We start from the raw sequence: 133,163 nt of genomic DNA, 5'->3' as shown, positions 1-133,163 counted from the left end.
GATGCCTCACCAAGTGTCCCTGCCCTGGTTCTGCTCTGCACCAGCCCAGGGGGACCCTGGTGCCAAAATTCCAGTCCTAGGCAGGGCGATGTCGGAACCCAGGACATCCCTCTGGCTGCCCTGGAGGGCTCGAGCCCCTGCCAGGGGGCTCAGAGACCTTGGCACAGAGCCCAAGACACCTGTGACTTTGATTTTGTGCCATGGAGCAAATTACCACCTTTATATGAAGATTACAAGTCAAGAGAGTTTAAGTAGAATAATAGTTTGTCACAGGGTGAAAAGTAAAATTTTGGGGTTTATAGAATGGGGGCTTGGGGTCCCAAGATGGAGGAATTTGGGTGTGCTCTGTCCTTCTTCTTTCTTCTTCCCAGCCTCCATCTTCTGGGTGATGCTGGCACTTTTGGATTGGTTTAAGGTAGAAGCTCACTGTCTAACACAGGTGAGAGGTGTTGGGAAGTGATGGTAAATAAAGTACAGGTAGTTTTTAGTATAAAAGACAGCATCACCTCTGAGGGTGGTCAGTGTGCCTCTGTCTGACCTGCTGGACAGACCTCGGCAGGCCAGAGAAAGAATGATAGAGATCAGAAATAATAAACAACCTTGAGAAGGAGAACAGAGGACTCCTGACTCCTTTGACTGCCAGGCTGGGAGAAGAGACTTGTACCCATCTCGGGGTCACTGTGACCAGCAGAAATCCTGAGAGGTGAAACTCCCCTGACACCTCTGCTCCAAAGGCAGCTGCCCTGGGAGCAGCTCCCACCTCCCAGAGATGACTGAACGGGGTTTTTCTGGGATGTGATGGTTGCAGGAGCACCTTCCTGCCTGTTGCATGACCTCTAATTGCTGCTCTGCCAGCTCCCCAGGGATGCTCCACCTGCTCCTGAGTGCTGAGGGAATTCTCCCCTCCCTGCCCAGGATCCCACAGGGATGTGGGGGATTCTCCCCCTCTGGCTGCTCATTGGGATCACAGATCATTTCATCTCCAGACTGAAGGGGTGGTGCTGCCATGGATCAGGACCTTGCCAAGCTCGTCCCTCCAGGACAATGCCACTCGTGAGGGCTGTGCTGCCCTGGGGTTCTCTTGGATGCAAACAAAAGCTCCTGGCAGCAGGAATGGAGCTGATGATGCAATTAAAATAATCATTTCCTAAACCTGCATGGCCTTGCAAGCCTCTGGAAGTGACTCTTGCAGTGAAGAGGAGCAGGCTCAGAGCTGCCTGGTTTGCCAGCACACAGCTGAGCATCCCAGGGGATGATGACACTACACCCCAGCTGTGCAAAATTTCATGGCATTTATTGGTACTGATGTCTCTTGATTAAATTATACTTCTTTCTTCATTTATTCTCTAACAAGCTGAACATTTCAATTTCCCAGGCAAGCCCAGGTCAGGAATGGGAGGAGGTGGCAGCTGACACTGATATTGGAGGGGGCTCAGTTGGAGAGGAATTCTTCTCATTTAAACCTCTGATTTCCTGAAAACCTGCACCCAGGGGGGGAGTGCCAATTCAGAGCTGAAGCTGAGAGCTGCAATCTCCTGCAGGAGCTGCTCACAAAGCCCAGTGTGGCTCCATGGCCTGTGTGGTGCCAAGAATCCCCCAGGCTGCAAAGCTTGGAGCAATTTTAGGTTAAAAGGGAATCATAGAATCATGGAATGGCTTGGGTTGGAAGGGACTGTAAAGATTATCCAGTTCCAGCCCCCCTGCCATGGGCAGGGAATCAGACCTTTCATTTTTCCTCCCCTGAGCAAACCCATGGAAGTGCTAATCTTTGCACCATTTTCATTTACAAGGGCTAGGAGGTAATTTAGGAGAAATCTGTTTAGCTGAGCAATTAACGAGTCAATAACACACTTCTGCATTTTATTAGAAAGGGAAAAATTGATAATTTCTGTTTGTTTTGACCCTACCTCTGCAGCAATGGCAGCAATTTTCCAGGATAATCCCAGTTACCATGGTTATATCTCCCTCCAGGACCTCGGCCACCTGCAGCAGGAGGACACAGCAGCATGGGCAGAGCCAGGGCTGCTGTGCTGGGGGGAAACTGCTCCAGCCCCCCCAAATTCTGCATCCCTGTGCCACTCCAGCCTCCCTTTCCCTGCCTGCACCACTCCCCCTTCCCCAGCCAGCAGATGGGAAGTCAGGGGGGCTGAGAACCCCAAATTTGCTGCTGCCTCCCAGCTGGGGATGAGGCACTGAGGGGCAAAGAGATAAAAAATCTCTGCTGATATTTCTGGGGGCTCACTCACAATCCCTGAGCTGCAGCACTGGGAAAGAGACCCCAACCCTCCTTTCCCAGGGAGAGTCACTTCCCCCCTCAGCACTTTTGCCTCAGGAAGAGGGATTAAAGCAGAAAATTCAGATCCATTCCAAAAAGGCACTGGGGAGCTGGTTTTGAGAGGCAAGAAATTAAAGAACTACTTAGCTGAATAGCTGAGCTGGTATTTTTCTGTCCTCAGGAAACAACTTTGATATAACAGCATTAGTAATAATAACACCCCAAAGAAAATCCTGGTGAAATCATGTAGAGCCTGCAGGATGTGTGAAATCCCTGGATGGGGTGTGGGTCTTCCTCATGTCAGCAAAATCCTTCCTGGAGGGGATGGAGACACATTACCACCAATGGGAGCAGCTCAGGGAAAATAATCCATCTTGATCAAAGAGCCAAAATAGCAGAAAAATCTGTTAATAAATGCAACTGTCCAGAAAATCCTGAACCTTGGTGTGTCACAAGCCAGTGCTCCTCTGACAGGGCTGGGAGCTCCCTGCTTGAAGGCTTTATTTCTACTCCTCCTTTCCAGAGGGAAGGAAGGAGTAGGCAACACTGGGAAGGATGGATGAGAGGGGCCTGGGCATCCCCAGGCTGGCTGGGACAGCAGGGACTCAGATCTACAGGGCCCCTGCCATTCTGCAAAATTCATCTTTTAAAAGGAAATTTCAGTTTTTGTCCCTCCCTTTGGAAAGAAGAAGAACATCTCTGCAAGGGGGGAGTGCAGGGGGTGTGAGTGCTCTGGAGGGTTTGGGGGGCTGGGGGGGGAGCAGGGGAGCTGATGGTGACACTACACCCCAGCTGTGCAAAATTCCATGGCATGTATTGGTGCTGATGTCTCTTGATTAAATTCTATTTCTTTCTTCATTTATTCTCTAACAAACAGAACATTTCAATTTCCCAGGCAAGGCCAGGTCAGGAATGGGAGGAGGTGGCAGCTGACACTGATGTTGATATTGAAGGGGTCAGTCTTGCCACGGAGGACTTGGCAGGAGCTGGTTTGGGGTCTGAGGAGGAGAAATGGGGCAGGGGGAGGTGGGGATGGGCTGGGCCCAGCTGGGGCACAATGTGCCCATCCTCAGAGCTCAACAGAGCACCAGGGTCTCCACCAGGCTGTGCCACTCACCTGGAGCCAGGCCAGCTCCAGGTGAGGGGCACACGTGCCCTGGCACCCCACAGTCCTGTCCCTGCACCCACAGGGCCCCAGGGCCCTCCTGTCCCCAAAGGAGGGACAGAACGTGTCCCACAAAGTGCTCTGCAGGTCGCTGGGCTCACTGACAGTGCCAAAATGAGAAATATCCGAGCTGGGCTGGAGCACACACCCCAAACCTTGCACCCCAGCACAGATCCCCCTGCCAGAGGGACGATGCCCATGGCAGGAACTGCTTTGGGTGAATCTGGTTTTGCTTCCTCTGCACTTCCATTTGGAGATGCTGAGGACTGGCAGGGAGCTGCTGCCTCCCCGTGTCCCTCCTGGTGTGTCCCCAAGCCCTGGTGGCCTCCCAGCCCTGCTGGGAACCCCTGGGGGAGGGGGGATTTTCTGCCTCTCTTTGCTGCTGGTGTGTGATGAGTTACACCTCAGCCAGATGTTCCGTGGGCAGGAGAACTTATTTGAAGTTAAAAGCCAGTGATTAGAGTTGCCAACCAGCCATTAAGAAGGTATTAAATGGAGAATTATCCCCCTCTTCCTGTTTCAATACAATGGGAGCTTCATAATGCACTTGTTTAAGTTGCCTGGTTTTAATTTTAGTTCCCCCGTTTCCAGCAGGACACGCTGAGCCATTTCCCTTTATCAATAGCTCCTGTGAGCTGGAAAAGAGTCAGGGAGGGGAATAAAGTCAATATCCTTGAGAATGAGACAAAGGAGAAAAAATTAGCCCAAAGATCTGAGTTTCTCTTTCCCACTGATAACACAACTTCTCAATTTACTTGCCCAGATTGCCTTGCAAAGAGGAGCATTTTTCAAGAGGAGCAGAGATGAAAGGGATTATTACTTATAGAGGCTCTTCTCTAAAAAGATAAAGTATTTGGCAATTAAAGCCCAGGGAGCTGCAGACTCGGGGAAGGCTGGAGCAGCCCCATTAGCATCTTTCCCACTAACCCCTCCTTTGGGAAAGGATGATCCCAGTGCCCCTGCCAGGGCTGGCTGTGGGGCCACCTCCTGCTGCAGCCCCAGGAGGGGGGACAGGAGCAATGCTGGCCCCAGAGCTGCCCCCACTGGGGACTGAACAGGACCACGGGCAGGGGAATGAAGGAATGAAGGTTTTGGAATGAAGGAATGAAGGTTTTGGAATGAAGGAATGAAGGTTTTGGAATGAAGGAATGAAGGTTTTGGAATGAAGGAATGAAGGTCTTCCTCAGCCTTCTGTGGGAAAGAGGCTGCCCATGCCAGCCCCAGGTGACCTGCACAAGACCAGGCAGTCTCTGCCACTGGTGACCCTGAGCCAAGGCTGAGTTTTCCTGAGAATCTGTCAGTGCAGTAGGAATTGCTGGGAGGGCAGAGGCAGGGCAGGGCAGCTGGGAGCAGCCACAAAAATCCACTTCCACACAGGACAGAGGGAGCTGAGGCAGCCCTGCCAGGGTCCCTGCATCCTGTTTGGATCCCTGCATCCCACCAGGGCTCCTGGAACCCTGCCAGGGTCCGTGCATCCCACAGGGTCCCTGGAACCTGCTGGAAGTCCCTGCCTCCTTCTGGGGTCCCTGCATCCCACCAGGGTCCCTGGAACCTGCTGGAAGTCCCTGTATCCTTCTGGGGTCCCTGCATCCCACCAGGGTCCCTGGAACTTGCTGGAAGTTCTTGCATCTTTCTGGGGTCCCTGCATCCTTTTGGGCTGCCTGGAACCTGCTGGAAGTCCCTGCATCCTTCTGGGGTCCCTGGAACCTGCTGGAAGTCCCTGCATCTTTCTGGGGTCCCTGCGTCCCACCAGGGACCCCTGGGTCCCATGGGCAGGGCTGGAGGTGCTGCTGCTCCCACTGGGGCTCCTGGCTGGGCCTGGGCAGTGCCAGGGTGGCTGGTGGGGACAATCACCACCCCTGAGGGCACCAAGGGCTCTGACAGCAACTCCCCCAGCTGTGCACAACCTTTGCTTTCTCCCAATGGGGCCAATAAATACTTTAACAAGTAAAAAAAGGAATCTATGACCCCGGCAGGAGATGAGGAGTTTTGGCACCTGCAGAGCTCCATGGGGCTGGGGGCGTCCATCCCATGGCAGGCAGGATCCTGCAGCCCTGCTGCTCCTCTCTCCCACCAGTCACCCCAGCAGAGTCACCCAGACAGGTCTCTCTGAGGTCCCTCTCACTCCTCTGTGGCACTGGAGGATGGCTGGGACTCAGCTCTGCTGGGATGAGGAGGGTGACCCCATCCTGGAGGCAGCCTGGGGACATTCTCTGCTCTGGGTGACAGTGACAGCACCCAAGGAAGGGCTGGACCTGTGCCAGGGCAGGTTCACGTTGGCTACAGGGAAAGGTTCTTCCCCCAGAGGGTGCTGGCACTGCCCAGGCTCCCCAGGGAATGGGCACAGCTGCAGAGCTCCAGGAGAGTTTGGAGAGCACTGCCAGGGGTGCCCAGGGTGGGATTTGGGGCTGTCTGTGCAGGGCAGGGGCTGGATTTGATCCTTGTGGTTCCCTTCCAGCTCAGGACATTCCTGATTCCAGGAGCTGGGAGCACTCAGAGCTTGGAGGGCCCTGGTCCCCAGCCGGTGTCACAAGGAGCCCCCAGCTCAGAGCTGAGCCATCCCTGCTGATCAGACACGTGGGGTTTGTCTCTTGTTTGCCAGCAGATGGAGATCAGCCTGCTCTGCTTGACGGGAGTTATTCCAAGGATTAATTAGTTGACGTTTCCTGAAGTGCTTTGAAGATGTGGAGTGCGAGATAAGTGCTGTGCTCTAGGAGCCCGTCGGGTGCTGCAGTTATTTTGTTCCTTTTCCTCCTCATTCCCAAGGAGTTTGTACAAAACAAATCCCACAGGAGCTCGTGGGGCTCGGACTGCCCTGGTTTAGTGAGTGGCACCTCTGCCCACGTGCTCAGCACAGGGAGGAGGCTGCAGAGATTCCAGAGGAGCCACGGAGCTGCTCCAGGGCTGGAGCCCCTCTGGAGCCAGGCTGGGAGAGCCAGGGGTGCTCACCTGGAGCAGAGAAGGTTCCAGGTGTCACAAGGAACTGCAGGACATGTTCCAAGCTACAAGATGTTTCTCTGCACAATCATTTCTGCCCCATCAATTTTAATTCAAGCTGGAGAAATCATGGGTGTAATTATTTACTACTGTGAGATTTCTGAAAATTATATTTCTGTTTCTGCCCTTATTGATCTTGAAAAGGCCCATAAATTAACTTGACAGTTCACAGAGTCCTTCACACTTGGATAATTTCTCTGCTTGACTTGTACTGTGTGTTGAACTTTCAGCACCAGCCAATTACAGTCATTCAAAGTGTGTATTTGAAGATTTTTCTTATGCAACAAATTTGATTATAATACCAAAGAGCTTGAGGCAAATACCAAGTGCCCTCCATGTGGTGGAACAGTTTGGCTTGAGCTGGGCACAGCTGGATGGGATTTAGGGTGGCAGGGGGGTGGCATGGCCACTCCACAGCCCTGGGAGAGCAGGTGGCCCCCTCAGGTGCTCCCCACAGGGCTGGCACCTCCCTGGGGTGTTCAAAAAGCAGCCTGGCACTGGCACCAGCAGGAATCAACCCTCACCCAGCCAGCCTGGCCCATGGCTTCACTGCTTGTCCCCAGAATTGGGGGAAAAGGGACATTCATGGCACTGAAACACCTCCTAATCCATCCTCTGCGCTGTCGGGATGTTGTGATGGGAATAAACCCCAGCAATCCTGGGTTTCTAGGGACAGAAATGGGGCAAATCCTGCACCCTGCAGGGGTGTGGGGTGAGGGAGAGCATGGGGGACAGTCTCTGCTGGGGCAGGAAGGACACGGCGTGGGGACAACTGGGGCTGTCCCCAGCCCCTGAGGGGCTCCCAGCACCTGCCCTGTCCTGCCCCATCCCCTCTGGGGCTGCTCTGTGCCAGAGGAAGAGGGAAGGGAAGGGGATGGGGCAATCCAGGGCCTTACATAAGGTGGAGATTGGCTGCAGCAGGAGGTGGCCTGTGCTTCATTAGAAACAAACTCAGTAAATCAGCAACATCTGGGGCCTGCTGGCTGGAGCACCGCCCCAGCAGGGGAGGGAAATCTCCTGTTGTCCTCCCAGATTAAAGGATTTTGCTGTTTGCTCACAGTTTTGTTCATGTAAAATGAGCTGGCCCTGACCAGCAGCCTGCCCAGGGCCTCGTGTTCCATCTCTGCCCTCAGCCCTTCCAAAACCCTCACCAAACATAAACCCCTGCCCAGGCACCCACCCAAGGTCTGTCTGTGCTCGCTGCTCTGAGCCCTGCAGGGACACCCCACCCTTGGGAAGTGTTTTTTTGGGTGTCTCAGTGGCAAGGCGGAGCTCAGGGCTCTGACAGCCCTGCCCAGCAGCCCACGCTCCCCCAGGCAGGCGGCCGCACTTCGCTGCGTAGTATTTATTCATTATAGCAGAAAAGAAAACCTCATTAAATTAGTCCAGGACTCTGCTGGCTGCTCCCAGGCGGGGACACCCAGTGCTGGGTGGGGATCCAGCATTTCCTCATTTCACAGTGACGGGAGAAGGGGCAGAGATGCCGTCCTGAGGGCCAGGCCGGGCCGGGCCGGGCCGCGCCCCTCAGACCTCCAGCTTCTTCTTCATCTCCATGCGGTAAATGATCTGGTAGCCGTCATCCCAGGCGTAGATCTGCCTCTCCCGGGGGCTGTACTTGAGGCTGGCGTGGGAGCCGTAGCGCTTGGGGAAATAGACCAGGGAGGCGTCCTCGGGGGCCAGCGTGCCGCTGACGTCGAAGACGCACTGGACGCGGGCGCGGCTGGGCAGGCGCGTGTTGTACACCACGTGCAGCGCCCCGCACACCACGAAGGCGCCCTCGGCGTTCTCCCGCGGGCACGGCGTGTCCCACATCTGCTCGATGTCCAGCGAGGCGGGGTCCAGCTTGGCCAGGCACATGTTCTTCTCGTCCTCCTTGGTGGCGTAGATGGCCCAGAGCCCTTCCTCGTCCGCCGACACCTCGATGTAGGTGGAGGGGGAGAGGCCGAAGACGGGGATCTGCTCCTCGGCCGGGAACACCGAGCTGTCCACCACCGTCTTGTTGGCCAGGTTGAACTTGATCACCTGGAAGGAGAGGCCCTGCTGGCGGATGTAGTAGAGGTGGCCATCGTAGACGAGGTGCCCGGTGCCCACCCAGGGGTAGGGCAGCTTGATGCGGGCGGCCTTGCGGGTGGCAGAGAAGAGGGTGAACTCCCGCATGCGGGGGAAGACGTAAACCGTGTCGTTGGCGGTGCCATCAAACACGTAGATCTTCTCCGAGCTCCCCGCCGCGTCCTTGGTCCAGAGCCCCGAGGAGCTGCCGAAACGCTTCAGGATCTTCATGGCCCTGACACTGGCGATGGTGTCGCTGCAATCTGTGAGAGAGGGGCGGCTGTGAGAGCCTGGGAACAGCCCAGCCCTGCAGCGGGACTGCTGCTGCTCTGTGCTGGATTCTCACCCTGTCCCACCCCGACCCTCAGGCAACTGCCTTGGAAATTCACTGAAGGGGTTTCGGTGCATCCCTGGTGGCATTGAGAAGTCCCCTAGTGCACCCATGCCATGGGCAGGAGAGTCACTCTCACCCCAGCCCTGCCCCAGAGGCATTGGGGATGCACAGGGCTCCAGCCTGGGGTTTGGATGCAGCTCCCAGGCTGGGGGGATGCAGGAGCTTGTGCCAAAGACATCTGAGATGCCCTGCTGGGACACAATGCCCTGGCCTGTGGCTGGGGGGCACCTGGACTGGGGTGGGCTGGGAAGGGTCAGGGTAACCCTCAGACAGGACCATCCCCCTGGGGAGCCACAGCAGCCCCTCACCTGTGAGCTTGGTGTACTTCTCGTTCTTCCTCTGCTTGGCTGTGGCCACCTGCTTGTCCATCAGAGTCTCATCCACCTCCACGCAGGGCGGGGCGGGGTTCTGTGTCTCCAGGTAGTCCACCTCCCGCTCCAGCCGGTCCACACGCACGGCCGCGCCCTCGGCCTCCGCCCGCATCGCCTCCCGCTCCTTCTCGGCCGCCTCCAGCATGCCCAGCACCTGGTTCTTGAAGTCCCGCAGCTCCGTGGAGTAGCGGCTGCTCTGGTCGTGCCACTGTGAGATCCTCTCCTGGGGTGGCCAAGGGGACACTGAGGTCTCCAAACCTCACAGCCCACCAGTGGTAGCTGTCCCAGCCTGCCCGGGCTGGGGGAGCCCCTGGAGCCACACGGGGCTTGTGGCTCTGGGTCCCATCCCACCCTGTTCCTGCTCCCATGCTGCTTCTGCAATGTTCCCACACCCATGATGCCCATTCCTGCAATGCTCCCATGATGTTCCCAGACCCACAATGTCCCATTCCCGTGCTGCCCCCAGATGCCCCAAGGCCCTGCTCTCCTGTGACACCCCCAGGATGCCCCCATGATGTTCCTGAACTCACAGTGCTCCCCAGTCTCTCATGCTGCTCCCAGATCCGTGATGCCCTCATTGCTGTGATGACCCTGTGAAGCTCCCAGACCTGCAATGTCCCTGCTTTTCCATGATGTTCCCATTCCTGTGATGTCCCCATGGTTCTCCCAGACCCACAATGCCCCTTCTCTTGCGATGTTCCCATTCCTGTGATGTTCCCATGGTTCTCCTACACCTGCAATGCCCCTGTTTTCCCATGATGTCCCCAGACCTGTGATGTTCCCATTCCTGTGATGCCCCCATGGTTCTCCCAGACCCACAATATCCCTGCTTTCCCATGATGTTCCTATTCCCGTGATGTCCCCATTGTTCTGATGTTCCCATTCCTGTGATGTCCCCACGGTTCTCCCAGACCCACAATGCCCCTTCTCCTGTGATGTTCCCATTCCCGTGATGTCCCCACGGTTCTCCCAGACCCACAATGCTCCTGCTCCCCCGATCCCCCCGTCCCCCTGTGCTCCCACGCCCATCTTGGCCCGGTGTATCGCAGCTGGGCTGTGCAGGATCCCGACAGGGGCTGCCGGGGCACCCCACCCCCAGCTCCTCCTCACCAGCCCCGCTCCCAGCCCCGCCGGCCTCCACGGAGAAGGGTTGGGATCCCCTCCCCGGGGCGATTCGGGGTGCGGGGCTGTACCTCCAGGAGGGTGATGCGGCGCTCCACGTACTCCATGAACTGCTGCTGCTGGGCGCGCAGGGCCGGGGCGAGCAGCGGCAGCAGCAGCAGGCAGCGCCAGGGCCCCATGGCCGGCAGCGCGGCAGCCTCCAGCTCAGTGCTCAGGAATGCTCCGGCCTCCCCAGCCCTTATTGCATCCAGATGTGCACAGGGAGGGAGGCGAGGCTGCTCCTTCCCCGCAGACCAGCCCCGGGCGCTTTAACCCCTTCGTGCCCCAGCCAGCGCGCTGCCCCCGAGCGGCTGGGATGGGGCAGGAGACGGGGGACGGGCTGGTGGCAGAAGTTTGGGGTGCGGGGAGAGCCGCAGGAGCCCCCGAGCGAGAGGACACGTCCTCATGAGCCGTACTTTGGGGACAGCGAGGGGACAGCCCTGGCTCCTTGTCCCCAGAGGTGCCCAAAGCCAGCGGCCAACCTGAGCCTCGGCCATGTCCAGGTCTGGGGACAGGGATGTCCCTGGGGACAGGGATGGTGCCAGGCCAGCGGGGTTGTCCCCTGGGCAGGGACAGTGCCAGCCCAGCGGGGTTGTCCCCTGGGCAGGGACAGTGCCAGTACAGCGGGGTTGTCCCCTGGGACAAGGGAAGGTGCCAGCCAGCAGATTTGTCCCCTGGGACAGGGACAGTGCCAGCCCAGCGGGGCTGTGCCCCGGACAGGGACGGTGCCGGCACAGCGCAGCCAGCGGGAGGGACAGGAATGCTACCCCGGGGCTGTGTTTCAGATATTAAGGAGGGTATTCAGGGCTCGGGCAGCCTGCACCAGGTGTCGCCGGGCAGGCTCTCCACGGTGTCCGGCAGTCCCGGGATCCTGCGTCACCCTGGATCCCACCGGGAAGCTGCTGGAGCTGCTGGAGGGCCTGGAATGGGCCATGGCAGGAGGGGGCCCGCAGTCACCTGCGGCAGGAGAACACCTCCTCAGGTGAGGAGCCCCTTCTCTGGCCCCTTCCCCACCCCAGGAGGTGCTGGGATGGCCCAGGGCTCCCCTGCGGGAAGGCACCAGCCAGGGCTGGAGCTGTGACAGCCCCGAGGACACGGCTCAGCCCCGGGCTCAGGGGGTGGCATCCCCAGCCCAGCCCCGGAGCAGCCAGGTGGGATCCAGGCAGGTGTCCCTGGTCCTTCCCACGGCCCCGTACTCACCAGGAGTCCCAGGAATGCTGAGGAGCCCCAGCAGGACCAGGAGCAGCACGGGGTGGCCAGAGATCACCCCACAGCTCATGGGGTTAGGGGGTCCCCCCCATCCTGCTGCTCCAGCCTTCATTGCAGTGCTGTGCTCCTCTGTGGAGCCCCGCTGCCTCCAGGGCTGCGAGGGGATGCACTGCAGGCTCCACCAAACTTCTGGAGCTGTGGAAACCTCCCCAGGACACCCACGGAGCTGAAATCTCCATCAGGAACATGCAGAGCAGCCAGGGTGGGGACAACTGTCACTCACAGGCTCGGGGAGAGCCTCCTGGTCCTCCTGCCCCAAGCTCCTTACTTGTGTTGTGTTCTTATTTTGTGCTCAGACTGGCAGTGAGCACTGACCAACAATTATTCTTAGCATTTGCCCACCAAAAGTTGGGATGTGGAAGATGACACCAGCTTGGGTATTTGGCATGGCCAGGAAGCAGTTTGAACCCAGGGATGAGGGGAGGCAGCCTTTACAGTACAATTCTTGTGAGCTGCCCTTACCCAGACAAACAGAAATCAGGAGCTGGATGAACAGAAATCAGGTTTAACACTTATTGCACCTCTCTTTCCAGCAGGGTGCAAATGTACCCAAACCTCAGCAGCAGAAACCTTGTACCCAAATGTACCCAAACCATGGCAGCAGAACCTTCAGAGCCAACTCTGGACTCATCTCAGCTTTTCTGGACTTCACTCCCTGTTGCCTCAGCTTACCACAGTTAAGACAATGATTTTAAAATGCTAAATTTAATTTCTTTCTACTCTTCCTGATGTGAAACATGAAACAACTTATTAGTTAAAGAGCAAATCAAGCTTGTAGGTTAGAGCAAAACCCACTCCCTGCTCTGGCATCCAGCACAGCAAAAGCAGCCTCCCATGCACTGCTGATTATTTTTCTGGCTTCAGGCATGCAAACATAAACCATAAAATCACCCAGAACCTTTTTAGAGATGCTGGGACTGCACAAACTGTGAGTTCACCAAAGGAAAGGTGAGTGTACAGGAGTCCAGTTTCTTTTCACTTTTCTAGTTCCATCTCTAGTTTTTTAATCTCCAGGAACAGTTTCTGTATTTCCAGCAGACTTTTCACTTTTTCCACAGGCAGACCACATTCAAAGGTCGATTTAATGTAATGAACCTCTTGACACACATCAGCATCACCTTCTTTCATCTGTTAAACAGGAAAAAAAAAACCCAGAAAAGCCTGTGAGGATGGACTGCAGCCGAGGCAGAGCCACCCACTGCTCAGCTGCAAGGCTGCCCTGTCCTAACAGGGGCTGCATCCTCCTCAGGACCAGAAATGAAAAGCTTTTGAGAAGTTTAAGCAGCAGGGGCTGCATTCTCCTCAGGACCAGAAATGAAAAGCTTTTGAGAAGTTTAAGCAGTTGTCATGTTAGAAATCAGGCAGCACCCACCCAGGGACTCAGCCAGGCTCACAACCTGAGGCTCTGAGCACCTGGGAAGGTTGAACCATGTCAGGATGGGACTGGATGATCTTTAAGGTTCCCCCCAACCCAACCACTCTGTAATTTTGTGGTACTCACACACTTGGGCAGTGGTGTCCAGCTGCCATCAGGCAAGCAGGTGGCTGTCCAGGCATTCTCCATCACTCCATTGTCTGGAAGCTGGTAGCCAGGAAGGCACTCCAAGGTGACAGTCTCGTTGGTCTGGTACCACCTTTGCTCACCCAAAGGGCTTTTCAGCCTTCCAAAGGGCACTCGTGGTTCTGGACACAGGACTGAAAGGAAAACCCAGGGCAGAAGGAAGCTCAGCCAGAGGTCAGAAAGGAGTTTGGGAAGTGAAGAAGAACTTAAAATCGTGGAGCTGTGAAATCAAAAATACTTCTATTCAAGAAGAGGGTCAAGATCAGAGCAGCCCCTGCGAGGGGCAGTGAATTCCTTATGGATTTGCTGTTTCTGGCAGTGTCTCAATCCAGGCACCCCCACGGAGGGGGTGGACACTTGGCAGTAAGGGAAGGGAAAGTCAGTGAGCTCCTGACCTGTCTTAGACCTCCTTTACACACAGCTGCCAATAAAAACTCAACTATTACCTGGAAAACACCAGCTGTGGGAGGGTTGTTTCTTCTGCAAAGAGGAGAAGGACTCAGGAAGCCCCAAGGACAGAGAGAGCCAGGCAATGCTGCTCCCCAAGCCCTCTGCTCTGCCCCAGGGGCCACAGCTGAGCAGGGAGGTTTTGGAAGCACCTCTAAATGCCCATCACATTTGCAGTAGAAGGGCACAGTTTCATTCACCCATACCACAGCTTGTTAGTGAATCACTACATCCTCCTGCTGTGGGGGTTTGGGACATTGAACTGGAAGGAAAATGCACATTAAAAATCCAGGGACAGGAGGCGGAGGAGAAAATGCTCACTCACCTGGCTGGCAGGTGGGCACGGGCGGGTCCCAGGTGCCATCAGCCAGGCACTGGCTCTGGGCAGCACCACGCAGCACGAAGCCTTGCTCACAGGAGAAGTGCAGGAGCAGCCCGTAGGGAAAGGTGAACATCTGTGGGGTCATCCTTCCTCTCTCCACCACGGGCTTGGGGCACCGAACCGCTGCGGGACAGAGCAGAGCTGGCACTGGGCTCTGGGCACAGCAGAACCCGGGCAGGGCTGCTCCTCCCGAGCCCCTGCTGGCCCCGGTGGGGAGAACCAGGGTCTGTCACTTCCAGAGGGATCATCCCCCCTCCTGTGGAGGAAGCAGCATCTGCAGGCAGCCCTGCTCGCTCTGTTCTGAGTGCTGGCACTGCCCCCAGGGGCTGGCTCAGGCTGCTGCCATGCCCTGATCCCACAGTGACCCCAGACCACTCACCCCTGCACTCCGGGGCAGGCCCACTCCAGGTCAGGTTCTCCCCATCCTCGGAGGTGCAGTGGAGGGATTTGTCCCCGATGAGGGACAGCCCCTCTGCACAGCTGTACTTCACTTCAGAGCCGTAGGTGAACCGTGTGAGCCCCATGCCAGAGTGCTGCCCGTTGGTGATTTTGGGAGGGGGACCACAGACTGTGTGAGAGCAAAGGGAAAAGTCAGGTTTGCCTCATTCCATTCGGGAGGCAGAATGCAGGGAGGGAAGAGGAGAGGCTGGTTCTCTGTGTTCGTGGCAAGTGTTGCTCTCCTCACAGCCCTCCCTGCCCCTGGCCAGCTTTGGCCATGGCTGTGCCAGTGCTCCCGGGCTGACCCAGCAGAGGAGCCCACCCCCAGCACAGCCCCAGCACTGCAGCATCTGTCCCCTCCCCTTCAGCCCCTTCCTCTCCCTTATCCTCTCTCTTTTCCATCCTGCTCCTAAGCAAGGTCAGGGAATGGTAAGCATCAGAAACCCCTTGAAAAATCCTTTCAGAAATGAGTGCAAATCCCATTAACCAACACATTTCACCAGTCACAGTTTTGGTAGAAGATGGAAATGCCAAAGCCCTTCACTGCTGTGGCTTGGGCACCTTCTCCTCACAGTTTTCTCCTTGCTGTCCCTCCCTGTTGTATTTGTGGGGTGCCCCGTGGCAGGAAGGAACGATGGAGCTGACTCCATGTTCTCAGAAGGCTGATTTATTATTTTATGATACTATATTATATTATATATATATTATATTAAAGAATACTAAACTAAACTGTTATTAAGAATACAGAAAGGATACAGACAGAAGGCTAAAAGATAACAATGAAAACTCCTGACTCTTTCCAGAGCCCTGACACAGCTTGGCCCTGCTTGGCCAAAGAGTCAAAACAATTCCCATTAAACCAATGACACAATCACCTGTGGGTAAACAATCTCCAAACACATTTCAAAGGACTAAAACAGAGGAGAAGCAATCAGATAATTATTGTTTTCCCTTTTCTCTGAGGCTTCTCAGCTTCCCAGGAGCAAAATCCTGGGCAAAGGGATTTTCCAGAGAGTGTGAATGTGCCACCTCCCCACAGATGGGATCCCCAGCCCTGCTGCCGCTGTCCCCACTCACCCCTGTCACAGTAGGGCACGGGGGGCTTCCATGTCCCATCAGAGGAGCACTGGACCCTGTCACTGCCCCGGAGCATGAAGCCATGGTCGCACTGGAACTCCACCTGCTGCCCGAAGGTGTACTCGGCTCTGCTGGGGCTGGTCTCTGTCCCGTGGGGGATGGCCGGGCTGGGACACTGCACCTCTGGGGGACAGCAGCAGCAGAGAGGGGGGGTTTGCACAGAGCCATTCCCAGCCAAGCTGCCAGGCAGCGCTGCCAGGCACCTCTAAGCAGAGCTGGCAGGCCCAGGGATGGCAATTACAGGATAACAAGTGCTTCTCTTGGAAGGCAGAAGGATGTGAGTATTGTATTCACAGGCAACCCCGAGGAGGGGAGAGAATGATGACGAGGAGTCTATTGATATCAGAAGGCTAATTAATGACTTTCTTATATTATTCTATATTATATTACATTACATCTAAACTGAATCTGCCAAGCACTCACTCTGCTCACACTGCCCTGAATCATGTGACTGTCACCCGACAGTCCCAACACACACACACCCACACACACACACACACACACACACCTGGCCCTGACAGGCCAAGGAAACAAAACCCCATCACTGTGGGTAAACAATCTCCACATTGCATCCTACTTTGGCACAAACACAGGCACAGCAAATGAGATCAGAATATCCTTGGGAAGAATTGTGCCTTGCTTTTTTCTGTGAAGAGAAATGTGGGGCTACCTGTGAGAGCCCTGTGATCAGCTAGAAATCGCGCTGGGGGGACGGCTCCTCACTGGCTGCATCCCTGAACCCTCGGCGGAGCTTCTAAATAACCAGGGGGAGCTGCAGCTTTTCCTATCCAGGCACGCCACCTTTTGAGCAGCGAAATTACTGCCAGGGAGAGCCGAGGGTGCTGCAGGAAGCCCGGCTGGGCCGGCACACGGGCGGGTGTGACAGCGGTGTCACCCCGTGGGGGACGTGCTGGCACAGCCGGGGCACCGATGTACTCACTCTGGCACAGCCGGGGCACCGCTGACCACGTGAAGTTCTGGAGACAAGTGGTGGTTGGGGACACGCCGGGGATCAGGGAGAAGCCGGCTCTGCACGAGTAGGACAGCGTGGTCCCAACCGGGAACTCCCGCCGGTGCTGGAAGTCGGCGAACTCCACGGAGGGAGGGTGGCGACACTGCCCTGGGGACAGCAGGGACAGCACAGAGCCTCAGGACAGAGCAGGGACAGCACAGAGCCTCAGCACTGCCCTGGGGACAGCAGGGACAGCACAGAGCCTCAGGACAGAGCAGGGACAGCACAGAGCCTCAGCACTGCCCTGGGGACAGCAGGGACAGCGCAGAGACTCAGCACTGCCCTGGGGACAGACCAGGGCTCACAGAGCAGGGGACAGCACAGAGACTCAGCACTGCCCTGGGGACAGCAGGGACAGCACAGAACCTCAGGACAGAGCAGGGACAGCGCAGAGACTCAGCACTGCCCTGGGGACAGACCAGGGCTCACAGAGCAGGGGACAGCACAGAGACTCAGCACTGCCCGGGGGACAGCAGGGACAGCGCAGAGACTCAGCACCGGGAGCTTTTCCTTGGTGGAAAACCCCAACAATAAGTGAGGGACAACAGCATCCCTGAGTTTGGCTGTGGGGTGAAGAGAAAGGGAACAGCGGGGAAAATTCACCAGAGAGTGTGAACTGAGTGAGATTCTTCCTTCTCTTGCGCTTCCTTCTCACGCTCCCTAGGGTGATCCCAGAGGATTCACAGAATCACCAGGTTGGAAGAGACCTTCAAGATCGTCGAGTCCAACCCAGCCCCAACACCTCAACTAAGCCCTGGAACCCAGTGCCACATCCAGGCTTTGTTAAACACCCCCAGGAATGGTGACTCCTCCACCTCCCCGGGCAGCCATTCCAGAACTTTTTCACCCTCTCTGTAAATAACTTTTTCCTGATATCCAGCCTGTGTTTCCCTTGGTGCCCCTTGAATCCTGCCAGCCAGCAGCGCTCCCGGTGATGCCCACCCTCCAACCCCCCTCCAAGTGCTTCTGGGGAAACGCGAGCAGCCGACCGCAGCTGGCAGAGGCCAGCAGGGGGAGGTGGGCTCACCTGGGATGCAGGAGGGCACCCGTGGGTACCACCTGCCGCCGGCTGTGCAGCGCACCGTGCTGGCCGTGCCCATGAAGCCGGGGTCGCACTGCAGCGTGGCGGTGCTGCCCGTGGTGAAGTTCTCTGCAGAGCTCAGCTGCCCGTGTGCAATGGAAGGGATGGGACACTGAGCCTCTGTGGAGCACCAAAAAACAAACAAAAAAAGGGTTTTAGGGGTGTTCTTGCATAATGACACCATGGTGGCCAAGTGCCACGGCAGCTCTGGCTGGGTTGGGACAGGAGATGTGGCACTGTTGGGTAAGGAACAGAAGTGAAGGTGACACAAACTCTCTTCAGCTGCTGTGGAAACACCCCCACGTCCCTGCACTCATGGAACAGGACCCAGTTGAGCTGTCCATTTGCATACACTATAAATGAATCTATTTGTTCTATACACTTTATTTATTATCTCTTTATTAGAAACCCATTCCTTTTTATACGCTGTTCTGATACAGGTGGACCTGATTGGTCATTTAATTAACACCCCTTCACCACTGGCTAATGAAGGAAACACCTTTTGGTAAACACCTTATGAGAAAACAATTGTTGAAAACACCAGCTGCAAGATTGTTTTAGTCCTTTCTCTCAGCCTTCTCAAAACCCCCCAGAACAGCTCCTGGGGAAGTTTATCTGCCTTCCTCTCTCTGACCAGGCTGTCAGTATCCACAGAGACAAAGCTGTGTACTGACTGCAGGACTGAGGCAGGGGTTTGGGGGTTCATAAACATCCTGAGCCATCAGTAGGACCCCAAACCTGTAGGGTTTCCTTTCCACACAGTCAGAACCTTTCCTGACCTTCCCTTGGAGCCCTTGCTCAGGCAGGGCACAAGTGACTCAGCTCAGGTGCAGCAGCTCCCTCCAGCCTGACAAAAAAAAGAGGCTCTGCAACAACTGCATGACCTCTGTCACACCTGCACATCACTGATGTCCCAACAAAAACTCCTCTTTCCATGCCTCCCATGAGAAATATTTGGGGGCTTATCACAAATAACAGAGAAAACAAAACTCCAGCAGCTCTAACTGGGGTTTCTTCGTGCCTGGCAGTGCTGGCAGGTCACCAAGAGAGAGTTAAAAACTTGTCAGAACATCCTGGTCCTCATCCAGGTGCTGCAGCATCCCACACCTGCCCTGTGCCAGGGCAGTGCCACCCATGCTGCCTTTGGTGCCATCCCCATGAAAAATATCTTGGAAAAGATCTTGTTTGTGTCTCCTCCACATTAATTATTGGCACCTCACTCATTAGCAATGTTTGGCTTTGGGAAATGGGCTGAGGAGCAGCAGGAAGTAAAAGCAATAAATATTAAGAATAAAAGCAGTGTGCACAGGCAGTGCTGGTGCAGGGCTGGGCTCTCTGGAGAAGTTTCTGGAAAGGTTTGGGTTTAACTGAACTCCCAACTTTCAGACAGAAACTGCTGCTTATTCCCTTTCCCAGAGACATTCAGTACTCAGCAGATTTGCACTTCTGCAGTTCTGAGGTCAGCCTGGGGGATGCCTGCCCATGGCCCAGCTGCATTGGGCAGCTCTGGGGGCTGCCCCCGGGCTGAGGCATCACAGGATCAGTCAGAGAATCAGGGAAGGGACATTGTGGAAGGGACATCAGACTTGGAATGGAAGGGACATTGAAGTTGGAATGGAAGGGACGTTAAACCCCATCCCCCATCCTGGGCAGGGACACCTTCCTCTGTCCCTGGCTGCTCCCAGCCCCCATCCAGCCTGGCCTTGGGCACTGCCAGGGATCCAGGGGCAGCCCCAGCTGCTCTGGGCACCCTGTGCCAGGGCCTGCCCACCCTCACAGGGAACAATTCCTTCCTAACACCCAATCTAACCCTGCCCTTATTCACCCTAAACCCATTCCCCTTTCCCTGCCAGGCCATTCCTGGAGCAAAGCCCCTCTCCAGCCCTCCTGGAGCCCCTTCAGGCACTGGAAGGCTCTATCAGCTCTTCCCAAAGCCCCTGTGGAAGGAAAGCAGAGCCCCAGAAGCCCAGACCCCGGGGAGGGAGGGAGGGAGGGGAGGACACTCACCCTGAGTCCCCGTGGGCTGCAGCACCAGGAGCAGCACTGCCAGGAGCTGCCCTGGCCCCAGGAGCCCGGGCATGGTGTGGGTGGGAGCTGCCCTGGCAAGGAGAGATCCTCTGCCCTGAGAGCCTGCCAGGGAAGGGGAAGCAGCAGTGGGAAGTTGGGGACAGCCCAAAGACGCCACTGACACCACCCCCAGCCCTGGGATGTGCGAGGCAGGGGAGGCTGCTCTGGGCACAGAGGGAGTGAAGGGGGTTCACAAAGTGCTCTGCAGCAGCCTGGCCTCCTGTCTGGAGCAGGTTTACACCCAGGGCAGGTGGGGTGGGGGCTCAGGCTGCTGTGGAAACACCCCCCACATCCCTGCACTCATGGAACAGCACCCAACTGAGCTGGTTATTTACATACACAATAAATGAACCTATTTGTTGTATATTATCTGTACTTCATACCTGTTACAGAAATACTTCCCTTTACTAGAGATTGGACAGGTTATTAAAACCCAGACAGAACTGTTTTTACAATTTCAGGTTTATTTTAATCTCTGGTCCCATCACAAGACACATGGCCCACACAGTGCTTCCCCTTCACTGGATGGTGCAGAAAAAAAAATCAGAACCATTCATTTCTTTCTGTTATTTGTCCTTGGGGCACACACAGAGATGTGGCACTTCCATCCTGCTTGGGAAGAATACCTGGCATTTTTGCTTTGCTAGGACAGAGGATTTGAGGTTTTCCTGGTGATGAGAAAAGTAATTAGGCAGTGAAGGGACTGTTCCCACTCATGAGTGCAGTGTGGGTGAACTGGGCAGCGCTGGGATAGACTGGAGAGGTGCAGCAGCTGCAGGTGAGTGACTCTCACCACCTTCATGCCTGTTTCTACCCCCAAAATTCACTTTCCACTCAGTTCCTTCCTAACTGTGCACTGCCAGTGTAGCAAACAGATCTAAATGTGAAGCTTTGAAAGGCATAAAGTGATCTACAAAGTGAACCTGGTGAGCTCTAAAAGCTGACCCACAAATCATTGACTCACAAGTCATTGGCTCCTCACGTGACCAAATCTGTGGCCAATTGTTAATTTTTGCCCTGGCTACTTCAGCATTAGCACAAATTACAAAGTCATAGAAATCCTCAGTCAGCATCATGATCCAACACTCAGAGGATGGTTCTTTCAATCCCAGTGCCATCAGTCAGCTGTAGGTGGTGATTTTAGCTCCTTTTCAAGTTTCTGGATCTCCAGGAAGAGCTTCTGGATTTCCAGCTGGGTTTTCAGATCCGACAGTGGAATTCCACACTGGAAAGCTGCTGTGTTTTGAAGAGCCTTTTCACACACATCACTTTTCCTCTTTAGAAGAACCAAAACAAAGACAGAGTGAGACTCCAGTGCGGGGGGACAAAGCAACCACCCTCGTGAAGCTGGACCAGAGCTATTCCAGGCTACAAATGGGGCAAGAAACAGGAAAAAGGGGGCAGCTGGTGGGACTTACACACGTGGGTGGTGGTGTCCAGGTGCCATCAGCTGAGCAGGTGGTTTTGGAAGGTGCCCCTAAGCGCCCATCACGTCTGCAGTAGAAGGTGACAGTTTCATTCACCTCATACCACATCTTGTTGAAGTTGACCACCACATCATCCTGTCTGGGGAGCCTGGGGCACTGAACTGAGGGGGAAACACACCAAAAACCCAATAATGGGAGGAGATGGAGGAGAAAACACCCAGCCAACTCCCCCTGTGACCCAGCAGGGCAGGGCTGGCACTCACCTGGCTGGCAGGTGGGCAAGGGCGGGTCCCAGGTGCCATCAGCCAGGCACTGGCTCTGGGCAGCACCACGCAGCACGAAGCCTTGCTCACAGGAGAAGTGCAGGAGCAGCCCGTAGGGAAAGGTGAACATCTGTGGGGTCATCCTTCCCCTCTCCACCACGGGCTTGGGGCACCGAACCGCTGCGGGACAGAGCAGAGCTGGCACTGGGCTCTGGGCACAGCAGAACCCGGGCAGGGCTGCTCCTCCTGAGCCCCTGCTGGCCCCGGTGGGGAGAACCAGGGTCTGGTGCTGGGAAGGGGGAAAGTTGGACAAGGAAGTCACACAGATTTGTGTGTTTAGCAGAAAGATTTTTGAATGTAGAGTGATGAAGGAATAGAGATGGAAGCAAGTTTTGATCTAGAAGAAAAGAATTGCTGAGTCAGCCTCACTGGTTAACCAAGGAGACAAAAAGTATGTTAGTTAGAAGGGGTTTTTATGACTTAGAGCAAAAGATAAACCCACCCCAAACAAGATGTTTTTACCAAGCAGAAAGAGAGCACAGGCAGACAAGTCAGCAAATGTGGCAAGTAGAAAAAAGGTCTCAGAATTTCCCACTGCAAGAAAGCTGAAAACATCTTCTGGCTTGAACTGTGATGTACTGACTGTGAGTGACTGGAGAGCAGTGACATGAACATGGTAATTGCAGGAGTTATGATAGGCTATAGGTAACAGTTAAGGTACAGATTAGTTCTGCTGTATTGAGATGCTCAGCAAAGAAAATTATAGAATGCACTGTAACCTAAACTCAGGGTGTCCAGACCTGCCTGCAGCTGGAGCTGACAGCTGTGGGCACAGCTCTGTCACCCATGGCCCTGCACTGCTGTGACACCTTGGATCCAATAAACTGCATTTTGGAGAGCCCCTGGAGTCCCACATCTCTCATTCCAGCTCTGACAGTCTGCCACTTCCAGAGGGATCATCCCCCCTCCTGTGGAGGAAGCAGCATCTGCAGGCAGCCCTGCTCGCTTTGACCCCGTTGTTCTGAGGGCTGGCACTGCCATGCCCTGACCCCACAGTGACCCCAAACTGTCAGAGTTCAGGAACACAGAACCACAGAAGGATTGCATGCACGTGCTTCTGCTGAAGAGCTCTGGGTGTCAGGGGTGCACAGACCCAAATCTGACCCCACATGGTTTCGAGCTGAACATATTTTATCTTTTATATTTACATATTTACATATTTATATATTTATATATTTATATATTTATATATATATTTATATATTTATATACTTATATATTTATATATTTATATATTATTTTTATATTTATATTATATACATATTCTATATTCTATTGCTTTGTAGCTAACATATTAATTATTAAAATTACATTGTTCTATTGTATAAATTGATTTCATCCAAGCATGGATTTCTCGTGATCCCCCTCAAACCCCTAACACAGCTTCTCATGATTCTTTAAACAACAATTATATCTAATCACATCTAACAATTCTATCATTGATCATATACTCACTACACAGGTGCAGTTTCACAGATTCCAGCAAATACAAGGCCTTGTTTGTGTCTCCTCCACATTAATTATTTCCCAGGGCCTACCTTTAACATTTTCCCAGGGCCTACTAAGCCTAACTTTCTTTCAAACTCCCTGAATTTCCTACGATTTTAAAATCTTTTGCTGTCAAACCCACTCACCCCTGCACTCCGGGGCAGGTCCACTCCACGCCAGGCTCTTGCCATCCTCCGAGGTGCAGTAGAGGGACTCGTCCCCCACCAGGGACAGCCCCTCTGCACAGCTGTATGTCACCTTGGTGCCATAAGGGAACTCCCTGCCACCTCTGCCAGAGTGCTGCCCAAAGGTGATTTCTGGGGGGGGCCCACAGACTGTGGAGAAAAGGGAATTGAGAAAGAAAGACACTGCAGTGCAGTTATCACCTGCAGGTGAGAACCAAAAGCATTTCTGTGAAATCAGCACAAAGTTCATTTTGGGCTTGGTGTGAGGCAAATTCTCAAGGGGCTGCTGCCTGGATTCTGGCCTCTCACAGCACCCCAGAAATATCAGGATATTTCTAGTGGTGGCCTCCCCACTCGTGAAGTGCTCAAGAAACACCTGGATGTGGCACAGTGGGATTCACTCAAACCTGGCACCTGATGATGCTGGAGGTATTTTCCAATCTCAATGATTCTAATCCCAGCTCTGGGGAGGGGACACCTGGCTCAGGTGGTGCCCCAGCAGCAGGTGCTGCAGGCAGATCACCCACTGGTGGCAGGAGATCTCTTGTCCCCGCGTGTCACACGTACCTCTGTCACAGAAGGGCACCTCGGGCTCCCAGCTGAGATCAGCCCCACAGGTGATGGAGTTGGACTTGCCCCTGAGGGCAAAGCCCTCCTCACAGGCCAGCCTCACCTGGGCCCCCACTGTGTAGTCACTGCTGCTTTTATCAACCTCCTTTCCATGAGGGATGTCTGGCTTTGGGCAATGTGGTTCTAGAAATAATGGGAAATGAAAGATGTTGTGTGTTTCCAAAAGGAACTCCAGGCATGCTTTCTATGGAGAAGAGCTGCCAACAAACCTGAACCTGGGCAGAAAAGTGGCCATGCCCCAGGTGCAGGTCTCAGGCTGCCTCTGTAACCCTGAAGGGTCAGTACAGGGAATTGTCCATGCTCTAATCTGCCTGCCCTGGGAGGTGGAGCAGGTTTTTCCCTCCTGCCAAGGTTTTCCTGAGTTTTTCAAGATATTGCTGTGGTACTGGGTCAGGATTTGGAGCACTGTCAGTTGTTTACTCATTTTCTCCTGACAGGGGAAATGCCTTGGGAACATCCCCTGCTCCCCAGCCTCATGTCAGCAAAGCTGCCCCAAACCCAAACCACATCCCCTTCCAGCTGGGTAAATGTCTCCCTGGGTTCCTGAGGACCCTCCCAAGCCTCTAGAAGCTTCCAACACACCCCCCTTGCACCGTCCAGACACCAGCTCAGCCCTCCCAAACCCCCACCCTTTTCCCAGGGGCCCATCTGGACCTTTTGCTGCCTGGGGTCACCTGGAGTGGGGGGAAAATTCTCCATGGCTTCTGTCATGCTCATCCCTCCACTCTGTCCCACCTGGAATGCACTCTGGCACCTCTGGATCCCATTCACCATCGCTGCTGCAGTGGAGGGTGACGCTGCTGCCACGGCCTTTGAGAGCAAATCCTTCACTGCACGCCACCTCCAGCCTGTCCCCGCTCTCATACACCTCTTTCACTTGCCATGGGTGCAAGGGTTTTCCATTTGGGATGTGTGGATCTGGGCAAGGAATTCCTGGGAAATGCCAAACATCAGCGAGGGTGGAACCATGGCAAAGCCAAGTGGGTGACAGGAAATTTGTTGTGAAGACAAGGATGGATGGACAGACCCATCACGACATTAAATCTGCCCCAAAAAGCATCCCTGGGCTTTCCTGGGGGGTGGAATGTTGGTGGGGCACCCTCAAGAGCACAATGGATGTTTTCCAGAGCTGGCAAATAAAGCAAAGCCAGCTCTGCAGCTGGGAAATAAATCAAAGGAATTCCAGGGTCAGCAAAGACCAGGCTGGGCCCTGGAGCATCCCCCTGTCCCCCAGGCTGTGCCCAGCCCACGTGCAGCTCCTTCACACACTCTGGCAGCCACAAAAGCCCCAGGCACTCACTTTCACACGGAGGTGGGGCTTCACTCCACACAAAGTCCTGCAGGCAGCTGATGTCCCAGGTGGTTTTCCCCGCTCGGAACTGGTGGCCCTGCTGGCACTCGTAGGTGACCACGGTGCCCACAGGGAACAGGTTGCCAGCCAGTCTGGTTTTCACAGCATTCCTCACGTCTGGGGGGTCATCACAGCTGCCTGGGGGTGAGACAGCAGCTTAGGGACAGTGCTGCATCACAGGGCCTGGCATGGAGGGGATTTGGGTGAAAACCACAGGCTCACATTGTTCATTCTGAGATGCATTGAATCATCCAGGTTCAGGAAGGGGAAAGAGGGAATGCAAAGGAGACAAATGAAGATATACAGATATTTTTTTTTCCACTGGAGAGAGACTTTTCACAAGAGCATGAGGTGACAGGACAGGGGTGGAGGGCTTTAAGATGAAGGAGGTTGGGTTTAGATCAGATATTGGGAATAAATTCTTCCCTATGAGAGTGATGCCCAGAGAAGTTGTGGCTGCCCCAACCCTGGAAGTGCCCAAGGAGAGGTTGGACAGGGCTTGGAGCAACCTGGGCCAGTGTAAGATGTCCCTGCCCACGGCAGGAGGTGGGTGGGATGGGCTTTAAGGTCTCTCCCAACCCAAACCATTCCAGGTCTATGATTTTGTACCACACAACGATTTTCCCTGTTACAACAATCTGTAATTTCCAATCAAGCCAATACTCCCTGAGCAGGGGAGGGTCCCAGGGGTGCTGTGCTGAAAGAATCCCCAACTCAGGTCCCAGGGGTGCTGTCCTGTAAGAATCCCCAACTCAGGTCCCAGGGGTGCTGTCCTGTAAGAATCCCCAACCCAGGTCCCAGGGGTGCTGTCCTGTAACAATCCCCAACTCAGGTCCCAGGGGTGCTGTTCTGTAAGAATCCCCAACTCAGGTCCCAGGGGTGCTGTCCTGTAACAATCCCCAACTCAGGTCCCAGGGGTGCTGTCCTGTAAGGATCCCCAACCCACGCTGGGTGCCAGCTGTAAGAATCTGTGTCTGGCTGGGCTGTCCAGGTCCAATCCAGCAGCTATGGACCTCAGCCCACACAATCTTACAGGGACAAAGGCAAAAGACCAGAAGCACTCTTCACGTGGAGACCAACATCCTACATTTATTTCCAAGGTGGGAAAGAGGCCGGGCCAGCTGCCTCTAGGGGGTTTTAAGAGCTTGGAAAGGGGCTGGAGGAGAGGGACTACAGCCAGTGGGATACCAGTGAGGAGGGCTGAGGGGAGGGACTGACCAGGGGAGAGACCCCCACCAGGGGCACTGGGGAGAGGGGTGTGTGAGGGAAAACCATTTTCCCATTTTCCCATGTGATAAGAGATGGGAAGAACAAACCATGTGACATAACACGAACTGTTCAGTGCAATATTAAAACTACTGAGTGCAAATCTCCAATTACCCAGTGCAAAACAACAATTAAATAAACTATTCAGTGCTGTACAGCACTAAATAAACTATTTAATGACCACAGCCAAGGGGATACCAGTGAGGAGGGGTGAGATGAGGGACTGACCAGGGGAAAGACCACCACTAGGGGCACTGAGGAGAAGGGTGTGTGAGGGAAAACCATGTGATAAGAGATGGGAAGAACAAACCATGTGACATAACATGAACTGTTCAGTGCAATATAAAACCTACTCAGTGCAAATCTCCAATCACCCAGTGCAACACAACACTAAATGAACTATTCAGTGCTGTACAGCCCTGTCCCTGCAGACTCACTGAGCTGGCAGAGGGGCAGGGGGGGCTCCCAGAGGCCGTTGTCCCTGCAGGTGGAGGCCTCGCTGCCGTTCAGGCTGTAGTGCAGGTGACAGTCGAACACCACCGTGTCCCCAAAGCTGTAGTCAGGCTGGTACCTGCTCAGCAGCTTCCCGTTCTCCACTCTTGGCTGCTTGCAGGTCACCACTGTGCCAGGGGAGCACACAGGGAAGCAGCAGTTAGGCTCCAGATAGGAGATGTGGGGGTTATGATACTGTCAGATTGCAAGGCAGGGTGTATTCTGTTTGCCATCTGTTAGAGGTGTGGCAGTTCTCTTCTGTTAATTGGGCAGTTTTTAATCTCTTCCACACCCACTCCTCCCTCTGGGCAGACATCTGCTGATAAGAGGCCATTGAATGTCACTGCATGGCTGATAAGAGCTACAGCATCCCATTGGGAGATGTGAGCCCAGAGGGAGGAGCCAAGCATTCCTACCCAGATATAATCTGGAGATTCTGGAACACCAGCACAGCTTCTCCACTGGATTTCCTAGAGGAGAATAGCAGCTACCTCTTCTCCCTCTTTCCAGAGGAACAGCAGCTGCCTCTTCTTCCACTGGATCTTCAGGAGAAAACTACACCCTTCTACAAGATCACTGCTCCAGAACACAGAACCAGAACCACCCCTGGCACTGCAGGAGGGCTGAGCCACAATTCCAGTGGGACTGCTGCCAGCACCCTGACCCACAGGGTGTCAGGCTGTGCTCTGGCTCTGTCAGTGTTGGTTTAGTTTACTGCATTGTTTATTTTATCTTTTTATTTTCTTCCCTAGTAAAGAACTGTTATTCCTGCTCCTATATTTTTTTTTGCCTGGGAGCCCCTTAATCTAAAATTTATAGCAATTCAGAGGGAGGGGGTTCACATTTTTTCCATTTCAGGGGAGGCTCCTGCCTTCCTTAGCAGATATCTGTCTTTCCAAACCAAGGCAGATCTGTGGGATACGAGGGTTTTGAAAAAGCCCCCATCACCTTTTTCAGAAGGGCTGAAGAGGGCCAGGACAGCAGCAGGGTGACATGGTGGTTTTGTACATCTTGCCCCATGTTGCAGCAGGGGTGTTTAAGGCAAAAGAGAACCCAGGGGAGCAGATTTGGGAATTCTTTGCAGGTGAGAGGGATTCCCCTGCCCTGTGAACACAGCAGATTCCCACTCCCACCTCCCTGCTGACACCGTGACCAGGAGGGGAGACCCCAGTTCCTGTCACAGCTGCCACACTCAGAGGGCCCCATCTGCAAGAGGTGATTCCATTCCAGCAGGATGAAGAGGAGAGGAGGTTCCAAGGGAGGAAACAGCAGAGCAGGAGCAGGCAGCAGTGCAGGGGCTGGTGCTGGGATGTGGGAGCAGCTCACCTTTGCATTCCGGAGCTGGGCTGCTCCACACACCGTTCAGGTTGTCTGTGCTTGTGCAGAAAATGGAGGCCTCTCCCAGCAGGGAGAAAGGTCTCTCTCCCCTCCTGGGCCTGTGGCACTGGTAGGTGACAGAGTCCCCATACTGAAAATGGTCCTTGTCCATCCCACTGTGCTGCCCATTTGCTATTTCTGGAGGGGGTGCACAGGGAATTGCTGTGGAAGGAGGGGAAGATCATCATGGGAATGAAGAGAAGAGAAAAAAAAAATAATTAGTTTTAAACCAAAGATCTGGCCAGAAGAAGGTGGAAACAGGAGGTAGCAGAAGGGTCTGAAATCAAAGGCAAGTCTTGAGGAGCTGCACCAGCCTCGAGCTCTGGCTGGGCACTGAGAGGGTTTGGGATATCCCAGGCTCAAATGCAGCTGCATCACTCCCAGAGAGTGAAGGAACATTTCTGCAGGAGGGAAAACACAGATTAAAAATGTCTTTCTAGGCTCCACCATGCACTGAGATGCCAAAATCCTCAGCAGAGCTACACAACAGCCTCTTCATCCAGCCCCGGCCACACCCCAGATAATTAAAGAATAGGTAATTAAGGAACTCTGCTTACCCTGACAGGTGGGAATGTCTCTGTTCCATGTAGGAACCTCATTTCTGAGCATGCATTCAATCTCAGAGTGTCCAATGAGTCTGTACCTGTGTGAGACAGGGGAGAGGGAATTAAGCCACAGACTCAGTCCTGACGTGTTACCCACATCTCCACCAGGAGGTTTGGGCTCCTTTGTCAGAATTCCAGAGACCAGAAATTGGTCAGAAAGTGTCACTTCCTCAAGGACACACTGGCTTTCAACAAAAACATTTTTATTTAATTTTTAAAATGACACATTTCTAAGGAAATGCATAAACTTTATCAACTACTTACAGCTCTGAGCTCAATATTCACATCCTTCTTTCAAAAGGACACTGAAACATTGGGAATGGTTTGAAAAGAGCCAGGAGGGTGAACCTGACTTTGGGAAGAACTGCCTCAAAGCAGGAGATTAAGACACTCACAGTCAGTCTTAAAGCTCCCAAAGGAAAGCTTAAAAGGTTTTTCACTCTGGGTCTGCAATTACCTACATGGGAGAGGCTCTGACAGCAAAGGGGGAAAGAACTGTAAAACTGGCTGGAGAGGAAGAAGCCCTGTGGCCCAGGTGCTCGTGGCTTACCCAGTGTTGCAGGTGAAGTTCACTTTGGTACCCAAAGTCAACGCTCCAGGCAGGACCAGTCTGCCGTTGGCCGGCTCCCTGGGGTAGCGGCACTTCTTGGCTGGGGACAACAGGGCTCCAGTCAGCTCCCAGCTCAGCTTCTTGGTGGGAGAGCCAAAGAGTTGCCCAGTTCTGAGCCCAGGGAGGGAGCAGAGACCTCCAGATGTCCCCTCCAAGCCCAGGTTATTCTGTGATTCCCGGTGCTGGCCAGACCTGCCTCGTGAGCTGCTGCCCCTGGGGTTTGCAGTGACCTGTGGCAGCGTCTCTTCCCAGCTAAAGGACCCTCCCTCTGCAGCTCCAGTGCTTTTCTAGACACAGGGGCTCCAAATGCCTGAGCAGGAGGACATCCTTTGAGTCAGCAGTGAAGCACAGCCAGCTCCAGAGGTGATTTCAGCTCCTGCCATCACTGCCATCACCCAGAGGAACAGACCTGGTGCTTCCCTTAGGACACTCATTGCCAGCATCCCCAGGGCTCACTTTGGGTTCTGCTCCAACAGAAGGAGCTGGCTGCATCAGCAATCAAAACCAAGAGTCACAGAATGACAGAATGGTTGGGGTTGGGAGGGACCCTAGAGATGATCTTGTACCAACCCAAGTGTCACTGTCGTATTTTCTGGAAAATCCCTTCGCCCAGGATTCCTCTCCTGGGAAGCTGAGAAGCCTCAGAGAAAAAGGAAAACAATAATTATCTGATTTGCTTTTCCTGTGTTTTGCTGCTTTGGAATGTGGTTTGGACATTGTTTATCCAACGGGTGAATGTTTGATTGGTTCCATGTGAATTGTTTTTAATTAATGACCGATCACAGCCAGCTGTGTCAGACTCACTGAAGGGAGAGTCACGGGTTTCCATGATCATTCTTTGTAGCCTTCTGTCTGTTTCCTTTCTCTATTCTTTAGTATTCTTTTATCTCAGAATCTCTGCTTGTCACAGTGACTCTGAGATAGGTACAAGCCTCTTTTCCCAGCCTGGCAGTCAAAGGCAGAGTCTGAATTCTTCTGTTCTCTTTCTCAAGGTTGTTTATTGTTTCTTATCTATAAAATTCTTTCTCTGACCTGCCAAGCTCTGTCTGGCAGGTTGGGTTGAGGCACTCTGACCACCCTCAGAGGTGGTGTTGTTTTTTTATACTAAAAACTACCTGTACATTATTTACAGTAACTTCCCAATACCCATCACCTGTGTTAGAGAGTGAGCTTCTACTCTAAACCAGTCCAAAAATGCCACCATCACCCAGAAGGTGGAGGCCAAGGACAAGAAGGAGAAAGGCTGGACATGCCCAGATCCCTCCATCATGCCCCCTGAACGCCCATTCTAAAAACCCCCAAAAAAATCTATTTTTCACCCCATGACGAACTATTATTCTACTTAAACTGTCTTGACTTGTAATTCTTCATACAAGGTTGGTGATTGTTTTTTCCAAGGGCTAAATCAAAGGCACAGGGGTCTTGGGCTCTGTGCCAAGGTCTCTGAGCCCCCCGAGCAGGGGCTCGAGCCCTCCAGGGCAGCCAGAGGGATTTCCTGGGTGCTGACACTTTTATCATAGTTTTAGTATAGTATTCTTTAATATCATATAATATCATAAAATAATAAATCAGCCTTCTGAGAACATGGAGTCAGAATCATTCCTTCCTCCTCCACCTGAGGACCCCAAAACTCCCACACCCAAGGGCAAGGACCCCCCAAACACACTCACGTGTGCAGATGTCACTGGGTCCATGCCACAGCCCATCCACTCCACAGATGAGGACGTTTGGAGTGCGAGCACTTCTCCCATAGCCTGGCCTGCAGACAAACTCCATCCTGTAGCCATAGGGGAAGAGCTCGACGCCCTCCAGCCTCTGCTTGGGCTCTGCCGACGGCAAGCGCGGCGGAAGGGGGCAGAGACCTGGGGACACAGAGCCCTGTCACCATGGCACCTTCGGAAAAATCCCCTTAGCCCAGGGTTTTCTCCTGGGAGAGGACTCAGAGAGGAATGAAAACACCCATGGTATCTCCTGAAAAATCCTCTTTGCCCAGGGTTTTCTCCTGGGAGAGGACTCCGAGAGGAATGAAAACACCCATGGTATCTCCTGAAAAATCCTCTTTGCCCAGGGTTTTCTCCTGGGAAGCTGAGAGGACTCAGAGAGGAATGAAAACACCCATGGTATCTCCTGAAAAATCCTCTTAGCCCAGGGTTTTCTCCTGGGAAGCAGAGAGGACTCAGAGAGGAATGAAATCAATGATTATCTGATTGCTGCTCCTGTGTTTTGCTGCTTTGGAATGTGGCTTGGACATTGTTTACCAACAGGTGTGTGAAAAATGTGTATTTTGTGATTGGCTCTTCGCCAATATTGAAATGAATATTATTTGAGTTGTGTTAGAAAGTGATGCTGTATTAATTTTTCAAAGCAGTGTGTTAAATATAGTTTAGGTTATAACATAATGTTAAAATAGAAACCATGTATGTGAGATATTTTTTTAAGAAAGGAATGAGGTACTCGCACTGAGATAGCAGCCACAGGACATCTGAATCTTTCAGAGAAAGAGAATTTATTGCCCCATTATCGGGAGAAACAAACTTCTTCCTGCCCCCTCAGCCCTGGAGACGCCGTCAGGATCCAGAGGAAGAAGCTGACCCTGCCCAGACAGAATCCTGTGTGTGAGTGGAATTTGTGCATCATGGATGAGGTGTATGAATGTGCAACAGGCTGTTGCTTTTAAGGGTTAATCCTCTGTTACTGTGGGGCCTTTTTGGGCTTATTTTGCCCAGAAAAGGTACCCGGACTGTCCATAACTCTTTCTCATATTGTCCTAATCCAAATTGTCCAAATTATTATTACTCTAATTATATTGCTATTTTTATAACCATTTTGTTACTATTAAACTTTTAAAATTTTAAAACCAAGTGATTGGCTTTTTTCACAAGGTGAATGTTTGATTGGTTCCATGTGAATTGTTTTTAATTAATGACCAATCACAGCCAGCTGTGTCAGACTCTGAGGAGTCAGTCATGAGCTTTCATTATCATTCTTGCAAAGCCTTCTGATGCATCCTTTCTCTTTCTTTGGTATAGTTTTAGTAAGATTCAATATAATTATAATATAATATAATATAATATAATATAATATAATATAATATAATATAATATAATATAATATAATATAATATAATATAATATAATATAATATAATATGTAGAATATAATTATATCATATAATTCTATATTATATATTATATAATATATAGTCTCATAATATAATAATATATAATATATAATGTTATATGAATAACTATATAATATATAATATATAATGTATAATATATTATATTATAAGATATATAATATAATATAATGTATTATATTATATACAATATTTAAAATTATATATAATATAATATAATATAATATAATATAATATAATATATTTTATAATATGATATAATATAATATGTAGAATATAATTATATTATATAATTCTATATTCTATATTATATAATATATAATGTCTTATAATAATATATAATTTATAAGGTTATATGAATAATTATATAATATATAATATATAATGTATAATATATTATAAGATATATAATATATTATATTATATTATATGTTATACAATATTTAAAATTCTATATAATAATATAATATAATGTATCATATTATATTATATTATATTATATTAATTTTATTATATTAATTTTATTATATTGTATTATATTTATTATATTGTATTTATTTTATTATATTGTATTATCTGAGAACCAGGAGTCAGATTCTCATCTCTCACCTCATCCTGGGGACCTCACAACCACCACAAGCCCGTGTCACAGATTGCTCTGGTTTGGTCCTCTGAGGACCCCCTCAGTGCCCCAAAGACCCCTCAAAGCAAAGAGCAGAGCAGCCTGGGGCTGGCAGGGATCTGACCCCTCCAGGCCCACTCCTTGCATCTCCCCCAGCAGGTTCAAAGGCTGGACACAAAGTCCAAAGGAAGCATTTCTAAAGTCCAAAGGAAGCATTTCTTCTCCCCACTTAGTATAAGTTACTGCACTTTTCCAGCTAAAATAGTTCTGTGCCTGCTTCCCACAGAAAAGGGGAAGAAAGGCAAAGGAAGATGTGATCACAAAGACTGACAGAGCCCTTGGAGGGCACAGGCAATGAGGAAAGGAGAAGGAGCCCAGTCTTGTGAAGCCCAGGAGAAGGTTTTCCCCCAGGGTCTCAGCTCATGCTGGTGGCCGTGTTCACTTACTGTGGACAGTCACCAGGAGAGCAGCAGTGAGGAGGGACCCAAGCACGGCTGCACAGCTCCTCTGCCTCCCCAGCTCCAAGGCTGACATGTTTATTCCTGCCTGGAGGTCCCACAGATGTCACCACATTCCCCTCCTGGGCCGGTAGCTGTGAAGACAGCAGAGGGGTGTCTGGGGTCTTATACTCAGCTACATGCACAGGTCTGATTTCTCCACCCTGAGCAGTTCCTACACTCACAGGAGAAGAGCAGCAGCTGAATTTATTTCCTGGAAACTTAGGAGTGAAACACTTTATTTGTAGTAATAAATCTCTTAGAAGGAAATTCCTAGTCAGGAGAAATCCTACAGGGGTCACCAGCAGAGCTCCCTAACAATCAATCACCCTCAGGGGGAGAGAGAAATATCCAAGCAACAAGTTCCATCAGGCTGTGCAAAGATTCCCTGAGCAAAGGGAGGATTTCAAGCTGTAAGGCTCATGGGTCAACCAAACCAAACTCCTTTACAAAATGGAATTGAAGTGCAATTTGCACTTACCTGGCGCCCCTAGGGAGCTTTAAGAGCCCTCTCTGTGTTACCCAGGGTCATTTATGAGCCTGAGCCCTCCCAAAGCTCCAGAATCTTCCAGTGCCTGCTTCCCTCCTGGGAATGAGGGTCCCCCTCCCTGTTCCCTGCCCTAAACCCAACACCTCCCATGCCTGCTTCACTCCTCTGCCTTTCTTTCAGCCTTTGTCACCCCTCCTGCTTTAATCTGTTTTAATTTCTTGACCTGGGTGCTCCTTGCCCTAAACCCAACACCTCCCATGCCTGCTTCACTCCTCTGCCTTTCTTTCAGCCCTTTCACCCCTCCTGCTTTAATCTGTTTTAATTTCTTGACCTGGGTGCTCCTTGCCCTAAACCCAACACCTCCCATGCCTGCTTCACTCCTCTGCCTTTCTTTCAGCCCTTTCACCCCTCCTGGATTAATCTGATTTAATTTCCTGGCCTGGGTGCCTGCTGGAGCTGCACAGAGCTCCAGCCCAGCTCCCAGAGGAGCCCTTGGAGGTGCCAGGCTGGGATTTGTCTTACCTGGAGCTGTGGGGGCAGGAGATGGAGAGCCCTGGCGTGTTCAGCACTTGCAGGACGGAACAGGGACTGCTCTCCTCCAGCCCCCCAGGCAAAGAGGACTTTTATAGTGCCCACATGCTCAGATCTGGCCCCACAAAGAGAAACTTCAGTTCTGCAGAAAGCAGAGCTGGCCCGCTGACCCATAAATCATTAACTCCTCCCGAGCAAGAAGGAAGGAGTTTATTCCACCCCCAGAGAATAACAATACAAAACTGAATGCAACCCAAGCAGATGTTGAAATAGTTTGGTTTTTCTGTGTGGAGGTGCCAAGTCTTTGAGATGATCCTTGCTGATCACTGCTCCACTGGGCCCCCGGGTGCACGGAGGGGTGGCCTCAGGGGAGCTGCTGCACCCCAGGGCGAGGCCACCCTGGCTCCATCCCCTCTGACCTCAGGAAGCCATGGCCAAAAGGGGGTTCAGAGCATTCCCAAGGGGGTTTCTTCAGCCATCCCCACCCACTGCCACGGGAGCAGCTCCAGCTGGAGCTCGGCAGCACAGGAGGGCCCCGGGAGCATCGCTTGGAGCTGAGCACGCAGAGAATTCCAGAAGGGTTGGCCTGGAAAGCCAAGCTCAGTTCCACGGAAACCCTGAGATCCTGACCTCCAGGAAAAACACCCTTAGAGCTGAGAAGGGGAACAGCAGTAGGGTTTAAGAGTCCCCATTTTCAACTCAAATTTCCAGCCAGAGGACACCTGCCCACCCCTGCAGCCCCTCTCCCTCCAAACACACCCCAGAGACTGCCTGAGCTCCTCAGAAAACCAGCACACACTGGAGAGTTAGAGCAAACAATGGAAAAGAACAGAGGACATCATCTGTGCTTTTTAAAGTCTCTTTATTGTAAATAAACACTGACAGATCTTTATGCTCAAGTGCACAGAGCACACAACACACAGCACGAGCTGACAGACACTGCAGCTTTTAAACCTAAAAAAAAACCACTTAGAAGGCAGCAGAACAGGAAAGTTTACGAGCAGCTGGGTGAGATCCCTCTCACCAAACACTCCAGGCAGAGCTGCAGTGCAAACAGAGCAGGGGGACAGCAGGGGACAGCAGGGGTGGCACTGGCACTGCTCACCCAGAGCCCCTCAGAGGGGCACAGCGTGAGCCTTGGGGACACCCCCAGGGCAGGTGGCCCTGGCCAGGCTGCTGCTGGTGCCTCTCCTCCCTCAGGTGCTCCTTGGCAGCCAGGCCAGGCTGGGTTTAAGTGTCACCCACCTGAGCTGCCGGGAAGGGGACACCTGGCAGAGGTGACAGCTCTGAGGTCACAGCCAGCGCACACAGATCAGCCAGCCAGGCTGGCTTGAACTCTTTTCCCACATTTTGCAGTTTTTCCCAGAGACTGAGCAGTTTTTTAGCCCAAGTGCTCCTTTTCTTTTCCTCTGCAGTGACACTCAGGGGCAGGCAGGAGGTGACAGCAGCCAGCACCACCTGTGCTGCTTAAACAGAGGCACAGAAAGTCAGGGGGTCACAAACCCCCCCCAGTCCTGGGGAAATGCTCAGGAAGGTGCCAGGCTCACATGCACACCTCCAAATCCACCTCCAAACCCACCTGCACCTGGCCAGCCCCCGGCACTGACCCCACTGACAGCACGAGCTGCTGCTGAGCTGCTCCACCAAAAACTCCTCAGACACCTCCTCCTGCCAGGCCTGTTTGCTCTGGGGTGTTTGCACACCCAGTGCCAAGGAAATCAGGTGGTTTCAAGGAAATCCCTGGCACAGGGAGCTGCCAGGAGATGCCCACTGGCATCACCCCAGCCCTGCAGCCCCTCAGGGCAATGAGCTGCTCCAGACGTGTTTGCTTTAAACCTTCTCAAGGCTAAACTGCAGGAGGAAAAAGCTTTTGATTAAAGCACTGAGGCACAAACACTGCAGAGGAGGATGAAATTCCACCCCACAGCCCCAAAAGGAGCCACTGACCCAAACTGCAAACCACCAGATTTTCAGCAGTGATTAAAAAACAAAAGTCACGACCACCAACAACACATCAACATCCACAAATCCCAGCAGGTAAAAATATAGATTTTTTTTTTTTTTTGTCTCCTTACAATCATTTACTGCTCAGTGATATGAACACCATGAACTCTTCAGCAAGTTAGCCCAGCATTTTTGTGTGTAAACATCCTACAGTACATTTTCCACTCCTTTTTCCAGAGCAGGAGGGTTTGGTCAGAGCAGCCAGCCTGACAAGGATGGGTTTGTGCGTTCAGAGCACTCTGGAGTGTGACAGTCAGGGCTGCCATGGACAGCCTCTAAATATCTTCCTTCAACATTTCTTTTTTTTTTTTTTTTTCTGGTTTATTTCTAAGCACAAAAACATTTAAAACCCAAAACCAGACCTGAGGGGGAAAACCCTGAGGAGAAAAACTAATAAAAACTCAATTTCTCACCAGCAAATTTCACCCCTCTGTGGCACAACTGCTTCAGATCAACACATTGTTCTGCTCCTCAGAAATCCTGAGGGGTCCAGATTTGTGCCTTGGTCCTCTCTATCTCAGTTTTATCAAATTCCAACTCTGGGAGTGTTTAAAACAACCAAGTTTATGCTCAAAATGCCCAGGTTAAGCCTCAAGCTCTGGGGTTGCTGAGCTCCTCCACAGCCAGGGCACATTTTCCCTGCTGTGGGTATGTCCAACATTTACTTACACATTTAAAACAAACAATTTCTGGGGCCCAGAATTGCTCAGATAAATCCTGGAGTCACCTGAGAACAGCAGGTCCAGAACAGCCTCCTGCTCTGGACCCAAATGTTCCTTTCTTCACCCGACCTGAGGGTCCTGCCCTTATTGCAAGAAGAGCTGGAGTGGGCTAAAATGGAGTTTGGCAAAATGCAAGTCAAGACTTGTGGGAGAGAAGTGAAAATTTGGGGTTTGGTGGGGATTTAAGAGAAGGATTTAAGTTAAGACATGGCCACACAGAGCTGTGCTCCAAACTCTACAACAGCTTAAAACTATGAAAGGCAGCATTGGGAACATTCACAGCTTATTCATAGGCAAGTTAAAAGCTTGTTGTGGGCCTAAAATTTGGGGTAAAACAAAGAAAACTGGTAAAAAACCTTGTGCTTCCTGCAAACCCTGCCCAGGAGCCCTGCTGGTCCCAGCCACGCTCCCATTTTCTGGGGTAAATGGATAAAACAGCCCCAAAATGCAGGAAAAATGAGGGAGGGGATGGAGTTGAAGTCGGGAGGAGAAGCTAAAATAGGGCTTGAGGTGGGATTTAGAGCACTGGGGCAGGAGGGCTCATTCCCATCTGCCCCTCACAGGAGGCAGCCGTGGGATGGATGTGCTGACCTGGGTGTCACACCAAGCCAAACTGGCTCAGACTGGGGGATTCACCAGCACTCAAGGAGGGAAAGTCAAACCCTCCCTGGAGCTCCCTGGATGGCTGAAAACCAGAAAAAAAATTGGGTTTGAACTCAGAAATAACTCAGAAATGGAGAAATAAACCCTGGGGGATTTGGCCTGGAAATGCCTTTTCCAAAGAAAAGCTGCCTCAGCGAGTGAAAACATGATTACTTTGTCCTCCCACTGTGGTTAATTTTGGCACCTGGCCAGGAGGAAAGGCGTGGGACACGATTTCAACACCCGGGGATGTGTTGGCTTAGGAACATTAAAAGCAGCTTGGAAAAATCTCCACAGGAAATCCTCTGCAGCCCCATGGACAGACACTGCAGCATTTGGGAAGAAAAAGACACAGACAGGCTCTAAAATCACAGTTCAAGGCAAGTACTGGCCAGGGGGGCTGGTGGTGCCCCAGGGATGCTCCAGTCCTGGTGCTCCTCCTGGTGCTGGAATTCCCAGCTGGATCCAAGGGGAAAGCAGGAACTCCTACACTCCTGAAGTGGCCATTTTCTGCAGGGAAGAGAGAAACAGGAGAGGTCACAGCAAGGAAGGCAGGAGGGGTAAAGCTGGAGACAGATCAGCTCGTGGAGAGGTGGGTCCAGCTCCATGGAGCTGCTGCCCAGGGCAGGAACCAGCTGAGGATTGGCTTCATCCCCACCTCCATCCAAGGATTGGCTTCATGCCCTCCATCCAAGGATTGGCTTCATCCCCTCCATCCAAGGATTGGCTTCAGCCCCCCTCCATCCAAGGATTGGCTTCATCCCCTCCATCCAAGGATTGGCTTCAGCCCCTCCATCCATCCAAGGATTGGCTTCATCCCCCCCTCCATCCAAGGATTGGCTCCATGCCCTCCATCCAAGGATTGGCTCCATGCCCTCCATCCAAGGATTGGCTTCAGCCCCTCCATCCAAGGATGGGCTTCATCCCCTCCATCCAAGGATTGGCTTCATGCCCTCCATCCAAGGATTGGCTTCATCCCCCCCTCCATCCAAGGATTGGCTTCATCCCCCCCTCCATCCAAGGATTGGCTTCATCCCCTCCATCCAAGGATTGGCTTCATCCCCTCCTCCATCCAAGGATTGGCTTCATCCCCCCCTCCATCCATCCAAGGATTGGCTCCATGCCCTCCATCCAGGGATTGGCTTCATCCCCCCTCCATCCAAGGATTGGCTTCATCCCCCCCTCCATCCAAGGATTGGCTTCATCCCCCCTCCATCCAAGGATTGGCTTCATGCCCTCCATCCAAGGATTGGCTTCATGCCCCCTCCATCCAAGGATTGGCTTCAGCCCCCCCTCCATCCAAGGATTGGCTTCATCCCCCCTCCATCCAAGGGTTGGCTTCAGCCCCTCCATCCAAGGATTGGCTTCATCCCCTCCATCCAAGGATTGGCTTCATCCGCTCCATCCAAGGATTGGCTTCATCCCCCCTCCATCCAAGGATTGGCTCCATGCCCTCCATCTGAGCACACAAATGTGGGGAATGTGGGTAGTGGGACCCTCGAGGGGTAGTTTTAGATTTTTGGCTTTAAGGCATTTAGAGAATGGTGTGGCAAAAAGCTGATAGGCCAAGGAACACTGAGAATGCACTGGAATTAGGAAATAATTGGCCTCTGATTGTGATGGTGGGAATTCTTCAAATGAGACTGGAAAGGGAATAAAAGTGTTTAAAACACCTCTGAGCTGCCCCATCTCTGGGTCAGAAAAGGCCATTGTCTGACACACCAAGACCTGTTTCACTCTTTCCCTTCAGCCTCCTGCCAAGCCCCCCTGAAGGGTTTTCCCATCTCAGCCCAGCCCACACAAGCTCTGAGAGGTGGAGAGGCTCAGGAGTAAGGAGGCAGGTTGGTTTCTCAGGGCTGCTCACTTTTCTTGACCTTCTCCATGGGGAATCACACTGCCAGAACCACCCAAGAACCACCAGTGACCACCTTGCAAACTGACCACAATATGAAATATAAATACATAAAAATACACTAAATATAAATATAAATACTTAGAGCTCTGATAAAACTCCTTCCTCTGCCTCACTCAGGGCCCAACAGACACCAGGAACACCCTCAGACAGTGAAAATCAAAGAGAAATCCACGATCCAGTGCCTCCTCCAAAATCCCTGGGAGCAGCAATGTCACCACACCCTGTCCTGGGACACACAGCTGGGCCCCTGCCCTGCTCAGCACCCTGAGCCATCCCACGTCCTGCTCCAGGATGGAGCAAGCTGGGCTAGAACCACAATTTGCAGCAGCCAGCCCAAGCACAAGCCCAGGTGGAGCCCCTGGACCAGCAGGCTCAGCCCCCCCCGAGGCCCCCCAGAATCTCAGGTTTTATCCAGCACAAGATTCCTTCTGCTCCATGGGTTTGTCCTTGCCCAGAGTGGTTTCCATGCAACAGGAATCAAGAGAAATCCGACTTACTAACCCCAAAGAGAGCACACCCAAGCTGCTTGCAGAGGTACTCAGAGGCAAGCATTTCCCTCTGGAGGCTGCAAAGGAAACAGAGAAGCACAGCAGGGCTCATAGTGCACCCTGAAGGAGACTGAAATGGGAAAAGCAGCAAAGCAAATGAGGGAGGAGTGAAGCAGCCCCAGGGCAGGTTTGTGTGGCAGCAGGAGGTGATAGAAGGCAGGGACAGCAGCTGGCTACAGTAAAAAACTGGGACAAAGAGGGGATTTGTAACTTTTCCAATCAAGTTTTAGCCCAGAAGCAAAATCCTATCCAGACTTAAACCCCTGGCACTGATGGAAACCTGCCTGTGTGGAGCCCCACTCTGAAAGACTGGCACCACAATTCCAGTTGGGTGGGGGGATTTGGATGTTTTGGGGGTGGTTTTGAAGGGGTTTTTCAATTTTTTTTTTTCCCTCAATCCAATCCAAGCTGGATAATTTCAGTGCAGAAACAGAGACCCTGGATTTCAGAGAGGACTGTCCCACACATATTTTATGGAAAATCCTTTTGCCAGGATCTTTTCTCCAAAGAAGCTGAGAGGCCTCAAAAATGAAATGTAAACAATGATTCTCTGCTGCAACAGGTGCATCTGTGATTGACCTCATGTGGATTGTTTTTAATTAATGGCCAATCCCAGCCCAGCTGTCTGGGGCTCTCTGGTCAGTCACAGGATTTTATTATCATTCCTTCCTTTCCTTTCAAGCCTTCTGGTGAAATCTTTTCTTCTATTCTTTTGGTAAGTTTTATTATATCATTTTCTTTTAATGTAATATATATAATAAAATAACAAATCAGCCTTCTGAACTGTGGAGTCAGGATTCTCCTCTCTCCCCTTGTTGGGGTTCCCTGCAAATTCAAGGGAGGAGCCCGGGCGGTGGTGGGGAGGGGGAGCAGAGGGATGGTACCACCTGGACAGTGACTTCCAGCTGTGGCTGCTCAGCCCCTTCTCGAGCTTCCAGGGATGGGAAAGGCCCTCGAGCTTCCAGGGTGGGGAGAGGCCCCGGCAGGTGGAGGGGTTTGCTGCCCAGGCTGTGGTGCCGCGGGCGCTTTGCGGTGTCGGCGCCGGCCCGCGGGGTAAAGCTGTTCCTCCTCATCCTCACAGGGCTCTGCCCGCTGGGGAGGTGGTGCTGATCCCACACAGAGGGAATCACCAGGAATGAAAAGGGGGAAGCAGAGTTTACAGCCACGTCACACACCTCCAGCACCCCGCCCTGAGCGTCCCGGTGACCCCGCAGCGGGCTGGGCCCTCCCCAGCTCTGCCACTGACACCTTTTATAGAAAATCCTTTGGCCAGGATTTTTTCTCCTGAGAAGCTGAGAGGCCTCAGAAACGAAATGTAAACAATAATTCTCTGCTCTGTGGAATGTGGCAGGTTCATCTGTGATTGGTCTCATGTGGTTGTTTCTGCTTGGTGACCAATCCCAGTCCGGCTGTGTCAGGACTCTGAGCACTCACAAGATTTTATTATCATTCCTTTCCTTTCTTTTCCAGCCTGCTGATGTCTCCTTTCTCTTTCTTCAGTATAGCTTTAATATATCTTTTTCTTTGAATATAATATAGATCATAAAATAATAAATCAGCCTTCTGAACCATGGAGTCGAGATTCTCATCTCTTCAATCGTCCTGGGGACCCTCAAACACCACCACACTGCTTGGGAAACAGCTCCATCCACCTTGGAGACAACTGCAAAGTGATTTTTCAGCAGTTTTACTTCCCTTTGGGACTTTTGTTTTGCTTAGGTGGCTCTGATTGGGTTTGGGGCTTTTTTTGTGTGTTTTTTTGTTTTTTTCTCTCTGCACGATCAATTTAGGTGGGAAAAAAAAATTAGCAAATAGAAAACTCTCTTTTCTTCCTGTTTCTTCAGCCCCAAAGCAGCTGTGTTACCCAAGCCAAGCAAAGAACAGAAGCAGCCTCCAATGATTTCCATGCAGGGGTCACAGAGAAGTTGGAAAAGTGATAAATATAAATCCCAGAGTGGCTGGGGTTGGAAGAACCTTTAACCATCACCTAATCCAACCCCTGTGAGCAGGGACCTGCTGGAAACCACGAGCATCCACACAAATCATGCCCAAGGTCCTCAGTTTGGCATCTGACAGCCCCACAGAGCCTCCAGGCACAGCTGCAGGTTCCCAGTTTGCCCAGTCCCCCAGCACACAGGAATAACCAGACCCCAGCCCAAGGCAGCTCCATGAACCACAGGAAAAAGCCCAGATGGACAAAACCTAAAACCAGAGGCAGTCAGGGTTGCTGTGAGCCAGCAGAGCTGGTCTGGGCTCTCTCACTGGGGGAATTCATTGGAGGCAATCACTGAGGCTTTCCCTGCAGCCCCTTTGGAAAGCAGGGTTTGCAAAGCCAAGGCCCAGAGATCAGCAGCTCCCCCAGCCTGGGGAGCTGTTACAAACTGGATGGTCAAGAGTCACTGAAATGATGGCAGAGAGAGGATTTCAGAAAGAGAAAACTCATCAAGGCAAGGAGGAAAATCCCCTTTAACCCTTTTGCCAAGTCTTTTTGAAATTACATCAGCAACAAACCCTGCCCTGAAAACTGAGGACAAAACCTGGAGTTTAAAATCTCATGCCCTAAATTTGCCCATTCTGCTCCCTACAGACAAATATCCCCCCTGGCTGGGAAGCACAAATGCACCCTGAAATGAATTCTGCTTTTGGGGGTTACTTCTCAAGAGAATCCTTCTGCTCACTGAAAGGCACCAGGCAGCTCTGGCAAGGGCTCAAGAGGGTTTGTGACTTGTTTTGGAAAAGGTGGAGCCAGAGAGGTGCAGCAAAACTTACAGAGTTCAGGGAGGGTTTGTCCCTGTGGGTGTCCACTGCTTCCACATCCATGGTGATTGTCTCCACTTTGCAGCCTTCACCCAAGAGAAAGAGAGGTTTATGTGAGTAATTTATTAACCAAACAGCAGGGAACATGAACAGGAACAAATCTCTTATTTGTAAAAATAACCCAGCTCATAAATGCACAGCTCACCCCACGGACAGAATTTTACACTCGGTGGTTTTAAAGAGTGAGAGCACAGCCCTGAGCTGTCTGGGCTGCACAGAAAAGCCAATTTTAACTGACTGCACCCCAAGTTTGGAGGCACAGCCTTCCTCACCCACAGGGAAAATCCAATTGTCTCAGAGAAAGGCCAGGGGAGAAGACCCTGCACCTCCACATCTGCTCCCCCAGCCCTCCAGAACCCTTTTCTATGTTGAATTTTTGCCTATTAACCAGGAAATAACCTCTTGATGGATTTCCAAAGCTTCTAGAGCACGGCCAGGTGCTGCCACACATGGACACAACCCTGCCCACAACCTCCCCACACACAAACCAGGAGAGGAATCCAAATGAAAAATGAAAATAAAGCAGTTATTTACCATAGGCAACAGGTGTCAGCTTGAAAATGGTGTGGAGGGGGCAGCGCAGGTAGGGCAGCTCATCTAGGGCACAGAAAGGTGGTCTGGGGTCACCTGGGATGCCACAGCTCCCCTGTCCCCTCCCCAGCCCCACAGCAGCACTGGGATGTCCCTACTCAACCCAGGAGGGTTGGACTAAACCCTTTTAAAGGTTCTTTTAACCCAAACCTTTCCAGGATTGAGTGAGAACTGTCCTGTGCATGGCACCCAGACTAAACCCTTTTAAGGGTCTTTTTAACCCAAACCATTCCAGGATTGAGTGGGAACTGTCCTGGGAGTGAGAGCCTGTGCATGGCACCCAGACTAAACCCTTTTAAAGGCTGTTTTAACCCAAACCATTCCAGGACTGAGTGGAACTGTCCTGGGAGTGAGAGCCTGTGCATGGCACGCAGGCAGTCCCTGGTGACAGCAGTGAGGGACAGAAAATCCAAATCCAGCAGCTGGAAATGAGAGTGGAGGCCAGGCTGGCTGGCCCAGCTGGCTCAGGGCTCTCCAGCACTGGGCAGGGCTGGGCTGGGGGTTGGATCCCCCCCTCTGAAAGGGCTTTTCCAACCCAAACCATTCCAGGATTCCATTTCCAGGGCTCTCCAGTGGCTCATGGCTGGGAAAGCACCTCAGCAAGAGCTGCCATGGGCCCACAGGAGATTTATCCAGAGCTGTATTTGAAAGTTTATGAAGTTTTTTACAGGTTTATTAAGGTCTTTAAAAGTTTTATGAAGCTCTAGTGCCACTCACTGGAGACTGCAGGAGACTGGAACCTTCCAGGCGTGTGCTGTGCAAGAAATCAGCATTTCCCTGGGGTGGAGCACTCCTGCCAACCCTTCCAGGCCACTGAGGCTCTTTAATTCATCAGAAAATGATGAATTTTTATTTTCCTTTGCATTAAAAACCAGTCCCTTACACATTCTGTAAGCACTGCTGCTGAAAACAGCTCCAGAAACAAAACCTGGGCAGCAAAACAGCAGCACATCCTCAGGGGCTCCTTGCACTGTGCAGTGCAGGGGTTAAAGCACTGCTGAAACGTTTCCTTTCCTCCTTTTTTAAACACCTTGTTAAAAAAAAAAAAACCCACCTTGTTAAAAAAAAAAAAAATAAAAATCCACCCAGTCATTCCAAACCACCCTCCCCAAAACCCCAGGAGGGGAAGCAGGGAGAGGAGCCACCCCTTTATTTTTGTACCTGCACTCTTGTCAAGAAAATAAGCCAGGAGGCACCTCATAACTGCCTGGTGGGAGATAACCAGGACATTTCCTTGCCTTTCCAGCTCCATAATTACTGGCTCCAGGCGCTGCACCAAGTCCTGGTAGGACTGGAAAACCAAACAGGAATTGGTCAAGGGGTTGTGTAAACACAGGGTGAAACAGAGGTGGCAATTAGCAGAGTCACATTCAGGGAAATATCAGTTAAAGCAGCAGAAAGCTCAAGGAGGTTATGGGTGATGTGGTAAAAATAGTAAACAAAATTTAAAAAAAGGCAAAAAAAGGCAAGAGCAGAAAGTGAAATTCAGTGTCAGAAGCCTCAGACCGTGGGAGGGCTCAGATTACTGGGAACTCAATGAAAAAAAACAGGGGAAAACCAAATAAAATAGTAAATGATTCATTTCAATAGGTTGTGAAGGAAAGCCAGCAATGACTGCAGCCCACACCCAGGGTAATTTCGTTTCTCAGTGACAATTCTGGGATGCAGAACCCCCCTGATGGTGTCTGAGGGCAGCACCCAGCAAGGGGCCAAATTAATGGACTGAAAAGCCAACAGGGGAAATCAGAAACATTTCCCCCAAAGGAGAACTGGAGATCCCAATGTTTTCATCAGGATGAACATTTGCAATTTTGCATACAAATACTGGCAGAATAACTTCAAATGGAGTCAGTTTTAAGTCCAACCCCCCAGCAAGTGGCCAAATTAATGGACTGAAAAGCATCATCTGCCCACTCAAATACAGAAACATTTCCCCCAAAAGAGAATTGAGGATCCCAATGTTTTCATCAGGACCAAAATTTGCAATTTTGCACACAAATATTGGCAGAATAACTTCAAATGGAGTCAGTTTTAAGTCCAACCCACAGATAAATGTTTGTTTCAGTGCACTGTGTGCTGTTGATGGTTTTTAGGGTCCTCACCTCCCCTCCAGGATAACGATAAAGATATTTCTCCTGATCCCTCATGGCAAACTCCTCTGGATACTTGGCCTCAATTTCTGCATAGGTCATTTCTTCACAGACCCCCTGAGGGAAGGAAACACTGCTTACCACAAACCTCATTTCATCAGAGGGCCCACAGGGAGGGAAGGAAAAGCAGAGGCTGAGATCAAGATCCCTTTTTGGCACGGAAATTTTAGGTGCTGCATCTGACCCAGCCCTGCCCCCAGCGTGGGTGCCAGGCTGGTCTGGAGAGGCTGGGCTTTGGTTTTATCTCAAAACCAGCAAGGTTGGCAGTCCTGGTGTTTGCCAGGGATGAAAAATGAGCCCTCACTTGCCCAGCAACCACCCTGCAATTTCCTGAGGGAATCAGAGTGGGAGCAGCAACCTTTGCCCAGCCAGGAGGGTGGGACAGATGTCTGGGATCTTCAGGGCTCATTTCCTCCTCCACACCACCTGCAATGTCCCCAGCAAGACCTGGCAGCTCTGAACACTCCCAGCCCTCTACCAAACCACCCCAAACCCGTCCTGGAAGGCTGAGGTCCATGATACAAAAACATGGCTGGAAATCAACTGAAACTGTGGGGTTTTGTTTGTTTTTTCTGCTTCTGTTGGGGTTGAGATTGAAGGCAATTGAGATGTTTAAACTTTGGAGTTTATTGTTTCTTATTAGTGCTACAGCCTCACAGCCATGAGCTCTGCAGTCTTTTATTAGTAAGGTATAAAATGATAAATTATTTTTTGTAATAAGGTTTTTTAAGGCTAAACTTTTTAATTAAGAGATGATACCTAGATTATTTGCCTTTTTAACCCAAGAACTGATCCCTTGAAGTCCACACTGTGGCCTTTTCTGTTTAATTATAAAATACCACCAAAGCCATGGAGAAGAAGGAAGAAGAAAGTGAAGAAGAAGGAAGAAGCACAACCTGTCTGTGCCCTAAAACCTCCATCTTGCTTCATATTTGCTTCTATATTCTAAAACCCCAAACTCTAAGATTTCCACCCTGTGACATGACACACTTCTGACCAACTCCACACCCACAATCCCAGTGCTATTTATCAATTTTGGAAGCCTTCTCCACAGCCCCATGCCAAATGCAGTGCTCTCTGGGGAGTCTGTGCCTTTCAGCACAGAGGGTTGAAAATTATCTCAGCATCCAAGGTTCCAACATAAATCATGGTGATTAATTTGGTTTTAAAATCATGGTGATTAATTTGGTTTTAAACATTATTCCCCACCCAAACCCATGGAGAAGAAGGAAGAAGGTGGTAAAGAAGAACAACCTGCCTCTGCCCTAAAACCTCCATCTTGCTTCATATTTGTTTCTGTATTCTAAAACCCCAAACTCTTAAATTTTCCACTCTGTGACATCACACACTTCTGACCAACTCCACACCCACAATCCCAGTGCTATTTATCAGTTCTGGAAGCTTCTCCACAGCCTCAGGTCAAATGCAGTGCTCTCTGGGGAGTCTGTGCCTTTCAGCACAGAGTTGAAAACTCTCAGCATCCAGGGTTCCAACATAAATCAGCTGGGTCTATGGTGATTAATTTGGCTTTAAACATTATTCCCCACCCAAATCCATGGAGAAGAAGGAGGAAGGTGGTAAACAAGAACAACCTGCCTCTGCCCTAAAACCTCCATCTTGCTTCATATTTATTACTATATTCTAAAACCCCAAACTCTTCAATTTTCCACCCTGTGACATCACACACTTCTGACCAACTCCACACCCACAATCCCAGTGCTATTTATCAATTTTGGAAACCTTCTCCACAGGTCAAATGCAGTGCTCTGCACAGAAAGCTGAAAGCTCTCAGCATCCAAGGTTCCAACATAAATCAGCTGGGTTTATGGTGATTGATTTGGCTTTAAACATTATTCCCCACCCAGAAAAGCTGAGGTTTTTAAGCAGCCTCTCACTCACAGCATCAATCTCATTGAGGATCTTCCACTGCTCATAGAGCACCCCCAGGCACTCTGCTGTCTGGATTGTCCTCTTCAGCTGGCTGGTCCACACCTTCAGGTCCACGATCTCCTGCTCCTCAATGAACTTCTTCAGAGCCTGGGAAAACTGGGGAGAAAAGCTCCAGGGAGTTAGGAGGAGGGTGAGGCCTTTTGGGGCTCCCTAACAACACAGGCCAGACTCAATTAAGGCAATAAAAATCAGGTCTATATTTATTAAATATAAATATTCAGGTATATTTAGGACAGAAAAAGCCCCCCAGGGGCTACACCCAAAAGTGGACCAAGGCTCAGAGGTCGTCACACTTTTATAACTTTGCATATTAGGGGTTAATGTTCTAATTAGAGCTGCAGGGCTAAAAGCTAAGGGCATCAGCAGAGCCCCAGGCTGGGCACATACCTGCTTGCCCCGGGGTGAGAGCCCAGAGTCACCTCCAATCCTGCCCAGGAGGTTGTGCTCGCTCTCGCCGTGGCGGCACAGGTAGATGGTGCGGGGCTGGACGTGGATGTTCATCAGGTAATAGACAATTTTACTCTGGATGTAGTCCTGCACCCGGTTCACCAGGAACCGCTGGCCCACGTTGATCACTTTAATGAAGGAAAGATCTCTGGAGGGGATATAAAATAAGGACAACCACGTGGGTGGTTTGAAAAACGAGGCAGGAGCAGCTGTGGGTGTCACCCAGCTACTGCTCCTCTAGGAAAGGCAGGACAGGCTCTGACTGCTGGGCTTAAAAATCCTTCCTTGGGAGGGTGGGCACAGGGTGGCTGCCCCTGGGTCCCTGGAAGTGAGCAAGGCCAGGCTGGACAGGGTTTGGAGCAGCCTGGGACAGTGGGAGGTGTCCCATGGCTCTTAGGGATCTTAGGCTTTGAGATCCCTTCAACCCAAAACATCCTGTGATTGTGCAGCACACAGAGAAAAATCCCTTCAAATCTCACTTGGGACCTGTGATTCACCTGCACAGTCACACCTGGGGAGAGCAGAGGTGCTGGAGCATCCTGACAGCAGAGCAGCTCATGTGCCCAAGGACAAAGGGATGTGCCAAGGGATTTGCTTACTTGTCATAAGCATCCGGGTCCAGAGGCTGGTAGGTGACCTTGTAGCACTCAATCCTCTTCAGGAAATCCTCCATCACATTCTCCCTGTGCCTTTCTGGGTAGTCAGGGCTGGAAACTTTCACCTCCTGCCCAACAGACAGCCTGAGTTAAGCAAACTCAAGAGAGAACAAAAGATGAATAAGGTCCTCCCCTTTTGAAACAAATCCACATTGTTCAACGCTGCCCCGAGGAAAAACCTGCTCCTGGAGAGGAAACAAAGAGCGACTCTTAAGGCACTGAAGTGGTTGGCCCTGACTGACACCCTGGCTCAGAGCTCTGCCCTCCCTGCCTCGCCAGCCCAGCACTTCAAGGTCACCCATTCCCAGCTCCACTCGATTTCCACATTCTCACATAACAGCACCTCCGGCTTTTAATAAACCTGCAAATCCCAGCTGCTTATTGGGCAGGTGAAAGGCGACAGGGAGGCGTTTGCAGAGATGCCCAGGAGCTCCCTGAGCCCGTGACCTTGCACTGAGCACCCAAGCTCCCCTGGCAGCCGAGCCTGGGAAGGGCAGCACGCACCAGGATATTGGCAGCGATGACCTCTGGATCATCACAGACCGACTCCACGAAAAACACCTAGGGAAAAGGCAAGGGAGCACATTTCAGAGCCAAAACTCCAGAGCTCCTGTGCCAGGGAGCCACAATTAATTAAGCACACAATTAATCACACACACAATTAAAGCACTACCTTGAAAGCATTTTCCTTAGCAAAGTCTAAGATCAGGTCCCGGCGCTCCCGAGTCGTGTTGGTCGCATCAAACACCTGGCAGAAAATGAGGAAGGAGCACTGAGCAAGTTTATCTTCAGACTTTTAAACCTCAAATCAGGTGCCTGAACACTCCAGGCAGCTTTGAACTGCCCTGATGTAAAACTATTTTTAGTGCAGAGGATCTTACAGCTATTTGCCCACACTCCTCCAAGAGATAAGACTTCACATCTTCCAGAGCCACCAGGGCACAGCGTCTGCAGAACAGAAACAGGGATGGTCACAGCTGATGGAATGCATTCCCACAGCAAAGCTTCTGAGCCAGCAGGGAGGGATTCAAACACCTCCCTCACAGCCCTGCACTGTTCTAAGAGCCCCAAAAAATCTTGGGGCACCTCCACTGTGACCTGACCCTCGCAGCCCCTGAGCTTTGTGCCAGCCCCATCCCTGGCAGGATCCCTGCACAGGCTGTGCTGTTCCTTCTTCCTTCCCCAGGGACTCAGGGTTATTTTCTGCTCCTCACACACACAGCCTGCCAAGACTCCAGCGCCCCCAGCCCTGACAGGGACTCACTTGCGGATTTCCATGGCCTCTTTGTTGTCATGCCTGAAGAAGTCGTAGGACTTGTAGGACTTCACCGCTTCCCGCCGATACACCCCTAAATTAAACACTTCACACACAGGGGAGGAGAGGGTGAGGGCAGTCCACTGGCAGTGTCCCAGCAGGGGCAGGGATGTCCCAGCACGGGGCAGGGATGTCCCAGCACGGGGCAGGGATGTCCCAGCACACACCCACCCACCTTTGGTGGGCACCCCGATCCAGTTGAGGTAGCGGGTGAGCTTTTTGGACATGTAGGTCTTGCCCCTGGCAGGCAGCCCGATCATCACGATCAGCGTCGGCGAGTTGGTCATGTAGGAAGCCCATGCTGCAAAAAAAACCCAAAAAACAACCAAAACCACCCCAAAACAGCATCAGGGGCGCTGGAGAGCATAAAGCGTCCCATCTCCTGGTGGATAAAGCACCTCCGCGCATCCCAGGACGGGCTCGCCCTGTGTCCTTGTCATTAATGAGCTGCTGTGCCCGCTCTGCGGTCTCGCAGGTGTTTGCTAACGAGGCAGCACCGCTGCCTAATGGGGCTTTCAGTGTTAACAGCATTTACCGCCCGGGCAGCGCCGTCAAGGGCGAACGAAAGATGTTTTTAACAAAACGGTCACGTTCTCTCGGGGAACAGCCCGAGCAGGCTCCCAGAACGCCCGCGGAGAGGCGGATTTGGGGCGAAAAGCACGGGATGGGGATGGATGCAGCAGCATCCAGGAGGCTGGGGACAGGGGAACCGCGGGAGGGGACAGCCAGGGCAGGCAGCAGGACGGGGATCCCGCGCGGGAGGGACGCGAGGCTCGGGGCGAACGCGCAGCCCTATCCCCCTCCCGGTACCCGTTCCGTTTCTTTGCGGCCGCGGGGAGCGCACCCTGCCCCGCACCGCCCCGGCCCGGGGCTACTCACAGCACTGCTTCTCGCCGGCCCTGCCCCGCGGGGCCCCGCCGCCGCCCCGCGGCGCCGCCGACATGGCTCCGCGCCGCCGCTCCGCGCCCCTCCGCACGCAAATCGCATGCAAATGACCGGCGGGGCTCGCGCACGGCGGAGCGGGGAACGGAAACCGGGGACCGCACACGCGGGAAAAGGGGCGCGGCGGGGCGGGAAAACCGGCTCGCGTCACGCGCGCGGGGGCGCGCGCTGTATGCAAATGAGACCGGGAGGGAGGGAGAGAGAGCCGCGCGCTGTATGCAAACGAGACCGGGAGGGCGGGGCAACCGTTCGCTGTATGCAAATAAGACCGGGAGAGAGAGAGAGCTGCGCGCTGTATGCAAATGAACAGCGAGGGCGGGGCAGCCGCACGCTATATGCAAATAAGACCGAAAGGGCAATGGGCGGGGCGAGAGGGGAACAGGAGCACGCGCTCCATGCAAATGAGATGGGCGGTAATAAAAGGAGAGCTGAGCTCACGCCTCAATGCAAATTCAGGCGGGCTACGCAAATCAAGTGGGAGGTAATCATCGCGGAATGGAGGAGACAGCAAATCACGGCGACACTTTGCGTTATGCAAATGAGATGGCAAGGCGGTGTCCTGCTGCATGCAAATTAAGTGGGCGGTGTCACCTCCTCTATGCAAATCAGACGCCCGGCGTGCCGTACCTATGACACGGGCGCGGCGCCCGGCTCTATGCAAATGAGCCGCGCGCTATGCAAATGAACGGGCGCCGCGCGCGCTCCGCCCCTCCCGCGCTCTGATTGGCCGTTCGCCGGAGGGGGGGAGGGGACGGGATGTGGCGTGCTCTCGCGAGAGCGGGGCGGGCACGGGCCGGAAGCGGAAGCGGCGGCGGCCGGTGCGGCGGCGGCCCCGAGGATGCTGCGGCTGCGCTGCAAGGCCCGGAGCGGCTCGCACGCGCTGCCGGGGCTGTCGCCGCACTCCCGCCTCCGCGACATGCAGGCCGCCCTCGCCGCGCTCACCGGAGTGCCCGCGCCCGCACAGCGCCTCCTGCACGGCTTCCCGCCGCGCAGCCTCGACCTCAGCGACGGCGAGCGGCGGCTGGGCGAGCTCGGCATCCACTCGGGTGAGGGCCCCGGGGGGGAGGAGGGCGGCGCTCTGAGGGCTCTGCCGCCCCGCCGCCTGCAATTGCGTTAATTAAAGAGGCCGTGGCACACACGCCCCTCATCAACCGGCGGTCGGGCCGGTTCCTGCTCCCGGGGGAGGCGTCACCGCTCGGCTTGGCAGCGCTTCCTGCTCGCTGCGAGCGCCGCCGGTGCTTTGGCTGCGTCCCGGGGGTCCGGAGGGAGAAGCGCGCGGGGCTGGAGGGGACGGGGTCCGGGCCACGCCAGGTGAGTCCCGCGGGGACCGTTGTGGTGCCAGCGGCTGTTGGCCGAAGCTGTTTCCCGGCGGGATACCGAGCTGGGGGAAACGGGCGGGGGTGTGCGAGGCCGGGTCGGACGGGGCTTGGAGCAGCCTGGGCCGGTGGAAGTGTCCCTGCCTTTGGCAAGGGCGGGACTGGGTGATGTTTAAGACCCCAAACCGTTCCGTGGTTCTTTTCTGTGAGCCTCAGCAATGCCAGCACGGCCGCGTTGTTGTGTTGGAGGAGCAGCAGCAGCTTTAAGTCTCCCCTTTATATCCCGCCTCCTGTGTGACAGGTGACACTCTGATCGTGGAAGAGGACACATCCAAACCCGAGCCCGGCTCGCCGGTGGTAGCCAAGAAAGCGATGTCCCAGCCCGTCAGAGAAGCCGTGCCCGTGCTGGCCAGGAGGGTGGTGCCAGCAGACAATTCCTGCCTGTTCACCAGCGTGTTCTACGTGGTGGAGGGCGGCGTGTACGACCCCGGCTGCGCCCCGGAGATGCGCAACCTCATCGCCCAGATCGTGGCCAGCGACCCCGAGTCGTACTGCGAGGCCGTGCTGGGCAAAACCAACAGGGAATACTGTGACTGGATCCGCAGGGAGGAGACCTGGGGAGGAGCCATCGAGGTGTCCATCCTGTCCAAGTTCTACCAGTGCGAGATCTGCGTGGTGGACACGCAGACCGTGCGCATCGACCGCTTCGGCGAGGACGCGGGCTACAGCAAGCGCGTGCTGCTGATCTACGACGGCATCCACTACGACCCCCTGGAGCGCCGCCTGCCCGCCTCGGACCTTCCTCCCCAGACCATCTTCCCCAGCAGCGATGACGTGGTGCTGGCGCAGGCTCTGGAGCTGGCGGATGAAGCTCGCAGGAAGAGGCAGTTCACGGATGTGAATCGCTTCGCCCTGCGCTGCATGGTGTGCCAGAAGGGACTGACGGGGCAGCTGGAGGCCAGGGAGCACGCCAGGGAGACTGGACACACCAACTTCGGGGAGGTGTGAGCTCAGCAGCACGAGGAGGGTGCCATCGACTACCTCAGCGCTCCGGAATCAGATTCTGGAGTCTCAGATAAGCTGTTTGTAATCATAAAATTCCGTTCACAGAGCTTGAAAAGCTTATTAACTAATTAACTAAATTAACTTCATGGTGGCCAACGCGCAGGTTTGGGAATAGGGGATTGGGAGTAGGGATGGCACTTGGGCTGGTGGTGGACAGTGGCAGCCACACCTTGATTTCATCACCTTCTCTGTGTGTGTGTGTGTGTGTGTGTGTGTGTGTGAGAGATCTGAGCAGACAGACACAGCCAGGCTTGTCCAGCACTGCTGTAAAATCCATCTCTGAGGTGCTGAATGTGAGATCTGAACAGAGAGACACAGCCAGGCTTGTCCAGCACTGCTGTAAAATCCATCTCTGAGGTGCTGAATGTGTGACCTGAGCAGACAGACACAGCCAGGCTTGTCCAGCACTGCTGTAAAATCCATCTCTGAGGTGCTGAATGTGAGATCTGAGCAGACAGACACAGCCAGGCTTGTCCAGCACTGCTGTAAAATCCATCTCTGAGGTGCTGAATGTGAGATCTGAGCAGACAGACACAGCCAGGCTTGTCCAGCACTGCTGTAAAATCCATCTCTGAGGTGCTGAATGTGAGATCTGAACAGACAGACACAGCCAGGCTTGTCCAGCACTGCTGTAAAATCCATCTCTGAGGTGCTGAATGTGAGATCTGAACAGACAGACACAGCCAGGCTTGTCCAGCACTGCTGTAAAATCCATCTCTGAGGTGCTGAATGTGTGACCTGAGCAGACAGACACAGCCAGGCTTGTCCAGCACTGCTGTAAAATCCATCTCTGAGGTGCTGAATGTACATTTTCAGGGGAATTCAGTTAATCTGAGGCTTTGGGAAACACACATATCAGCATCACTCACACTGAGAGTTGGGCTCTGCTCATATGTGCAGCTCTCAGAGGTTAAACTGCTTGTGTGGTGCATGATTTGTAATGGAAATACCAAGTACAATATCAAAATACAATTTGTAGTGGAAAAAGGATCTCTGAGCTGCCCTGCACCATCAGGAATATACTGTGTAGTTTGTGTGCAGAGAACTTTAGGGAAAGCAATGGCCTCTAAGCTTTAAGGTAGCCTTTAAATTAATGAGTAGATGGATAAGTGTTGAATAAAACTTATTAATCCTCCGTAGGTAGTTTTTAGTTGCTTGAAAAATAACTCTGAACCCCCTGGTGTTTACACTGCATCAGAGCATAAGCATGTTTCCTGGAATACTTGGGATTCTTCTTCATAATAGCATTGGAAATTCCTGCAAGAGGGAAGTGAGTAGTTAGGGAAGTGACTTAATTTGCATCTGTTAAATGCATTGAATATTTTACTTGAGTAGAGCCAATTAAGGCCATGGTGTTACTAAGCTGTTCCAGTTTCCAAATACTGTGAATGAGCACTTTAAGGTTGAGTTCTCACTCTTTGCTGGTCAAAAGTTTTGCCCTCTGAAGGCCAGAGCCAGAAGGGAGGCTTGAAATTCCATCTGCTTTCTGCCTTAATGTGTTTGATTTGTCACCACTGCCTGTGGAGTAGCAAGACTTTCATTGTGATAATGAGATATCACAGCTGAATATTCAGATGAAAATCATCTGGGGAAAGTTCCCCACTCCTTGGACTGTTCAGAATCAGGGAAGGTAAAATTGGTTTAATTGGAATTATTTTACCTCACAGTGAAGCTTGACAGGAAGTGCTTTTGAGGGCTTTTAAAAGGTGCTGTAAAGGTGCATATTACTGAAGGGGATTTATGTTGTTTTTATTTTTCTTTGAAATGCCTGCAACACATCCTTGTTTCTTGAATTTTAAAATACCCTTTGCCTGCCATTCTTCTGTTACTGTTTTGAGTGACCTTCCTTGTACTTTTAGACTGGGGAACAAGAAGGAGCATGCTCAGACTGAGGCAGAAATAAACCCACTTTGCACGTGGGTTTAACCTAAAACCCAGTTTGAAAGGGCTCTGTTCCCTCAGGCACCTGCCCAAACTGGTGCAGCCACACCACTTTTTCTGCAGAAATCCCATTTCTAGGATTCTCAGCAGAGGCTCCCAGTTGGATCCTGAAATACAGGAGGGTTGTACTGAAGAAAGAACATAATTACTTAAGTGCTTTGCTGAATTAAGGCATGAATAATGAAACAGCCTAGGATCACCCAGAGCACTGTGGACCTGGGTTTGTTTTTAATTCAGTATTAAAACACACATTAGCACTGTTGGGAGTTCCCCACAGAAAGCCACTTAGCTTCCAGTGTTAAACCCCACTCTGCTTTTAGCCTGTCATTAGGAAAAGAAGATAAACCCCCCCAAAACCCAACATTAAACCCAGCCCTGCAGAAGCTGATGCCTAAACCCCTCCAGAAGTAGCTGACAGTTCAAAGGAGCTTGAAGATTACACTGTGTTCTAACTACTTGAGCTGAAGTACTGGCTAGGAACGAGACCAAGAGACTGGAGCCCCAGGTGTGCTCTCAGCTCTCCCAGGGCAGCAGGGCCATGCCTGGGACAAGGAGCTGACCCTCCCCCTTTGCCATCTGTCACATGGACACAATACCTACCTCAGAGAGGTGCACCAGGTGTCTTTGAAACACAAGTGGAAGATCCATATTTATTGTCTGCCTTGACTTTGGGGAGCAACCCTTAGATTTTAGCTTTGTGTCCTGGATGGATTTCTCAAAGTGTGTGAAACCTTTTTTTTTTTTTTTTCCTTTTTTCCCCCTGGTATTTCTCAGTTGCAGTATTTGAAAAATGAGCTTTATTTAATCCAGAGTGTTGGGCTTTGCTAGATCATGTTTGCATTGGGAATCTGCTACCAGAGAATCAATTCCCTTGGAGGGAGACGTGTCACTATCACTGCTTGGATGTTCTCTTTTGTTGCCTAGAAAAATAAAATCTCTTTGGTTAAAAAAGATATACCTGTAATTCGTGGTTGTAAAAGTTGATATTGTTACAGGCTGACCAAGAACAAGTCCTTGACTGCAAGAAAAATTCCTCCTTACTCTCCTAAACTTTCCCAGACAAAAAGTATCTGCATTATTTAAAACATAAAGTCCGGATAGATTTAAAGTACAACTCTTTTTCTTTTTAAAAATTCTCATTAGAGTGTTTTTAGTATGTTTTAACTAGGATTTTCCTGCCCTTAATGAATGACACAGTCAGGGAATTATCCCAGAAATGGCATTCTTCTAGTGGTGGGATGAACTCTGAATATCAGAATGGGATGAGATGAGCTTCAAGATCCTTTCCACACCAAACCACTCTGGGATTCTATGAAATATGGTACCTGAGACATCAGGACCCAGCTGTAAAGAGAGTTTTACATCCTCCAGAATCCTTTGTGCACTGAAACATACAAATGATTAAGCCAACTTCACAAATACTTGTGTCCAGTATTACCCAGATCTACTCCATGGATGCACTAGACTGAAAGAGCAGTCTGGGGAGAAAATCAGTACTAACTGGATTTCTGAAGGACAAACCTAATTCTGAAGTTCTGAGTAAACTCCTATCAAAAGAGCAGTTTCTGGGGAGGGCACTGAGACAAGGAACGTCCTGTTCCATGGTGCATCTCAAATCAGCTCCTTTCCCTGAGCACAGTCACGGGGGTGCCATTGTGACAGCCTGGGGACAGTGTCCTGTGCCCATCCTGCTCTCCTGGAGAATATCCCAGCTCTGCACCTGGGATCTGTTCTGGGGCAGCCAACCCCAGTGAGGCTGGAACCTCTCTGACCCCACAGTGTTGTGTTTGTCCTTCTCCTCTGGGCAGGATGAGGAGAGCAGAAGTTCTGTGCTGCTGCTGGAGCTGGAGCTGGAGCTGGGGGAGGTTCTGAGCAATCAGACTGACACACGAGTGCTGAATCATCTGTGTGTGCCTGATTTCACTACAGAACCCACCCATGGGCCAGCCTGGCAACCTCCCAGCCAAGGAAACTCCAGAAGAGGAACTAAAAGTTGTCAGCTTGCTGTTTGGAAAATTGCAGCTGCCATGCAATTAAATGTCTGCCTGCATTTTAAAGCAAACTTTGCATCCAGCTCTAAAACTGCTGTCAGGTTTGTTCCAAATAAAATTCCTCCAAATTGGGTGAAATCACTCCTGCTGTTTCAGCTGTCTGAGCACCAATTCCCCCCTGAAACAGGAATACAACAGAGGAGTTAACAAAATCAGGCTGTCCAGGGCCACAGTGCCCTTGTCTATTATTTTTAATTAAATCTTGAGGAAAATGTTGGGGAACTATTAAAGCTTGAGAGCTGCCTTCTCACTTCTGGTGTTAATGGTAAGCAAGCAATGGGAACACTTCAGCTCCCTTCTCCAGCTCCTTTCTGTGAAAGAGATAATAAATATTATAGAAATAATATTTATATACTAAATATTTATTTAATAAATAAATAAAACCCTTCCTTGGCCTTAGGAAGGTTTGATGAGTGCTGTGCAGCAGGAGGCATTAACTACATTCTCCAGCTCCTTTTTGTGAAACAGAGAAAATAAATATTATATCAATAATGTTTACATAATAATTAAATCTTTATTTAATAAAGAAATAAAACCTTCCTTGGCCATAGGAAGGTTTAATGAGTGCTGTGCAACAGGAGGCATTAACTACATTAACTACATTCTCCAGCTCCTTTTTGTGAAACAGAGAAAATAAATATTATATAAATAATGTTTACATAATAATTAAATCTTTATTTAATAAAGAAATAAAACCTTCCTTGGCCATAGGAAGGTTTAATGAGTGCTGTGCAGCAGGAGGCATTAACTACATGCTATTTTCCATAACAGATTTGTCAGCACACAGGCTGTGCCTGCAATTTGGGTGAAGGAAAGTGCCCAGGAGTCTCACAGAGTCAAAAACCCTCCTTACCTTGACAGGAATCTTATCAGTGACGCCTGTGGATGCTTTTCCTTCAGGGCCAGGCCTGAGTCACTTGTGCCCTCGTGTTTAGGAACAGGGTGAGGCTCAGCAGGGCTGTGAAGCTGCCAAAGTCCTTCCAGGGCACTGGGAAGTTTTCTCTGCATCATTTGACTCCTGACACATCCTCCATGCCATCTCTGTGAAATCACACCTTATTTTGGGTTGCAGCTATTTATAGTTGTTGGAGGGAGAGGAATGTGGAAAAAGAACAGGTTCTTTCTGGGCTCCTGATCCAGAGGAGCTCCAGATTTCTCCTAATGGATCCTGACACTTTCCTGACCCACACGGGGTTGCAGGCAGCCAGCTCTGCCTGTTAGACTGCCCAGACTGGAGTCCTGCTGCTGTCAGGCACCCCTGCCCCGTGCTGCTGCTCACTCACACCCTGCTGGCACTGCAAGAACAAAATTACCCCAGCTTTGCTTTCCTCCCTCTCTCAGAGCAGCCTCAGCACCAGGCACAACTCGACAAAACCCGGGCAGCTCTAAAGCTTCCACTTCAAATTAAAATTAATTCATTAAAAGCTGGGGAAACCTGTGCTTGGGACAGCAAACAGCTCAGGCAGCTGCTGGGGTGCATCAATCAAACCCACTTCACTAATTAATACCATGTTTAAACTCTGTTGATGCTGTGCCATCCAGCACAGCTCCTGAAGCCCTGGCACCAATCCTGCCCTCAATCCCTGGTTGTGACAGAGCCCCAGCAGCTCTGGCTGCATCCCCATCCCTCCCCAAGCCAGCGTGGGACAGCAGGAAGGGCTGGGGCTGGCTGGAGTTCTCAGCAGCCTCTGCTTCGTTGATTTGCTCTGCAGCACAAGTTCCCTTCTGCAACAGCACTTGGCTGGGCTCAGCACTGCCAGTGGGAGCCTCTGGCTCATCTGCTCTCCCTCCATCTTCCCCTGGCTTTAATTAGCTGATGTTTCCACTTCCCTGTTCTGTGGAGCAGGGAACGTGTGTGGTAACAAATCCTTTTGCTAAAAATACCAATTGAAAAAAAAAAAAATATCATTGGAGCGTGGAAATGTGAATGAATCCGGCAGCTGTGTCAGCCCTGGAAATTTCCTGCAGGGTGTTTGTAGATTTGCAGTAAGCAGCACCTTGTCAAGCAGGTACAAGCCCATGCTGTGAGGGGGGATGGCCAAAGCTTTGTTAATCAGCAGGAAAAGCTCCAATTTTAACAACAGAGCCCAAAGCCAGGGTAAGAAGGAGGCTCTGCTGTTCTCTGTCTGCCCCTGCAGCTCCACCCGGGCTGGGGGTCGGTGTCACCCTGCACAGGGTGGGGACATCCGGGCCCCTCTTTGAGGAGGCAGCAGAGGTGGCACCAGGGGCTCAGGGCAGGAGATGCTGCTGGAGAAAAGCCCCAGCAGAGGTTCTGAGAAGGTGTCAGTGTGAGGACGAGCCTGATGGGCATCTGGGGGGGCTTCAGCTTTCACCAGAGCTCCAGAAACTGGCTGCAGGCTGCCTGGGGAAGGAGTCCCCAGCACGGGGAAGGAGCTTGCAGAGGGTTTTGGTGCCAACTGGGGCAAAAGCAGCTGCAGGTCGGGACAGGCAGCAGGAGCGTGGGAGCTGCGCAGACCTGGGCACCCCTTCCTGCAGCACGTCAATAAATCCGTGCCGAATCTTCCCTCCCCAAAACACTTTCTGCCCGTCTTTACAACCTCCTTCCTTTGCAAGCAGCAAACTCCTGGCCTCTGGGAAGCTGTGGTGATAATGCAAGTAGCAACCTGTCTCAGGCCAGGCTGTTTTCAGAGCTGAGCTCCCGGCCCGGGCTGCGGCATCCCCGCCAAACCAGCCGAGAGCAGAAGCGGCTGCGGGTGACGCGCTCCGTAATTACCGAGCGCAAGGCTGGGCTCAGGGCTCCGCTGTCAGCGAGCAGCTATGCGGCAGAACAGGATGTCGGATTAAGGAGTCTCCTATCGGCCGCAGCCGTGCCCAGGACAGCAGGGGACAGCAGGGAAGTGAGCGAGCTGGGTGGCACCGAGCAGAGCTGCCCGCAGCTGCCGGCTCACACCCAGCGCTCCGGGGCACGGCACCGCCGGGGTCTGGGGGCTCGGCTCGGGGGATCCAGGCTGGAACGGCAGGAGAGGTGCCCGGCAGGGCTGCAGGATGAATTGCACTCGGCCTGGGTGCAGGTGAGGGGCCAGGGATCGCCTGTCAGGACGTACCTGCCGAGCACCCACCTGGGCAGCGCAGCCTTATCTGCAGCGGAGCAGGGTTAATGTGTAACCCGGCCGTGTTTGGTTAGCCCAGAAAAGCAAAGAAGTCCTGGGATAGGCACGGCCGGGACAAGGAATTGGGCAGCACGGAACGACGGACAGCCTGGTAAAACTACAAAACGGATTAATAATAATTTCTGTTCCTGCTTGTCCTTTGCTCTCTGTGCTTCTCCTGCTGGATGGGCTGCGGGTGAGGGGCTGGGGGGCTCTGGGTACCTGCAGGGCTCTGCTTTGCTAGGGTGAAATGTGGTGGGGGATTCACCAGGGAAGCTGGACCAGGTGGTCTGGAGGTGGTGTGGTGGGAGGAAAGCTGGGGAAAGCTGTGCTCGGTACAGCAAACAGCTCAGGCAGCTGCTGGGGTGCTTCATTTACCTGCTGAGATAGGAGGAAATTCAGATCTGCCCTTGACCCCTTTGCCCCCGAGCTGGGATCCATCCCCCGGGCTGCTCCGAGCTGGGTCAGTGCCTGCAGAGGGGGGATTGCTCTGGGTTGTGTTTGGGGCTGGCCAGCACAAAGCCTTTCCCAGGCAGGAGGGGTCTGGCTGCTGTGCCCCAGACAGCAAAACCGAGGTGTTCTAACCCGGGATGAAGAGCTTGGAGTGGTGCTGGCTGAAAGAAAGTAGCCTCTTCTCTAAAGCAATTAGCATTAATTGCCACCCGGCACCTCTTTGATGGCTCCGTGGGCTTTTAAAGGACAGTTATGGCAACGGCCACAAGAGCTGAGGGACCTGGCATTTGGATTTGGGTAAAAAACAGCTTCTTCCAAATATGTTTTTAGTTGGGGAAGAGAGCTACACCTCTGAAACCCAGCTATAAAACAGCTTTTTGAGTACCGTGCCTTTTATCAAACGCTCAGTCACGTTTTTAGTTTGTGGCTGTTACTGTTGTGGCAAAGAAGGAACTAAAATCCTTCTGAATCATTTAAACTGGGGATTTCAACACTGATTTTTTCCCCTTTCCCGAGCTGGATGAGTGTGCTGGAGCTGTAATCACATCAGAGAACCAATGGGCAGGAAAAGGAACTTCTTGTTTCGGTGCAGATCCTCTGCCATGCCCGGGCTGGACTTTGCCTCCCATGAGCTGGGGCCCGGTGGGTGCCAAAGCCTTGGCAGCTGCTTGAGGTCCCTGCAAATGCTGGTTTTGATGAGAGAAAATGATTTCTTTAGTGGACTGGTGGTGGGGGGGATCCTCATGGAGAAAATGCCTCCCTGCTGGCCCCAAGCAGCTGCACACTCAAGTTCCAGCAAGGTTTTCACTTCCTCAGGAGGGTTTTGCTGTCTGAAATTTGGGAGGGAGGCAGCCAGGAACAGCACAACAACCAGGGCCAAGCCTCCTGCTACTGAGGAGTCGATGTAAATCTAGAATAGTTTTGATAGAAATTTAAATTTCCCGTTGTGGAGGCTCCAGTGCACAGCAAAACCTTGCAGAGGCCTGAAGTCCCCCAAGCTCAGCTCTGCTTCCTCCCAGCTCAAATCCCTGGCTAGGAAGAGATCTGAATTCAAAGAATCCAGGGAATTGCTGTTCCAAAGCCACCACTTACTTCAACATCACTTAAGCAGTAAATAATGCAAAGCTGAGACTGAAATATTAAACTCCTCCTGCATGGAAGGATTAGAGCTGTCAGGGCGTGGGTGTTGAAATCTGATTTTTGCGGCGTATTCCAATTACAAAGGAATTCTTTCAGGGTCTAACGCTCTGAACAAGCAGCCAGTTCTGCTCACTTATCTCTGGATCTAATTCCCTGATCCTGCTACAAGAAAAAAAAAGCAGCAGTGTGTTCCTGCCTGCAGGTTACAGCACAAAGGGCTCCTCTGTCTCCCGAGGAGCAAATCCTCTCGCGTGGGTCCGTGTGTCTTGCAGGGGCTGTTGGTGTTTGTTTTGCTGCTCCCTCTCGCCCCCACAGCCCAGTTCCCTCCCCCAGAACAGGGTGGTGCATGTGGAGGAGACTCATTGGTGGTGCCAGGAATTTTTGGAGGCTCGGTGCTTTGCATCCCTCAGTAATGGCACCTTCTGTGGGTGCTCAGCAGAGCTCTGGGCAGGGATAACTGTGCCCTCTGCCCCCTGGCACCCTGACCCGGTGTGGGAAACCCAAATCAAGGCTGTTTGTCACCCTGCTGCCACTCTGGGGTCCCACTAGGTGATGAGAAGGTCTGGGCTGCATCAGGGGGACACTGCTGTGAGCAGAGGGGACATTGGGGTGCTGCTTGAACCCCCCTGGGCACAGCCCCAGCCTGCCCTGCTCCCCACAGGCTGTGCCAGCCGTGTGCCCAAACACACCCAGGCGTGCCCCAAAGGCCCGGGGACACCTCCCTGGGGACACCTCCCTGGGGACACCTCCCCTGGGCCCCCAAGGAAGGGTGGCAGAGGCAGCTCCTTGCCAGGAGGAAGCTCCTGACAGAGCAAGGATGTGAGTAACCAGCAGCATTTTGGGCCAGCACGTTCCCGAGTTCAAGCTGCAGGGCTGGCACAGGGTGTGGCAGAGGAAAGAGATCCCATGAGTCGGGGCTGGGGCTGTGCTGGGATTTCTAAGCCAGGCTTAGAGCTTTTCTTGTGCCTTATCCACCCCTGTAAGGTGAGCAGAGAGCCACCAACACGAGCTGGCTGTGCTGAGATTACCCCATTCCCAATTATTTTGAGGACAACTTCAAGGAAGATTTTTAAAAGCCCAGCTATGCCTTCTTCTGGGGACAGCAGCTGGAGATGGAGCACAATTCCTCCATCCAGCAGCTGGAGATGGAGCACAATTCCTCCAGCAGCTTCAGAGCCAGCCTGTCTCCCTCCCAGCGTGCTTGAGTCACCCCGGGGGAGCCTCACAACTTAATGTTTTTCCTTTTTCCTGCTCCAGCCAGGACATTCCCACTGTGCCAGCCTCCAGGGCAGCCCAGGCTATGCCTAGGAAGGAGCTGGGGATGGCTGGCTGCAACTCTGGCAGCTGTGACAGCATGGTCAGCACGGCCTCCAACCACTCCCAGCGGGTGAGTAACCCCAGGGTGCCCAGCCCAGCTCACCCCTCTGGGCTGGAGAAGGATTTTGGGCAGATCCCAGCCCAAATCTGCTCTCTGGTGCTGCTTTGGGGGCAGCTGGAGGCCCTGAGACAGCAGCAGGACCAGGTGGATTCCTGAATTCCTGCCCCAGAGCTCTCCCAGCCTTCCCATCCTGCCACGTGTGGGGAGCCCTTGGTGCTGCAGGGGCTGCTCTGGGCCAGGACAGATCCCTGGAGAGGAGAGACCTGGAGAGGGGATCCTGTCCCTGGAGAGGGGATCTGTGGAGAGGGCATCCTGTCCCTGGAGAGGGGATCCCTGGAGGACAGATCCCTGGAGAGGGGATCCTGTCTCTGGAGAGGGGATCCTGTCCCTGGAGAGGGGATCCCTGGAGAGGGGATCCTGTCCCTGGAGAGGGGATCCCTGGAGGACAGATCCCTGGAGAGGGGATCCTGTCCCTAGAGAGGGGATCCTGTCCCTGGAGAGGGGATCCCTGGAGGACAGACCCCTGGAGAGGGGATCCTGTCTCTGGAGAGGGGATCCTGTCCCTGGGGAGGGGATCTGTGGAGAGGGGATCCTATCCCTGGAGAGGGGATCCATCCCCTGGAGAGGGGATTCCTGGAGGACAGATCCCTGGAGAGGGGATCCTGTCCTGGAGAGAGGATCTGTGGAGAGGGGATCCTCTCCTTGGAGAGGAGATCCTGTCCCTGGAGAGGGGATTCCTGAAGGGGGGATCCTGTCCCTGGAGAGGGGATCCCTGGAGGGGGGATCCTCTCCCTGCAGAGGCTCCTGTGCTGCCAGGGCTGCAGGGATCAGAGCAGTTGGCTAACTGGGTCACACTGGCTCCAAGCAGTGACAACAGCTGCAGAGACAGCGAGCTGAGCTCCTCCTGCCTGGCACCAGATGGGTTCCCCAGTTAAGGCAGGGATGAGTTTGGACCATGGGTGTAGATGTGTAATGTTTCACTATCTGTCCATTAAAGCTTGTTTGTCTCCAACACTGATCCCAAGATTGATGGGCTAATTACATCCTGCCTGGCGTGGAGCATAATTGATACGTGTGAGAGCAGCTCAGGGCTGGCAGCTTTTCCATGTGAAGTATTGCAAACCAGAACCAAACCCTCTGAGTTTAATGGGGATGGAAGAACTGGTTGTGATACTGCATGGTAAAAGGTTTGGATAAGGTGTCTCTGCAAAACAACTCCACCTGGGATAATTCCTGCCCTGTGCTGGGCACATTCCATCCTGTCCCTCAGTTTGCTCGTGACAGATTGCAGGAATCACCTTGATATCTGATACTGCAATAACATCTCCTGGTGCTCAAAATACAACAAAAATTCCACAGTTCTGGCTCAGGAATGAATGGGAGAGCAAGGAGGGTTCATCACCTGCACAGAACCCTTCAGTGGTGGTGGTGCTCTCTGAGATTCAGCAGTGCTGAGCACTACAGGTGTCTGTACCTGTAGATTTGTTACCCATCTGCTCACACTTCAGCTTAAAGAGCTGAAAGTTAGAGGCCAAGTTCCCAAGTTCAGAATAATCCAAATTCTGACCCACAGAGGAGGGTAATACAAAAAAGACTTTACATATATATATATATATTTTTTTTTTTTCTTATTTTTAGAGGAGGTTGTCTGGTTTTCTGGAGCTGTAAATACTCATTATTGAACAGCCACTGGCCAAGCAGCTACCACAGGCTCTCTAAACTATCTGGACATTAAATCTAAATATATAAAATATTAAAATAATATATAATCTATTAAAATATATAATATTAATACATATATAAAGTTATATATATGTGTAGTATAATGTAAACCTCTCATATATATATATAGTATAAAGTAAACCTCTCTTTCTTATATATATATTTTATACACATATATATTATAATTTATACATATATCATTATAGATTTTATATGTATCTATAATAAATATATGCATATATATTTATATTTATATATACTACAGATGCACACTACATATATATATTATATATATGTAGTATAAAGTAAACGTATCTTTCTTATATATATTTTATATTTATATACACATATTATAAATATATACATATATATTTATAGATTTTATATGTATATATAATATATATGTTTATATTTCTATATACTATATATACACACACTACTTTTTTATATATATATATATATATATATATATATATATATATATATATATATGGAGTAAGTAAACCTCTCTTTCTTACCTGCTGTGCTCTGTATTTTTTTTCTGCAGAGTGACAACAGCTATGACTATTTGTCTGTGGAAGAGAAGGAGTGTTTGATGTTCCTGGAGGAAACCATTGGCTCCCTGGATGCAGAGGGGGACAGTGGGGTGTCCACGGATGACACCGACTACGGGGAGCCCTCCAAGCCCAGGAAAGGCCCTGTGCCCCGGGGTGAGCTGGAAACCCTTCTGCAGATAAGATTTTAGTATAAAATATAAAAAATCTGTTTATTTCTTTCCCCAGATAGTTTCATACAGGCCTTATTCTCAAGCACAGATATGTATAACACACGTCCTGTCTAGACATGAATATTTTACAGAATTTGCTGATGCCTCAACTCAATGGCTTTGAAACTCTACAATACATAAATACCTTGCAGGGATTCTGTTAGTGTCAGTAATGACAGTAATTAACGAGGCTCTGTCAGGCCCAAAGGGTCCAATTCCCTCAGCAGTGATGGATCAGGTGTGGGGGTACCAGCTCTGGGTTTCTCTGGGTCTGGACTGAAGGCACCTGAGATGATAGTTCATGTTCAGACTCAGGTGTTCATTATTTCTGATCAGTGAAACAGCCTCACTGCTGTGAGTTCTGCAGCTTTTCATTGGCAGGCACAAAATGGCCAACAATCTCTTGGTACAAGGGCTTTTAAGACTAAACTATCCAATTTAAGAGCTGACACCTGGATTATTTTCCCTTTTACCCCAATAACTGATCCCACAGAGCCCCCAGTGGGGACTTTTCTGCCCAATTACAAAATGCCACCCAAACCCATGGAGAAGGAGGAAGAAGAAGCCCAGGATGACACCCTGTGCCCTCCATCCTGCTTCCATCCACAACACACTAAAAACCCCAAACCCTCAATTTCTCACCCAGTGACACACCCACACTGCTCTCTGTAATCTATTTCACACTTTTGTGGGTTCCAGTCTATCTTGAAGTCTGGGAAACTTTCTCCATGAGTGAGGGTCAAAGTCAGAGCTCCCCTGGGGTCAGGGCACCCCAGAGCAGACAGAGAAATATTCCTGGTGCCCTGGGTTTGCACATCAGAGGAGCTGGGGGAGCCCTGGGTGCCTGTGCTGGCCCAGAAGGGGTGAGGGGTGTTCTGTGTCCAGAGCATGACTCCAACTCCTTCTCTTCCCAGACCTGGGGATCAGGACTCCCCCTGCAAGCAGAGCTCAGCAGCGTGGGGCTGCAGAGAGGAGTGGTAAAAGCATCTCTGCCCCAGCAGCTGCTCCAGGCCCGGGCTATTCCAGCCTCCCCAGGAACATCCCTGCGGCAAATGGAGCTTCTGGCAGCACAGGAGCTGTCCCCACGGTGCCAGCAGGAAAAGCTGCCCAGGAGGTGCCCAAGGAGGGCAGGCTGGACCTAGGCAGAGCAGGAAGCCACACCAAGTCCGTGATGATCCAACCCCCAGACCCCTTCCAGGATGAGCTGGAGTGGTCACGCAGCCAGCGCTCGGATGCCAAGGAGACCAAGATTTGGACTTCGTGGGGCCACCTGGAGAAACCCACGCTGGAGGAGGCCCCTCAGGACCCCGAGGCCAAGCGTGGGCCTCCAACCGCCCCCAAACCGCGGAAACTGCCACCAAACATCATCCTGAAAACCAGCAGGAGCAGCCCTGTGCCGGAGCACAACCAGAAGGTAAAAGCAGCACCTCCACCCTCAGCCACCTGCCAGGCCAGCCCTGCCAGCGACAGCACTGCTGAGAGGGGGAGTTCAGGCCACCTCGACCCCAAGGAGAAGGAGAAAGCCCGAAGGGAGGCCCTGCAGAAGCTGGGACTGCCCCAGGACAGGAGGGAGCCCAGCGCCCAGCTCCATCCCCACGCCAGGGAGCCAGCACTGCCCATCCCCGGGCAGCCTGGGGAGGGCTCCGTGCCGGGGGTCCGGCAGATGCCCTTCAAATCCAACACCCTGGAGCGCTCCGGGGTGGGGCTGGGCAGCTCCATGGGCAGCCCCAAGGAGCAGAACGGCCGCGGCAGCAGCAGCTCCCTGGGCAAGATGTCCTTCATCGAGCGCCTGGCGCCCAGCTTCCTCCGCAGCCGGCCCCGGCCCGCCTCCCTCGGGGCAGGGAAGGACTCTGGGGGCCTGAAGGAGCAGGAGGAGAAGGACAAGAGCAGCAAGAGGAGATCCCACCCTCTGCCCAGCTTCCCCAGGCCGCCGCGCTCCGCCGTCAGCGTGAAGATCTCGCCCAAGGGCGCGGCCGACGAGAACCGGCGTGAGGCGCTCAAGAAGCTGGGGCTGCTGAAGGAGTAGCTCGTGGGGCTGGGGGAAAAGGGGATTTTTCACCCCAAATCCAGCGGCCTGCACTGCCTGGGGCACGAGCATCTGCTGCCAGCTCCTGCCCGAGAGGTGCTGGGAGCTTCACACCGAATAGAGGAAGGCGGTGTGCACAGAATGTTTTGTATATAGCAGGTGTACATGAGCTATTTATACAAAGCAGCTCTCAGCGTGGATGGGGTGTGCTCTCCTGCAAGGGCTTTACTGCATTTGGGGATCCATCAAAACAGGGAAGCCGTGGAATTCGGGGTGTGGCTTGTTTTCAAAAGGGTTGCCTGTGGATAAAGCGTCTCTGGGAAGAACTGCTGGACTTTGCTGCTCCTTTAGGACTTTTTGGGGTTTTTTTTATTAATTTTATCACAGCCTCTGAGGCCTGAGCACTCACCTGCCGTGTGAAAGTGCCTTGCAAAACCATCACTGCCTGCTGGGTGGGCTGGAGGGCTGCCCAGACATCCCGCTGCCTCCCTGCCACACTCTGCTCTCCCACCCAGCCCTGACCACCTGCATCCAGCACCTGGAGGAGGCTTGAACTGCAGGAAGACACAGCTGAGGAGGCCAGAGGCTGTGCTGGTGTCAGTGCTGCCCAAAATGGGGCAGATGCAAGGCTGGGACAGCTCCAGCTCATCCCTTCTGAGCTGTGCTGGCACCTCTCAGGCTCAGCTGATACTGCCAACACCCCTGGGGAGCAGAGGTGGCTGATGTCCCTAATAAACCTGTGTGTGATCAGAACGTGCCATGTGCTACAGACTTATGTCACAGTCAGGTAAATAATAAATGCCCCTAAATATTTAAAAACAAAACCAAAAGGGGTTTAAAACAAAGAGTTCTGAGAGAAAGGATGGGCCAGGTCAGGTCTGTCCCAGACAGAAAATGGAATTATTTGATCAGCACAGGCAGAGTCTTCCATGGAGCAGGGATGGTGGAAGGTGGCCCTGCCTGTGACAAGGGGAGGAACAAGGAGAGCTCTCAGGTCCCTTCCAACCTAAGTGTTCCATGGCTCTGTAATTGCAGCTCTCCCTGCTGGCACAAAGAGGGAATGTGGAATTCCTGGTGCTCCCGTGTTTGCTGCCAGGCCTGAGCCAGCCCAGGTGCAGCCAGGCAGCCCCAGAGGCTCCCTCCAGCCCCAGCTGCTCAGGCTGGGCACTTCCACCTGCAAATGTTTGACTTTAAAGGCAGCAAGAGCAGCGTGAGGAGAGGAGGGGGAGATAAAAGGGTCAGCCAAGCCCCTGCCTGGGTTAAAGCTGTGTTTTCATCCCTGTGCTCCTCTGAGCACTGTCTCACAGATTCCAGCTGTTTACTGCTCTGTCTGACAGCTCAGCACCTGCATGGTGCAAGTCCCGAGGGAAATCTCACCTTGCTCATCTAATGAGAAGGGAGGAGAGCATTAAGGACTCTCTCAAAGCATTTTTGTCCTGAAACAGAACCTAAACATTTCTTTAAAACAGATTGTTTTGGAAACAAAAGGCTTCTCTTCCAGTCCTTGGCTTTGGTCAGAGCCATTGTGTGCTGGTGTCATGAAGGATGAGTTTTGTTCAGATTTCCAAGGAGAAATCTCCCTCCCAAAGATCCCTTATCAGTCTGTGACGTGGTGATGCTCACAAACAGGAGCTGCTATGAAGTGGGAACAAAAGAGAACAAATTAAAACAACAGCAAGAGAGCAGCAGGGTCATTCCTCTGGGCATGAGCTCCACATTTCTGTGCCTCTCCTGGAGCTGCCAGATGCTCTGGGCTGAATCACTCACCAGGGGCAAGCCCCATTCCACGAGCTGTGTAATCCTGCCAGGGGAATATGGAATTTTACCTGCTGGATCTGTCTGTAGCCCTTAGAAAAGGAGCTGTTTATGCCCCAGGGCTGGGGCCTGATGCAAGAGCAGCCCATGGCTGTGCCTGGTGCCACCCAGAGCCGAGCCCTGCTGCTGGCACAGGGATCCTGCTCCTGCTCCTACTCCTGGCACAGGGATCCTGATCCTGCTCCTGCTGCTGGCACAGGGATCCTGCTCCTGCTGCTGGCACAGGGATCCTGCTCCTGCTCCTGCTCCTGCTCCTGGCACAGGGATCCTGATCCTGCTCCTGCTCCTGATCCTACTCCTGGCACAGGGATCCTGATCCTGCTCCTGCTCCTGATCCTACTCCTGGCACAGGGATCCTGATCCTGCTTCTGCTCCTGATCCTACTCCTGGCAGAGGGTTCCTGCTCCTGCTCCTGATCCTGGCACAGGGATCCTGATTCTACTCCTGGCACAGGGATCCTGCTCCTACTCCTGACACAGGGATCCCAATCCTGCTCCTGCTCCTGGCCCTGCTCCTGCTCCTACTCCAATTCCTGCTCCTGGCACAGGGATCCTGCTCCTGGCACAGGGATCCTGCTCCTGCTCCTACTCCTGTTCCTGCTCCTGGCAGAGGGATCCTGCTCCTGCCCCAGCTCCTACTCCTGCTCCTGCTTCTGCCCCTGGCAGAGGGATCCTACTCCTGCTCCTACTCCTGCTCTACTCCTGCCTTACTCCTGCCCCTGCTCCTGCTCCTACTCCTTCTCCTGCACTCTCACTCCTGCCCTACTCCTGCTCCTACTCCTTCTCCTGCTCCTGCTCTCTTACTCCTGCCCTACTCTTACTCCTTCTCCTGCCCCTGCAGGGATCGAGGCCATCTCAGCTCCACCTGGAGCACCTGCAGGTGCCTTCCTGCTGCTCCCTGTGCCTGCTGCTGCTGCTGCTGCTGCTGCAGGGGCTGGCATCAGGCTGGCCAGCCCCTGAATAATTGCATTCATTGCTCAGCTACAAACCAGCATTTCCCTGCTCCTTTCCCTGCCTCAGTGCCTGACATTCCTTGGATTCTTTCTGAGGGTCAGCAGCCTGTGCACACCTCTGGGGTGGTGCAGCTCTTAGGAGGATGCCCTGCCCTTCTCTCCAAGCAGAGCAGCCCCGGGGATGTTTGCAGAGGCATTGAAAGCCTGGTGTGGACTGGGCCAGCCCAGGAATAACTGGATTCATTGCTCAGCTACAAACCCTGCTCCTTTCCCTGCCTCAGTGCCTGACATTCCTTGGATTCTTTCTGAGGGTCAGCACCCTGTGCACACCTCTGGGGTGGTGCAGCTCTTAGGAGGATGCCCTGCAGCCCCAGGGATGTTTGCAGAGGCATTGAAAGCCTGCTGTGGACTGTGCCAGCCTGAGCCTGTTTGGTATTCCAGCCTGTCCTGGAAAGGTGCTGCTGCAAGGTCAGGGATGGCAAGGATTGAGTGCAGCTTAGTGCTGCAAGCAGTTAATTAACATCAGCTAATTGTTCAGTGTAATTGCCTCCATGGGTCAGCCCCTCTCTCTAAAGAAAGCCTGCATTAGTTTGGAAATTAAATAGCCTGCAAGGAACAGAGGCTCTTGGTTTGTCATCACCATAAAATCATGGCATGGTTTGGGCTGGAAGGGACCTTAAAGCTCCTCCAGTTCCATCCCCCTTTCACTATCCCAGCTTGCTCCAAGTCGGGGTGGGGGACACAAACAAAATCTCCCCCCAGGTTCAGGCAGAGCCCAGCAGAACTCCTGGGGTCTTGTTTGGGACCCCTGAAATAAAATCAGGCTTCGTACTGTGGCAGGGGGTGGAATGAGGTGAGCTTTAATGTCCCTTCCAAGCCAAGCCATCCTGTGATTCTGGGAATCTAATTCTGGGCATATTTAAGTTGATTTGTGCCTGGAAGGCAAAATCCCAGTGGAGCCCAGACACAAAACAGCTGGGAAGAGAGATCACAGCCTTGCAGAGACAACAGGTCTCAGAAGGGTTGGTAAATGTACCCTCAGTGTCTTCAGGCAGATTATCCAGACTGAGTTTATGTGTTAACAAGGTCAAAAACAACACAGAAAATGCCCAGCTTTGCATTTTGCACAGAATATTCATGTGACTCCTAACCACCAGTCCCACCCTGGCCCAGACCTGTCATTTCCATGTCTACATGAGCCTGTCAAGACCTCCTGTCCCAATTAAAAACGTCCTTGTGCACATCTTTCATGACAAAGATCAAACTCAGGAGCAGTGGCTGGTGGGATCCTGGCAGTGTCAGGGAGCAGCAGCTGCACACAGGAATAATTTGTGTTAATTACAGTTAATTACAGCCCCTCCAGGGCTGCATCAGGGGAGCCTTGGGGCTGAGAGGGAGGTGGAGACCCTCACCCTGCAGGGTGATCCAAACCCACCAGGGTTTAACAGCAGCAACACCAGGTCTGGCTCTGGTTTAAGATATCATCAGGTGAATTTGCATCCCTGGCAAGCAGAGGAAAGCAAAACCCAAGCCAATGAAAGCTGGCTGCTCTAACACAGCAGTGAAAGGCTGCAGTGCCCTGGTGGGGCTGCTCTTTGCAGGTTGGTGGTGCTGGGGGCCAAGCCCAGCTGGGCTGGGAGCTGCAGGGACCAGGTTGGGCCTTTTTCCATTTACAGTTCCACTAGAAACATGGAACAGGGGCAAAAAGAGGAAAAAAGGATAATGGATGCTGCTGAACCAAGCTGGGGAACACCAAAGCTGGGCTTCAGGATCCAGCTGGGCTGTCCGGGATCCAGCTGGGATCAGTCCAGGATCCAGCTGGGCTGTCCAGGATCCAGCTGGGCTCTCAAGGATCCATCTGGGATCATTCCAGGATAGAGCTGGGATCCCTTCAGGATCCACCTGGGATCACTCCAGGATCCAGCTGGGCTCACTCCAGGATCCAGCTGGGATCATTCCAGGATAGAGCTGGGATCACTCCAGGATCCAGCTGGGATCAGTCCAGGATCCAGCTGGGCTGTCCAGGATCCAGCTGGGCTCTCAAGGATCCATCTGGGATCATTCCAGGATAGAGCTGGGATCCCTTCAGGATCCACCTGGGATCAGTCCAGGATCCAGCTGGGCTCACTCCAGGATCCAGCTGGGATCACTCCAGGATAGAGCTGGGCTCTCCAGGATCCAGCTGGGATCACTCCAGGATCCAGCTGGGATCACTCCAGGATAGAGCTGGGCTCTCCAGGATCCAGCTGGGATCACTCCAGGATCCAGCTGGGATCACTCCAGGATCGAGCTGGGCTCACTCCAGGGTCCAGCTGGGCTCTCTCCAGCCCTGTGGGAGATGCTGAGGTGTCTGAGGCTTTTTAACCCCATTCCAGCACAGTTTGGGCAATACCCAGGAGCTGGGGCTCTGCTCTTTCCCTGCCCACAAGGAGACAAGGACCCTCTCCAACCCCACCATGCTTCTCTCCATTATCCTTTTTTCCTCTTTTTGCCCCTGTTCCGTGTTTCTAGTGGAACTGTAAATGGAAAAAGGCCCAACCTGGTCCCTGCAGCTCCCAGCCCAGCTGGGCTTGGCCCACAGCACCACCAACCTGCAAAGAGCAGCCCCACCAGGGCACTGCAGCCTTTCACTGCTGTGTTAGAGCAGCCAGCTTTCACTGGCTTGGGTTTTGCTTTCCTCTGCTTGCCAGGGATGCAAATTCACCTGATGATATCTTAAACCAGAGCCAGACCTGGTGTTGCTGCTGTTAAACCCTGGTGGGTTTGGATCACCCTGCAGGGCAGCGTGGGGGTCTCCACCTCCCCAGGATCTCAGCTCTTTTCTTCCCACCACTCCTGGGTTGGGAAGTGCAGGAGGAGACAGACAGGGGCGGTGTTGTGCCTTGCAGAGGGGTTTCTGTGCACGAAACCAGCCCTGGCTGGCTCCAGGCAGGGGTTTGATCATTAACTGGGCACTGGGGAGCAGCCAGGGGTTGTTCTCATTAATTAATTCATTGCAGCTCTGAGCACAGACAGGCTGGGCTGAGGTGCTGGCAGTGACCTCCACATCTGCACAGGGTGGAACTGGTGGGATGGAGCCTCTGCCTGTCCTGGTGCTGCTCCAGGGAGGACATTCCCCCTCCAGCACCTTTGGCAGAGGAAGGAAGAGGAGTTTCCTTTACAAGCACAGCCCGGAAGAATTCAACTCTCCTTTAATTAACTGCATTCATTTGACTTTCAATTTAAACTTAAAATTAAGCTTTTTAAATAAACACAACTTTTTAACTTTTTAAACTTTAATTAATTTAACTCCCTTCAGCAGTGGAAGGTGCAAGGCAGTGGTACTGCCCCAGGAGAGAATTCCATGATTTTATGTTTCTCTGAAATAACACTGATTATTCCCAGGGGGTTCCCACCAGCACTTCTATCCCATTTTATTGCCCCACAAAGCCAATCCTGGTGCTTTGCTGCTCTCAGGGCAATAAATGCCCCCAGTTCTGCTGGAGCCCAGCCAAGAGTGGGGAGTTTGTGGCACAGAACACAGCAATCACTGCAATCCAAGATCAATCACATCACCATTAACAGCACACAACTGCTCAGTGGAAATTCATCCCCAGCCAGGGAGATTCCAGGGATTGTCTCACACAGAAAACAACCTGGCTGACCCCAGGGGGGAAGATCAAGGCCCTGGACCCCACAGGACTGAGAAAATCTCTAAATCTCCCTCTGAGCCCTTCCCACTCCTCACCCAGGTGGAAGAAGTTGATGGAGTAACCAAATTGTTTTTTGTCTGCTCAAAAAGGTAAAAAGCCCAGAAGTTTCTCTCCTTAATTTGGCACAAAGACACCTCACAGGACCTGGGGGACTTCACCTCAGACCTGGGGCTGCCCACTGACAGAGGCCAAGAGGTCCAGCCTAGGTAATTCACCAGAAAAAGGAGAGAATGAAGGAAATAAATAATAAAGGAAATAATTTTGTGGGTGTTTTAGCAGGAGCAAGGACCTCTTACCCCTAGCCCAGTTTTTCTCTACAAGAGCTTTGATATTTTACCTTTTATTAAACCTTTTTATGTTTCCAACACCTCCTCAGAAGCCACCCTGCTGCTTTTATGCCATTTGAAGTGGCAGAGCTGTCTCAGGTGGGATGGGCTCCTCTGGGAGCTCAGGAGGAACACCTTCCCCAGGGAATGCTGTCCTGCAGATCCTGGGGACACCCAGGTGCTGGAGCCAGCCCAGGGCCTCTCAGAGGTGCCACAGGTGGGAATTTTTAATTTTTAATCCGTCATTTTTAGTGGAAGGCAAAGCAGCCCCAAGTCCCTGGCAGTGACTGAAATGCCTCTGGAGCTTTGGAGCTCTCTCTCTCAATAAATAAATAAATAAATGACAAATAAACTCCTCTCAATCCTTTGGCTGGTGCCAAAGAGGAATTGTGTTTATGGAACAAACTGCCCTGAGTTTGTTCTTCACACCCTGTGGCCTGAGCCCACCCTGGTCACATTTCAGGGCAAAAATGGAAGCAGAAATCAGCTTTTGGACCCCAAAACAGGATCAAAACACAGACATGGGCTCAGTGCAGGGCCAGTCAAAGCCCAGGTGTCTGAGGAACCTTTCACCAAGTTCTTGCTGGGAAGTTCTGCCTGGAAGTGGCTCACAGCAAACAGCATTTTGTGACATCCTGCATGTTTTATATCAAAGCTTTTTGTCTGTAGAGCAGGGGAATTCCTCTCAAACTCTGCAATTTCTGCTCCTGGCCTCTTCACCCTTCCCCCCCGCCTTCCATGGTGTCCCCACATCCCTAGATAGCTAAAAAAGAGCATTTTGGGGTTTTTGGTGACATCTCTGCCACTCCTCTGAGCATTTTGTCCATCTCCACTTTGCTCAGCAATGCACATCGAGACCTCAGAGGATTTTTACTGCACCCATTTTTAAATCCACACATCAGTATATGAAAAAAAGAGTTAGGCATCAAGAGAAAAGCAAAGACTAACTGAGCTGCAAGCTGCAAAAACAACTTTATTAAACAAAATCCCAGCTGGAGGTGGAAGAGAAAATTTCCAGCAGCAGAAGCATCACAATCCAAGGTAGGTGAGTCTCAATTTGCCCTTAAAATACTATTTATTTTTGGAGAACAGTGCTGTTGTAGAGTGATTATAGGAGAGAGATTTCACCTACAGGATTGAAATTCAACATAATTATTTCTATAAAAATAAAGGCAGTGACTTATGATGATTTTTCTACCCACTGTTCCCTTTTTTTTTTCCCTTTAAAGCTATAAATTGAATTACTGCCCTTTTTGGCCAAGAAAAAAATGATATGGATGGGGTAAAATGCACCCCAGTTCTGGATGGTGCCAAAAATGGATCCTTGAAACATTTTCACAAGATTAGACTGAAATAAAGACAGGAAAAACCCAAACATACATGGTTTACTCCTGGGATTTCTCTACCTCTTTCTTGGCTCTTTCTGCTTTATATTTAATGCCTGTTTGTGGGTTAGCACTAAAAAACAACAACGTTGCCCAAAAACGAACATTAAATGAGATTAAAATGGAGCTGAGGGTTCTGTCCTGCAGAGCAGGAGTAAGGAAAATAGGGATTGCACTGCTGGACATCAGAAAAGATGAAATAAACATAGGAATTGCATTTTAACTGATTTTTTGATGAAAAAAAAAAAGCCCTTCAGCTCTTTACAGGACATTTCTGTTAGCTCTCATTGCTCCAAGTCCTCCAGTCTGGTGGGAATTGTGACTTTGAGTGAAAATCCCAATTTTTTACCTATTCTGTGTCTGTTGGCTGCAGTGAGGGAACTGCTGAAACTCTGAAGTGAGCAGAGCTGGGGGCACTGGAGCTGTGCCCCAAAACCAGCACAAACTGGGAGCACTGGAGCTGTGCCCACTGCCCCAAACCAGCACAAACTGGGAGCACTGGAGCTGTGCCCACTGCCCCAAACCAGCACAAACTGGGAGCACTGGAGCTGTGCTCCAAACCAGCACAAACTGGGGGCACTGGAGCTGTGCCCCAAACCAGCACAAACTGGGGGCACTGGAGCTGTGCCCCAGACCAGCACAAACTGGGAGCACTGGAGCTGTGCCCCAGACCAGCACAAACTGGGGGCACTGGAGCTGTGCCCACTGCCCCAAAACCAGCACAAACTGGGAGCACTGGAGCTGTGCCCCAGACCAGCACAAACTGGGGGCACTGGAGCTGTGCCCCAGACCAGCACAAACTGGGGGCACTGGAGCTGTGCCCCAAACCAGCACAAACTGGGAGCACTGGAGCTGTGCCCAAAACCAGCACAAACTGGGAGCACTGGAGCTGTGCCCAGTGCCCCAAAACCAGCACAAACTGGGGGCACTGGAGCTGTGCCCACTGCCCCAAACCCAGCACAAACTGGGAGCACTGGAGCTGTGCCCCAAACCAGCACAAACTGGGAGCACTGGAGCTGTGCCCCAGACCAGCACAAACTGGGGGCACTGGAGCTGTGCCCCAGACCAGCACAAACTGGGAGCACTGGAGCTGTGCCCCAAACCAGCACAAACTGGGAGCACTGGAGCTGTGCCCCAAACCAGCACAAACTGGGGGCACTGGAGCTGTGCCCCAGACCAGCACAAACTGGGGGCACTGGAGCTGTGCCCCAAAACCAGCACAAACTGGGGGCCCTGGAGCTGTGCCCCAAAACCAGCACAAACTGGGGGCCCTGGAGCTGTGCCCCAAAACCAGCTCAAACTGGGGGCACTAGAGCTGTGCCCACTGCCCCAAACCAGCACAAACTGGGAGCACTGGAGCTGTGCCCCAGACCAGCACAAACTGGGGGGACACAGAGGGTTCAGAGCAGGAGTGGGAGATCTGCAGAGCACTATTAGCACCTTTTTTCCTTTTGAAATTCCCTTTTTTTTGGCCCAGGACAGGTCAGAGCCTTGGGGCCAGCAGGGAGGCAGAGCCCTGCCCTGAGTGGCCACCAGAGCTTTGCAGAGCTTGCCACAATCTCTCTCTTCTCCTTGATAGCACAGAAATCAGCAAAATCCCCTGCCCACGGTGAGGATTGCCCAGGGAACACTCAGGAGGGCTGGACATGGTGCTTCTCCTCCTTCTAGCAGCTCTGCTGCCAGGTAAGAGCCAGCAAGACACGAGTGGCAGCCCCTGACAGGAACAGGTAAAGCTGGACCTGGGGGTCAGGCTGGATCCTCCCCTGGACACCCAACACCTCCACCTGGGCTGGAACCCTGGATGCTCAGAATTTTAAATTCACATTTTTAAATTTTTTATTAATTTTTTTTTTATTTATTTTTATCATTATGCTGAAAGGCACAGAGACTCACCAGAAAACACTGCAGTTGACCTGAGGCTGTAAAGAAAGCTTCCAAAATTGATTAATAGCACTGGGATTAAGGGTGTGGAGTTGGTTAGAAGTGTAATTCACAGAGTAGAAAACTTAAAGTTTAGGGGTTTAGAATATTGCAATAAATATGAAGCAAGATGGAGCTTTTAGGGCAGAAGCAAGTTGTTCTTCTTTATCTTCTTCTTCCTTCTTCTTCACTTTCTTCTTCATCTTCTCTTCCTTCTTCTTCATAAGTTTGAGGGATGTTTTGTAGTTGGGCAGAAAAGTCTGCATTGAGGCCCTCAAGAGATCAGTTATTGAGTCAAAAGAGAAAATAATCGAAGTGTCACTTCTTAATTAGGTAGTTTAGGTGTAGAAGACCTTGGAACAAGAGATTGTTGGTCATTTTGTGCCTGACTAATGAAAAGCTGCAGAACTCATGGTTGTGAGACTGTGGCACCAGGGGCACTTAGGGGGGAACACCACATCCAGAATTGATTTTATTGTGACACCAGGGGCACTAGGGAGGGAAACACCACATCCAGAACAGATTTCCTGTGGCACCAGGGGCACTCAGGGAGGAAACACCACATCCAGAAGAGATTTCCTGTCATACCAGGGGCACTCAGGGAGGGAAACACCACATCCAGAATTGATTTCCTGTCATACCAGGGGCACTCAGGGAGGGAAACACCACATCCAGAAGAGATTTCCTGTGACACCAGGGGCACTCAGGGAGGGAAACACCACATCCAGAAGAGATTTCCTGTGGCACCAGGGGCACTCAGGGGGGAACACCACATCCAGAATAGATTTTATTGTGACACCAGGGGCACTCAGGGAGGAAACACCACATCCAGAAGAGATTTCCTGTGACACCAGGGGCACTCAGGGAGGAAACACCACATCCAGAAGAGATTTCCTGTGGCACCAGGGGCACTCAGGGAGGGAAACACCACATCCAGAAGAGATTTCCTGTGGCACCAGGGGCACTAGGGAGGGAAACACCACATACAGAATTGATTTTATTGTGACACCAGGGGCACTCAGGTGGGAAACACCACATCCAGAAGAGATTTCCTGTGGCACCAGGGGCACTCAGGGGGGAACACCACATCCAGAAGAGATTTCCTGTGACACCAGGGGCACTCAGGGAGGAAACACCACATCCAGAAGAGATTTCCTGTGATACCAGGGGCACTCGGGGGGGGAATACCACATACAGAATTGATTTTATTGTGGCACCAGGGGCACTCAGGGAGGGAAACACCACATCCAGAATTGATTTCCTGTGGCACCAGGGGTACTCAGGGAGGGAAACACCACATCCAGAATTGATTTTATTGTGACACCAGGGGCACTCAGGGGGGAATACCACATCCAGAAGAGATTTCCTGTGATACCAGGGGCACTCAGGGAGGGAAACACCACATCCAGAACAGATTTCCTGTGGCACCAGGGGCACTCAGGGAGGGAAACACCACATCCAGAAGAGATTTCCTGAGCCCTGTGTGCCCCGGTGCCCCTCAGAACCCCAGCCCTGTCTGGAGGGAGCCGTGCTGGGCTCTGCTGGCTGGCTGGCAGTAACCCAACCCTTGTGTGTCTGTCTGTCTGTCCCCCAGAGCCCGTGGCCAGCAGCCTGCACAGCTCCAGGGTTTTGGCAGGAGGCCTTGGAGGCTCCATCACCCACCAGTGCTTCTACTCCCCCAGCCCAGCCAACAAACACCAGCGGAAATATTGGTGCAAGGCAGCAGCCAGCGGGCTCTGCTCCACCATCGTCTCCAGCAGCTTCACCTCCAGCCACTACCAGGGCAGGGTGGCCCTGAGGGATGTCCCCCAGGATGGCACCTTCACGGTGACAATGACAGGGCTGAGGAGCAGCGACTCGGGCACCTACAGGTGTGGCATTGGCAGCACCAACCAAGGGCTCCACGCCAGCCTCAACCTGACTGTTCTGGCAGGTAGGGTTTGGTCTGGGCTCCTGGGAGAGGTGTGGGGTCAGGTGCCTCAGCTTCTGCTGTTGGCCAGTCTCTATCTGTGGGGCTCCCAGATGAGGGAGGAATGATGAATCTGACTCCGTGTTCTCAGGAGGTTAATTTATTATTTTATGGTCCAAATTGTGGTGGTGTTCACAGGGGTCCTGGGATGAGGGAAGAGATGAGAATCTTGACTCCTCTCAGAATCTCTGCTGGTCAGAGTAGAGCACAATCCTCTTTTTCCCAGCCCAGCTGTCAAAGAAGGAGTCAGGATTTTTCTGTTCTCGTTCTCAAGGTTGTTTATTGTTTCTTATCTGTAAAATTCTTTCTCTGACCTGCTGAGGTCTGTCTGGCAGGTTGGGTTGAGGCACTCTGACCACCCTCAGGGGAGTGTTACCTTTTTATACTAAAAACTACCTGTACTTTATTTACCATAACTTCCCAACACCTCTCACCTGTGTTAGACAGTGAGCTTCTACCTTAAACCAATCCAAAAGTGCCACCATCACCCAGAAGATGGAGGCTGGGAAGAAGAAGGAAAAAGGACAGGGCATGCCCAAATTCCTCCATCTTGGGACCCCAAGCCCCCATTCTAAAAACCCAAAAAAATCTATTTTTCACCCCGTGACAAACTAACTATTATTCTACTTAAACTCTCTTGACTTGTAATTCTTCATATAAAGGTGGTAATTTGCTCCATGGGTCCAGATCAAAGGCACAGGGGTCTCAGGCTCTGTGCCAAGGTCTCTGAGGCCCCTGGCAGGGGCTCGAGCCCTCCAGGGCAGCCAGAGGGATGTCCTGGGTTCCAGCAGACTCCACGTTTCAGAAGGCTGATTTATTATTTTATGATATATATTACAATAAAAGAAAATGAAATATTAAAATTACACTAAAGAAAGAAAAGGGATTTCCTCAGAAGGCTAGCAAAAGAAAGGAGAGGAATGATACTAAAATCCTGTGACTGACCAGAGAGTCCCAGACAGCTGGGCTGTGATTGGCCATTAATTAAAAACAACCACATGAGACCAATCCCAGATGCACCTGCTGCATTCCACAGCAGCAGAGAATCATTGTTCACATTTCATTTCTGAGGCCTCTCAGCTTCTCAGGAGAAAAATCTTAGCAAAAGGATTTTTCAGAAAAGATGTCCGTGACACTGTATTTTATTAAAGAATACTAAACTAAACTATACTAAAGAATACAGAAAGGATACAGACAGAAGGCTAAAAAGATAATAATGAAAAACTTGGGGCTCTTTCCAGACTCTGACACAGCTTGACCCTGGTTGGCCAATAAGTCAAAATAATTCACAGCAGAAACCAATGACACAATCACCTGTGGGTAAACAATGTCCAAACCACATTCCAAAGCAGCAAAACACAGGAAAAGCAAATCAGATAATTATTGTTTTCCTTTTCTCAGGAGAGAAATCCTGGTGAAGGGATTTTTCCAGAAAATATGACAGTGACAAGCCAGATAACAGAGTTTTACAATATATTTTTATATAAAGTTATTGTATAACTTTTATCATTTTTGGGGTGTAAAAGCACCCAGGTTTGACCAAATCAACTGTTCAGAAAGGTGAAAGGATTCTGCTTATCCTGCCTGTTGGAAACACAGGTTTGGAGGCTCTGGGGAAGGGCACAGGGGAAATGTCTGAGCAAATGGGCTTTGGAGAGATAAAGGAAATAATGATGGAGTTGCAGGGTGTGAACCATGTGTGTGGGTATTTTTGAGATATTTTAAGCCCAAGAGATGAATATTTATTATCCTAGAGCAGAGCTCAGAGGCACGGCCTGAGATTAGCTGTAGAGCCAGAAGGATGGGGCAGGCTCTGGGGGCTCTGTGTGCTGGCAGTGCCTGTCCTGCTCTCTCCCTGCAGATGCCACGGTGTCACAGCCAACCCAGCTGATCCGAGGGCAGCTCCACGGCTCTGTCACAGTCCTGTGCCACTCTGGGGACACCCAAAGTGACCAGAAGAGGTTCTGGTGCAAAGTGGGCAGAAGCAGCTGCGCTCCCATCGCCAGCTCTGATGGCTTTGTGGGCAGGAGGTACCAAGGACGCATCGTTATCACCCCCCAGGAGAGCTCTGGAGCTTTCAAAGTCCTGGTCAGTGACTTACAGGAGGAGGATTCGGGGCTGTATCTGTGTGGGACACAAGGATTGAAGGGTCAGGACAGCCCACAGGAGGTGCTTCTGCTGGTGGCCACAGGTAGGACAGGGCTTGGGGGGCTCAGTGCTGGGTGAGGGGTATGAAATTCTGACCCTGTGCCCTCCCTGCAGCCTCCACCCTTCCCGGGAGACCCAAAATTCCTCAGGGGCACAGTCGGGGGCTCGCTGTCACTGTGCACAAATCACAGACAGGACAGACCAGCAGCTGGGTGCTGTCACAGCCAGGGGCTGTGCACAAATCACAGACAGGACAGGACTGCTGGGACCCTGCCTTGAGCTGTTTCATTTTCCAGCATCACTCTCATTCCATGGCTATGGCAATGGGAAGGTGCCAGCAGCTCCCATCCCAGGCAGCAGACCAAGATCTTACTGTTACAACTCACTTTCAAAGTGTTCTGCCCAATCACACAAAGCAGCAGCACACTGACAGTGTTTATATCTGTACTGTACATATTCCATACTGACAGCAGTTCTGTCCAGTCACCATAAGCACAGGTACCTTTGGTTAGACAATGCTGGCTTGTTTCAAACACAGCACCTGCTTGTGAGCCTGAAACACAACGCACAGAGCTCCAGGATTAAGCTCAGGGCTCCCTAATATCTCTCTAAATAAACTTTTCTGCAGCTTAGGGAGTTATCCTAGCCAAGTGTTAATACACAGACATTGTTCTATTTGTCCTTGCTTTTCTATTTCTTTTTGTTAAATTTTTCTCTGACCAATCTCATGGCTGCTGCTCAGCTCCAACCACAGTTCTGCTGTCCCTGGGGCCTTTTGCAGCTTTCCCAACCCCTCTGATTTTATGGATTCCCACACATGGGGGGCTCAGTGCTGGGTGAGGGACATGGAATTCTAACTCTGTGCCCTCCCCTGCAGCCTCCACCCTTCCCAGGAGACCCAAATTCCTCAGCGGCACCGTCGGGGGCTCAGTGTCCTTCCAGTGCCACCACGACCCCCAGGGGACCTACGAGAGGAAGTACCTGTGCAGGTGGAGGGCAGGGAGCTGCCAGGTGCTGCTGGACACCGAGGGCTTCGTGCTGGAGTCCCACCGAGGGCGGGCACAGATGTCCAGCAGCTCCACGGTGCTGCTGGGGCAGCTGAGGGAGGAGGATGCAGGCTGGTACTGGTGTGGGGCCAGGAGTGGGCACGCTGAGCTCACAGCCCCCCTGAAGCTGCTCATCCACAAGGGTAGGTGGTGTGGTGGGGGGCATGGCCTGGGTGGTCCCCTGTGGCATTCGTATCTTCTGGGGAAATCCCTTCACCCAGGATTTCTCTCCTGGGAAGCTGAGAAGCCTCAGAGAAAAAGGAAAACAATGCTTATCTCATGTGCTTCTCCTGTGTTGTGCTCATGTGGAATGTGGTTGGAGATTGTTTACCCACAGGTGATTGTTTCATTAATTTCATGTGAATTCTTTTCACCCTTTGGCCAAACAGGGCCAAGCTGTGTCAGGGCTCTGGAGAGAGTCAGGAGTTTTCATTATTATCTTTTTAGCCTTCTGTCTGTATCCTTTCTGTATTCTTTAGTACAGTTTAGTTTAGTATCCTTTAATAAAATATAGTATCATGAAGTAATAAATTAGCCTGCTGAGAACATGGGGTCAGATCCATCATTCCTGCCACGGGGCACCCCACAAATACACCAGTCCCCAAACCCTTCTACATTTTCCTTTCTCTATTAGCCAGCAGCTGGGGTGGTGGTGAAGGTTCTTGGAGGGGGAGAGCTGAGCTTTCCAGAGAAATGGAACAGGTTTGGGTGGTGCTATTGATTAGTTATGATGTGACATCCAGGTCCTGGCAAGTGCAGCACAGGGAGGAGTTTGGCTCTGAAGAGAAGCTGAAGGTTATTTTGCAGTTTGGGAAACTGCAGAGTGTAAATAGACAGAGCCATGGAACTGCTCCTCTAGGCAAAGACACAACGAGGGGGGTTAAAGCAGGAATGTTTGCCAGGTATCCAGGTGTTCATCAGTGCTTTTACAGCACTCCCAGGAGAACAGGAATGCCTGAGTCTGGTGGTTTTTCACACGAGATGCCAGGTGAAATGTGTAAATCTGTGGTAAATCTAACAAACACACTGGCCCTGCCAAAGGCTGGGTACTAAAGCTTTAAAATAATAAATAAATAAATAAATAAATAAATAAATAAATAAATAATAATAATAATAATAATAATAATAATAATAATAATAATAGCTTTTTTCTGTAGAAACCTGCTCCTCATGGGACCCAGGAACAGCCAGTCCTGAGAGAGCCACAGCACCACGTCCTGCTGCCCACAGCACAGCCAGGCACAGCAGCAGGGCACACAGGATGGGCACTGTCACCCTGGGCACCAGAATTGGCACTGTCACCTATGGCACCAGGATGGGCAGTGTCCCCAAGGACACCACTATGGGCACTGTCACCTATGGCACCAGGATGGGCAGTGTCCCCAAGGACACCAAGATGGGCACTGTCACCTATGGCACCAGGATGGGCACTGTCACTCACAACACTTCCATGGGCAGTGTCCCCAAGGACACCAAGATGGGCACTGTCACCTATGGCACCAGGATGGGCAGTGTCCCCAAGGACACCAAGATGGGCACTGTCACCCAGGACAGCATGATGGGCACTGTCACTCACAGCACTTCCATGGGCAGTGTCCCCAAGGACACCACCATGGGCACCACGATGGCCACTGTCACCCTGGGCACCATCTCCCTGCTGCCCACTGCCACCCCTGGCACCTCTGCAGCCTCCCCAGGTGACACCTTTCAGGAGAGGTGAGTCCACAGCCACATCCCTGGTGTTTTGCAGCCTGTCTGGCCCACCCCAGGGCCCTGTGGAGGTCGTGCACAGCTAAAACACCTGCAGGGACACCAGAAGGGAGAGAAGGCAGCCTGGCTGTTCTGTTTGTGGGGTGCCCCGTGGCAGGGAGGAATGATGGATCTGACTCCACGTTCCCAGAAGGCTGATTTATTATTTTATAGTTCTATATTATATTAGAGAATACTAAATTAAACTATACTAAAGAATACAGAAAGGATACAGACAGAAGGCTAAAAAGATAATAATGAAAACTCCTGACTCATTCCAGAGTCTCACACAGCCTGGCCCTGATTGGCCAAAGAGTCAGAACAATTCTCATGAATCCAGTGACACAATCACCTGTGGGTAAACAATCTCCAACCACATTCCAGACCAGCACAACACAGGAGAAGCAAATGAGATAAGAATTGTTTTCCTTTTTCTCTGAGGCCTCTCAGCTTCCCAGGAGCAAAACCCTGGGTGAAGGGATTTCCCAGAGAATGTGAATGCCACACGAGGCCTCCCCATGTCCGTGCACACTCTGACGTTGTCTCTGACCCTGCTGGTGCTGGCTGCTGCTCTGCAGCAGGTGCCAGAGTCCACAGCCGTGCTCCTGCCTGCTTCCCTGTGCCCAGGAGCCTGCCAGGACCTCGGGGACCTGGCTGGGGTTTGAGCAATGGCCCTGGGGAGCGTGTGGCTGTGCTCAGCCCAGGGCACCCCCCTGAGCCCCGCAGCAGCCAGGAGTGCCCTTAGCAGGGTGACTCTTGGTTGGGGATAATGTCTGATGACCCTGTGATCTCAGAAGGTTGGAGAAATGCTTTATTAAGCTATACTGAGAGCTTAATAAGGCTTATATTACATTATATTAAAATATTGTTATATATTAATGCTTTATTAAGCTATATTAAGGGCTTCATAAAGATATTATATTATATTATATTACATTACATTACATTACATTACATTACATTACATTACATTACATTTACATTACATTACATTATATATGACATGACATGACATTGCATTACATTATATTACATTATATATGACATGACATTACATTGCATTATATTGCTTTATTGAGCTATACTGAGCCTAATAAAGCATTTATTATATTTATTTTATTCTATTTATAATATTATACTATTATATTATATACTTTAAGCTATACTAAGAGCTTAATTAAAGCATTTTTAATATTCTATTATATTTATAATATTATACTATTATTCATTAATGCTTTATTAAGCTATACTAAGAGCTTAATAAAGCATTATATTATATTATATTATATTATATTATATTACATTACATTACATTACATTACATTACATTACATTACATTACATTTACATTACATTATATTATATGCTTAATAAAGCATTCTATTCTATTACACTATACTAAAACTAGATCATATTAAAGTAAAACTCTCTTTAGACAGTCCCAACACAGCTTTGCCTTAATTGGTCAATCAATCTAAACCAACTATCACTAGTGGCCAATTAAGAAATCACACTTTGGTAAACAATTTCTATCCCACATTCCACGTGTGCTAAACAACAGGAGGAGCAAACAGAGATAAGAATTGTTTTCTTCTTTATATTATATTATATTATATTATATTATATTATATTATATTATATTATATTATATTATATTATATTATATTATATTATATTATATTATATTATATTATATTATATTATATATCTTTATTAAGCTATACTAAGAGCTTAATCTATTACACTATACTAAAACTAGATCATAAGAAATCACTCTTTGGTAAACAATTTCTATCCCACACTCCACGTGTGCTAAACAACAGGAGGAGCAAACAGAGATAGGAAATGTTTTCTCCTTTCTCTGAGCTTTCTCTTGGACTTTCCCAGCTTCCTAGGAAAATCCTGGCAGAGAGAATGATGCCTCTCTCTGTTCAGAAGATGTGAGTGCCACACCAGGAGCCCCCAGGCAGGAGCTCGCTGCTGATCCAGGAGTGAGCTTTGGGCTTCAAGGTTCATCCAAAGGCTGGCAGGGTTTGGGGCAGGAATTATCCCCTGGTCATTCTCCACACCAGTTCCTGTGTCTCACCCCAGCACAAGCTCCTTCCCAGTGGATTTCCCTCCTGTGAGCAGCTCCAACCTCTCCCCCAGCTGTGGCCACCAGCCAGCCCTGCTGCAGGGATCCTGCAGCTGCAGCAGGAATTGCAGGGACAGCCAGAACCCAGCTGGGCAAAGCCCACAAACCCCTTCAGTGCCGAGGTGGGCACCTGGGATCCTCTTCCACCCCCTCCTGCCCAAGCCACACCATCCTGGCAGAGAGAGGGCAGGCAGCTTCCAAAGGTGTGAGGGTTGGAGCAGCCCACTATGAGGAAGTATTTCTTGTGAATTCACATTGTGCTTGTGAATTTGTGTTGTGCAAACAGCTCATTTTCCCTTTGGAGGGGCTAATTCAGCTGGCAGCACCTACCCCACACAGCAGATATAAAAATCACTTCCTCATGAGCCAAACTCCAGATCAAATGATTGTAACTCTCCTTGACTCTGTTGGCTTTGCTTTGATTCAGAGTTTACAGCTCCTTGGTACTCTTTAGAGGGAAAACAACCCCCTGTAGGAACCACAAAGGTGACTCCAAATCTGATTTAATCCCGGTGCTTCATCTTCCCAGCTCCTCAGGTGAGCCACAGCTGCTCCCAGCTGTGTTATCAGCTCTGCTTTTGCTGGTTTGCATCACCGTCATCATCCTCACCCTGGCCAAAATCAAGCTTCAAAAGCAGACAGGTAAATTGGCCAGGCAGCACCTTTTGGGGCTGCAGTGGAAGTGTTCCAATGGCTTTGCTTGTGATTTCCAAGGGCTGGAGTCTGAGCCGTGGAATATTTCCATCTCCCAGACACGTGTCTGTCTGTCTGTCTGTCCTGCAGCCCCAGGACGTGGCTGGACCTGCAGGCAAAGTCCCTGAGAAGTTGTTTGGTTTTGTTTGAAACGTGCTGAAAAGCAAAGCAAATGCAGGACAGGGAAATCTGGAGGCCTGCTGGGAGCAAGGCTGGGTTTTTGTGGGTGGAGGATTCGTGTCCCCCTGGGTGATAGCAAACCTGGAGGGAGGGAGGGACCTGTGTGGTGTGGGGGGCTTCACCCTGGGCAGCTTCTGGGGCCAGCTCCAGCTCATTCCGTGCAGAGCTGACAAAGACAGGCCCAAAAAATCCCTTCTGAGAACTGATTTGCAAAGTTAGGTGCATCTATCTCACTCCAGACCCTGTTATATCCATAGAAATAAATTCAGGGACAGAAAAACCTTCGGGGATGGCAGCGGGGAGGGGAAGCACACAATTCACAATAAGAAAAGGGTGAAATGATGGCCTAATAATGGCCTAATTTGGTGTCTGACAGGCTGGAATACTTCAAGAGGTGCTAGTGGGGGTGTTCCCTGCAGTGCATCCGTGTGTTTTGTTTTACAGGAGGAGGAAGAAGCAGCCCAGGGAGCCTGGAGCCGCCTTTGGCCCCTGCTGGGCTGAGCCCTGGAAAGGAGGAAAGGATGGAGGAGAGCCTGAGCCCAGGAGAGGAGCAGGAATTCAGGACGGGCTCTGGCAAATGTAGGTGGGTGCTTGCTGAAACTGGCACTGCAGGTGTCCTCTCCCTTGCTGAAAGAGAATAAACTGACGTTTTAAGCTGGGGATTTGTGGCTTAGTGAGGAAAACCAGGTTTGCAGTCCAGGAATCACAACCCACAGCCCAAGAATCACATTCTGCTGCCAAACTCCTGCCTTCACCCCTTCCCAAGAAACCTTAAGGCCTGGATTTCATAAGACCTGGATTAAATCCCACATCAAGTTTATATATTTATTGTAGGGTCGATTACAATTTTTGATTGCAAGCAGTAAAGCTGTTATCTCACTTCCCGCCTCTTTCAGTAAATTCTGATTTCTTATCTCCTTTCTCAGCATTACCCAGAAGTAATTCTTGTTCAATGTTGCAACCATGTCATTCTTTTTTGTTCTGTTGTGCAGGACAATCTCTGCTATCCTTGGAAATATCAGGATGGCCAGCTTCTCTGTAAGAGGCTCAGAGTGTTGATGCATTTTAGAGAAAAGCTCCTGTAAAAATCATCTGAGCAAATATTTTAAATATTAATATTATAATTTAAATATTTCTAATCTGGAGGAATTTGTATCAGGGAGAAGGACTCCACTAAAAAAAAAAAATTAGTGGAATGGTGGCTCAGAAATTTGGTGATTTCATGTTCCAACTCCAGTGCACTCAGAGCCAACAGGGTCTTAAATATCAATAATAGAAAGAAAAATTTCACATCCCCTAAAACCTTGAAAATCAACTAAACGATCAACATTCTGTGAGAAACTCCTAAAAGGGAGAATGAAACCCAGAAATTATTTGTGCCTTCTCTTCCCAGATGTCTGGGCTGGGGTAAAGTCTGGGATAATTCTCCAAACCCAGCAGGAGGCTGACTCCAGAAATCCCCTCTGACCTGGGATTTTCCACCTTTCTGTTCTCAAAACTCCTTAAAATATCATTTTAAATACCGAGCTTGGCATAAACCCAGAAATACCTATGAAATTACTCCTACAAATACCAGAGAGAGGCAATGCCAGATCACAGCCTCTCTTCTGTTTCATTATTTTACAGTTACCCTGTGGAGAAAAATTACTCTCCAAGGTGTCTGATGAAGACCTGAGCCAGAACCTTCTGTGAAAGCCCTGGGTACCTGAGCTGGGAATCTTCTCTGTGGGCAGCCAAGCCCCCAGCACTCCCCTGCCCTCCTCAGAACCCAAATCCCCTTTGCTGAGAGCTGAACCCCCGCTCTGAACCCCCAAACTGCTCCCTGTTTGGTAGAGGAGAGAATAAAAAACGCCCTGAAACCAACTCTTTGTGGGTTGTTTCTCTGAGGGAAAGGTAAAACTGGGGAGGGGGGAGAAGGAAGGACCTTTGTGGCTTCAGGGTTGCTCATATCAGAGAATCCCAGAATTGGAAAGGATCAGGCTGCTCAAAAATTAAGGATTTTTTGGTGTGTTTTTAAAAAATCCCGACCCATGGAGTCATTTTCCAACACATAAAAAACCTCTCATTTCAGTTTCTCAGATGACCACATTCCCAAAGTGATATTCTTCCTTCACCTCTCCTGGCTTCAGGGTTGCTCATATCAGAGAATCCCAGAACTGGAAAGGATCAGGCTGCTCAAAAAATACTGATTTTTGGTGTTTTTTTAAAAAATCCCGACCCATGGAGTAATTTTCCAACACATAATCGACCTCTTTTTTCAGTTTCTCAGACACCCACATTCCCAAAGTGTATTTTTCTTTCCCTTCTCCTGGCCTCAGGGTTGCTCATATCAGAGAATCCCAGAATTGGAAAGGATCAGGCTGCTCAAAAATTAAGGATTTTTTGGTGTGTTTTTAAAAAATCCCGACCCATGGAGTCATTTTCCAACACATAAAAAACCTCTCATTTCAGTTTCTCAGATGACCACATTCCCAAAGTGATATTCTTCCTTCACCTCTCCTGGCTTCAGGGTTGCTCATATCAGAGAATCCCAGAACTGGAAAGGATCAGGCTGCTCAAAAAATACTGATTTTTGGTGTTTTTTTAAAAAATCCTGATCCATGGAGTAATTTTCCGACACATAATCGACCTCTTTTTTCAGTTTCTCAGACACCCACATTCCCAAAGTGTATTTTTCTTTCCCTTCTCCTGGCCTCAGGGTTGCTCATATCAGAGAATCCCAGAATTGGAAAGGATCAGGCTGCTCAAAAATTAAGGATTTTCTGTGGTTTGGTTTATTTTTTAATCTGGATTTTAGGAATAATTTTCCAACACACAAACCACCTCTCATTTCAGTTTCTCAGATTCCCACATTCCCAAAGTGATATTCTTCCTTCACCTCTCCTGGCTTCAGGGTTGCTCATATCAGAGAATCCCAGAATTGGAAAGGATCAGGCTACTCAAAAAATACTGATTTTTTGGTGTTTTTTTAAAAAATCCTGATCCATGGAGTAATTTTCCGACACATAATCGACCTCTTATTTCAGTTTCTCAGACACCCACATTCCCAAAGTGTATTTTTCTTTCCCTTCTCCTGGCCTCAGGGTTGCTCATATCAGAGAATCCCAGAATTGGAAAGGATCAGGCTGCTCAAAAATTAAGGATTTTCTGTGGTTTGGTTTTTTTTTTTAATCTGGATTCTAGGAATAATTTTCCAACACACAAACCACCTCTCATTTCAGTTTCTCAGATTCCCACATTCCCAAAGTGATATTTTTCCTTCCCTTCTCCCGGCTTCAGGGTTGCTCATATCAGAGAATCCCAGAATTGGAAAGGATCAGGCTACTCAAAAAATACTGATTTTTTGGTGTTTTTTTAAAAAATCCTGATCCATGGAGTAATTTTCCGACACATAATCGACCTCTTATTTCAGTTTCTCAGACACCCACATTCCCAAAGTGTATTTTTCTTTCCCTTCTCCTGGCCTCAGGGTTGCTCATATCAGAGAATCCCAGAATTGGAAAGGATCAGGCTGCTCAAAAATTAAGGATTTTCTGTGGTTTGGTTTTTTTTTTTAATCTGGATTCTAGGAATAATTTTCCAACACACAAACCACCTCTCATTTCAGTTTCTCAGATTCCCACATTCCCAAAGTGATATTCTTCCTTCCCTTCTCCCGGCTTTAGGGTTGCTCATATCAGAGAATCCCAGAATTGGAAAGCATCAGGCTGCTCAAAAATTAAGGATTTTTTGGTGTTTTTTTTCTAAATCCCGACCCATGGAGTCATTTTCCAACACGTAAACCACCTCTCATTTCAGTTTCTCAGACACCCACGTTCCCAAAGTGCTGTTTGTCCTTCAGCTCTCCTGCAGGGACACCCACAGCTTCAGCAACAGCTGGAGTTCAGCCCGGGCACAGCCCAGCCCCGAGCAGCAGCCTTGGCTCCACGCTCAGATCAGGGCTCGTGCTGCAATCTGCACTCCCCACATGAAAGCAATCCCAAGGATGTTTGTTTTCTGGAGGTGCCAAAATGCTTTGGAACCTGGGACTTGGCAGGGAAACGCTTCCTCGTGTGCTAAAGCAAGGAAATACATTTCCAATAGGTTTGCATGAGGCAAGGGGTTGGTTTTACTGGAAACCTGGAGGGAGAAAAGGGGGGTTTGGTTTAAAAAAGACCTCTTCATTCACCTTGGATTCATTTTGGCTCCTTGAGATGCACCAGCAGGTGGAGGTTCCCATACTTCTGCCAGGTTTTCCTCTGCTCAAGGCCATGCCACCTTCCTTGCAAGGTGTTAAAAGCACATTTCCATCCCTCTGGAAGCTGATCCCTTGGGATGCGTGCCCTGGAGAGGGGGAGCCCCAGGAGAGCAAACACAGCTGTGTCCACCGTGGTCCAGCCAGCACAAGTGGTGGCCACGAGGCAAAAGAAGTCCTGCCAGCATGACCTGGGGAATGTTTGGAATGCCCAGGGAAGCAGCTCTGCTGGGAAGCTCAGATGGGATCGGGGTTTGTTCCCATCCAGGAGAGGTGGTGGAGGCTGCTCCCTCCGCCCAGGATCCCCACCAAGCACAGCCACAGCCAGGAGCTCCTTCCTCACCCCAAGAGCTCCTTCCTCACCCCAAGAGCTCCTTCCTCACTCCAAAAGATCTCTTCTCACCCCAAGAGCTCCTTCCTCACCCCAAGAGCTCCTTTCTCACCCCAAGAGCTCCTTCCTCACCCCAAAAGCTCCTTTCTCACCCCAAGAGCTCCTTCCTCACTCCAAAAGATCTCTTCTCACCCCAAGAGCTCCTTCCTCACCCCAAGAGCTCCTTTCTCACCCCAAGAGCTCCTTCCTCACCCCAAAAGCTCCTTACTCACCCCAAGAGCTCCTTTCTCACCCCAAGAGCTCCTTCCTCACCCCAGAGGATCTTTCCTCACCCCAGAGGATCTTTCCTCACCCCAAAACCTGCACATTCATAGAAGAAATGGAGCTCAACACTCTCAGCTAAACGAAAGGTACTTCCAAGGCTGGCTTTAGCATCTGATGAACCTGTTGAAGATCCCAGTCCTGGGTCAGGCACTGCAGGAGCTGCCATCCTGTTCCAACACATCAGTTTTCACTGAGTGGGTGAGAAAAGCCCCGTGTGACCCCCCAGTCAGAAGGAATTCCTGCTTTTGCATCATTAAAACGAGGCAAAGCAAGGAATCCCAGCTGCCCTGGCTGCTCGGGTCCTGCTTAGGGAAAGGCTGGCACAGAGGTACCCAAAACTCTCCGTGCACTTGACCCCACAGAGCCACCAAGCTCTTCCCAAAGGAGGAGGAGAAGGAGCCCCAGAGTTTTCCTGGGAGCCCCCCAGCCCTGGGGTGGCTGTGATCAGGAGGGGACACCTTGGAGGGACAGCAGAGCTGGGCTGGGCACTGGCCAGGCATGGGCTGGGCATGGGGTGGGCATGAGCTGAGCTTTGGCTGGGCTTGGGTTGGACTTTGGCTGGTCTTGGGCTGGGCAGTGGCTAAGCTTTGGCTGGGCAGTGGCTGGGCTTTGGCTGGGCTCTGGGTGGGCTTGGGCTGGGCATGGGCTGGGCATGAGCTGAGCTTTGGCTGGGCATGGGCTGGATTTTGGCTGGGCTTGGGCTGGACTTTGGCTGGGCATGAGCTGAGCTTTGGCTGGGCTTTGGCTGGGCATGAGCTGAGCTTTGGCTGGGCATGGGCTGGGCATGAGCTGAGCTTTGGCTGGGCATGGGCTGGATTTTGGCTGGGCATGGGCTGGATTTTGGCTGAGCTTTGGCTGGGCTTGGGCTGGACTTTGGCTGGGCTTTGGCTGGACTTTGGCTGGGCTTTGGCTGGATTCTGGCTGGACTTTGGCTGGGCTTGGGCTGGACTTTGGCTGGGCATGGTCTAGGCATGGGCTGGGCATGGGCTGGGCATGAGCTGGACAGTGTCTGGGCATTGTCTGGGCATTTTCTGAGCTTTGGCTGGACTCTCGCTGGGTTCTGGCTGGACATGGTCTGGGCTTTGGCTGGGCATGGGCTGGTTATTGGCTGGGTTCTGGCTGGACAATGGCTGGACAGTGTCTGGGTTTGGCTGGACAGTGTCTGCTCAGTGTCTGGGCTCTGTCTGGGCTCTGGCTCCCAGCCCCAAGTGGGCAGAGCTCACCTGGCAGCGCTGCTGGATGTTGTTCCTTTAAGGCACAACAGGTGGAAAGGCAGGGCTGAAGGTGCAGGGAGTATTTAAACAGGCTGGCACTGCCACAGCCCACGGGGACACAGGACACTGGACAGTCACAGAGCTGCCAGGGTCAGCCTGAGAGGGAAAGACAGAAGTGCCAGGAGGAGCCTGGAGTGTAAGTAATGCTGCTTCAGCATCTTTGGGAATGCACAGCCTTTTGTAGGGCCGTGCTGGGATGGGGAGGGAGAAGAACACGAGTCTTGGGCCCCTTTTGAGGAGCCTTCCTCACATGGGAGGGAAGCAACGATTTGGAGCCATTTCATGTTCAGAGCTCACTGGTGGGAGGCTGATTTCTTCTGGAAGAACCATAGGAACAGGCTTGTGGCCATCATGGTTTCTGCTCTGCAGAACATTTTAATATGTAATTTCTGGGGGAAAAAAAAGCCAACATTAATGATCATTACAATATTTGCATTAAGTTTTAACATAGGAAAGAAAAGTCAGTAATTATTACTGTAAATTTTGTGACTCAGCCTGAGGTCATGACTGGCTTTTGAGCCCCAACAGGCAGATTTTGAAATTTTAGAAGAGAATTGCTGCAGTTGTGTCCTAAAGGAGCTGCTTTGGGAGCTCCCTGAGAAGTTTGTACAGTTACAGGAGGAGAAATAGAACCTGAAGCTTAAATGAATGGACTGGATGTGGTGTCCTAAAAGTGAAATCAGAGGAGCCTGGCAGAGCCCTGTCCCACCCAGACCTGTGAAGGTGTGGGTCCTACACACCTGAATCCCTGCTCTGCAAAAGGGACATTCCTAGAGATGTAATAAATTTCTGAAGTACAAATAAACATCACCTAATTGCAATTGTTAAGGAATCCACAGTGGCTCCATCCATCCCTCCAGACTGAGGTGAACCTGGGCTCTTGGGCCATGGGATGTTCCTGCTCCTTGCAGGCAGAGGAGAATTAAACTAAAATAATTTACTGGTGCTGAAGGTGGTTTCACTTTCCAGCCCAAAAAACAACCAGGAAGGTCTGATCTGAAAAGCAACAAGTGGGTGCATGGAGGATCTGAAAGGGACATAAAGTCAGGTCTCAGGTTAGTGTGGAGTGGAACAGGAACATAAAATTGAAAGGAACATAAAACTGAGCCAGCAGCACAACCTCAGCTGGGATTGCAGTCCCTGCCATGAGAGCTGCCTGCTTATCCTGTTCTATTTCTTTTCTGAAATAAGTTGCTCATATGTTTAACTGACACAAACATCCTTAGTTCAGAGGGTCCCAAGCACTGCAGGCATTCCTAAAAACTGCTGATTTCTTGGAAAATCCTGATAATCTTCAGCAAGTTCTACCCAACTGTTTCTGCTTTCTGCATCACCAAACGAGCCCCTCTTATTTATTCTCTCAGTATTGTAAAGGAGGCATCTGCTTGGAAATGCAAAAGTTTATTTTCTGCACATGTTTGGTCAGCTTGATCTTTTATCTGGAAGTTGATTGCTCATTCTTAACCCCGTGGAAATGGGGTGGATTGATGGCTTTTCCCCATTCCCCTGCAGCAAATAAAACCCATGGCAAGGCAAGATCAGCAGTGACCTTGATGGGCAGCTGAAGATGTGAATAATCCAGGATGAAATTTGTTGCTGTGCACTTTTTCTGGGCACAGAAGCTTCCAGCACCTCCTCACAGCACAACTCTCCCTACAACAATTTGCATCTGCACAGCTTCCCCATGGGTCAAAAGGATCTGAGGGGCAAAATATTACAAATATATAAAATATCTAGAATATTTGCAATTATTTCTCAACTATTTGAATAGCAGCAAACATTCCACAAAAAGCCAGAAGGGACCCCAGGCCAGAGTGACAAATGTCACAATTAAACCTTCGTGTTTTGTCACTGCCTTGGCACGGCCTTGACCCTGGTCATTGTCAGGGGCAGTAGTTAATATCTAATGGGCTGGACTGGGCTGATCCCTGGCAATCCTGCAGCAGGAATTCACCAGAATTTGGGAATTGGACCCAGACAGAGCAGCTGCAGGCTCAGGTTTGCACAGCTTGGGGGTCAGGTCCTGGTCTCTCCCAAATCGTCGTAAATCTGAAGATAGTTCTCCCCAGGACTGACAGAATCCCAAAAGCACAACAGAGACATGGGGAAAGTCTTGCAAAGGAGGAGATTTGGAAGAGCCAGCCTGGCCAGAGAGCCCTGCTGCTGGAAACCTGGAAAATACCAAAATTTAGGCATAGAACAGCACTGGAGAGGAAGGTGATGGTCCCAAGCCACATCCAGAAAAGTGTCCTGGAAATGAAAATCAGCCAGTTTTAAGGGTAAAGGCAGCAAAACCACATCTCTAAAGAGGGACTGGCTGAGGGGGGTCTGCCCTCCCCAGGGCTTTACACACAAAATGTGTAAATTGTCCTTGTCACCCAGAGGAGCTGCAGCGAGGTTTAGAGCCCAGCACCAAATCAAAACAGATAAATAACAGTCTTGTTCCTTCTCAGAACCACATGAAGACAACAACAACAACAACTCAATTATCTGCCCTGAGCTGGAAAGCGAGAGGAAAGGTCGTCATGTTGTAATTTTTCCATTTACATTTCAACAGCATCTGAGAAAAGAGGGCTGGGGACAGCTGGGAGCTGTGGGTGGTGGTGGTGCAAGAGCACAGGAACCACTGGTCTGGGGGGGCACAGATCCTGGTGACCCCTCCAGACCCGACAGAACAACCTGGGCTGTACCCCAAAACCAGCTGAACTTCTGGAGGAAATCAGAATAAGAGATTGTTTCAACTTTGCCCAGCTGGGCAAGGCTGAGCTGGGTCCTGCTTGCACCACAGGCTGGTGAGGTGACCAGCGGGCAGAGGAGCTGCTGTCAGCCAGGGGCAAACATCAAGGTTCTCTCTGTGCCACCTTGTTTGCTTTGTGCAGAATTTGTTATGTTTGCCTTGCTGGCTACTTCTGGGATGTGTTTGAAAGAGAATTTTTCATGCTCAGTGAGTTAATTATTAGCCATGGACCAGTGGCCATTGAGCAAGGAGAAATCACAATACAAGGAAGAGGCACAACAGAACACCTTTTATCTTTACAGGGAAATAAAAGCTTTTTCTTCTGCCGGGAATTACCCTCAATAAAACTGTGTCACTTGATGCCCTGAAATCAAATTGCTCTGATTGTTTGTGAGGGTTTTCCTTGGCACCTCTCATCAGCTCCTGTGGGTGCCTTCTACGAAGGTGAAACAGGCAGGTGGATCAAGAGGTGTGCATACAAAATCTGATTTTTGGAGGAGCAGAGCTGAGGTAAATCCCTACAGCTCACTCAATTCCTCGGCAGCTGAGGAAAGAATGAAAAAGTAGAGGTGAAAATACCATCCTCATTCTCTTTTGTGTGTCCTTGGAGAGAGCAGGGAAACAAAGAGAGTCACTAAATACAGGCTCCAGTCAGGACTTCTGTGGCAGAGGGAATATTGGGGTGCTGGGATGAGATCCACAGGCAGTCCTGTTCCTGTGCAGCAACCCAGGCAAGAACAGAAATATTATTAACTCCCTTTTTCCCATCCACTTCCTCAACAGGAGCAATTAAAAACCAAATTTCTCTCTGCTTCACATAGCCACAACCCTCAGATCCTCCAAGCACGAAGATTATTAGATGATTAACATTTTGCAAATGTGATTATTCAATATCTTCCATTTTTTTTCCAGGGAATGCAAGAAAAATGACTTTACTGGCGTTCCTCCTCCTGCTCACCGTGGTGCCAGCTGGGTCTGCCAGGAGCAGACACCCCCCCAAGGCAGCCAGTGAGTGTCACTGCATGGGGCACAGCTTTTGGGGTGGCCAAGGACCAGGGGTGGCACTGGGAGGGGGGGAGGAGGGTCTGGGTGGTGCCTGCAACAGGCTTAAAAAGAGAAAAATAGCAAGTTAAAAAGATAAAAGGTGATATATTTCATGAAGGGCCTTCAGGTACATTGAGGGCAGAAGGAACCTCTCACGAGGCTACACCCAAAATGGACAATGGTCACAAATTTTTCAAAACAGAGACCAGACAAAAAAAGTTAAAAAGATAAAGTGGATGTATTTCATGAAGGACCTTCAGGTACATTGAGGGCAGATGGAACCTCTCACGAGGCTACACCCAAAATGGACAATGGTCACAAATTTCTTGAAACAGAGACCAGACAAAAAGTTAAAAAGATAAAAGTGGATGTTTTTAATGAAGAACCTTCAGGTACATTGAGGGCAGATGAAGTCTCCTTTGAGGCTACACACAAAATGGATGATGGTCATGAGTTTCTCAAAACAGAGACCAGACAAAAAAAGTTAAAAAGAGAAAAGTGGATGTATTTCATTAAGAACCTTCAGGTACATTGAGGGCCGATGAAGTCTCCCATGAGGCTACACCCAAAATGAACAGTGTTTCTTGACAACAGTTTTTTGAGTTTCTTAAAACAGAAAGCAAACAAAAAGTTTAAAAGATAAAATGGATGTTTTTCATGAAAGGCCTTCAGGTACATTGAGGGCAGATGAAGCCTCCTACAAGGCTACACCCAAAATGGGCAGTGTTTCTTGACAACAGTTTTTTGAGTTTCTCAAAACAAAAACCAAACAAAAAGTTAAAAAGATAAAATGGATGTATTTGGTGAAAGGCCTTCAGGTACATTGAAGGCAGAAGAAGCTTCCTATGAGGCTACACCCAAAATGGATGATGGTCATGAGTTTCTCAAAACAGAGACCAGACAAAAAAAGTTAAAAAGATAAAAGTGGATGTATTTCATGAAAGGCCTTCAGGTACATTGAGGGCAGATGAAGTCTCCCACAAAGCTACACCCAAAATGGACAATGGTCCCGAGTTTCTCGGAGTGAAATAGGTTTGGTCTGTGTGCACATTCTGCAATTCCAGCTCCAGGTAATGAAGGCAGATACCCCCAGTTTGCTCCCCCAAAATTCACTTTTGTTGATACTTTTGGGCCCTGAGGCAGAGGGTGTCCTTGAGCTGCAGGCCCAGAGGGATTTTTGTCTGACCAAAATGTGGAGACCTTCTGACACTCCGTGTGGAGTTCAGAGTTCCACACCAGTGCAGAACAGGACCTGAAAAATATAAAAGCTAAAATCTGAATGCTTCATGGGGAGCACCTTTATCTCACAGGTGTCCCTCACTGCCACGGGAGCTCACGGGCACCTGGGGGCACACACAGCCCTGGGGCACACACAGGGCACTGATGAGGTGGCACACACAGCCCTGGGGCACACACAGCCCTGGGGGCACACCGGGCACTGTCCTGGTGGCACACACAGCCCTGGGGCACACAGGGTGGCACACACAGCCCTGGGGCACACAGGGCACTGATGAGGTGGCACACACAGCCCTGGGGCACACACAGCCCTGGTGGCACACAGGGTGGCACACACAGCCCTGGGGCACACAGGGCACTGTCCTGGTGGCACACACAGCCCTGGGAGCATACACAGCCCTGGTGGCACACATGGCATGTCCTGGTGGCACACAGGGCACTGATGTGGTGGCACACACAGCCCGGGGGCACACACAGCCCTGGGGCACACACAGGGTGACACACACAGCCCTGGTGGCACACGGGCACTGTCCTGGTGGCACACACAGCCCTGGGGGCACACACAGGGTGGCACACACAGCCCTGGGGCCACACAGGGTGGCACACACAGCCCTGGTGCCACACACAAGGTGGCACACACAGGGTGTCACACACAGCCCGGGGGCACACACAGGGTGGCACACACATGGTGGCACTCACAGCCCTGGGGGCACACACAGCCCTGGTGGCACACACAGCCCTGGTGGCACACACAGCCCTGGGGGCACACACAGAGTGGCACACACAGGGTGGCACTCACAGCCTGGGGGCACACATGGTGGCACACACAGGGTGGCACACACAGGGTGGCACACACATCCCCGGTGGCACACACAGGGTGGCACACACAGCCCTGGGTTCACACACAGAGTGGTACACACATCCCTGGTGGCACACACATCCCTAGTGGCACACACAGCCCTGGTGGCACACACAGCCCTGGGGGCACACACAGGGTGGCACACACAGCCTGGGGGCACACACAGCCCTGGTGGCACACACAGGGTGGCACACACATGGTGGCACACACAGCCCTGGAGGCACACACAGGGTGGCACACACAGGGTTGCACACACATCCCTGGTGGCACACACAGCCCTGGTGGCACACACAGCCCTGGTGGCACACACATCCCCGGTGGCACACACATGGTGGCACACACAGGGTTGCACACACATCCCTGGTGGCACACACATAGGGTGGCACACACAGGGTTGCACACACATCCCTGGTGGCACACACAGCCCTGGTGGCACACACAGGGTGGCACACACAGCCCTGGGGCACACACAGGGTGGCACACACAGGGTGGCACACACAGGGTGGCACACACATCCCCGGTGGCACACGGCACTGACCCCAGCCTGTGGGCACACACATGGTGGCACACACAGCCCTGGGGGCACACAGGGTGGCACACACATCCCTGGTGGCACACACAGGGTGGCACACACAGGGTGGCACACACATCCCCAGTGGCACACGGCACTGACCCCAGCCTGTCCTCCCGCAGTCTCCAGCCCCGTGTTCGGCCCCCGGCAGGTGCACGGCGTGCGGGGCGGCTCGGTCACCGTGCGCTGCTTCTACCCGCCCACGCCGCTCAACAGGCACGACAGGAAATACTGGTGCCGCCAGCGGGGCTCCGGCTGCCTCACCGTGGTGTCCTCCGACTTCGTGGCCGCTGCCTACCAGGGCAGAGTCACCCTCACCGACCACCCCGAGCAGGAACATTTCCAGGTCCACATCTCGGAGCTGGAGCCGGGGGATGCCGGCACCTTCCAGTGTGGCCTGGGGGTCAATGGCAGAGGGCTCTCCTTCAGAGTCACCCTCAGCGTTGCTGAAGGTAATCACACCCTTGGGACTCCCTCAAATACCATCTTCTTGGTATTTTGCCAATATTTGGACTCGCTAAAATAGCATTTCCTTGGTATTTTACCAATATTTGGACTCGCTAAAATAGCATTTTCTTGGTATTTTACCAATATTAGGACTCCATCAAATACCATTTCCTTGGAGTTTTTCCCCCTCTCCTTCTTAAACATAAGTAATTACACCCTTAGGACTCACTAATATACCATTTTCTTGGTATTTTACCAATTGGTAATTTTCCCAATACTAGGACTCTCTCAAACACCATTTCCTTGGTATTTTACCAATATTAGGACACCCTCAATGGTATTTTACCAATATTAAGACTCCCTAAAATCCCATTTTCTTGGTATTTTACCATTACTAGAGCTACCCAAAATACCATTTTCTTGGTTTTATACCAATACTAGGACTCCCTCAAATACCATTTCCTTGGTATTTTGCCAATATTAAGACTCCCTAAAATAGCATTTTCTTTGTATTTTACCAATCTTAGGACACCCTCAATGGTATTTTACCAATATTAAGACTCCCTAAAATAGCATTTTCTTGGTATTTTACCAATATTAAGACCCACTCAAATACCATTTTCTTTGAGTTTTCCCCCTCTCCCTCTTAAACATAAGTAATTACACCCTTAGGACTCGCTAAAATACCATTTTTTTGGTATTTTACCAATTGGTAATTTTCCCAATATTAGGACTCCCTCAAACACCATTTCCTTGGTATTTTACCAATATTAGGACGCCCTCAATGGTATTTTACCAATATTAAGACTCCCTAAAATACCATTTTCTTGGTATTTTACCAATACTAGAACTACCCAAAATACCATTTTCTTGGTTTTATACCAATACTAGGACTCCCTCAAATACCATTTCCTTGGTATTTTGCCAATATTAAGACTCCCTAAAATAGCATTTTCTTTGTATTTTACCAATCTTAGGACACCCTCAATGGTATTTTACCAATATTAAGACTCCCTAAAATAGCATTTTCTTGGTATTTTACCAATATTAAGACCCACTCAAATACCATTTTCTTTGAGTTTTCCCCCTCTCCCTCTTAAACATAAGTAATTACACCCTTAGGACTCGCTAAAATACCATTTTTTTGGTATTTTACCAATTGGTAATTTTCCCAATATTAGGACTCCCTCAAACACCATTTCCTTGGTATTTTACCAATATTAGGACGCCCTCAATGGTATTTTACCAATATTAAGACTCCCTAAAATACCATTTTCTTGGTATTTTACCAATACTAGAACTACCCAAAATACCATTTTCTTGGTTTTATACCAATACTAGGACTCCCTCAAATACCATTTCCTTGGTATTTTGCCAATATTAAGACTCCCTAAAATAGCATTTTCTTGGTATTTTACCAATATTAGGACACCCTCAATGGTATTTTACCAATATTTGGACTCCCTAAAATAGCATTTTCTTGGTATTTTACCAATATTAAGACTCACTCAAATACCATTTTCTTTGAGTTTTTCCCCCTCTCCCTCTTAAACATAAGTAATTACACCCTTGGGACTCCCTCAAATGGTAAAATACCATTTTTGTGGTATTTTACCAATATTAGGACTCCATCAAATACCATTTCCTTGGAGTTTTTCCCCCTCTCCCTCTTAAACATAAGTAATTACACCCTTAGGACTCGCTAAAATACCATTTTCTTGGTATTTTACCAATTGGTAATTTTACCAATATTAGGACTCCCTCAAATACCATTTCCTTGGTATTTTGCCAATATTTGGACTCCCTCAATGGTATTTTACCAGTATTAAGACTCCCTAAAATACCATTTTCTTGGTATTTTACCATTACTAGAGCTACCCAAAATACCATTTTCTTGGTTTTATACCAATACTAGGACTCCCTCAAATACCATTTCCTTGGTATTTTGCCAATATTAAGACTCCCTAAAATAGCATTTTCTTTGTATTTTACCAATATTAGGACACCCTCAATGGTATTTTACCAATATTAAGACTCCCTAAAATAGCATTTTCTTTGTATTTTACCAATATTAGGACACCCTCAATGGTATTTTACCAATATTAAGACTCCCTAAAATAGCATTTTCTTGGTATTTTACCAATCTTAGGACACCCTCAATGGTATTTTACCAATATTAAGACTCCCTAAAATAGCATTTTCTTGGTATTTTACCAATATTAAGACCCACTCAAATACCATTTTCTTTGAGTTTTCCCCCTCTCCCTCTTAAACATAAGTAATTACACCCTTAGGACTCACTAATATACCATTTTCTTGGTATTTTACCAATTGGTAATTTTACCAATATTAGGACTCCCTCAAACACCATTTCCTTGGTATTTTGCCAATATTTGGACTCCCTCAATGGTATTTTACCAGTATTAAGACTCCCTAAAATACCATTTTCTTGGTATTTTACCATTACTAGAGCTACCCAAAATACCATTTTCTTGGTTTTATACCAATACTAGGACTCCCTCAAATACCATTTCCTTGGTATTTTGCCAATATTAAGACTCCCTAAAATAGCATTTTCTTTGTATTTTACCAATATTAGGACACCCTCAATGGTATTTTACCAATATTAAGACTCCCTAAAATAGCATTTTCTTGGTATTTTACCAATATTAAGACTCACTCAAATACCATTTCCTTTGAGTTTTTCCCCCTCTCCCTCTTAAACATAAGTAATTACACCCTTAGGACTCACTAATATACCATTTTCTTGGTATTTTACCAATTGGTAATTTTACCAATATTAGGACTCCCTCAAATACCATTTCCTTGGTATTTTGCCAATATTTGGACTCCCTCAATGGTATTTTACCAGTATTAAGACTCCCTAAAATACCATTTTCTTGGTATTTTACCAATATTAGAACTACCCAAAATACCATTTTCTTGGTTTTATACCAATACTAGGACTCCCTCAAATACCATTTCCTTGGTATTTTGCCAATATTAAGACTCCCTAAAATAGCATTTTCTTGGTATTTTACCAATATTAGGACACCCTCAATGGTATTTTACCAATATTAAGACTCCCTAAAATAGCATTTTCTTTGTATTTTACCAATATTAGGACACCCTCAATGGTATTTTACCAATATTAAGACTCCCTAAAATAGCATTTTCTTGGTATTTTACCAATATTAAGACTCACTCAAATACCATTTTCTTTGAGTTTTTCCCCCTCTCCCTCTTAAACATAAGTAATTACACCCTTAGGACTCACTAATATACCATTTTCTTGGTATTTTACCAATTGGTAATTTTACCAATATTAGGACTCCCTCAAATACCATTTCCTTGGTATTTTACCAATATTAGGACGCCCTCAATGGTATTTTGCCAATATTAAGACTCCCTAAAATAGCATTTTCTTTGTATTTTACCAATATTAGGACACCCTCAATGGTATTTTACCAATATTTGGACTCCCTAAAATAGCATTTTCTTGGTATTTTACCAATGTTAAGACTCACTCAAATACCATTTCCTTTGAGTTTTTCCCCCTCTCCCTCTTAAACATAAGTAATTACACCCTTGGGATTCCCTCAAATACCATTTTTTTTTTGTATTTTACCAATATTAGGACTCCGTAAAATACATTTTTCTTGGTATTCTACCAATATTAGGTCTCCCTCAAATACCATTTTCTTGGAGTTTTTCCCCCACTCCCTCTTAAGTAATTGCACCCTTGGGACTCCCTCAAATACCATTTTCTTGGTATTTTACCAATATTAAGACTCCCTAAAATAGCATTTTCTTTGTATTTTACCAATATTAGGACTCCCTCAAATACCATTGTCTTGGTATTTTACCAATTGGTAATTTATCAGTTAGTAATTTTACCAATATTAGGACTCCCTAAAATACCATTTTCTTTGAGTTTTTTTCTTGGTATTTTACCAATATTAGGGATCCCTCAAATACCATTTTCATGGTATTTTACCAATATTAAGACTCCCTAAAATTGCATTTTCTTTGTATTTTACCAATATTAGGACTCCCTCAAATACCATTTTCATGGTATTTTACCAATATTTACTCCCTAAAATACCACTTTCTTGGTATTTTACCAGCATTTTACTCCCTAAAATACCAATTTCTTTGAGTTTTTTTTTCTTGGTATTTTACCAATATTAGGGCTCCCTCAAATACCATTTTCTTGGTATTTTACCAATATTTCACTCCCTAAAATACCAATTTCTTTGAGTTTTTTTCCTTGGTATTTTACCAATATTAGGGCTCCTTCAAATACCACTTTCTTGGTATTTTACCAGCATTTTACTCCCTAAAATACCAATTTCTTTGAGTTTTTTTCTTGGTATTTTACCAATATTAGGGCTCCTTCAAATACCATTATCTTGGTATTTTACCAGCATTTTACTCCCTAAAATACCAATTTCTTTGAGTTTTTTTCCTTGGTATTTTACCAATATTAGGGCTCCTTCAAATACCACTTTCTTGGTATTTTACCAATATTTTACTCCCTAAAATACCAATTTCTTTGAGTTTTTTTTTCTTGGTATTTTACCAATATTAGGGCTCCCTCAAATACCATTTTCTTGGTATTTTACCAATATTTTACTCCCTAAAATACCATTTTCTTGATATTTTACCAATATTTTACTCCCTAAAATACCTTTTCTTTGAGTTTTTTTCTTGGTATTTTACCAATATTTTACTCCCTAAAATACCATTTTTTTTGAGTTTTTTTCTTGGTATTTTACCAATATTTTACACCCTAAAATACCATTTTCTTGGTGTTTTACCAATATTTTACTCCCTAAAATACCAATTTCTTTGAGGTTTCCCCCTCTCCCTCTTAAGCAAAGCTCCACCGCTGGCCTGCCCGCTGTGTGAGAGCTGCAGGGGCTTTCAGGGAGGGTTCCTGTCACGCCCTGGGTGTCTCTGTGCACAGCCCCACCTGTTCCTGAGGATGCTGAGCTCTTCTACGTGAAGCTGCGCAGCACCTGGACCGTGAGCTGCAGCTTTGGGGAGGGCACGGCCGAGATGAGGAAATACCTGTGCAAGAAGGAGAAGGACGGCTGCCGGAACATTATCGACAGCTACCAGGACGAAGATCCCACAGGGAGACTTCAGCTGACGTTTGAGAACCCTCCAGGCTCGTTCCGTGTCACCATGACTCGGATGGACTGGGAAGATGCAGGCTTGTACTACTGTGGGGCTGGTGAATATGGGAAGGACAGCACGAGCAAGGAGCTGGACGTGTTTGTCTACGAGGGTGAGCTGCTCCCAGGGTGTTTTCCCCTTCCTCTCTCCTGCTTCTCAGAAGCATCAGCAGCACTGCTGCTTTATTTAGCAAGAACTTGAATTTCTCTTTGCTGTTATCCTATTCTCTCATCTATATACTTATTTCTATACATTTAACTACCTGTAATGTACTAAACCATCACTAAATGAAGCTTGTATCCAGACTTCACCTTCCCAGAAGTGGGTAGCTCTGTTCCCCAGCCCAAAACTCCAGGAGACAAATTCCATCCCCCCAGTCTGAGGCAAGCAAGCTGTCTCTTCAAGCCCCCAGCTCCTTAAATCTCAAGCTGACAGATGTAGATGGTCCCTCTAGCAAAGGGAGCAAAGCTTTGGGATATCTGTCCACAAAGCCAACAATGCTCAGTGAATTTGGGAAAAAGCAAGGCCTGACTGACCCTTCAGGATGAATTCCCACCAGTGCCAGGACAATCTCTGCTGTTTGCACCCCTGAGCTTTACCTGGCCTCCCTTTAGCCACAGCAGCTTTGTTTGATCTGATCATGTTGATTTCCTTTGGAAGGTGCCCCGTGGACACAAGTGAGACTCTTATAACTGCTCATTTCATTCTTACCAACAGACAAAAATTTCCCTCACTTAAAGACCAACATCACTGCAAAAACTGGAAGTTCAGCAACCTTCGAGTGCCTCTATGAGCCTCTGCTAAATTCCTCCACGAGGTTCTGGTGCAAGCAGAAAGGCAGGCATTGTGTGAGAATCATAGACAGCACTGGGCGGGTGGAGGACACCTACGAAGGAAGAGTGGCCGCGTTCGAGAACCCCGAAAACAAAACTGTCACCATCGTCCTGAACCAGCTGAGGGACAAGGACAAAGGCAGTTACTGGTGCATGTCCAACGAGCTGAGGGAGCAGCAGTCATCGACAGAGCTGACGGTGGTGCCAGGTAAGGGCCGTGCCCTGGCAGCTCTCTGCCTGCTCAGGAGGCACAGAACCACCCCGAGGGAGCAGTCTGGCTTTTTGGGAAAGGATGTGGCTTTTTGGGAAGGGATGTGGCTTTTTGGGAAGGAATGTGGCTTTTTGGGAAGTGATATGGCTTTTTGGGAAGGGATGTGGCTTTTTGGGAAGGGATGTGATCTCCGAGCCTGAGCTCACCCCAGCAGCTTTGAAACTGAGACAGGTTCATTTTTGTGGGAATGCAGAAAATTCTCATGAAATATTTCTTAAGCCTTACAGGAAGATGTTCTAAATGAATTAGCCAATTTGATTAATAAGGAGAATTTATTCCATAACTAAAATTCAATTGAAAAGAGGCCACAAACAAAGATCAGATGGGCTCTGACCCAGGCTAACAGCGTCGGGTGAGGCAGGGAGGGCACTCTGGCTCCTCACCTCTGTGCATCACAAAGACACAGCTCTCACAAAGGCTTCTTATACATTTCTAAGCTTCAAGGGCTGCTGGGAAGGGTTTTCTGCTTTCTTTTTGTTGATTTTATCCTTTCAGCATATTAGTGTAGTTTTTCCTTTTGTGCTATCGCTCTTGCTGAAAGTTTCCCAAACTTCTGCAATAAAGGTTCTGGGAGACACAGATTTACCTTATCAATGATGCATATCGAGTGCATATTGCTGGGGTTTGGTCAGATGAATAATCCTCTGGAATCAACATTTCTGGAGATGAATATTCAGGCTAGGATCTTGGTGCATATTGCTGTAATCTCACCAGGGGGAGTTTCCCAGGACCCTCCTTTGGTGTGCCAGTGTGGCAATGTTCAGAGGGGTTTTAGGATGAGGGAAGAGAAAGGTGACTCCATGTTCAGAAGGCTTGGTTTATTATTTTATGATATATATGATATTAAAACTATACTAAAAGAACAGAAGAAAGGATTTCAGCAGAAGGCTGGCTAAGAATAGAAAAGGAATGAATAACAAAGGTTTGTCTGTGACCCAGACAGTCTGGACAGCTGGGCTGGGATTGGCCATTAATTAAAAACAACCAGGTGAGACCAATCCCAGACCCACCTGCTGCATCCCACAGCAGCAGATAATCATTGCTTACAGCTTGTTCCTGAGGCCTCTCAGCTTCTCAGGAGGAAAAAAATCCTAAGGAAAGGATTTTTCATAGAACATGTCAGTGACATGCCAGGATTTTCATCAGGTGAGATTACTGTAGCCTCAGCACGAACTTATAGATATCATCTATTGCAAAGAGAACCTTAAACAGCATCTTTCATGGTAATTTAGCAACACAAGGAGCCCTTTCCTTCCAGGCTGGAAAGTGCTGCCAACACAACGAAGGCAAAAAGGGTAAGGGGAGGCAGGAGAGAGGCCCCTGCCCTGGGAGATGTGGCCACAGCACTCTGTCCCAAGGGGGCTGTCCCCTCCAGGGGGCTTTATTCACCCCCAGCAGCACCAGCGCCCCCCGAGCGCCTCCCCAGCCCTGCTGTCCTGTTTGCCCCCGCAGGAGAACCGGCGCTGACGGGGAAGAAGAAGGTGGAGGCTCAGGCGGGCTCGCGGGTGAATTTGACCTGCTGTTACCCCTGCGCCTACTCCTCCTACGAGAAGTTCTGGTGCCGCTGGAGCAGCACGGGCTGTGCCATGCTGCCGGCTCAGCAGCCGGGGCTGCCGCAGCCGGGGGACGGCTGTGACCGCTCCGCCAGGACACTCGTGCTGAGCCTGGACGCGCTGAGGGAGGAAGATGAAGGCTGGTACTGGTGCGGGGTGAAGCGCAACGGGGTCTTCGGGGAGACCATGGCCGTGGAGCTGCGGGTGAGCGCAGGTGAGCTCGGGTGAGCTCGGGTGAGCTGCGGGTGAGAGCGGGTGAGAGCGGGTGAGCTGCAGGTGAGCGCACGTGAGCTGCGGGTGAGCTCGGGTGAGCTGCGGGTGAGCTGCGGGTGAGCTGCGGGTGAGCTGCGGGTGAGCTGCGGGTGAGCGCGGGTGAGAGCGGGTGAGGTGCGGGTGAGCGCGGGTGAGCTGCGGGTGAGCTGCGGGTGAGGTGCGGGTGAGCTGCGGGTGAGGCGCGGGTGAGCTCGGGTGAGGTGCGGGTGAGCTCGGGTGAGCTGCGGGTGAGCTCGGGTGAGCGCGGGTGAGCTGCGGGTGAGCGCGGGTGAGCGCGGGTGAGCTGCGGGTGAGCGCGGGTGAGGTGCGGGTGAGGCGCGGGTGAGGCGCGGGTGAGGCGCGGGTGAGGCGCGGGTGAGCGCAGGTGAGCTCGGGTGAGCTGCGGGTGAGGTGCGAGTGAGGTGCGAGTGAGCTCGGGTGAGCTCGGGTGAGCTCGGGTGAGCTGCGGGTGAGCGCGGGTGAGGTGCGGGGTGAAGCGCAGGTGAGCTGCTGGTGAGCTCGGGTGAGCGCAGGTGAGCTCGGGTGAGCGCGGGTGAGCGCGGGTGAGGTGCGGGTGAGCGCGGGTGAGCGCGGGTGAGCACAGGTGAGCTGCGGGTGAGCGCAGGTGAGCTGCAGGTGAGCGCGGGTGAGGTGCGGGTGAGCGCGGGTGAGCGCGGGTGAGGTGCGGGTGAGCGCGGGTGAGCGCGGGTGAGCTGCAGGTGAGCTGCAGGTGAGCTCGGGTGAGCGCGGGTGAGCGCGGGTGAGCGCGGGTGAGCGCGGGTGAGCTGCGGGCAGGGTTTGCTGTCCGCTCTCCATCGCCGCTAGGCTGCAGCAGCTCAAAGCAGAAGCGCCGGCACCTCCCGGCCTCGCACCGTTTGTGTTCAGGGCTTTCGTCTCTCCCTTTTGACTTCCCAGTCGTAAAAAACTTCTTTCAGTCTAAAACTCACCTCTTTCTATGGCAATTGTGCTTTTAACCCCGTGCTGATTAATTGTTCCTGCTGCAGTGTAATATTTTCAGATTTTTTATTTTATTAAATAATATTATATTCTTCTATATAATTAGATATAATAATTATTATATTGTTGTATTAATTCGATAATAAATATATTATTATATAATATATATGTTATATAAAAATAATTATAACAAATAATATATAATTATAATTTGATCATTATATATTATGTTATTATTTAATAATAATTATTATTCTATAATAATATAATATCTAATATTATATTATTTTACTTATTTTATAATCTATTTATTTAGTTTTTTATTAAAATATATAAGTATTATGTTATTATTGAATAATATATTATGTTACTATTGAATAATAATTATTGCTATTATCATTTTATAATAATATGATATAATATTATATTTAATTTATAATATATTTATTTCGTTTAATATTTAATTATACATACATATTATTATGCTATTATTTAATACTATTTACTGATATTATTAAATATTATTAATTAATAATATAATATATAATACCATAATAATTTTAAAATATTTTATTTATTTTATAATATATTTATGTAGTTTTGACAACATTTGGCACCTTTCAGGTGAAGAACTGATCAAGTTCAGAGACTTTGCTCCCGGGAACTTCTTATCTTAATAAACGTGGAACCTGGAAGGGGCAGGAGAGGCTGACACAACAGCAAGGGGCTTAGTCTCAGATCAGTGGAGTATTTTGGAATTGAAAAGGTTTTGGGGGAGGACTATTGTTAGAAGCAGAGAAGGAAGAGAGCCCTGGCTATCGGATATTTCCCCATCCTGAGTGGGTGATGGCCAAAATGAAAACAGGGTAGCACAGCCCCATGTCATGGCTTTTGGTGGGCAAAGAGCCAGGGAGGCAAAGTATGATCTGGAAATATTGGATGCAGAACTTAGGAGTGCAAGAATTTTTCAAAACTTCATTGCAGAGATCGTCCTTGAGATTTTCACAGTAAATTATTTGGTGTGAGAGCATTTCAGGCCTTGAACCTCCCTTCTGAAGAGCCTCTCTGGAAAGCCAAAACCCCCAAGAGCAGCCCCATCTCCACCCAAGACACCCCAGCAGTTTTTGTGTCCAGCTCTGGTGCTGCTGCTCTCTAACCCCCCTCCTTCCCTGGGCACACAGGGAGAGATGCCAAGCTCAGCCCAGAGTTCCTGGGTGTTGGTTCCAGCCGTGGCCCTGGAGCTGCTCCCCCGGGAGGAGCCGGCAGCGGTGCTGAGGTGCGGAAAGGAGCTGCCCCAGAAAGGTTGGTTCTCTCCATCCCCTGCCTTTCACCATTCTCGTGGGGTTTGTGTGAGCCCGTTGTGTTGGTGCACCCTGTGTGTGTTGTTTAGCAACACACAAAAAGATCTTGTCCCCAAAGAACTCTGCTCTAAATGTCAGAGATAAAAAGTGACAGCAAAGGGCAAGATGACTCACAATTAATCTGCAATTCAAGAAAAGACTATCAGAAGGAAATTATTAGAGATTCCAGGTACAAAGTGCTTCTGTTAATATTAGAGAATTTTCCTTCACGTTTTTATAACCCAGCTGCTCATGCAGCTCTTTCAGCCCAACCTCAAGCCTGTATTTTTATTTGGGTTTTGTTTTATTCTGTGTGCTAGAATCCAGTTCACTGATTGAATTGCACCATGCTCACTCAGAATTACCATCCCACCCAGATTTAGCCTGCTGGATTTTCACGTGCATCACTCTCAGTGAGATCTCTCTCCCTCAATTCCAGCTCTGATGAGAGCCATGGCTCCCACACTCTGGCCTTAGTGCTGGGCCCTCTTGCTGGCCTGATCCTGATCGTCGTGACAGCTTTTGCCATTGTCAAATACAGGCAGCTGAAGAGATCTGGTGAGTCCCTGCCTCTCTGGGCTCTCAAGAAACAGCAGCAGCATTGAGTTAAAGGTGCTGGGCTGAGCTGCTCTCCTGGTACCACACCAGGATGGGCAGGAAGGTCCCTGCTACTCCTGTGACCCATCCAGAGAGCTCCAACTGACCCCATCCAGAGAGCTCCAATTCCCTGCTCTGACCCATCCAGAGAGCTCCAACTGACCCCATCCAGAGAGCTCCAATTCCCTGCTCTGCCCCTTCCAGAGAACTCCAACCTCTGCTCTGACCCATCCAGAGAGCTCCAGCTCCTGCTCTTACCCATCCAGAGAGCTCCAATTCCCTGCTCTGACCCATCCAGAGAGCTCCAATTCCCTGCTCTGACCCATCCAGAGAGCTCCAATTCCCTGCTCTGACCCATCCAGAGAGCTCCAATTCCCTGCTCCGACCCATCCAGAGAGCTCCAGCTCCTGCTCTGACCCATCCAGAGAGCTCCAACCTCCTGCTCTGACCCATCCAGAGAGCTCCAATTCCCTGCTCTGACCCATCCAGAGAGCTCCAACTGACCCCATCCAGAGAGCTCCAACCCTTGCTCTTACCCATCCAGAGAGCTCCAACCCCTGCTCTGACCCATCCAGAGAGCTCCAACCTCCTGCTCTGACCCATCCAGACAACTCCAACCCCCTGCTCCTCACACTGACCCATCCAGAGAGCTCCAATTCCCTGCTCTGACCCATCCAGAGAGCTCCAACCCCCAGAGGGCCCAGGCTGAGACAGCCCAGCCCTCCCTGGGCTTTGCCCATTGTGCCACAGCATCACCTGGCACTGAGGGTTTGGCTCTTAACCTGCTCCCACCCACTCTGAGCAAGACCTGAGGGGTTTTCCTCCTCCCTCTCACCAGACCTGGTGTCCGTGGGGAGCTACAGGACCAACATCAGCATGTCAGACTTTGAGAGCGTGAGGGACTTCAGTGCCAGCAACAGTGTGAAGGAGAGCCAGGAGACCCCCATGGGAGGGGATGGTGAGTGACTGACCCCAGCCCAGCCCCTCCTTGCTGAAATACCCCACAAAAGCCACAGAAACACAGAAACCTGCCAGCCACTGCCCCCTCCCCAACACCTTCCTTCCTCTGCCTGCAGAGTTCATCACCACCACGGACACCCCGGACAGTGCTGCCACCACAGCGAAGGCTAAAAGGGTAAGGGGAGGCAGGAGAGAGGCCACTGACCTGGGAGATGTGGCCACAGCCCTGCACTCTGTCCCAAGGGGGCTGTCCCCTCCCAGGGGCTTTATTTATCCCCAGGTGCTCTCCATTTTACCCAGATCCAGCCCCTGCTGCAGACCAGCCCCTGTGGGTGGGGGGTCTCACCCCTGTCCTCACTCCTGTTTTAGCAGAGACATTAACAGCAGACATTAACTTTGCTTCAAGAACCAAACCAAGGCAGCCCCAGGCAGCGTCAGGAAGGTTGGGTTTGTTACCAGGAATATGAATCACTGGGATAAGCAGATGGCTGGAAACATCACATCCCACTTCTCGGTGGCACAGGGAGGCAGGGAGGGCTCTGCCATTGCAAGGGCTGAGATTTGCTGGGGTCTCTGCCTCTCCCCAGCTTTCTCAGCCTCCCCTCCCCTCCCCTTGGGTAAGATGGTGGTGCAGTGGCCCCGTTTGGCAGTGGCTGCAGGTGCCACATCCAAGCCTGTGCTTTTCACGGTCCTGACCAACAGGAGAGGTGTGGGTGATGTGCATGCCAGGAGCTGAACTGGGGCAATCAAGGGAGCTGTCAGGACATCAGTAAAGCCAGCAGCTCTGGGGCAGGGGGGCTGGATGCCAACACCCAGGGACAGGCTTGCCAAGGAATCCCAAACCTAAAAGCTTTTGGGGTTGGTGCTCCCTGGATTACCCCACTCCTGCAGTGTCCCCGTGCTATCCTGGGATATCCACAAAGTGCTGCCCATCCCCCTGCCCTGACTGTGCCCTCCTGTCCTTCCCAGAGCTCCAAGGAGGACGCTGACCTCGCCTACTCCTCCTTCCTGGCCACCTCCAGCGGCATCACCCAGGCCAGCTCCGGGGGGGACAGCGCTGTCCTGGACGTGTCCCCACCCCAGGACCGGGTCTGAGGGGAGGTGGCAGCGCCTGGGACTGGCTCTGCCTTGAGGATCACCATGTCAGCTAACAACACTGTGCATTTCTCCCACAATTTGCTATAGCTTGACCTGGTTTTTGCTTAAATTCAGCTTCAAGTGGTGATTTAGGAGTGGTTTGATGGCAAGGGGGGCTGGAGGTGCAGGTGTGAGTGAGGAGGTTGGGCTGGGAAACAGCAGGAACGCGAGTGGCTCATCCCACCAGCAGCCCCAGTTGTTACACTGGGCTCTCACAGGCCAGAAGGAACATTGGGGAAAAAAAAAAAAAGGAAAAAAATCCCATTATCTTTTAAAGGCAGCTGGGAAACCTTTTAGAACAGCGTCTGATCCTTTTGATTCCTCTGAGCTTTCCCGACCTGGGGGCAGCACCTGCAGGGCAGACACGCCTGGAGTGTTTGTGTGCACAGCAATAAAGAATCCAGTGGCTTTCAGCAGACCGGGGAACTCAGCGTCTGTGGCATGTCACAGGAGAGCCCACCCAGAGAGGCACAGTAAGGGTGGGAAAAGCTGAATATCCCACGGACAAAGCAGTGCAGGAAGGGGTGACAATGGCAGGCTGGGTTATCCGGCCGACCCTGAATTTCATTGGGGATAAACAAACACAAATGACTCCTGAATTGGGGATTCCAGAATTTCACTGAGGCTGAAACACAAATTATTCCTGAATTGGGGATTCCAGAATTTCACTGAGGATGAAACACAAATTATTCCTGAATTGGGGATTCCAGAATTTCACTGAGGGTGAAACACAAATGATTCCTGAATCGTGGATTTCAGAATTTCACTGAGGGTGAAACACAAATGATTCCTGAATCGTGGATTTCAGAATTTCACTGAGGATGAAACACAAATGATTCCTGAATCGTGGATTTTCATGCTGGCATGAGCAGGGCAGCATCTTCCCTCCTGCTCACCAGCTCTCACATCCACATTGCACCTTCCTGCCTGCCCTCAAAGGGAGGTGAGGGCTCACCTGCCGCATCCCCAGGGCTGCATCCCCTCAGCAGCACTGTGGGAAGGGGTTTGGGGCTCGGGAAAGGCGTGGAGGGACCGGGACAGGTCCGTGAGGGACCGGGACAGGTCCGAGAAAGGGGCAGGGACAGGTCCGAGAAAGGGGCAGGTCCGTGCTGGCACCAGGACAGGTCCGTGCTGGGACCGGGACAGGTCCATGAGGGACGGGGACAGGTCCGTGCTGGCACCGGGACAGGTCCGAGAAAGGGACAGGGACAGGTCCGTGCTGGCACCAGGACAGGTCCGTGAAAGGACCGGGACAGGTCCGTGCTGGCCCCGGGACAGGTCCGTGAAAGGACCGGGACAGGTCCGTTCTGGCACCAGAACAGGTCCATGAAAGAGACCGGGACAGGTCTGTGAAAGGACCGGGACAGGTCCGTGCTGGCCCCGGGACAGGTCCGTGAAAGGACCGGGACAGGTCCGTGCTGGCCCCGGGACAGGTCCGTGAAAGGACCGGGACAGGTCCGTTCTGGCACCAGAACAGGTCCATGAAAGAGACCGGGACAGGTCTGTGAAAGGACCGGGACTGGTCCGTTCTGGCCCCGGGACAGGTCCGTGCTGGCCCCGGGAAGGGAGGGAATGCCTGACTCAGGCGCAGCAGGAAAGGCGTGAGCCTGGAAAGCATCCCCGGCGGGCAGCCGCGGCAGGAGAGCGCTCGGGTTTGGAAATTTCTGAGAGGAGAAAACCCCTTTCGCTCTCCCTTTGTAAATCCTCTTCCTCCTCAGCCTGCCCCACGGCGTCCTTTCCGCAGCTCCTGGGAGCAGCCGGGATGAGCTGAGCTCCGGCGGAGGAGCAGGGGCGGGCTGAGCATCCCGCAGCCCTCCCGCAGCCCTCGGCCGCCTGCCGTGCCCCCCGCTCCTTCCCACTGCTGGCACTTCATTAATTGTTCTCATTGCAATGTGCAGCATCATTTAGTTTAGGCAACATCTGGCACCTTTCGGGTGGAGAACTGATCAAGGTCAGAGGTCTTGCTCCATACTTCATATCTTCATACATTTCATATCTTAATAAACGTGAAAGCAGGAAGGGGCAGGAGAGGCTGACACCAACAGCAAGGGGCTTAGTCTCAGCTTTGGTGGAGTATTTTGGGATTGAAATGGTTTTGGGGGAGGACTATTGTGAGAAGCAGAGAAGGAATAGAGCCCTGGTATCTGATATTTCCCCATCCTGAGTGGGTGATGACCCTGGCTGCTGCCGTGCCCTGCAGTGGGGACAGAAGTGTAAAATCCCTGGGTTAGGTGAAAGCACTGAGCCAGGCAGGGGCTGGGGGGTGCAGCACGCGGGGTGGGATCGATGGGATGGGCTGTAACAGTTGTGAAGCTGAAGGAGTGGAATAAAACCCTCAAGCTGTGATCCAGAGCCCACAAAGATCCCTGAGGAACTCACCAAGCAGCCCCTGCTCCTTCAGAGGTGCCAGCTGATTTCCTGTGGTCAGGGATGAGCTGTGACACCTCACTGCACCCCAGCATCATCCCCAGGGGCTGTTCTTCCACAGAGAACCACGGAATGTCCCAGACACCTGCCATTCCTAAAGGAGTGATGGAGCTGAACAATCAGCTCTCCTGAGCACTGCCAGAGCACGGCGAGGTGTGTTCACCTGTTCATGCCCTGACACCTGGACAAATGAAACCCACTGGAAGGTGAATTAACAGAACCAAAGCCCTGAGAAGCTTTCCTTTGGCATCAGCAAATATCTCAGGGAGGACAGTGAGCAGTCAGAGATCTTTCCTTGGAAAGGGAATCACCAAATGCCAGCCTGACACTCGTGCCACAGGGAGATGCTGGTGCTGTGCCCCAGCTGGGATTTGGGGCATGCACTGGGTACCAGCAACACCCAAAATGGGAGAGGACAGACCAGAGCTGTAAATAATGCCCAGTTTTGGGGACAAACTGGGGGATTTAGCAGCACTGAGGCCTGAGTTTGGTGTTTCTGGCATGCCCGGAAGGATGCATCAGCCCTGGCATGCTGGAGTGACAGCATCTCCTGTAAAAGGACACCACAGAGAATTCAGAAAGTTTCACCAGCAAGAATCATACAATTCCTCAGAATTTTGACAAACAGACTCAGCACAGTTTCAAGTTGGGTTTATTTATGGTCATCACCACCAATTTCCACAAAACTCACTACTGAGTGTCAGTAAATTGCTCAATACACTCAAAAACCTTTTTCTATTCAGCAACCACATATCTTGCACAGAAACTTTTTTACTGATAAGGCAGAAAATATCATCTCAAAAGGAAACACAGATTTCTAAGGCCTGACATACCTGCTAGGACCTGTTCTTGGAAGCATTTCCCACACTGTACTTCTCATTTCAGCCAGATCCATCAGCGGCAGCAGCCCTGAGAACGAGCCCGGGTTTATTCAACATCAGCTGCACCAGCCAGCCCCCAGCACTCATTCCCCACATCCCCTAGGCAAAATATCTGTAATTTAAACACGAATTTTATGACATGATCACAACTTATGTCTGCCAGCAAGAGAAACCCTTGTGGGTTTTCCCTGGGAGCATCCTTTGGTAGCAGCGAGGGCGATGCTGATTTAATCAAACTCGTTATTCCCATCTTAATGAAGACTCTGCTGATGTCCCTGGCTGGCAAAGCCCCCCATGTTTGCCTGAGCGCAGCTGGAACTGATGGGGAGCTGCACTGATACAGAGATTTATTGTCCCTCTCATCTCTGCAAAGCCCCTGCAGGTCCTCAGCACAGCCCCCGGGTAATTAACACCGCCCGCTAACGAGATTTCTCCATCCAGTCCAGGAGGATGTCCAGCTCCCCCAGGGATTTCATGGCTGCAGATGTGACATTCAGCTGAAATGATATTTAAGGCAATGAGCTGTAAGCAGGCACCATCACTACAACCCAACATAAAGAGCATTTAAATATGTGTTCATAACATATATGTTATAATATTATAGTATGTATTATCATATACATATTTAACCTATTATTATTATTAATAATAATGATGATGATGATGATGATGATGTGTGTGACCAGCCTCAGTCACCAACTCACCCCTTCATAGTTTGCAAGTATTTGCTTGAATTTCTCTGTGGATTCCTCCCCACACAGGCAATTATTCTGCTCACGCTGGAAAAACAAGATTAATTCATGAGTCTTATTTTTTAAAGTAAGATTTCAGTTTCTGATTTTGCTGGGCACCATAGATTGAGACACTGTGGACCTGTGGAAAAGGCTGCAGGTCCCTGAATCAGGCTTTAGCTCACTTGGACAGGATGAATTTTGGCCTTTAGGACCAACAGGGGAGTTTGCTGGTGAGTGGGCAAATATAAAAATCTCCCAGTGGACAGAACACTCTTCACACCACTCTGCTTTGTACTCTCATTAAAAACCATTCATATCAACAGAGACTTTGCAGCTTTACAAGCCTGCCAGGTTGGTTTATAGATGAAATATTAGGAGATGCACTCTGGGGCAGGAGCCAGGACTTACACACTGCCCCAGCTTCCTCCTGGTGCTGAGGAAGGAGTTGGCAATGCTGCTGATTTTCCTGTTCACAAACGAGTCCTCAGTCCTGCAGTGCTTGAAAACCTTGTCCACGTAGAAGGTGAAGAGCTGATAGGTGATGCAGCATCTGTCTGAAGACTTAGAAAATTAATTTAATGACTAAAAGTTCTCCCACAGGGGGTAACCTGCTCTCTGGGATAAAGCATCTCTGACAGGAAGCTCGTGGGAGCTGAGCACAGCAGGACAGTTTGACTCAGAGAAAGCTTCTTCAGTGGGGCTTGATGGCAGCTGATAAAATAGATGGGAAATCATTTTAGGCTGATTTTCCAGGAGGTCCATCCTCAGCAAGTCTCAGAGGGTGAAACCAGCTGATTTTGCAGCTGGGTGTCAGAGGCTGAGACCCAGAGAGAGGCTCCTGCCCGGGGCTTGGCGGTGTGAGAAAGCTGAAAATCGCTGACTGATGATAGATTGCACTTCTCAAGGTCACATCCAGCTGCTCTGGGACCCTCCCCAGCCAGGGCCACCTACCTTAACCTTGTGCAGGGAGTGAGGGTGGGACAGGATGCTCAGGGTCCGGATGGGGTCTCTGGATTGCTGCGGGGAGGATGGAGATGGGCATGGAGCTGCTGGCTCCAGAGGGGCCCCAGGAGCTGCCAGGGGCTCCCCCAGCCCCCCAAAGCCTGGGAAATACTCACAATATTGGCTTTAATGGCTGTGAAGCCAGCCCTGATCTCTGTCATGCTCATGGAAACCCTGCAGGCTCCAAAGTGGAAGATTTTGTCCCCAGCTGTTGGCATCAAATTCACCCAGCAGGACATGGAGAAGAGGCAGAGGAACAGGGGGGGTCCTCTCATGTCAGCTGCCTGGGAGACCTGCCCAAGGAAGAGAACTTTCCTCCTTATTTTCCTAAATAACACAACCATGATTCATATGAAAATACACACATTTTATTGTACATCTGTATTAAAAACCCCATACTCATTACTATCTCTTACCCATTTCTTTTTTGTTCCCCATGAAAAAAAATAAAATATTTAACTGAAGAGCTCAAAAAGAAAAGGAGAAATAAATAAAATATCAGTCAAAAATGCATCTAAATAAATATTAGACTGTAATAACTACTAACATTAGTTATTCTGAAAAGGTCTTATCAGAAAAATAAATACAGTGAAATTAAATTTTTAAGTCTAATGGCACAGAAGCAACAGGAGGTAACTGACTGAAAGGAACAGATCCCAAAGTCTTATCCCAAAAGAAACCAGTTTCCCTCTGGAACAGCATAAGTCAAACACAAGTTTTGTTAGCACTGAAAATTAAGGTTATTAATAAAAAAAATATTTCAGAGATAGGAACACAAGGAAACACCCAGAAGGACACAGAGCAAAGGGATAAATTCAGTCTCTCACCTTGCTCTTTGGTGTGGGCTCACCTCTCACCCACGTCTGGCCTGGAGAGCTCCAAAGGAGGCGTTTTTATCCCGGTACCAGGAGGAAATAACTCCTGGATTAACTTTTGGGATTTTTCTTGCTTTTCCCAGCACGTATTTCCCTCTGTAATTTGCTGAATTAATGAGCTGGTGCAAGGGACCAGCTCTCTCTCCCACAGGTGTTTCCCTCACCTACGGAGGCGGGAACTCTGGCATCACTGCGTGGGTTTTCTTTTGGGAAGAGGGATGTGAAATCCCAAAATCAGGGACCATCCTTGGGGTCACATCCCCAAACATCCAACATGGGGCAATGCTGGCAATCCCCTCCTGGAGAGGGGCCATTCCCAGCTGCCCCCAGCTGGGGAGTGGGAAGCTCAGGGGCATCACCCCACAGGGTGCCAGTGGGCATCCAGGACTTCTGGCAATGTGTCACAGATATATTTTATGGAAAATTCTTTTGCTAAGGTTTTTCTCCTGAGAAGCTGAGAAGCCTCAGAGGAAAAGAAAAACAATAATTCTCTGCTGCTGTGGAATGCAGCAGGTGCATCTTTGATTGGTCTCGTGTGGTTGTTTTTAATTAATGACCCATCAAAGGTCCAGCTGGATCAGGACTCTGGTCAGTCACAGGATTTTATTATCATCCATTCCTTTCCTTCTCAGCCTTCTGATGAAATCCTTTCTTCTATTCTTTTAGTATAGTTTTAATATATTATTTTCTTTGAATATAATATTTATCATGAAACAATAAATCAGCCTTCTGAACCATGGAGTCAGATCCTCATCTCTTCCCTCGTCCTGGGACCCCTGTGAACAGCACCACAGCAATGGACCTGGTGGAACTGCTGAAACTCCAGGGTTTTCTCCATCATTGTCCTGGCACAAGTGGCCTTCCCCTGCCCCTTTCAGGGAATCCTGGTCCCACATTCAAGGAATCCTACTGCCAGGTTCGGGGAGTGCTGTTCCCAACCTGCTCAGCTCCTGGACACCTCTCCATCCTGTGTCCGTGGTGTTGGAGACACACAGAAACACGAGGTCGGGGGTTTTGGAGGACACAGCTCCCACCCTGCTGGCAGAAGAAGTGGTTTCCAGGGTCAGAGGGGATTTAGGTGATCAGTGCAAATCTGTCACCCTGCAGAAGGACAGCAATTCCACTGACACCTTCCCGAGCCCCAGCCCAGGGGCACAGGGACACCCGTGACCATCTCACCCGAGCTCTCCCTGCTGAGCAAAAGGAGCAGACACCTTCTCCTCCCAGCATTTCAGCCCCAGGCTGTCCCCAGGGAACCAGGATTTGTCACCTGAGGCTCAGTGTCACACGGATGTGGCAGTGCTGGTGCACACCCCAGCACTGGTTTGGACCTTCCTGCAGCCCCTTGGAGAGAGCTTCATTCAGTCTACAAACAAAACCGTGCAGCTAAATAAACTCCCTGGAGCTCCTGGGCCCAGGAGGGATGGCCAGCTGGGCTTGGAGGGCACTGGGGTGGCAGAGTCACCCCTCTAATGCCAGAGGCAGCCTCTGGAGCAGGTTCCTGCCAGGAGCAGCAGCCCCAGCGTGTCCCTGCTGCAAGGCAGCTGAGCCTTGTGCCTGTGGGCCAGGGCTGTCCTGCACGGATCTGCTGGGTGACTAATTCATTTATTGATCGCCAAGCTCAGTCTTGAGCCGAGATCTGTCACTAGGCAAATGGATTTTCTGCCCAGGCTAGTCAGGCCGTTGCACACAGGGCTGCTGGAAGTGCCCCAGGTGTGCCCACCGTGCCTCCCTCACCCGCTGGAAATCAGCCAGAGGGCAGGGCCCGGGCTGCAGCAGGCTGGGTTTGCCCTGGCTGAGGTGTTGGAGGGATCTGGGCTGTTAATCCTCCTCCAAATCCCAGCTGCTGCCTGGAATTGCAGCAAAAGTTTTGCTGGAAGCAGAGGAAGTGGCAGCACTCCCGGGAGCCTGCAGCACGCCCAGCCCGGGTGAGGAAACAATGGAAGAGGCAGTGGGTTCTTACTTCATTATGTAAATGGCAGGTGACATCAAAGGATTTCTTTCTTTTAGGTTTTTTTTTCCTTTTGGTAACTGAACTGACGCCCAGGATGGGTCAGCCAAGAGCCAGAAGGCAAGGAGGAGACGTGGCTGTGGGGGAGGTGGAGGAGAGATGCTGGGATGATACAGGAACAGCAGGGAAATGTTGGATTATCGAGTGCCAGACCCTTGTGCAGGTCTCTGCATGTGTCCCCCAGCCTCTCTGTTCTGTCACCGACCTCCTGCAAAGCAAAAGAAACAGCACGAGGGCAAGAAGGAGGAAAACCCCACCGGGGTGGGGAACACCCCCCAGAGATTTTCACTTTGGGGTTTTACTGGGTGTGAAATGGTGGTGATGGAGCAGCCCCAGTGCTGGATGCGGGGGATGTCCAAAAGCCTCTCATTTCAGGGCAGAGGGGGTGGAACCAGCACGGTTCCCAGAATGGTTTGGGTCGGGAGGGACCTCAGAGACCGTCTCGTGTCCCATGGTGGTGACACCTCCCACTGTCCCAGGCTGCTCCAAACCCTGTCCAACCTGGCCTTGGACACTTCCAGGGATCCAGGGGCAGCCACAGCTGCTCTGGCACCCTGTGCCAGGGCCTGCCCACCCTCCCAGGGCAGGATTTCTTCCCAAAATCCCACCCATCCCTGCCCTCTGGCAGTTTGAAGCCATCAGCACATGTTGGACCAAGCCCAGATGGAAGCAGATCCCCCAGCGTGGCTCTCCCCAGGCTGTCTCCATCCCTCCAGCCCCAGCAGCACGGAAATACCCTCAATAAAACAGCAAACCATCCCTCCTGTGCTCTGGGAAGGAGGAGGGAAAGAAGGAGCAGGGATTTCTGAAACAGCACTGCCACGCTGCAGATGAGCTCAGAAAAATGGGAAGTGGCTCCCTCAGGCACTCTGGGCATGGTTAAACCTCTGGGGCTGGGAATGGGGCAGGGAAGGCTCCTCTCCTCACCCCAGGAGCACTTCCAGCAAACGGGGGAGGGCTCCTCCCTCGGGGTTTCATGGCAGGCACGTTGTGACAGGGACTCCCAGGGTAGTGACGGCCCAGATAATGAGCAAAGGCAGCAGAGAGGGCTGTGAGCCAGCTGCCCTGGTGCTCAGGAATTCAAACTCAGCCCTGGGTGCCATTAACTCGTCTGAGAAATCATTGATGCAAAGCCCGTGGCCAGCAGCACATCCCACATCTCCCAGAAGGGGCTGAGTCGGGATCAGAGGGAATATCCCCAGAGCAGCTGGAAAATAGTGCTGTGTCAGGAGAATTAGCCACAAACCCCAGAGGTTTCTGTCCAAAAAGGAGACAGAGGAGTCCTTTGGCTTTGTTAGAATAAAGGCAGAGGCCATGGGGCATTGCCCTGGGGTCTCTCACACTTTTGGAGGACACAGCCTCCTTTTTATCCCAATTTTCAGCCACATTTCCCTTCTCTCTTTCCCCATTTCTGAGGTACTTGAGAGGTTCAGACTTCCCAAAACTTCTGATACCAGAGATTCCCTCTAATGTACAACCCTCCCTTTTCATTTTAATTCTTATGGAATTTAGAGTTTCCCCCCATTGTTTCTTTCATCTTTCACTGTCCAGTTTCATTTCTCAGCAAACCTGAAGTTTATTCGCAAAAGCAAATCTCTTTTTCCATTCACCAGCCAGTGGAATCCTCCCCATGGTTTATCTCCCAGTGCTGGTTTGATCTCCCAGCAGCCCCACAGCAGGAACGATGCTCAGCCCTGCCCACCGTCACTGCTGAGGTGACAAAACATCTCCAGGGTGGCAGAAAGCACCAGGCTGCTGCAGACACAGGGCTTGGGGCAGTGACTAACACAGGACAGGTCCTGGAGAGCCCTGGAGCGTGACAAGGCCCAGACACTCAGAGGGGACAGGGCACTGACTCACCCTGGCTGGTTGTGCTGGGAGACTCAGCCCTGCTCCATCCCCTGTGCACTGGGAGCTACTGGGGGTCATCCCACTGCTGTTACTGGGATTTACTGTGATCCTCACCCAGCTTCATTCATTCCCCATAATTCATTTCAAATCATTCATTTCATCCTGAAATAAAAAAAAAAAATAAATCCTTCAAGAAATCGCCATCGAGCGGCTCTCAAGGGCTGGTCCCAGATCAGTTTGACACCAGGTTTCCAGTAAAGTGTCTGGGGGTGATAAGGCAGTTTCAATAGTGCCTTTCAAGGCGCTTTTTGTGCTCTAAGAGGTTCTGATAACACTCAACAGCCCAGCTTTGGTTTGACATTCTTTGTCATCGCTCCTATTTCACAGCAGCTTTAGGTAAACCATCGTTTCAGATGTGAGCTGATAATGGTTTTTCTCAGGTCCCCAGAGCCAGAGAACGTGAGTGAGAGAAATGCTCCCAGAAATTTTCATAAAGGAAGAATTGAGCTGTAATAACAGCATCCAGCAACAATGTCTGGGCTCGGGAACCTTCCCGACCTCCTTCAGGAAAAGAGCTGCAGAAACCAACTCACAAAAATGATTGTGGGGTGTTACACCTGCCCTGATAATGCTGTAACTCACCAAAACGTCTGTCAAATTTTGTTTTCAGCAGCAGAAGAAAATGTTTTTATGTGGTTTTTCTGCGCTGGAGTAATTTCTTTGACACCTGAAGTGATGTAATTTGTGAGCCAGCCCTGCCCCCTGCGTAGCTGGGTGTCAACGGAAAGGTGAAACGCAGCTCGCAGCTCCTTAAAAATCAACATTTAAGTGCCAAGCAATCCCCGTCCCTCCAATCCGGAGCCAAACCCTCGTTTGAAGGAGTGCTAATGTGGCACTGTCCTCCTGAGCCAGGCAGGGACAGCAGCACCCTGCAGGTGCCACCCCTGGTGTCACTCTTCACATGAGCCCGGCTCTCCCTGTCATGGAAACACCCTCGGCCAGCCCTGACCATCAGGCTGCTCTTCTCTCTCTTAGTCAGTGCAGCTCGTTAGTGGCAGAAAGCCTGGCCAGGGCCAGCTCCAGCCCTGCCCTCTCCCAGCCCCAGCTCTGCAGTGCTGCTGACAGAAGTAAAAAAAAAAAAAAAAAAAATTGTTTTTCTCGGTAAACTCGACAAATGAGTCAGAAAACACTGAGAGAAGAGGTACTGCCAGAGAGGTACATCATGTTCCCTCTCCTCAGTCACGTTTTGAGCCACAACCCCCTGAATAATTCTGAAAATCAAACACTGGTGCTGCCTCGTAGGGCGCAGGAGGCTCAGGGAAATGCGGATTTATTCAGCCGAGCTCCAAGAGACATCCAGAGCAAAGGCTCAGCTGCTCTCCAGGGTTCTTCCCGAGGGGTTCACACTGCCCAGGGCTCCCAGCAGCTTTAGGATGGGCAGAGCAGCTCCTTGCCCAGCTCTGGGGGCTCAGGGACCTTTGGAGGGCCTGGGGCAGTGTCCCTCACCCCAAAACAATGTCCCTCACCCAAAACAATGTCCCTCCCAAAAGCAGTGTCCCTCACCCCAAAACAATGTCCCACCCAAAAGCAGTGTCCCTCACCCAAAACAATGTCCCTCACCCAAAAGAATGTCCCTCACCCAAAAGCAGTGTCCCACCTAAAAGCAGTGTCCCTCACTCAAAACAATGTCCCTCATCCAAAACAATGTCCCTCACCCCAAGACAATGCCCTTCACCCCAAGACAATGTCCCTCACCCCAAAACAATGTCCCTCATCCAGGACAATGCCCCTGACCCCAGGACAATGCCTGAATCCTCCTGATTTAGGGCATCACCCCTGGTTGTCCCTCTGGGGCCCTTCCTGCCACATCAGACACCAAGAGCCCAGCCCAGGGTGTCCCCAGGTGCAGCAGGAAGGGGACAGTGCCACGTCCCCCAGGGATCATCACCCCAGTGCTGGGGGTGACCCTGCGCTCCCCCTGTCCTGGCTGGGTGTCCTTGGCCAGGTCAGGGACATGTCCCAGCAATGCCACCACCTGTGCCACCTCCTGCCCAGCACAGATGTGACACTTGCCCTGTGACTCACTGATGGCACTGCTGCTGCTGAGACAGGATTTCACCCTGAAAGCGGAAAGAAATTGCAAAAACAATTAAAAAACAAAAGGAAATGTTCTTTTTTTTCCCCTCCTCTTCTAAGATTCACCCTTGAGGAAGAGGAAAAGCGTGGTGGAGGATCTCGAGCATCAACAGCTGTTCTGCAGAAAATTCATTTAGTCACCAGGGTGGGGGGTGTGGAAGGTTAGATAATTGTTTCCCCTGCTCTGGCAGAATGTGAACTCATATTTTGGTTATCATAAATGGCATCTTCCCCACAGGGAAATGCATATTTAAGGTTTTTAAAGTTAAATAATTCACCTCAAAAAGCTTTTTTTTTTCAACTGTCCAGCACTTGGGTTTCAGCTGCCCCCTCTGTGTCCATGTGAGTCCACCCAAAGTGCCCCTGTGCCCAAAGCCAGGCAGCTCGTGCTCTGTGATGCCAAGGAGCAGCCCATGGGAGCCCGGGTCACCCCTGCCCAGTTCAGGGACCAGCTCAGGGAGAATCAAATTACCCTTGGGAAATTCTCATCCCAAAACTGCAACAGCTCGGGACCTGCCCAAAAACAGGGGGGAATCATCCATCACATTCCAAGAGCGGTGCCACCAGCAGCACCAACACCACTGGGACCAGCACTGGGCCCTGGGCCAGGCTCTGCTGGGACTCCCGAACCCATCACCAACTCTCCTGTTCCCCAAACCCATCACCAGCTCTCCTGTTCCCCAAACCCATCACCAGCTCTCCTATTCCCCAAACCCAAACCCAGCTCTTCTGTTCCCCAAACCCATCACCAGCTCTCCTATTCCCCAAACCCATCACCAGTTCTCCTATTCCCCAAACCCAAACCCACCACTCCTATTCCCCAAACCCATCACTCCTGTTCCCCAAACCCACCACTCCCATTCCCCAAACCCATCTCTCTAATTCCCCAAACCCATCACTCCCATTCCCCAAACCCACCACTCCTATTCCCCAAACCCATCTCTCCTGTTCCCCAAACCCACCACTCTAATTCCCCAAACTCATCACTCCCATTCCCCAAACCCATCACTCCCATTCCCCAAACCCATCACTCTAATTCCCCAAACCCACCACTCCCATTCCCCAAACCCATCACTCCCATTCCCCAAACCCATCACTCCCGTTCCCCAAACCCATCACTCCTATTCCCCAAACCCATCACTCCTATTCCCCAAACCCATCTCTCCTGTTCCCCAAACCCATCACTCCCATTCCCCAAACCCAGCTCTCCTGTTCCCCAAACCCACCACTCCAATTCCCCAAACCCATCTCTCCTGTTCCCCAAACCCATCACTCCCATTCCCCAAACCCAGCTCTCTAATTCCCCAAACCCATCACTCCCATTCCCCAAACCCATCACTCCCATTCCCCAAACCCATCTCTCCTGTTCCCCAAACCCATCTCTCCTGTTCCCCAAACCCAGCTCTCCTGTTCCCCAAACCCAGCTCTCCTCTTCCTCCCATTCCTGGAGATTCCTGGACATCTAAAAGCTGCTGTGACAGCAGAAGTCACACGGGGCAATTCACAGAAATGCAGAATCACCCAGGCTGGAAGAGGTTTTCCAGATCTCCTAGTCCCTCAATCAACCCCGTAACCACCCCTAAATCATAATCCCAAAAGTGTCTTTTGATGGAAACCCAGGCTTGGCAGCAGCCAATGGATGTGACAGTCCCCCACAGCCCCTGGGTTTGCCCCGAGGGCGAAATGTGCTGACAGGGCAGGGAATAAGTGACACCTAATAAAGGAGAAACTGAGAGCTGGCTGCTATCAGCTCCGTTTCTGAACAATCCAGGAGCAAATGAATCACTCCAATAGCCAGCCAGGCTCAGCTTTCACCAAAACTGAAAGCTGTCTTTCAGTAAACTCGCTGTTGGCTCTGTACGCAAGCGGCTCGTGGCGCCGGGTTTCGGTTTTGGGTTCATTTTGCCCCTCTCAATTTCACAACCCCGAGGAGCCAAGGCTGGTTTCGGGATGGATGCACGTGAGCCCGGGGAGTTCTGCTCCAGCTCTGGCCCCAGGGCACAGAGATGGGCAGTCAGGGACAAGCAAGGGAGGCTGGCACGTCACAGCCGCTGGGATCCGCCAATTCCTGCCTGATTTGATAAAAGAAACAGAAAAATTGGGCACTGATTGTTTGCCTCTAGGTGTAAAGTCCTGGAAAATCAAGTTCTGGCAGAAGGCTGATTTTTCTAGAAGCTTCTCCAATTCCCCTGGATAGCTCTGCCTGGTCCTGGCACACATGGGGAGCACCAGCTTGGCCTTCTGTCCCCTGACCTCGGAGGACACTGAAACCTCTGGAAAATCCAGAGCATTTCCTCCCTGCACAACTCCTTTTAGCCATCAAGATAAATCAGGGGCACTGCGAGGATCTTGGCTCTTCATTTGACTTTGTGTTTTCAGCAGACACTGCTGAGGGGCAGGGATGAAGTTCCCTCCTTTCCCGACAGCAGAGGAAGTCTGCTTCAGATCTTGTTTTTTCTTCTTTTTTTTTTTTTTGTCTTCTTATTTTTAAACAGTGAGAGGGGTTTTCCACCATTCAACTTCATCTTCCACTTCCTAGTTACAGTCCTCAAAAGCCACAGGGAGAGCAATAACCAAACAGAGACATAAATGCCTGATGCTGTTAAGGAAGTAAATCTTCCTCAGAAAGATAAATTCCAGGGAAATTGTTGAAGAAGCTCGAGGAGAGCAGTTCTGAGCAGGAGTGGAGCTGACACCAGAGCCCCCGTGGGGAGCAGCAGGATTTCAATTGAGCTCTGCTGCTTTTATAGGGAAGAAATTATCTTTACAGTCCTTTCCAACTCATAGCACTCCATGATTCCATGATTTTCTTTGGGTCTCCATATTAAGATATCTGTCAGGAGAAGGAGGTTGGATCACCTGTTCCCTCTGTAAAAAAAAAAGAGAAAACAGAAGGAGGATTTAAACACTTTTAAAAGACTCTGAAACCTCCGAAAAGCTCATCTGGTGGATCATTTTTAAATCAAAAAACCACATCAAAGCTTTTGGAGCAGGAAGACTGAGTGGGAGCATGTGGAAAATCCCCTGGCAGCATCCCTTGAGCTCCGAGGATGAGCCACCATCCCCCCCAGCCAGGGCTGATCCTCACTTTGTGGGGTGACAAAGCAAACCCAGGATTTCCAAACCCTCTCCTTGACCACCACACAAAAACCACCCCAAAACCCCAGGGTGGGGCTTGCCAGGCCAGGGCTGGCTGCAGGGCCTGGTGCTGCTGTGGAAAGTGAGTGAAGCTGGCTCTGAAACTCACCCTGGAGCTTCCAAGCAGCGGCTGGGGCTGATCTGATTTCTCAAACCGTGATAAGGAGTTTCTGTCTTATGATCCCTCAGCGCTATAAATAGCCAGGGTTTGTGTTATTGGTCAGAGTTTTGGTGATAAGTCATGACAAAGTCAATATTCTCCAGAAGATCCACACGTTGCCCCCACCCAAGTAATACCAGAACTAGAAAAAAGAAACTCCTCAAAGCAGCACTTGTGCAATGAGCTGCTCAGGGCAGGAGTTGCTCAAAATTGCTTCTGTAGAAGGCTCAAAAACCAAAAAAAAAAGGCAGTGCAAGTGATATTTGGGCCAATGGATTATATATTCAGGGGGTTTTTTTGCATACTTTTTACACTTTTTAGTTATCTGCAAAGAAACTCACCTGGGGAAACCTCACTTGGAGCACACAGTCCCCACTCCTGAGACTCCAGTGCCAAGATCCCGTTGGCTTCTCCAAGGATGGTGCTGTGAGCATCATAAAATTCCTGTCAGCAGCTGAAATGAAAGAGATAAAAATAGAACAACACCTCTGTTTGCTTTGTGGAGTGGGAAAAGCCCCATGAGGATGGTGGCAGCATCTCTGACCCCACCCAGGGCTACTCACACACCTCAGAGAAAGGCTTAAAATGGCAAAACCATGGAAAATAGGGAATACAGCACAACTCACTCTTCTAGGTTGGCAGAGGGCACCCTGGAATTCCAGGGGGGGATATTAAATCTGGATATTATTCAATCTCTGCCTTAGGCTGCAACAGAATTGCAAATATTGGGAGGTTTATGTGTGTCATTAAAAAGTGCAAATACTTCTCAGTACAGTTTGTCACCAAAACTGAATCTGCAGAGGGGAGAAAGTCTCCATCACTCAATTCTTCCATGTGGCAATTCCAGACAGTTCCAGCTTAATTTAGATCACGTGGAAGTTCTGGACCTTCTAAGAACTTCTTATGTAACGCTCTCTCTGTGTCACATTAGCTGTCACATCAAAGCCCAGTGACTCCCATTCGTGATTAACAACCCATTTCTGGACAGGATAAACCAGTGACATTGGTTAAATTTCCAAAGAGCAATTTGGGATTTACCTGTTGAGGTCGCCGTGAGTCACGCCACGAGTTGTGACCAGGTTTCCACATTTGAAACATCCAACGTCACGCCTTGCCAGCAGGAAAAAATATTGACAAAAACACAAAGCAGAGCACTTGGTGCTTCACCAGGAACTGTTAGTCATCAGCACTGGGCTGCTGAGAGAGCAGTGCCATCGCTCCAGACACGGGGTGAAGGAGAGGCCACCAAGTCCCTACTTCCCCCACGAGCGTCACTGGAGGAGATTGTCCAGATCGGGAGGGATGAGAAATGGGAATTTCTGAAAAGGAGAGAAAGAACAACACTGCTGTGACAGCCTGGAAATGGAGGGGATGCTCCAAGTTACACCTAGAATAGATCGTGCAGAAAATCACAGAGTCACAAATCACTGAGGCTGGAAAAGGCCTCTGAGATCGTCGAGTCCAACCTGTGACTGATTCCCCCCTTGTCACCAGACCAGAGCTCTGAATGCCATGTCCAGCATTCCTTGGACACGTCCAGAGATGGTGAAACCCCTCCAGGGATGGTGAAACCCCTCCAGGGATGGCAAAACCCCTCCAGAGATGGTGAAAGCCCTCCAGGGGTGGTGAAAGCCCTCCAGGGATGGCAAAACCCCTCCAAGGATGGCAAAACCCCTCCAGGGATGGTGAAAGCCCTCCAGGGATGGCAAAACCCCTCCAGAGATGGTGAAAACCATCCAGGGACAGTAAAATCCCTCCAGAGATGGTGAAACCCCTCCAAGGGTGGTGAAACCCCTCCAAGGATGGTGAAACCCCTCCAAGGATGGTGAAACCCCTCCAGGGACAGTGAAACCCCTCCAAGGATGCTGAAAACCTTCAGGGATGGCAAAACCCCTCCAGGGACAGCAAAACCCCTCCAGAGACAGTGAAGCCCCTCCAGAGACAGTGAAACCCCTCCAGGGATGGTGCTACACAACGCCCCTCTGTCCAAAAGCAAAGCAGAGACCAAAAGGGCAAAAAAAAAAAAGTAAAAATTTGTCACATCAAACCGTGCCAAGATAAGAAAAGGCCCTTCAATTATCAGGGTGAGGTGCCACCCTGCTCCAGTGGTGGACCCTGAGGACATCCAAGCCCAAAGCCTGCCCGGACCACGTCCAGGACCGACCTCTCCTCATGGCACATTGTGGGAGAGCGTGTTTGCCCAGGGGCCTCTGTTTCAGTGCAGAAGCAGCCCTTGCTGCCCCGCTCTTTCTGGTGAACTCACAGCTGTCAGAAGCTTGTGGGAGGTGGGGTAAAAGCTCAAGAATGGCTTTTGAGGAACACACGTCCTCCTTCCTGCAGCGACCTTCTTGGCAAAGCCGAGAGCCGTTTCCTAAAGGTTCAGCGCTACACCCACGGCCCCTGGACACTCTTTAGGAAAAGGTGTTTTCTTCATTCATGAAGCTCTCTGTAGTAGTGCAGCCACCGCCTTTCCACAGCGCTCAGCAGGGCTGAGTCACAGCGAAACTGCACCGTCAAGATCCCTGACGAGGCAGAGGAAACGCAGGTAAACACAGCCGAGAGTCGCCCTGCGCACGCCAGAGTTTCCTCTGTGGAACGGGCACGGCTGCCTGACGCTGCTGCCAGCCCCAAAACACAGCCCAGGCTTCCACCACGGGCTGGGGGACATTGCACAGGAGCCACAGCACGCTGGGGATGTCACATGTGACTTCATGGAGAGCCGGGGTGGCTCGAAGCAAGAGAAGGTGGGAAATGAGCGCTCAGCTGCTGGGCAGGGTGGAAGGAGCTCCCAGCGCTGTGGGGCTGCTCCATCTGCTGTGGCTGCCTAGGCTGGATGTCAGGAGAAGGCTTTTATTGAAAGAGTGACAAAGTTCTGGAATGTTCTCCCTGGGGAGGTGGTGGAGTCACCCTCCCTGGGGGTGTTTAACAAAGCAGGGATGTGGCTCTGGGCGCCAGGGTTTACTTGAGGTGCTGGGGCTGGGCTGGACTCAATGACCTTGAAGGTCTCTTCCAACCTGGTCATTCTCTTCTCTTCTCTTCTCTTCTCTTCTCTTCTCTTCTCTTCTCTTCTCTTCTCTTCTCTTCTCTTCTCTTCTCTTCTCTTCTCGTCTCTTCTCTTCCTTCTCTCTTCTCTCTCTTCTCTTCTCTTCTCTTCTCTTCTCTTCTCTTCTCTTCTCTTCTCTTCTCTTCTCTTCTCTCCCTTCTCTTCTCTTCTCTCTTCTCTTCTCTTCTCTTCTCTTCTCTTCTCTTCTCTTCTCTTCTCTTCTCTTCTCTCTCTTCTTCTCTTCTCTTTTCTC

The 133,163-nt window shown here is 50.7% G+C and overlaps 8 protein-coding genes and 1 long non-coding RNA gene across 20 annotated transcripts; 4 read left to right on the top strand and 5 right to left on the bottom strand.

Annotated features, from left to right (window-relative positions):
• Nucleotides 1-7,767: 7,767 nt before the first annotated feature.
• OLFML3 (olfactomedin like 3) lies at nt 7,768-10,603 on the bottom strand. Its single transcript, XM_059867710.1, has 3 exons — nt 10,445-10,603; nt 9,189-9,474; nt 7,768-8,749 (listed from the first exon to the last, which is right to left on the bottom strand). Exons 1-3 carry the CDS (start codon nt 10,550-10,552, stop codon nt 7,962-7,964), a joined length of 1,182 nt encoding a protein of 393 aa, XP_059723693.1. The 5' UTR covers nt 10,553-10,603; the 3' UTR covers nt 7,768-7,961.
• Nucleotides 10,604-12,370: 1,767 nt separating this feature from the next.
• On the bottom strand, nt 12,371-35,058 carry LOC132338446 (complement receptor type 2-like). The gene is made up of 23 exons (XM_059867944.1): nt 34,830-35,058; nt 33,767-33,912; nt 31,231-31,422; nt 29,501-29,600; nt 28,903-28,988; nt 28,295-28,507; nt 26,914-27,096; nt 25,160-25,348; nt 24,595-24,792; nt 23,797-23,982; nt 23,191-23,379; nt 21,497-21,676; nt 21,225-21,394; nt 20,926-21,082; nt 19,747-19,992; nt 17,686-17,859; nt 17,262-17,318; nt 16,587-16,766; nt 15,587-15,769; nt 14,451-14,639; nt 14,015-14,194; nt 13,183-13,376; nt 12,371-12,809 (listed from the first exon to the last, which is right to left on the bottom strand). The coding sequence occupies exons 2-23, from the start codon at nt 33,852-33,854 to the stop codon at nt 12,657-12,659; spliced, it is 3,687 nt and encodes a 1,228-aa protein (XP_059723927.1). The 5' UTR covers nt 33,855-33,912; nt 34,830-35,058; the 3' UTR covers nt 12,371-12,656.
• Nucleotides 35,059-35,683: 625 nt separating this feature from the next.
• PFKFB2 (6-phosphofructo-2-kinase/fructose-2,6-biphosphatase 2) lies at nt 35,684-51,648 on the bottom strand. Of its 5 annotated transcripts, none has more exons than XM_059867919.1 (15): nt 51,475-51,642; nt 50,771-50,896; nt 50,545-50,641; nt 50,162-50,228; nt 49,954-50,028; nt 49,785-49,841; nt 49,224-49,348; nt 48,565-48,772; nt 48,127-48,273; nt 46,180-46,284; nt 45,239-45,368; nt 44,021-44,083; nt 43,439-43,512; nt 41,557-41,799; nt 35,684-38,716 (listed from the first exon to the last, which is right to left on the bottom strand). In XM_059867919.1, the coding sequence occupies exons 1-15, from the start codon at nt 51,536-51,538 to the stop codon at nt 38,693-38,695; spliced, it is 1,605 nt and encodes a 534-aa protein (XP_059723902.1). In that variant the 5' UTR covers nt 51,539-51,642; the 3' UTR covers nt 35,684-38,692. The 5 variants fall into 5 exon arrangements, with proteins under 5 accessions (XP_059723902.1, XP_059723905.1, XP_059723906.1 ...); XM_059867923.1 differs by lacking the exon at nt 35,684-38,716 and adding an exon at nt 40,136-40,686 and having other exon boundaries at nt 51,475-51,648; XM_059867924.1 differs by lacking the exon at nt 35,684-38,716 and adding an exon at nt 40,136-40,686 and having other exon boundaries at nt 41,557-41,775; nt 51,475-51,647.
• A 696-nt stretch (nt 51,649-52,344) lies between these two features.
• YOD1 (YOD1 deubiquitinase) lies at nt 52,345-56,812 on the top strand. 2 transcript variants are annotated; one of them, XM_059867928.1, is made up of 2 exons: nt 52,345-52,583; nt 53,155-56,812. In XM_059867928.1, exons 1-2 carry the CDS (start codon nt 52,376-52,378, stop codon nt 53,859-53,861), a joined length of 915 nt encoding a protein of 304 aa, XP_059723911.1. In that variant the 5' UTR covers nt 52,345-52,375; the 3' UTR covers nt 53,862-56,812. The 2 variants fall into 2 exon arrangements, with proteins under 2 accessions (XP_059723911.1, XP_059723912.1); XM_059867929.1 differs by lacking the exon at nt 52,345-52,583 and adding an exon at nt 52,679-52,848.
• A 1,250-nt stretch (nt 56,813-58,062) lies between these two features.
• On the bottom strand, nt 58,063-61,592 carry LOC132338438 (uncharacterized). Its single transcript, XR_009489450.1, has 3 exons — nt 61,399-61,592; nt 58,764-58,951; nt 58,063-58,221 (listed from the first exon to the last, which is right to left on the bottom strand). It is a non-coding gene; the product is annotated as an uncharacterized LOC132338438 (long non-coding RNA).
• On the top strand, nt 60,456-69,258 carry C25H1orf116 (chromosome 25 C1orf116 homolog). Of its 3 annotated transcripts, none has more exons than XM_059867925.1 (4): nt 60,457-60,942; nt 63,871-64,000; nt 66,261-66,423; nt 67,394-69,258. In XM_059867925.1, exons 1-4 carry the CDS (start codon nt 60,917-60,919, stop codon nt 68,503-68,505), a joined length of 1,431 nt encoding a protein of 476 aa, XP_059723908.1. In that variant the 5' UTR covers nt 60,457-60,916; the 3' UTR covers nt 68,506-69,258. The 3 variants fall into 3 exon arrangements, with proteins under 3 accessions (XP_059723910.1, XP_059723908.1, XP_059723909.1); XM_059867926.1 differs by having other exon boundaries at nt 60,460-61,132; XM_059867927.1 differs by lacking the exon at nt 63,871-64,000 and having other exon boundaries at nt 60,456-61,132.
• A 4,712-nt stretch (nt 69,259-73,970) lies between these two features.
• Nucleotides 73,971-90,377, top strand: LOC132338338 (polymeric immunoglobulin receptor-like). 5 transcript variants are annotated; one of them, XM_059867744.1, is made up of 9 exons: nt 73,971-76,331; nt 78,255-78,358; nt 80,190-80,528; nt 82,426-82,755; nt 83,590-83,901; nt 84,916-85,474; nt 88,171-88,283; nt 88,959-89,093; nt 90,141-90,377. In XM_059867744.1, the coding sequence occupies exons 2-9, from the start codon at nt 78,322-78,324 to the stop codon at nt 90,176-90,178; spliced, it is 1,863 nt and encodes a 620-aa protein (XP_059723727.1). In that variant the 5' UTR covers nt 73,971-76,331; nt 78,255-78,321; the 3' UTR covers nt 90,179-90,377. The 5 variants fall into 5 exon arrangements, with proteins under 5 accessions (XP_059723727.1, XP_059723725.1, XP_059723726.1 ...); XM_059867742.1 differs by having other exon boundaries at nt 88,959-89,097; XM_059867743.1 differs by having other exon boundaries at nt 73,971-76,335; nt 88,959-89,097.
• Nucleotides 90,378-94,656: 4,279 nt separating this feature from the next.
• On the top strand, nt 94,657-115,070 carry PIGR (polymeric immunoglobulin receptor). Its single transcript, XM_059867874.1, has 11 exons — nt 94,657-94,813; nt 98,327-98,422; nt 101,247-101,576; nt 106,541-106,864; nt 107,470-107,793; nt 109,309-109,623; nt 111,800-111,920; nt 112,398-112,516; nt 113,394-113,513; nt 113,632-113,690; nt 114,485-115,070. The coding sequence occupies exons 2-11, from the start codon at nt 98,341-98,343 to the stop codon at nt 114,608-114,610; spliced, it is 1,920 nt and encodes a 639-aa protein (XP_059723857.1). The 5' UTR covers nt 94,657-94,813; nt 98,327-98,340; the 3' UTR covers nt 114,611-115,070.
• A 2,644-nt stretch (nt 115,071-117,714) lies between these two features.
• On the bottom strand, nt 117,715-120,001 carry LOC132338413 (interleukin-20-like). The gene is made up of 5 exons (XM_059867875.1): nt 119,813-120,001; nt 119,646-119,711; nt 119,103-119,255; nt 118,665-118,739; nt 117,715-118,457 (listed from the first exon to the last, which is right to left on the bottom strand). The coding sequence occupies exons 1-5, from the start codon at nt 119,969-119,971 to the stop codon at nt 118,380-118,382; spliced, it is 531 nt and encodes a 176-aa protein (XP_059723858.1). The 5' UTR covers nt 119,972-120,001; the 3' UTR covers nt 117,715-118,379.
• Between the last annotated feature and the right edge of the window lie 13,162 nt (nt 120,002-133,163).

The sequence above is a fragment of the Haemorhous mexicanus genome, chromosome 25 (genome assembly GCF_027477595.1).
Source record: "Haemorhous mexicanus isolate bHaeMex1 chromosome 25, bHaeMex1.pri, whole genome shotgun sequence".
NCBI classification, from domain to species: domain Eukaryota; kingdom Metazoa; phylum Chordata; class Aves; order Passeriformes; family Fringillidae; genus Haemorhous; species Haemorhous mexicanus.
Note: the sequence above shows the minus strand (reverse complement) of the source record. Positions and strands in the feature narration are given on the sequence as shown.

Bases quoted from the DNA above. Each gene is read 5' to 3' on its own strand.
- LOC132338413 (XM_059867875.1), bottom strand. From the start codon at position 119,971: ATGAGAGGACCCCCCCTGTTCCTCTGCCTCTTCTCCATGTCCTGCTGG. The intron at 119,256-119,645 runs GTAGGTGGCCCT...TAATTTTCTAAG, and splicing joins ACTCCCTGCACAAGGTTAAG to TCTTCAGACAGATGCTGCAT. The intron at 118,458-118,664 runs GTGAGTTGGTGA...ATATCATTTCAG, and splicing joins TACTTGCAAACTATGAAGGG to CTGAATGTCACATCTGCAGC.
- OLFML3 (XM_059867710.1), bottom strand. From the start codon at position 10,552: ATGGGGCCCTGGCGCTGCCTGCTGCTGCTGCCGCTGCTCGCCCCGGCC. The intron at 9,475-10,444 runs GTACAGCCCCGC...TGGCCACCCCAG, and splicing joins GCCGCATCACCCTCCTGGAG to GAGAGGATCTCACAGTGGCA. The intron at 8,750-9,188 runs GTGAGGGGCTGC...CCTCTCTCACAG, and splicing joins GAAGTACACCAAGCTCACAG to ATTGCAGCGACACCATCGCC.
- PIGR (XM_059867874.1), top strand. From the start codon at position 98,341: ATGACTTTACTGGCGTTCCTCCTCCTGCTCACCGTGGTGCCAGCTGGG. The intron at 106,865-107,469 runs GTGAGCTGCTCC...TCTTACCAACAG, and splicing joins GGACGTGTTTGTCTACGAGG to ACAAAAATTTCCCTCACTTA. The intron at 107,794-109,308 runs GTAAGGGCCGTG...TTGCCCCCGCAG, and splicing joins AGAGCTGACGGTGGTGCCAG to GAGAACCGGCGCTGACGGGG.
- YOD1 (XM_059867928.1), top strand. From the start codon at position 52,376: ATGCTGCGGCTGCGCTGCAAGGCCCGGAGCGGCTCGCACGCGCTGCCG. The intron at 52,584-53,154 runs GTGAGGGCCCCG...CCTGTGTGACAG, and splicing joins CGAGCTCGGCATCCACTCGG to GTGACACTCTGATCGTGGAA.
- LOC132338338 (XM_059867742.1), top strand. From the start codon at position 78,322: ATGGTGCTTCTCCTCCTTCTAGCAGCTCTGCTGCCAG. The intron at 85,475-88,170 runs GTGAGTCCACAG...TCATCTTCCCAG, and splicing joins GGTGACACCTTTCAGGAGAG to CTCCTCAGGTGAGCCACAGC. The intron at 88,284-88,958 runs GTAAATTGGCCA...TTTGTTTTACAG, and splicing joins CAAGCTTCAAAAGCAGACAG to GAGGAGGAAGAAGCAGCCCA.
- PFKFB2 (XM_059867923.1), bottom strand. From the start codon at position 51,538: ATGTCGGCGGCGCCGCGGGGCGGCGGCGGGGCCCCGCGGGGCAGGGCC. The intron at 48,773-49,223 runs GTAAGCAAATCC...TATCCCCTCCAG, and splicing joins GACCCGGATGCTTATGACAA to AGATCTTTCCTTCATTAAAG. The intron at 43,513-44,020 runs GTAAATAACTGC...TCTTGGGTGAAG, and splicing joins GCTGACACCTGTTGCCTATG to GCTGCAAAGTGGAGACAATC.
- C25H1orf116 (XM_059867925.1), top strand. From the start codon at position 60,917: ATGAATTGCACTCGGCCTGGGTGCAG. The intron at 64,001-66,260 runs GTGAGTAACCCC...TTTTTTCTGCAG, and splicing joins CCTCCAACCACTCCCAGCGG to AGTGACAACAGCTATGACTA. The intron at 66,424-67,393 runs GTGAGCTGGAAA...TTCTCTTCCCAG, and splicing joins GAAAGGCCCTGTGCCCCGGG to ACCTGGGGATCAGGACTCCC.
- LOC132338446 (XM_059867944.1), bottom strand. From the start codon at position 33,854: ATGTCAGCCTTGGAGCTGGGGAGGCAGAGGAGCTGTGCAGCCGTGCTT. The intron at 23,380-23,796 runs GTACGTGTGACA...TTTTCTCCACAG, and splicing joins GGTGCCCTTCTGTGACAGAG to TCTGTGGGCCCCCCCCAGAA. The intron at 21,395-21,496 runs GTGAGTGCCAGC...TTTCCCCCTCAG, and splicing joins CTTGCCCACCTGCCAGCCAG to TTCAGTGCCCCAGGCTCCCC.